Genomic DNA, 144,179 nt, shown 5'->3' with positions numbered 1-144,179 from the left:
TGGTGGCTAACAATTACAGATGCTCACATGATAGAATTGCGTGATCGGAGGCCTAGACCTCGCCGGACAAATTAAAATAAGTTAAATAATAGCATTTGCTGCAATAGTAGATCGTAATATTTAAATATTAAGGGCGTATTAGCCAATTTTGTAAATAATTGTAAATATAGGTTAAGGTTTAAGTTAGTTTATTAGTTAAGTAGCTATAATCCAAAGACTGACTCAGGGGTTTTTTTATTGTTAACACTCTTCCCCACGTGATTATATACTATAGTTTATTAAAAGTTGTATACTTTTATATTATTACCATTATTGACTGTTTTTACATATATACATATAAAGTTTTTATATGATGACCCGTTTATCTATAAGCTTCGCTTCCGAGCGAACAAGTAGATACATAGTCAATATTGTTAGGGATTCTTTTAATGTTTATTATTACCTGATTATCTGAAGACTGTACCTCACACTTGTCAATAAACATATTTTCAAAAAAAAAAAAAAAGGTCTGCTAGGTAGTCTTACTAACGAGTCCACTAGCAAGCCCAGTACGAAACGCTCCCTCTCCTTTCCTTTTCAGATTTTCCAGTCTACAGATTGCCGCCAAAAAGGAATACATTTTAAAGGTAGTACTATCGAATTAAAATACTTGTCAAAATTGATTTTTTTTACCCACCTAGATGTATATAATCTCTTAAATATCTTACAATATATCTTGTAAAATATATCTTAAATATCTTGTTAGTGGCTTCATAATAGAATCCAATAATAACGGTCCACCTTTAAATACACCGCGAAACCAAGGTGCCTATAATACGCTTTAAACAGCGCCAGTAGTGCACAGATAGACGATAATTGAGCCAATTGAAGTCGCTGGCACCAGAAACGTGCTGTATTATGCCTGAACTGCACCTCCTGATTTCTTGATGGTGCTACACGTAATTGCGGCCGTGTATCATCAAGGGCCACCGTGCACCGCGCGTTCGCATTCCGCGACATATTTGCCAGGAGAGGGGACGGGGCCGTTATCGCGTAATCTCGTTAACGGCATGATGCGCGGAAACACTCGATTCCGCGCGGCAAACAGCAACGATCCATTAGACCGATGCCGATTATGAGGACCGTCCAGGGTAGTGGGGAGGGGGGAGTGGGTGGAAGTTTGGTCGGTCCGTGAAGCGAAGAGCTGTTTGCGGCAAGTTGAAAACGGACGAGGTCAACGGGCGCGCGCGCGCGCGCCCTTGTCCAGGATAGCCAGTCCGCCAGCCTTTGCTCCGTTCGCCAGCGATCAATCGAATTATCAATCAACCGCCTCTGGTGGCGGGCCGTTAATTAACAATAACAAGACGGGGCCAATTGGATTTCCCGTTCCGCGAGAGCTCTGTGTGTCCGCCGGTGAATTACTTTGTCCCTTTCGTGCCACCATCTCGTTTCGCGATAACGAATTCATCTTCCCGGATAAATGTTCGTTACAGTCGCGATTCAACGAACGGATGCATCGGGAATCATCGTGAACCACGAATCTTGTATCGGGAAGAGAATCGAGAACCAGGTTTGATTTGCGAACGGCTCGAAGAAGGAAACCGAATGTTTCAATATTTAATGGGACGTATTTCCGCTACGATGCGCGGACGTTTTGTTTTTTTTTTTCGCTATGCGGTTGAGCGGCTGTATGTGAATTTGAATCCGTTGATGGAACAAAAAAATATCACCGAATTTTTGCGGGATGTCGAGCGCACGGGAAACGAAGTTGGGGTAAATGTAGGTTGGATCGTAAGTGGTAACGTAAAATTGTACAACGAGCGAAAATGTACAAGAGATTCTGTAGTTGAAAATAAACGAAAACTGTAGGATAACAGTTTGTTGTACAAAGTTTCAGTATTCAGAAAATCTAGTATGAGTACTAGTCGGGATAATGTGTCTGATCATTACTTGTTGATTCTACTTACAATTAATCCAGACTGTAATGCATTATCATTTTGTTTCCAACGGTCCTATCGGGTCTTAATTGTCAATCTATAAAGGAAATCTCATTTAAGTGTGACCCCCAGAATATCTTCTTTAATTGTGAAAACGCAAAAAATATTTTATACGTAATTTGAATGGTATCAAGTGGTCACATGTAGGCGTTATTTATATCAAATATTTTTTCCTTAAAATGTTGTCTTTTTCTTGAAGTTTTCAATGTCATCAATGTATTTTCTCAAATTACTAGATAATTTTTCCTATTACATCGCGTAGCTCGTGAAAAAATACGTTTAGATATGAACCAAGATATTACTTTGAAAAAATATGTATAACAGTGATTTGAAAAAAAAACATCGATGACCTTGAAAACTTCGAGAAAAAAATTACATTTGAAAAATGGACAACGCCTACAGAATAGTTACTCCTTAATATATTATAATACTATTCAGATTACGTTTAAATAATTTTTTGCGTTTACACAATTAAAAAGGATACTGGGGGCGTTACACTTAAATGAGACACCCTATATAAAATTATTATCGAAAACTAATAATATCATATTACTATCAACGTTTGCAAATGTAAGCAGAAATAGCCGGTAATAAGCAGGCCCTAAAGCAAAAAAACAATCGTGCGATATTGTATCAAACGTAAGTTAATTTTACTTTTTTTCAAGGTTAAACTTCATATGATGAAAACTTAATTTCAGATTTTTTACTGGTGTCTCATATAAATAATTGGACCATTTTTTGTACCCCTGTATACATACTGGACATCTCCGTTATAAAAATGGAGTTGAAGATGGAAAATGGTGCCGTAATTACGTTCTTAACATTCATTTCTCAAGTCCACTTTTTAAAATGAAACTCTGCAATTTATCACGTACAAAAAGTTTCCATGTTATTTTACACATAAAAGAACTATAAATTTTCAAATATTTCAAGATTCACAACAACAGCTAGGCTTCGATTAATAATAAAAAGATATGCAATAAAGTTTAATGAAATACTTTATTCAGAATCTGAAACCCATACGAGAATAAACAAATTCCCATTTCATTTCAATTACTGTGAAATTTAGTCCAAAGAAATAGCTTCATCCAATAATACGAGACACGATACGTAAAAGCCAAAAAAATCCCTAACAACCCTTTCTTCAATTCCCTCGAGCGACAGTGGAGGTCTGACAGTCTCAAAATGTTATCCTTGATACGCCTCTTAATCTCACTACCCTATTCCTTCATCTAGTGCCGGTCATCGACACACACACACACACAGTGATTCTTTCTAATTCATCACACCCAACCGAAGACCATAACACAACTAAGAACTCAACGTTCACGAAACGTTCCGACCAACCCAATCCATTCGGCCAGCCATAAGCCACAATTTCCAAAACGCCAGGCATACAATCAACAGAGGTACTTCGTCACCAGCCCGAAAACATCCATTTCACAGATTGTCAGAGCGAGAGAGCTGGGCTGAGAGATGGGGAGCCAGGGGTAAAGACCTCGTTCATCTAATTCTGCGCGACAAGTTGCGAGCAGTCGATCTCGCGCTACGACGCGTGCAGCCGCGCGAACGATTCCGCGCGCTCGGATCCCCTCCCCGCCGCCACGAAATTATGTCACGCGTTCCCAGAAACTCGTTTCCACCCCACCCATACACGGTGTCTGCCTCACAAGCGGGGATCCGCTTTCAATTCACGATTCGATCCAGGCCGAATCACAAGATCCGGAACTCGGCCGAGTGACTGCAAAGCTGCGTAATCCGGATGATAACGTAGATTAAGTCCCACCCCGTCGAAATACCAGGAGTTAATCGTATTCCAGAGGGAGGGAACACACGGGCGTATAATTATCACGGGCACGCGGTTCCGCATCGACTACTCCGCTGCAACATTGGTAGGAGAGAAAGAAAGAGAACTGTGAAGAAAGTTAGAGGGTGGAGGGGGAGGGAGAGAAAGGAAGAGACGACGGGAAGAAAAAGAGCAGGGCAGAGAAACAATGAAATGTAGAGACAGAGAAAACCTGATATGAGGAGAAAGAAAGAGAGATATGAAGGGACAGAAAGACACATATGAGGGGAGTGATAGAGAGAGATGTAGGGGGAGGGATAGAGAGATATGAGGGGATGGAAACTGAGATATTAGGAGAGAGATAGAGAAAGATGAGGGTGTATAGAGAGAGAGAGAGATATGAGGGTAAGGAACAGGGATATGAGGACAGGGATAAACAGAGTGATACGGGGTAACAGAGAGAGATGAACAGGAGGAGAAGGAGAGATGATGATGGGGACAGACAGAGAGAGATAAGGAGAGCAAAAAGAGAGATGAGCTGAGAGGAGGAGGGTGATGTGGGTGATGAGGGGGAGAAAGAGAGTGATGAGGGGAAATGGGAGAGAAATGGGGGGGGGAGAGAAAGAAAGCGAGAGTTTCCTAATTTCTCAGGGACCGACTCAATTCGCGGCTGGCCCCCCACCGATTCGCTGACTAGCTAATATCGAAACGACCCTTATCTTCTTTATCTTTCCCCTTTGCTCCGTGAACGAGCGCTCCGTGGCCGTTTCAAAAGCTTCGAGAGGAACTCGATTAAGAGAGACGAAACTTATCCACGCCTGGGATCTCTCCGGAGCCCCGGAGAGTGTTTCCATGCGCCGCGCCGGGTTAACGAGGCGATTTTTATTTAGGGTCAAGTAATTGAGCTTAGATGGCGATGGCCTTTGAAGGACGGAGCCTGTGCCTTTGAAAATTTCGTAATTGCGATGTTGTCTCGGGGATGTTTGTGGAGTTGAAGAGAACACGTTTTAACGGTTTGATATTCTACGGGATAACAGGGTGGTTGTAATTATTGGACAATGAATAAGGAACGATGTATGTGGGTTTATTGTCTACATGGTCACGGCTGGATCTGCCGTGGACCGATACGCAGCGTTCATTAATGGTCAATCCCTAAGCAAAAGACAGTCGTCACCGAGAAGTTGGTGGCTGCAGAAAGACAGTGACGATTGCGGTATCCCACGCATAAGTTTATAATACAGGGTGTAACAAAAATGTTTGAGACCCGGAAATGGGAGACTCGTAAGGCGATTTCAAACAAGTTTCTCCTTAGCAAAAATGTTATCCGAGGCTTTGTTAAAGAGATATTAACGAAAAACCCCGACCAATCAGAATGCGAGTCTGCCGGCCGAGTTCGCGCGGTAACGTTGGCCACCAATCGCAGCGCGTAGTCAACCTTACCGCAGGAACTCGGCCGGCAGACTCGCACTATGATTGGTCGGGGTTTTTCGTTAATATCTCTTTAACAAAGCTTCGGATAACATTTTTGCTAAGGAGAAACTTCTTTGAAATCGCCTCACGAGTCTCATATTTCCGGGTCCTCCAACATTTTTTGTACACCCTGTATGGGCATTTTTAGTGAGTTTATGGTGTGTAATGAATTTTGATGATGGTAACTGGGACTCAAAGGGTTACAAAATGGACATGTCCAGATAAAGTAATGTTGAAGATTTGGGAACGTAGAACAGTGATGGATTAAAGTATTAAGAATTGATTTTCTAACACATTCGTAACTGTCAACGTAATTCTACGCCATTTTAAATTTGTTACCTGAGTGCAGGTAGTAGAGTGCACGTAGTTCCACGTCATTTCAAAATTGATAGCATTCATCACCTGTTTCTCTCTAACAATATGATTATTGATGTTAAATTATTGTTAGGTTATATATTCTCTTTACATAATAGCTAGGTTACTAGAACTGTTCGACCTTCCGAGAACGTAAATTTCAACCCGTTATACTTTTAAATAGTAGTATCCTGCGGTATTCAGAAATAGACCTTTTACTAAAGGTCTCGTCTAAGAACCTCCGGCTGTGATTGTGTTAATAAGCCTGTTTTATGACATTCTTTGTTTTTCCTCTTATTCTTGATTTTTAAGGCAGTGTGGCTTTGCTTTATTTGATAAAATGTCTGATAAGAACTTGTTGGTGTGTTACCTGTTGAGGTAAGATGATGTCGTTTTTGCTTGTATAACTAGAAACGCTTACACCATTTAGCCTGTGTGGTTGGAGACAGACACCAATTTGCTTGTGTATCTGGAAACAGATACCATTTTACTTGTGTAACTAGAAACGGATCTTAGCGTAAATATTTGACTAGAAACGGTCGTAGTGAAGTGGTTTGAGTAGTAACAATTTTGGAATATTCAGTATCGCTTATAAGCAGACTGCGGGAGTTTATGCAAATTCTCAATTTTAGGTGCTACTACATGGTAATTTTATTTCCTGTGCTGCAGGACTTAATCTTTTGACACCAGTAATTAAATAGGAAATGAATCTTATTAGAATCATTATTTTATTTTTGTTACGTATTCTAGGATAGAAAATCCTATAAATGCATAAACGTGCAGTCTACTTATAAGAAATTATAGAAGTGAAAAATCTAGTTTTACAATAGGTGAACCACGAAACGTGATCACCTTAGATTATTCTACTGCTAGCTGTTCCATCGAAACCTTTTTTGGCCAATTCAACATGATTGAAGGAGAGCTTTAAGGTGATTATAGCAAATTCTTTGTCAACCCCTTTTTCCGGAGATTTCAAAATCATCTCAGTTTTTTATAGATGAACCTATAGAAGATACAATAGATGAGAAGAAAAATTAGTTGTTATGGTGTTCCCTGATTTCGACTCATCATCTGCTAAAAAATGGGCGTAAAAAAATATAATTAAGTGATCTTAAAAACTCTGGAAAGTAAGGATTGACGAAAAAATTTGGTACAGTCGTCTTAAAACTCTCCTTCAATCATGTTAAATTTTCGATTGAACAGCTAGCAATAGAACAATCTACGCTGATCACGTTTCGTGGTCCAGCCTGTATGCTTTATTTGTAACGACAAGGACAAGTGTTCCTGCCTAAAAACGGATGTATAACTGATTGTAAGATTTAAATCTGAATCATCGATTTAACAAATTCCAACTCTTTTTTTTAGTCGACAACTACCGCCGTTATAAAACATCCATACATTTCTAACTAATTATTTCGGTGATTACAAGAATAATTAAAAGGATATAATCATTTCGCAACATTTCAATATTTGCGTACTTCGTTAAATCCATATACATACCTCTACAGGTATTGAATTCTATGAGAAAACAGATCTAGCAATGTAATTAAACAGTGCAATTCTCAACCCTTAAAAGAGTTCTCAACTAGTCACGACCTTCTTTTATTATACATTATTGTATTGTTCATACAGAAAACAGGCGACACATTCAATTTTTCCATATTATTAACTTACACTACTTTCATGTTCACCAACACAATTGTACGCGTTGACGTATACATAATTAGACCGTGGAAGTTTATGCAAATTCACAATTTCACATAGTAATGTCTAAAACTTAAAATGGAATAGAATTTTAAAAACTGGAGGGTTTATAGCGTTAGTAAGATCACATAGTGTTAAACTCTATTATAACCTTTATTTTATTGCATTTTCCAAGTGAGAAGATGCTAAAAATGCATAAACATCCGCAGTCTAGTATTAATCAATAAGAAGATACTGTCACTCTTCGACCAGGAATAGTCACAGATTAGAATAAAGAAGGAACTGTACAATACAGCTGAATTATATGTATATCATACAAATGGTATCTTGTGGCAAGTGAGGAATGAGTAACCTTGTCAGTGTATCCTTGTCGAGAATTAAAAAATCCTCACGTTCCGCGGCCCCTGTCAGAATCATCGATCACATTGCGCGCAAAATATGGTTACGGCCACACAAACAGATTGCCTGCATACTGTTGCTGACGACAAAACAGCCGCAAACGTTCTCATGCATCATACAATGCAAATGTACGAGCAGGTAAATTGCGTGTTTGCAACTGTTCACGGTACTATCGACATCGACAAATAGACCGACACAACAATTCATTAGAAATCTTAATAACATCGGTGTATTTTTAATTCGTATGAATTACGTCATTGACTGGAACGTCATAATTCTCTTCACGGGAATAAAATCGTAATTCAAAGGCTAATGTCAATCATAGAAATTGTAGTATAAACTTACACGTCACAATTAACCACAGGAACAATAGCGAAATCCGTAATTTCCGACACATTAAATTTAACAGACGAAGAGTGAGAGGACAAATACAAATATTTAACATTAATTTCATATTTCCACGCACACGATAATTTATTACGAATTTTTGCTTATCTGTAATAATTATACGTTACTCATAATCGTATTTTGTAATGCAATCGACCGTTTTAACAACGGTCCAATGGATAATTGTTCCTTTTGATACGTCCAACAATTCGTTTCATATCTCATTACTGAAATATTAATAATACGTATCGTAATATTATTTCAACTTCGTTGCTTTATATTCAGTTTTAAATCGATTTACGATTATGATTTTTAAATTTTAAAATTCGTTTGTACGAAAATTATTACTTAGTATGATTCTCTATGCGATATGATTATTATTACGAAAATAAGATCTAATGGTTTATACCAGCCTTTGTTCTCTGATTGTAATTTTCATTGACCCCGCAATTCAGAGGAGGTTGCGGTGGCTGAAGATCATCAGCTAATAATTACCATTAGAGGGGTTGGAGGGATAATACTGATAGCGTGATCAGTATGCCAGAATTATTATCATGTGTGCATTCTGTAATACAGTTCTGATAAGCGTTACGTTTTCATTAGATCGGCGCTGCTATGAACACCGATACTGAAAGATTAATCTGTTCCACCATTATTACCACATGTATTCAGTTCATCGCTCCGGTTCAGAATACGTATCAATTTTCATAAAAATTTTCATGTCGCTATCGTATCCACTTAAATTCAATGAACGCGTATATTACTTTGTGAAACGAATCAAAATACAGTGGGTGATCAAAATTATTGAAGCCACAATACGAAAAACATGTTTCTTTTGTGTTTGTGAAGAAATAAAATCACAATATCAAGGTTTTTATAGGGGAAAATTCGTCCATTTATGCGGGTGGCTTTAATAATTTGATCACCAACTGTAATTACGAGGAATTCAAGGTACACATATTATTCTAGATAATATTGTTACGTGCTACCTGATAGGTAGCACGTACTGTATAATGTTAAAGCCAGAGACTTCAGATTAGAGGCGTCGTTTTGGTAACGATGTCCAAAACAGGGACAAAGTAGAGTCGTGATACGACCGTAGAACAGAAAAGACGTATCAAGATAAGTACTCCTCCTCTTCAAATAAATAATTGTTCCTTTTAATAAACATTGTCTTTATTTATTGGAAGTCATGCCGCGCCCACGCAACAATATGTACACAAATGATTGGTTGACACGTACCGGAGAGTCTTAATGTAGAAAATTGAAACCTAAAGATGAAAACTTAAAGATAGGATATCAGACATCGAACTTGAAATCTTAGGCTCAGGATCGTAAATTATGAACACCTGACCTCCTATTTCGAGTTCGAAGCTCTAAGCTCGAATCTTCCACACCCAACTTTGGCCTCGGAATTACGGTATATTCTGTAGATTTCGGAACTTTTTTTACATTTAAGGCTTTTAAGGATCTTGGATTCTGCACGATCTTTAAGTTCTTTAAATTCTACAAAACTTTTATAGCCTACGGGGATATCAGGAACATTAAGACCATCGAAACTTCGAATTTGAGACAGTGAACTTCAAACGTCATATCTTTTACAGTGTAAGCATCGTGATCGCAGTCTATATTTAGAACGTTAAAATGTTGCACGATTTTCATAACGGAATAAACATTACAAACCCCGTAAAACCCTTTTATCATCCGTTTGCCAAATACATTAACAAAATATAATTTTGTATACTTCATAAATATAATGTTCATGAAATATGTTACTCCCAATAATAATTGGTATTGAAAAGATATGTTACAAAAATCATTATTACATATTTTATTACATTTGTTACTTCGATCGTAACTAAAATTTTCTGTTAGGATATTTGAAGGCCAGTTTTACGATGCGAACTAGTAAAAGCCACTATTTTTTACAGGATTTAGGTATGCGTTGCTTTCAATTATTGATTCGAGCGATGGGATTATGGATGCTGGTGTAATATACCAATAACGCACTCAGGTTAATTGCATAAAACCATTTTTTTTAAATTGAATGTAATAGAAAATCCAGAGGTCAAGTTACTTCAATCTTGGAAGTTTAGTATATTCTGTTTTGTCTTTGGCAATGGCAGTCAGTATTATTATTACAAAACGAAATAGGTTGTTTTTACGCATTCGAGAATAACAAACGTTTCCTGTTTTTACATGTCACCGATGTCATATTTCGCGTGTTAAATGCAATTTAATTTAAACGTAACTCATGAATAAATTGATTAATTGCACGTCGCCTATGGGCTCAATAAAAGTGCACTGGATGGGGTTCGATTGATGGTTATACGTACGCAAGATATTTGAGGCCTTGGAATGCACTTTTCCGCAACGTGACCATTATTACCCACCAATGTGAACAATAACGATCAAAAGCATTTTTGGTTTAAGGGGACTTTCTCATTCAAAATTGAAAAAAAAGACACTTTTTTAATATTTCTTCATAAAAAAACTATTATATTTAGAAACATAATTCCTTTTGGACGCTATTATATATATTATTAAGAACATAAAGAAATTTTTTCTAGCACTTTTAGTTCACCACGACCGCTGTAGCGGGCGTCTTCCAAAAAGCCACGTTTTAATCGGTGAGACACTTTGCAGACGTCCTGTAAAAAATTAAATAAAAATTCAAACGGGATTCTATTCGTGAGACTTAAAACTAGACAAGAAACCACTAAAATATTTTATTTTTTGTATTTTTTATCGTTTTATACATATTTTTCCGAAAAATTCGAACAATCACTCTTTTTTGGGGGCAATTCACCCCTGTATAAAAAAGGGGGCGGTAGTTTTATGAACTTTTAGAGGTTTATTGTCTAGTTTTAAGTCTCACGAATAGAATCCCGTTCGAATTTTTACTTAATTTTTTACAGGACGTCTGCAAAGTGTCTCAACGATTAAAACGTGGCTTTTTGGAAGAGGCCCTCTACAACGGTCGTGGTGAACTAAAAGTGCTAGAAAAATTTCTCTATGTTCTTAGTAATATATATAATAGCGTCCAAAAGGAATTATGTTTCTAAATATAATAGTTTTTTTATAATGAAATATTAAAAAAGTGTCTTTTTTTTTCAATTTTGAATGAGAAAGTCCCCTTAATTGCTAATTTCACCCAAGAAATTCATCAAAATGTCATTATTTTGCTATTCAATTAATAAATTATTAGTTTCCGTTTGTAAACAGTAACTTGCAAAAAATATTTGATTTCGTATTTTGATTTTATTACAATTAGGGTAAGAGGCCTGCATTTTGCCCCAGGCATCTTGCAGTGCACAGTAGGCAGTTTAGATATACGATCTTATTTTTTAGTTTTTCTTCTATCTTTACTTAATAAAAAGATTATTTTCACATTCTCATAAATAAAGCTATTTGTAAACATATAAAAATCAACTATAAACTTTATTCCAAGCCACTGAAAGCTTTTTAAGCACTAAAAGTACAGGAGGACGAAATTGGGAACACTTTAATAGTAAATTGAAAAAATTCATCTTTTTGCATTTCTACTTTTTTGTTTTGTTTGTATGAACTATTATGAAAAAGTGATAAGAGGATTCCATAATCAAGGATTCAAACTGACTGTACAGTTTTCGTCAGACTATAATTTGTTTTCGAACGAGAACTAAAAAACCTTAGAAATATCGTCGAATTTCCCACACTGTTTCTACGAAGTGTGTTTGTGGTCCCCCATTGACTTTTCACAGCACTGTGGGCTCCTCTGTTCAACTGCTCCGTGCTTTTTGGTTGTCTGCAGATTGCCTACTTCCAAGCACTTATATGTAGGACTATAATGTAGATTAATTTTCGAACAGAAACCAGAAAACTTTGGAGGTTGGAGCGGGGATCGGCGAAATTTGGGACCGTTAACCCATTGCTTAAATGACCATCATTACTCCCCTTCTACCATACTATTAATTCACTGTTATGTAGCAGAACCCATAAAAAAATTTTGCAGTCGCCTAATATTTATCCAATCAAACAACTTAACAAAACCATACCTTACGCTATATTAGTAGTAGTAGTAGTAGTAGTAGTTCGTACACGATCTCCCGGGAGAGGGGAAGTGCGATTTCCCCCCCAAGGCCCAGCCGTGGCTCATGGCGCCTGTGGCTATCACACAGCCCCCGCCACGTTAGCAGGGGGACTGCCGTGGGCATTACCCGGGGCGATTATTTCCCCCAGTTTTCCAACCCGACCAACTTTTTTAGGCCCGGGCCACATGGAGGCGAGGAAGTACTCGCCGGGGGGCGGAGAGTCACTAGGATCGTCCCTTCCCTACCTGAACAATTAGCTATGGAATATGGTCGTCGGGGCAACCGATCCTTCGTCTCCAAAGTGAGTACCGGCTCACTCTTTGCTTCACCCACAGACCGAATCTGTACCAGGGGTGGAATCATCGTGCTTGCGTACGTTCCATCATCGAGAGAGAGCTGTGTCGCCTGTTTCAACCCCCTATCATACTACCTACCTATGTCCCGAATATTTCAGGAGCCCCCCCTCCTCTGATACCCCTCACAAATCTACCACCCCCCACAAGGACAGGGAGAGAGTCTTACGCTATATTAACACCAACGTAAAACTTACTGATACGGTTTCACTTTTTTCAATTTTTCCGTGTACAAGGTAAAGTTCACGAACCGGGCACGCTCGAGAAACGGCTCCGCGGAAATTAAGCTCGGTGCAATAAACTTTATCGGGCACTTAACCGAACCGTAGACGACGCGTCGCACGGTAGACGGGCGAAAGAGGAGGAAGAAAGAAAGTTTCGGGGGGACGTTGAAGTAAGCAGAGTCGGAAGTTTCCACGGTGTGTTTCACAGGCATTTTCTTGCCTGCTCCACGGTTCAGAGGCACACGTGTACCCGAGCCTCGGTTACACGGCCCGTTGAAACTCTAGCCGAATTCCCGGGTGAAAATCGCAGGCAGACGACGGAGGGAACACGGTATCCGTGGGCCCGTGCCGTTTTAATGGCCGCCAGCGTTAATAATAACGCCGCTACAAGCACTTTCCCAAGTTCACCCGTCGCGCCAGCAGCGTCGTCGTGTCGACGAAAGTAGATCACCCGGCGTCGTTCGCCTGTCAGAACGCGGTCGGAACTGCCTTAGCCAGCTGACGTTTTAATCGCGATACACTTTTCGCACGGTTTATGCGTCTAACCCATAGGTTCCCAATGTGGTCATTGAGGAGATCTGGAAAGGGGGCGTTTTATATTTATTTTATTCTGCTTATGTTCAACTTAATCTTTTAAAATTTGGAGATTATACCAACAATTCCACTTGGAAATTTTAATCATGGAGACAGCCCAAATAGCACAAAAACGTCCTATGTACGTCCGATGGACGTACCTTCCGGACGTTCTGTACATTCGGAGGATGTCCCGGAAAGGTCCATATGTCCCCGTTAGGTCCTCGTTAAGATCTTTAAATGTCCTAGGAAGGTCCTATTTACAGAGTTGCAGTGTTCCGAGGACGTCCTGTGTCAACATTCTCAGAACGTTTCCCGAATGTGTAAAAGTAACATTCCCTGTACGTTTTGGGAACGTTTAAAGAGATTTTAAAAACGCTATTGTAATGTCTTAAAAGACGTATAAGAATATTAGGTTCCTGTGCAAGGTGACAGGAGTTAGGTTATGTTGGCTTGTGTTTAACAAATAAAAGATTGACTTTCCTGCAATTTCCGCACTTAGTAGAAATTAGATCTAGTTAGTTCTTGTTAATAAATAAAAGGTTAAATTTCCTATCAGAAATTATAATGAAAATATAGGTCTGGAGATTATGATCTCAAAGTACATTGTGTTTATTTCTATTTTCACAGCAAAACTCTGATTCGGTGTTGGTTAGGCAGTTTAAGAAAAAACATGTTTTTTCAACATTCTCGAGGTTTTTGCACAAAACCACTAGTGTCGTTACACTTCTCTATTGATTCTTTAAAAACTGACACCTTGTTCATGGGGTTCCATCACCTTGCACGGAATGGCCTTTGCAAAAATACTAAACGAAACCATCCAAAACTTAAGTCTTGAGAACATCCGTAGGAATTTTGGGACGGACGTTTCTAGAACATCCGAAATTTAAGTCTCGAGAACATCCGTAGGACTTTCGGGATGGACGTTTCTAGAACATCCGAAATTTAAGTCTTACGAACGTCCTAGGGATGTTCAAAATGGACGTAGTACATTCGGATATAAACTGGACATGAAACGGACGTCCTTAGGATATACGGTGCTATTTGCGAGTTTACCCAAAGGGGACGCTGAGCAAAAAAAATCTTTGAAAAGGGGACGCTGACCCGAAAAAGTTTAGGAATGTATAGTCTACCCGATACCGCACCTTATTGCTTATTCTTAATTCGAACTCGTTCGACGTTCTGCACTAGTGACAAAACACTTTTCTTTATTTCGCCGACGATTAACTGTTCAGGGTGTATGAATTTAAATGAATTTAAAGTGATTTTCGAAGCTATTGGTGTTATACAAAGGTGGAAAGAAGTCCAGTGTCAGGCATGCGAAAGGTATGTGGGTCCGATTGCTTGAATCCACATAGGTCCACCTAGTGTATCTTTTCAAAAATTCTTTCTTGGGAATTTCTCGCAAAAAAAGTAATGTTTTTGAAATATCCTATAACATTTGTAAAGTATATAATAAAAGATTAGAGTAAATTTCCATTATAGACATCGACAGTGTCGATATTACGAAGTAAGCAGATAAGGAATCACGCGAGAATAATAATTTGAACTCTTACTTTTTTTATATATACTATTATCAATAAATTTCTGGAGAATTCTCAAAAAATACAGAATAAAATGTCTTTCCTCGAGAAATAAATTGCATTGAAAAATCAGAAACACTAAGCCCACATTCTCTAACACAATCGTAGAGATAGAGCAAACGTATTTCCACTCGATAGGATCACGACACTCTTGATCGCGATCGCGGGTATTTGCACTGAGGTGCCGTCTCAGTAAAACTCGAAGGACCACCCAATTTTGAGACTAATAACTGAACTACATTTATATATAGTATGTACAGAAAGAGCCTGAGTGCTCTTAAATAAATACAACAATGAATCTAACTGTTCACTCAGAGCTCCAGCCTAATTGTTGGAGCGTTCTAAAATTTTTCTGCAGTTACGACTGTACTGGATGATTGTTTGCTTGTGAGTGTCTCTGACTTGCTGTGTCAAAAAACTGTCCGGAAAAATGGTTGCTGGGCCTGTGCATCCCTTCCATGCGCCCTTGACGCGATACTTTAATGGAGGGGTTGTCGCAACCCTGTGACGACGGGGGTGGACGGCAGTTCGGCAACATCGCGTACTTTCCCGTCGGTTCCACTTTCCTCGTGCGGTTCCGAGAAACCGTTAAGTCTCCTCGCATAGGTACCGTCCCGAAGTCTGGGGTTTATGACACGTCGATAGTCATGCGGACTCTTCCAAGGTGGGTCTCCTGCACATTTGGTTGCCAAATGTCAGGAACACGTTTCCTTCCGAGGGTTTCTAATGAATTTTAAAAATCCCAGACCGTGCTATAAACCTGTGTTAGCGACGAGCGTTAACACCATTATTGACTGAATCGGTGACATATAAAATTGGATCATGTAGCACCGTGTGATGAAAAGAACAAACGGGACATACCGAGACCAAGTGAGATAAAGCGATAAGACCGACTTGAAGGTAATGCCGCACCGTCTCGGAGCATTAACCATTGGGCTGCGGTAACGTTGCAGACGGATTTACGCAGAGCGAACAAAGTATCCCTCTTACCGCTATGCTGTCACGCTGGACTTCTTTCCAGCTGTGTATAATAGATGATATTTATAGGACGGTGAGCTACTAGTGTCAGAAACTTTCAAAGTTGCTTCTACGTGTCAGAATAAAACGGAAATCACGAATGACGAAATTTTATTAGAGACTTCGTTATTGAGTTATTTACGATTAAAACTTGAGGTCAGAAACGCTTGAACCAGGCAATTTGCGCAGTGATAAACATAAGACAGGAGAGTCGCGGCGCGTAAATTGGCGACTCTTAAAAAGATATGAAACTACTTTCCTAGGAAAAGAAATTATGTATCATCTGTTCATACAACACTTCATAGAGAAGCACACACGAATCGATGCACGTCATTGGCACCAGAACTACCAGTGTTGAATGTATACTAAATTAAACTGTATAAGATAGTAATATACAAATACATAGTTCAATTTTACATAATACATTTCAACATAAGATGTACAGTAAATTAGAAGCTGACAAAATTCTGCCAAAAGCGCTATTATAATTTCAGTAATCGTAAACTACAATATCTGTAATCCGTCACTCTTACCTACGGGTTAAGTGGTTCTAGTATTAAACCTGGTTACTCGTCCAAAACCACAAGGGAGACAACAGCACACACACAGACAGAATTAGCACTAAATAAACGAACTCAAACTAAAGTATAATTCACTAAAATAAATTAATTTAATACTGTTAAAATAACACGGGTGCTCTTCTACGCGGGCTATTACGCGGCGATTAGATGTGGTCTCGTTGACGACTGTCACTGAACTGAAGGAACGTTACTCGAATCCCACGCGAAGGTCATAAAAGTAGTATGAAGGACGAGTCGAGGCACTGGAAATAACCAAAACATTCTCATGCTAATCCCAGCTCTGTATCAGCTGGTAACAGTCTCTGTCCCTGCCCCATGTAAATGGTCATCACTTCTCTTTGTTTATAGCTAGTGACTCGACTCGTCGGATAAGGTATAGGAGGTGGAACGACCGAAAACAACGGGAGATGTCACTGACCTCAATTTTGTATTATTTATAACTTGAAATAGAAACCTCCACCACGATTTCGAACATTATGGATTTTCATTCTATTTTGACATGTATAATTACCTCTTAACGTGTTGGCGCCCGATTTTTTGCATGTACGACTTAATTCCCCATCAAGGATGTAAACTTGCGACAAAAGGCGCCAACCTACTAACACTTTCAGGTCTGGATTGTATTATCGTTATTATTTTTACGGCATTTTTTATTTCAGATAAGCATTTGGTTTCATTCTAAGCATATTGGTTCATGGCAGCATTTTATTGCAATGGAAGTAGTACTACAAAATACCGTCAGGATATAAAAGGTTAAAATCTCTGACACCAGTAGTGGAACACCCTTTGCAGACGTTATGGTGTTAACACATATGCTATAACAATAGATTGCAAAACTGTTATCTAATGGATCAAAATAGTTGTTAATTCATACTATGTAGGGTGTTTCGAGATGAAACTAATAAATCTCTCTAACGTTATTTGAAAGGTTCTGAACCGAAACGGATATTACATACTCGTATACAGAAACGTTTCACAGAATTCGAATATTTTCGGATCGACCATTCGAAAGTTGTGAAGCAGAGAGTTGTTTGTGAACAGATAACGCTTCCCTGGTTATCACTTGTTATTACTTTGCGTTATTACATTTTGTTATTACATTTCATTATTACTTTTTGTTATTTCTTTTTCTTATTACTTTGTATTATTACTTTTTGTTATTATCCGATAAAAGCAAAAAACAAGAAGGTTTGAGAATAAATGAAATACCCACAGAACACAAATACCTCCTCCACTTTTTTCACTACGAATGAAATGTAAACATTTCTTTCCCCCTATATATGTACGGTTATATATTTGTATGAAGTTTCCAGTGAGGTTTACTAACTGTAAACTCTTTAAACACAGTTCCTGTCTAAGAAAACGAAATAAATATTGAAATGTCCTATTCCATGTAGACGGAGCTGACTTGTTTGTATTTACTTTATGTGTATTATAACTTTTATTCTAAGCACACATTAGTGTCATGTTCTCGTACAAGTACAGTGACTCACAGATTTGTTCCATGTACATACGAAATAATAATTAAATGTAACAATTATTACCTGGTTTCTATAATATTTATCTGTTTACTTACTCAGATTAGTTACATTCTTAGCATCGTCATATGACAAATATTGCTATTTTGTACAAAATATTATATTCTTCTAAGAACAAACTTGTGAGTCACAATATGTAGGAACCTTGGAAAAAGAGGGCCTAGACAAATGGAACTCGAATCAGCGGTCTATAGATCCTCAAGCTGTACAGTCAAACAAAGTGAACCATGGTGCTCTCCCTATTTTCCTAGATTATCCATTCTTAGTTTGTCTAAAGGATACGACCATACATATCTGTTAACATGTTCTATAAATTTTATCTATGTTCGACATAAAGCTCCGGAATAATCATATGTAGAAGAATTTAAAAGACCATCAAAATGATATACTGAGCATTACTTTCAAATTATTTGCTAGATCCACGCTGTCATGTACCTCAGAGCGAAGCCTGGAAAATCAGATATCAGCAAGTTCCGGAAAATAACAAAATCCCCCGATCACCCTTTAACAACCGCTCGAACGTATCAAGTTCGAACCCAGCAACATTCGTACAACTGTAAAATCCGTATGGCCAAGCGGCGTAACATCTGTCGTAAAAGAAACTCAAGAAGCTAGAGGCGATTTACTGTTTCAGGTGAGAGATTAATAGCTCCCTGAAAACCGTAACTGGACAAATACCGACGTGAAATTCCGCCGCGTAAAGGAATCAACGCGATTCCACATAGCGAATCGCGATTTCCGAACGGAGAAAAAAAAACTCGAGCGGCAGGTATAGAAATCCTCGATACGATTTCAACGGATGGAGAGAAAGAAAGAGAGAATGTCGATCGCGATAACTGGCCGGAAAAACGGCTTCGAGAAACAGCTCGGAGGAAATGGGGGGAAACTCAGACAGGAAACGGGGAAACTAGCAGTAGAGGGAGCAACCTTTTGTAAATAAACGCGACGGGTGACAGGAAACCACCAGCGACTCTGTAATAAAAGCTCGTAACGCTTGGTATTGGCAAGCCTTGATTTATTCCCGGCGATTGCACCCAGAAGCTTTGAAGTGCTCGCGGAGAGAATGCGAAAGAGAGACCACTAGGCTTCCCTCCATTTTGCGGGCCAGCACGCGTTCCGCGTTAGGATTCCCGTGCCCTTGGACCTCGGATTTATACCTCGGGAGGGACGAAACCATCCCGGCTGACTCCTTCTTTGCGGCACCTCGACCGCTGAGGACATATATTCGTTCCGAGTGGTCGATTTGGACACTTTGCTTAATACTGTCGTGTTCCGTCGTAGACCCGAAACGACAGCTTTAGAATCTGACAATACCATTATTTTTTATTACTTTATTTCCTTCGTTCAAGCAGTTTATACATTTTCGAGACCGGCCCTTGCAATTTCAATTTCGTTGACAAAAGGGAATACGAGACAAAAGAAACGAACATTTGGTCTGCAGTCCGTCACATGCGCTCGATAACCTGGGACCCATCCGCGCTGGGCCTTAACGGGGCGCGCTGACTCGCAGACAATACAGCCATAAACTCTACCGTTGAGAGACTCGAAAATTCGTCGCGGTCAACTCGCACCATGACCACGTGAGCGATATTTTTCTGGCATCCGCTTCATCCTGAAGGAGAGGTTTTCCAATTTACCTTCCCCTTTTGGGCATAACCAATAAGGAGGCGAATTTTGATAACGCCTTCAGCGAACTTGGCAGAAGTGGTACGTCACACGAAAACTCGACAGTCATTCGAAAACATACATTCGTACTCGTACATACACTCGTATTCGAAAACATACACTCGTACTCGAACATACACTCGTATTCGAATATACACTCGTACTCGAACATTCATTCGTATTCGAACATTCGTACTCGCACATTCATTCGACAACAGTCATTCGAAAACACGTACTAGTTTCGACAAGAGTCACACAGACTCAAATATTCGCATACAGTTATTCGCAAACACTCGTGTCGACAAGAGTCACACGGACTCAATTCATTCGAAAACATTCATTCGACAACATTCACCTTACGATTCGTCAGCTCCACCGGTCGAGCAATTATATTAGTTATTCTCAATTAAAGAATATTGAAACAATTGCCTAATATTAATTTGACGGGCAACAGTCGCAATTGTACGCGTACCACGACGGTCTAAACCTGGAATTAACAACTCCAGGCGGATTCGAAAGAGAATCCGCGCGGACAGACGCGACAGTCGTGTCATGAATCGTTACTCCGTGACATCAACGTTTTTTAAAGCCATCGTGTTTCCTTAATGTACAGAAGATTTAAAACAGTTTCTCCATAATATTGCATTTGAAGTTTCGATCCTAGAAATTGAAGTAACAATAAGTTTCTGAAGTATGAATCTTTGACTCTGGATCTTGAACTTTAATTTATCGGCAAATAGGTTGTAAACTTTGGACGCTGGACCTTGAACATCGGATCTTCGATCTTGGATTCAGGATTCTGGGAGACGAATTTTGGATCTGAGTATGGACCTGGGTCAGAATCTTCGGCTCGGAAGCCTGAATACAAATTTTGGATCTTGAACCTTAGAATTTTGCAGAAATCAATCCTAAGTCATTGGTGTTAATGCAAGTTCAATAATACTATTTACACAGAGCATCCCCAAAAGATGGGGCAATCCGAACATGGATATTCCTCATGCAAATACAAATGAAAAAGTCCTTTACCATTTTGTAATCTGAAGCTCCCTTTCCAAGATATTAGCAGTTAAACGAACTCACACGTACGCGTAAACACAGTTAAAAAGCGCACGATCCAAGTCACTGGCCTCTGCTTCTTGACTGTTTCGGCGCGTATGTGTGGTCCACCTTTCAGCTGATCGTTAACTGCTAAGTCGAGTTCGTTTAACTGCTAATATCTCGGAAATGGAACTTCAGATTACAAAACGGTGAAGGACTTTTCGATTTGTATTTGCATGAGTAATATCCATGTTGCGGATTGTCCTATCCTTTTGGGACACCCTGTATATTGACATTTAACTTGAGTAACGACAATTGGTAAATGCATTTGACAACAATGTGGAAGTGAATCGAAAACTGACAATGCAAAATCTCACGTTTCGAGAATAACAGTAGAAACTATTAGTATAGTTACACATTGAAGTCCTAATACATTTTGATTGTTCGTAAGTAAAGTATTTGTAATAATAATATGAAAAGAGATTTCAGCATTTAAAATTTGCAATATTCACCAAATGAATAATAAAATTAGTGATTATTGGGAAGGAATCAAGGTGACGTAGAAATTATTAGAACTACGTATAAGAAACTAAAGAACAGCTATACTTTTTGCCGAAAAACAACGTCTCATATGCTCCAAGTGAATAATATTAAATATATTAGCGAATGATCAGCAAAATTTAATTTAAAGTCGGTAAAACAAGAAGGGGGATACACTGCTGGAGAACAATGACAAATACTATTACCGGATCATCTATATGTGATTTTTCCGATGAGAAATACCGAATACTGCCAAAAATAGTGAATTACCCCCTAGTATATCTGACAATTACACAATACTAAGGTAACCACTTTACAACTAACGAGACTAATTCAATCCTTTCCAGCCCACCCGCTCGAAAACTGTAATGTTACTCGATCACCCTTCCACTTGTCGATCACTTGAACCCACGGTAAGAACATCCCTCCGAGATACGTACATCGATTTCCATCCCATCCACACAAATTTCCCGGGTTTTTTTCTCTCTCTCTCGAAGCGCCCGAGTCGATCGCGTAGATCGAACCATTATCGAAACCCGATTAGACAGCGTGGCCGTCGGAGAACCCGAGTGCGGGGTCGTAAAGTTTTTGGGAGCCGCAGAGATGAGAGAAGAGCCACGGCACCGGTAGCAGTCTACACGCCCCTCCCTCTTGAAAAAGCTCCTGGTCCTCCTCTCGTGGAATTTAAGTTCCTAACTATTTGAACGTCTGCCAAAAATAAAGCTCTCCGGGCCAGCCCCACTCCAGGCACAACCCGGTCCGAGAATTATTTCGCAAGTTCGGCTTGGCTAGAAGAAGAACAGGGGCTTGTTTATGTGCGTGTGTGTGTGTGTGTGTGTGTGTGTGTGTGTGTGTGTGTGTGTGTGTGTGTGTGTGTGTGTGTGTGTGGACCGGTCTACCCTGTTCTCCGCCCGGTTGAAGAAACGCTTGCCGAACGGTTAGCGGCGATCTATGCTCCTAGGTGGGGAAATGGGGAAGGGTCAGGGGCCATTTTTATCGGGACAAGACATAAAACCTCAAGTTTGCTGGAACCGGCCTCGGGAAAACAGGGATCAACTGACCGTCAATAGGAGACCCTGGTTCGCGGGGTCGCAACTTTATGCCCATGGTGCATAGACGCGTGAATTTACCGTACCGCTTACGGTTTCGCCCGAGCACATGATCGAGGTGGCTGGCTAGTTGGACGCGGTTCCAATGAGCTTACGTCTCTGGAGGGGGGGGGGGGGGGGTGTATGGAACGTGAGACTGCTAAAAGTCCATCCGTTTAGGAAATCTCTTTTTAAGAACGACATGCTAAGGATTACAGGGTGTGATGTGTTGTGCTGTTAAGCATAAGATCTGAAAGATGTGTAAATGAGAACTTTTGTAGTATATTTTTGGAGAATCGTTAGATTTATCTTTGTGTTCCAGTTGACATATAGAGATGCAGAAAATTTAAGAATATAAGTATTGTTGTCCATCTGAAACTCTATTGGCTCTCGTGACCGCAAATCAAGTTTTTTAAGGTGCGGTGTGCTGTACTATCAAGAGAACAAAATTTTAACTGCTACTTAAAATTGATCTCCATAGTACTGGCCAGAAATGCCATTACTTTCTCGCTCATCTGTTACAGTAACACTTTTCCGTGTGAACTTTCATCTTTACAGAAGAACAAATTTAAAAATCCATCTGATATGCAGGCACTTTTAATCTGACGATTATTCACAATTTCAATTTATTCTTTCAAAAGGAATTTAAAACTCATTAAGATTAAAAACTGCATCATCATTACTAGTGCACCATGTATAATTTCTTAAGCAATCACCTAATGATCAAAAATATTTTTGCACAAAATCTTATACAGAAATTCTGTATATTTTCACGAAAATGAGTTGAAAGTGACCTAAAAGTACTTCACTAATGCATCGTAGAAGTCTGAAAACAAATCACTAACGAATGAAGAATAATTAAGACAAATATAAGATTTCAAGTAGTATAACCCTATTATATGGTAAGCATCCATTGCTATTACTTTTAAATCAGAGTTTAATCTCTATATCTGACTTTTTAAAGTTTTTCCATCAACTGGATATGCAAGTCAATTTTTTACCCTTGATTCTTAATTGTTTTTTAGTTCTGAGCACATAAAGAAAATTTCTCGAAAAGTTGAAGTGATGGTAACAAGATTGGTAAACTTTCGAGTACCGGCATGAATATTTAACAGCTCTTACTTCAGAATTATTAATTTCATTTTCGTTAATCGATCACTGAAATGTGTGTACAATATTTTTCGTGCTTTCAATGCTTTACAATGTTTCAGCTTTCATGAAACCAGATTCAGAGCCAGTAATATTTAAACAGTACGAATGTAACAGAATTTCTACCTCAATTTTTCACTTTTAATTCTTATTTATTTATATTCAAATTATAAACTGCAAACCGCAGTAAAATTGATTCTTCATCCACTAATACTTGAAGTATGTACAACATTTACGTAATTCCGATACAATTGATCGTCGATAAATTTTCAGAGTCTACGAACTTAAATTACTTGGTGGAGATATACGTACATCTGATTAAAATTGATGACCAATTAATTGCAATTTGAAAGGAAACGCCGCGCATTAATTCCGAAAGCCAGAACAAAGAAGGGAGGGAAAGCAGCCAACTAGTTTACAAGTCAAACTACAGCATCCGTTGTAGGCGAATTTGAATTTGTAAGGGTTTCTTCTGTAACTTCCATTGTTCAAATATCTAAGCTAAAGTTGAGCAATACCAGAGTGCAAAATGCCTTGAAACTGTTCTACAATAATGATATATAACCTTGTAGAGTGAAATTCCTTTGTTGCAATTAACTGGAATGAAATTCCTTTAAATATCAAAAGGTTTTGATTAAAATTATAATTAAATATTCTGTTTTCGATTTCGTGAATGAAGTAAAGGTAACGACGAAAAGTGAAAACAAAGAGGATGAAACGATCGAAACGATGTTTCGCCGTCAAAGTGGAAAATGGAAAAGAGTAAAAAGCTTTCACGACTAACAAGCGTGTTCGTGGCCTCTCAAAGTAAATCATAAACGGTGTCGAGCTTTGTTAAGGGGAGATTTCACAGAACAGAAAGTATGGTCCGAAATTAAATGACAGGAGTGGTGGCTTATTGTTACACTTACACTCATTATAAAAACTTGCAACACTTACAGGCTGAATTAGGCAATTCTTATACAGAATGCCCAATTTCCCTAATATTTTTTACTATTGGATTAAGTCACAATTACCTTCCTCCTGATCTAATGAAGGTTCCTTAAATAATAAATAAATAATAGTTACATAAAGAAACTAGATACTACAAAGGAGTATATATTTATTTCACAGCGTCGGTCAAAGCAATGTTTAAAGAATAAATATAGTATCTATATTGTATTAGATATATTCTCTACTCACTTATTCTCTGTAGCAAGTATTTGTTCACTGATAGAATATATGTATGTTGTAGGAGAAAATATATTTAATGTTTTTTTTCGTAGTAACAACGTTCAAAAATAGTAGATATGCCGAAACTGTTCTCAATATCTCTATGCTGCTAATAACACATATATTTGAGAGGCAACATAGTGCAACAACAAATACAGAATATATTGTTATAAAAATTTATACATAAATCCATGTTTGCTTCATATTATAAAAAAAGTATTACACATATATACTTCATCATTTTCACATAAAACTCTTACTATTGTTTTCACTTCATATGATTTACATATAATTCTAATAAAGTGATTATTATTTTAAAATCAACCTATATTCTTTTAAATTAGATATGATATTGTCACCATGTCCCTCTTTTAAAACTCTCATATGACCGCCATTGTAATACTCTATGATGGATTATAACTGTGATGTCGTAAATCTGTATTAAAAATTAATACCACTTAATACACAGTCACTTAATGTAATAAGTAACTTAGTAGATTATTGTAAAATAACGTAATTTTGAATATACAGATAAATTTATTATCGCGTCTGTATTCAATATGACAAACTACTAATAAAGGCTTTCCCATCCTTTTCATCATAAAACACTTATAAAATGAATTTTTATCATTTCTATTTACGTTTGATTTCTCAATAAATTCTTTGTAGAAGAATAAGATGTGGTAGACGAAAATAAAAGTAAAGAATCTAACAGACACAAGGTACATCTGTAACAACCTAATACTATCGGAAACGTATTGTGAACATACAAAAGCTGGAATAATACAATGAATTCTAATTGGCTTAATATATTAAAACAATTTTTAAAATCGTAGAATTTCTACTTGCGAATATATTTTCCGCCTCCGACCTCTTTCAGAGACACGATCATGTAATCCTGAATAGCTTTACATCTTACGTAAGGAAACGACTCCCTGGATGGGCTTCCACCTTCAACATTGCTTTATGTAATCACCGTTTTACTTTATCTCTCGATTTGAAGACACAGCGTAGCGGGAAGAAGCTGTCGAAGAATATTCAGTAATACGGATGGAGGAGAAAATATATTCCAGGGAACCCTGTGTAATTGGACATAAAAGTACTTTCATAATTTTCTATAGAAATTTAAACCGACCAAAAACACTGTTGTTGTACTAAAATACACTAAAACATTTCGGGTTGTACGTGAATAACAATAACAGCTTAACAAATTATAATAAAAGCTTGGGGTTATTGGATAAACTATGACATTCCCCGCTAAGCCAGTATATGTGATTTGTTTTCTATTGTGACCCACTTAGGATGTTCATTATATTTGTTAACTAGACTGTGTTCCATGATGATTGCAGAATTAATATAAAGAAAATATCAAATGACGTGAACGGAAGTTTCAGCATAGGTCACCTTCGCGGGACGGAACATGTCAATACAGTAAATCATCGACGAGTATTCAACGGTTCCTCGGCCCTAAGTGTTCAGGTTTTGATCCCCACCACTGGGCGCTTGACTGGTTCTACATGAAACCCCACCAGTGGTGGGGATGACGTCTGAAATTCAGTGCCGAAGAACCTTTGAACACTCATCGATGATTTACTGTGTACTGTAAAAAAAAAGTGTGTATGAAATAAATATTGACTGTTTCCTCTGATGAGAACACTTTTTTAAAATGCACCATGTATAATTTCTTCATTGAATGCATCTTGACATTAATGATTAATCAAGGTTTGTGCTAATACAAATTATAATTAATATTTTTAATTTTAACATTTACAAATACTTTTGTAAGTAACTGTACATAATAATTTAAATGACACAATAACATCTTAAACTCACGACCTCTGCTGTATACCCAATTAAAACTGCCCCAACCGTCTGATTCCGCAATCAAATATTGTTTCATTCGTCTAATAAAGCATCAGTAGTATAAACGTACGATTACTCAGTCCAGAACGGTGTTTCTCGGGTCAGAATAATCCTTGTACCCCTTAGATTGACAAGACTGCTCGACTCGCGAGACAATTTGGAATCCGAACGACCAATAAACAGTACGAAACAGTAACGTACGGAATACGTCTGGTTCGTAAAGCCTCGCTTTTTCCCCCGAAAACCGAATCACGAGCGCTCGACACAAGTTTCCAGGCCGTTTCTATTCCGCAAGCTCCAGGCACACGGTCGAGTGTGCGACAAGTGTGACGTAAGATATACCTAAAAGGAAAGCTTTACGGGGCGCTGTCGAAAATCAACAATAAAAATCTCGACGGAACGATACGGAGAAACGTGGCCGTACTTGGCCGGATGATAAATATCCGGTTACCGTTGCACACGTACGAAGAACACGGTGGACGATCGTTCGTTCCGGCATTTGAACACGCGAAACGATCCCCGTTTATATCGCACAAGAACAGGGAGAAGAAGTGGAAGGGGAAATTTATGCCTGTCCCGCACCTGGTATTTCGGTCAAATATTTCATAGCCATCGGGCGAGTCTATCGCCTCGATCCCGACTGAAAAATATCCACGACAGGCGTGCTTATTGCTTCCACCTATCGCGTCTCCGCGCCAAGCTCATTCCTTCACGTGTTCACCATCCCGACATATTGGCGTTTTCGTTTGTGGTAATGCGCTACGACGGCCCACCAACGCCACGAACTTGCCTTCAGGAAAGAGACATGGGAAGCTGTTTAGCGGTGAACCTATCGTTCTGGAAGTTATTGCTTTGTTGCAAAGTAGCGTGTGAACTTGAAACCTATTTCGTGGATCCGGCACTTTAGACACGAGCCATGGTTGGATTGAATAGGTACAGGAGTTTCGCTGCATTCGATAGTTTTAACTGACTCCGACGAGGTTCGACATTGGGGGAGCTTGGAGCTTATGTCACTGTAGATCAAGTGGAACGTTAGATTTTGTGGTACCTCAGTCTTCGTGGGTCTCTGTACCCTGTGAGTCGTGACTTTGTGGAATGGCAAATTTATGGATCTCGCGATCTCATGGGACTCTGGATTGAAGTAGAGAAGAATGTTAATGGATGCTGGATCCCGTGGGACGGCAGAATTCAGGAAACCTGTGGAACCCTAATGTCCGTATATTCTTGGAATCTGCTGCATCCTAACATCTGTAGATTTCTAAAGTTCATGGAACATTAGATCCCACGGAAACTCGGAATTCGCCGATTCAAGAATCTACGAACTCGTGGATGTTGCGAACACTTGGGCCCCGTAGAACCATGGATTTTGTGAAACTTTGAACTCCGTAGGACCTAAAACATCCAAGAGTACCTAGGATCATAGGTACTCTGGAAACATTGAGCTCATGGAATGAGTCCATGTGTCCCTGAAAAGAGGCTCTCAACCCTGGACTATGTAGGTTTCTAGTGTTTCAGTGATCTTGGCCTCTATAGATCTCTTATCTTTGTGCGATCTTGGATTTTGTGGACTCCCACAGATTCTACAAACTGGAGATCGTGTGTGATCACCTAGTGCGTGTGGAATCCTGAACTGGGCAGGTCTCTTGCATCTCTGAATTTCTGGGCATCGTAGGATCTGGCAGTCTATAGATCCCTGGTCTTTATAGGACCCAGATCTTCGTAGGATCCTGGGTCCCGAGATACTCTAAATTCCATGAAATGTGGTATCCCCTAAAATGCTGAAGTCTGTGAAACCCTTGTTTTCGTTCATCCTTACATTCCATGGTACAGTAGAATTAATAGGTTCCCAGAAACCGTGGGATTTATGTGAACTCCATAAACCATCGTATTTCACGGGAATCGCTACTGAATACTGAGAGAATTTAATTTTCAGTATCGAAATACCGAAATACTAGTAATGCACCGATTACCCTCTATCACACAATCACCCTATCATCGTAGACATTATCAATTACACGCGAGTCATTATTCATTTGGGCTCAATATCGTTTCGAATGCTACAACACGGAATTGAAGCTTCCTTCTATTGTTTCACGGTGCAGCTATCGCGAGAGTTACTCTCGAGGCGGGGCCTATAATATGCGTATTACTATTTTAACGCTGTATCGATTCAGTACTCGAGACCGTTTTCAACGATAATACCGATTGTACCGATACCGTTTTCCGTGTGCATTCCTCTCGAAAACGATCTGGCTAAAATTTCACCAGAATTCTCAACGACCCCCTTGGAGCCGTGTTCCCGATAAATGCACACGGAAACAATGAAACCACCCACGAATTTCCACGGAGACGCGAGGACCAACCGAGCCGCGCGTCCGTCGCTCGATTTATCGTCTTTCTGGTTTCGGATTTCGGAATCGGCGGATTGGCAATAACGGTGCCACCCGTAAAAATACCGCGGACAATACCGGAACGCAATCCGGCCTGGCGTGTTTCCGGTCGAAGCGAAACCGTTCCCCGTTTCTGTGACGGTGTTGCGACCGTACGGTTCGACGAATTCATTTTCTTCCGCCGTTAAGCCAGCTTCCATTCGGTCTACGAGCCATCTGTTATTATAATCGGGGCAACTGTTCTGTATTTAATGCCCTCCATTTCAAATATATTTTCCGTAATATTCCGATACCAAAGGATTCCGTATTGTTACGAAATATGATTCTACGATGAAAAGTTAAACAATTTTATGTACCGTCAAAAGTCATATACATCTGGAAAGTTAACAATTATATGTTTATGCAATTTATAGCTTCCCTTAACTTGGAAAATACAATAAAATGAAGATTTTAATAAAGTTTAATACCATTTATGTGGTGAAACCTATAGTGTAAATTTCAAAATTCTGTCCCATTGGAAATTTTAGGCATTACTATCTAAAATTATGAATTTGCATCAATTTCCACACTCTACTTATGACACACGCGACACATTTGAAAGCGCAGGTTTAAATTCGCTAAATATTGTTTCAATTCAAATCGCCATTCTCCATTTTAACATGAGAAATGCATAACGATAAATACGTTGCATTATATGGTTTGAAATTCAAGTCAGAGAAGACCATCCATAATTCGTAGAATGCCCTAATATAAATGAAACTGATATCCGTATCTGGTAGATTACATTTCCTACAATTATAACATGATCATAGGAAGCTAACTGCATGAAAAGTAAAATTGAGATCGCGTCTCATCAATTTCAGCCTCGAATATACCAGAATATCAGGCGAACAAGATATCGCCTGGCCCCGTTGCTGCGCATAATTGCTGTTTCACAGAATCAACGAGCAACTCCGGGAGCCAATGAACCGGTTTGAACCCGGCCAGTGATAAAACCGTTGCTGAACGAGATACGGCTCGTCCACGAACGTCTCGCGTCGATCGACTATTCGATTTACGACAACAATAGACGAAAGAGAAGTGTCGCGAGATTTTGTTCGCGCGACGACGAGTGGCCGTTCACGCCGGGAGTCGCGAGATTGAACGATTCATTTCGAGGAGTTCCACAGCCGCGGAACACTTCGAGAAAAACTGACGGTTTGGTGAAGTTTGGGAGATTGGAAGGCGCCCTGCGTCTATGCGTTGATGTACGAGGAAGCGATTCTGAAACGTTTCGTGGAGCTTCGAGGGGCGGTTCTTTAAACGCCACTCGAACGATCGAAAAATATGTGAAAACGTACAGAACGATTTTGAAGTACTTTCTGTTTTGTGTAGAACAAAAAATCGTTTACAGAGATGTGGAGGTTATTGGGTTTGAGTTAAGGCCTCTTCTCTCTTTAGAGGCCCGAAAAATGGATGATAGTTAAGGAAATTTTTTAAAGAAAGCAAAGAACGCATGGTGAAAAAACTTCCTGGATTTTATTTCTTACACTTTCAACTAAATAAACAAAATTTTTGTTTCAATATTCCTGAATTGTGGGTGACACTAATCGTGTTGATTCAAACTTGCACTGTACAAACGATGCCCATTATAACGCAAAAAGTTAGTAACCGATTTTAAAAATTCTTGTGGCATTCTTTTTGTCATTGAATCAGCTATCGCATGACCTACCTTACTAAGAATTTTTAAGCTTAAATTATTTTCTTATTCAGAATAATATGCGTAAAATTTCCCCTTTTTTTGCATGCCTTTGTTAAAATTTATACCAAATGCAGTCATTTCACTTTCTTGTCTTCATAACACGTCGCACGATGGACGGTGGAATAAGATTCAATCATCCTTTTGAAATTTTAATGTCGGACTACTCTACATCGAGATATCGCGGACACCGTTTGTACAGTGAAATTTTGGATCAACACGATTAGAGCCACATACAATTTTCCACGCTGCACGAATATTGAAACAAACATTTTTTTATTTACTTGAATGTATAATAAATAAAGGCCAGGAACTTTTGTTATCATATGGTTTTTGCTTTCGTTAAAAAAATTCCTAAATATCCTCTTTTTTTCAAGGCACTAAAAGGGAAAGGGGTCTTAGGGCCCGCTTACACGTTAAAATGTTTTGCGCAAACTGGCTTGTACATTCACATTTGAGTTAGTAAATATTAATTTTATTAATTTTTATCCACGTCTTCCATTTTAAGGAAATATACGATACGCTACTTAATGAAAAAACTGCTAGTCACACAATATAATTTATTTATTGATATACAGGTATATATCCCTTTAATATACGATCCAGTTATAATCAGTCAATTGTAGGTAACAATGTGTTGTATGATCAATGCCTAAAAGAGACTTGGTAATTAAAGAAGTCCAGCGATACACATAATTTATACACATTGAAGTAGTAGGACATGATTTCTTCAGGATAACGCTGACGTAATTAACTTAAAGCGAGACAAGATATCAGGACACATGATGACGCCATTAAGTACCTTATGCGCCAATAGTAAGTTAAACATAATGCGTCTGCGTTTCTGAGGCCATAATTTTAATTGATTATACATATAAGAGAAATCATGGTCGTAAGTCGACATTGGACGACCGATTCGATGGACAACTAAATGCAAAAATCGATGTTGTGTACTTTCCAACATATTACAAAAGTAATGCTGGTATGGAGACCAAATAGCGGAACAATATTCCAAGTGAGGACGGACACATGAACAATATAGAATTCTTCTCATAAGAACATATTCTTCTCATAAGAACTATGACGAAAACTATCAAATTATAGTAATAGTAATAATAATATCAACGATTTTTTGAAAAAGATAATATAAATGAAATTCAACGTGACATTTTAATCTTTCGTGTTGTAAAATAATGTACAATATTAAAGAACGGTGAGGAACTACAAAGACTACAAAGTTACGGTAACAAAACAAAGGAGAAAAAGGAAAAATACAGGAGGATTAAAAAAGTTATAAACAAGAACATAAAATTATCGAGATCCAAAAAAAATACACCAAGCTTCTATTGAATCTAACCGTGTCAATCAACGTAGCCTCTGATAAAATTGTCAATTTCCTTAAAAATGAACACTGAATATATTACAAAACAATGAATCGTCACTCGGTACACCAAACACAGAAACAAAAAGTGCAAGTGTTTCGAAATCTCAAAGGGTACTAAAACTTGCTGCGAGGATCTACTCTAATCTCGCCACCAGGAAATTACGTTGGCCAGTCCTAAATATACAACAGAATATTATAATGTTATGTGAAATCGTTATGTTAATTTCTCGTGCAACGTGTCTCGAACATTTGAACCAAACTTCCCCAACGTGTTCCGCTGAGCGCAGCGCCGAAACAACTGTCGTATAAACGTACATAGATCAGCAAATGCTTCCTGCCCGAGTTATAGCCCTTCGAAGTTCCGCGTTAGAGGAAATGTTCTCGCACGCTATTCGAGCTTCAATAGCAGATGTCCCAAAGACCCTGGTTCACCGAGGGACCAGTTGCCAATCTCCGTGGGTATCAGTGACCGCACACTTCGGATGCCTGGCGTTCGATTCGGAATACCCCGGAAATTTTCGAACTAGAATGCTACCGCTCCTATAGTCAGAAATCGAAAAAAAATACACTGGCACATAAATATTAGATTACCGTAGAAGAGTCTTACCATTCTTTATCAACGGTAAATTCAAAGGAAATATTAGGTAACCAAGAAACTTCCTGACGTTTTAATGAATGGTAGGGGAGACTAGTGACAAACGTAACAGTTTGTTTTTTTGTAGAATTTTAAAAAAGTTCGTACACGTTCACAAACTTTGATCATTGAACAACATAATCAAACCTGAAAACTTGGAATGTATTACATCAATTTTATGGGGTGCCTAAGAATTTCTTTAAAATGACTCATTACTTTCCCATCAATCCAATAGTTTCTCTACACATATTTTCGTTTTTTATTCCCTTCATTAATTATTCATTTCGACGTTTCGTCCATATTTTTGTAATAGAAATAAAATCGTAGTGTTACGGGATGTGATTCTCTAATGGAAAGTTAAACAATTGTATATATTGTTTAAATACAGTATCATTTGTAAAGTTTAACAAAATGAAAAAGCATTATTCGACCCTCAAACAATGTACTTACTAAATTTCACTATTTCTTATCAGAATTCGCTGAAAGTATGCCTTTCACTTTAAAAAATTAGTTATCGATTATATTCTATACTTGTAGAACGAACTATTTTCTAACTTTTCTAGAAAATAAATTCACAAAAGTACAAATGTATTTAACACTATGAAAACTAACAACGAATACACAGAGGAAACAATTCCTTTATAAATTCTATAATTTTTCCCTGTATCATGTCTGTTTAATTTTAGTTAAACCAGTTTGAAAAGCGCCCACATGTTTACTAACGACGAGGAATGCATAATTCATACGCTTGGAATTAAAATCAGCGGGGGGCAAAAGTGAACGTTGCACAGGGCTCTGTCAACGTAGAAGGGATTAAAGGGCTAGGTAGGCATGCACGTGTTGCTTTATCTTGCCTGTCACTTCTTAATCCCGGGGCTGGCGCAGTTTAAAGTAGTTACAGGCGTCAATCAACTCGCCTTGTAACTCCAGTCTAGCAAGAATACATTTTTAAGCGAATCTTATCGCTTCAAATTAATGATTCGGAACTCATCATACGGCACGTGATATACGTATAAGCGATGGTTTTCTGATAATAAAGAAAACCTTGTGCAAGGTACTCCAGTAATTATACGGTTATTGTATACCATATTAATTCAATAATAATACTGTTTATTGTATACGATAATACCGGGATTTTTAACGAATCTATTAGATTGTAAGGTCCATCAAATTACAAGTACCATTGCACTCAGCTTTCTGTACGTCTAAAAACTGTCCACCTGTTTACACATACTAAATGCAAATGTTTAATAAATAACCATGAATATGACTATCGACTATATTCCATTGATTTGAGAAAGAGGGTGTTCGGCTACTAGCGTCGAAACCTTTAAGGGATGATTCTACGTGTCCAGATAAAATGAAAATCAAGCACAACCAAACGGTATTAGAGGCTTCGTTTACAAGTTATTAACCAGCCAGTTATGAGCCAGAAACGCCTCAAACCAGGCAACCTGCATACAAATTTCTATAACATCTTTAGATATCACCTAATGGTAAAGAATATGTTTTCAAAAAACCTACAACAGAAATTTCGTATATCATTCCGAAACACAGGGAAAAGTATCTTCGCCGATGTGTCGAATTTTCAAAAAGAATTAAAATAAAAACAAGATTTTAAGTAGTACAGACCTATTACAGGGTGGTCATGATGTTTATCTTTAAAATAGATTTTAATTACTTCATTTTTCCTTTCCAACTTTCCGCATCTACGAAGTAACTAAAGAAAATGTCGACTCTCATTTTTCAATGCCCTTTTCCTCGTAAACACACAGTAGAAGTTACTAAAAGTGTTTAACTCCAGGGAGATCTCAGAGACTACAAAAGACAGATTTTTCGTGTTTACCACGAACAACGAAACATTAAGACGAATGCTACAAGATATATCCTCTCTCCGTCACCTGGACCACGTGCAACGCGGCCGGATACTCCCACGTTTGTTCCAAAAGCCATTGAGCTAACGGTTCACGCACAATGGCGACGTCTAAATTGTACAGACGCGTCGCATTGCTCCGACAAACCCGGGCCTGTGGTTCAAATACGACAAAGTAAACGGGGGGGGGGAGCTTTTATGCGAACACGCGTATCCTCTCAACGCGCGCCAGCCCGACTTATCTCGAGTCCACGGTCTCTCAAAAGTACAAAAGCCGCTTTCTTTTCACGGCGCGCAGGAACGTCCCAGCGATGAAGATTCAAAGGGACGTCGTCTTGGAATTACGAGTACATTACGAGGTAAGTTTCATGGTTTCGGAATTATAAAACTTGATTCATTACTCGGTCATACGTGCCTGGGTAGTTAAAATTGCCCTGGTGCCACATTGTACAACCGTCTCTACAAGACAATGGTGTGTATTATTCCAACGAGACCCAGGGGAACTTCGTGAACAGTCAGAGGAAAAATTGCAGTATATTAATGATTTCTTTTAACGTTCCACTTATAAGTTTGTTCCGAGTGCTGTATCAGTTTTATGCGAAAACTGAGCGTCACGTGAATTGTACGTGATGTTAGTGATAAAGGTCAAAATATACGCGAAAGTTACATAGTCTTCGGAGCCTTTTGTACGTGTGGCAGAGTAGTATGAAAAAGTTTCCGAAATTTTAATGCTTGAAGTTCTCTGTCTACCAAGAAACGTTTTTATGAGTGTTACAAGGTTTTACGTAGGGTCGATGTGCAGTGTGTTTCATTTAACTCAGAGATGTAGAATGTATTCGACGAATGGACTTAAGTATAGTTTATTTTGATTGGCCACTGTGAAAGCACATGAAAAATGTCGATATTCACGTACGGATTCTGCCATTCTTTGTTCATTCACAATAGGTAAATTAGTAATAATACTCATCAATATTTTTATATGATTCTCGAGATAAATGAAACGCTCAGTATGTAAAGTAGTGAATATTTTCATAGAATTTGATAATTGACACGAAGCTTCTTGGTTAAAGAAATAGTAGGTACATTCATCAGTGAACCAAAAATCGGTTCATAACACTTTTATTACGAAGTAAACATCTGTATTTTAATGAACGAACTTCACATGACGACTTATAAAGCTAATTTTGAGTCTGATTTAAAATTTTGACGCGTGAACATACACAAGAGTTTCAACCGAGTCTCATCTGAAAATATCATTCATTTTCTTTTGTTCGAAGTAACCTACAAAATAAATACTACCTCGTGAAAAATACAGAACAGTTACTAAGTTAACATGTGTATATAGTAGCAACTTGTATTAATTTTCATTTATAAAAGAGCAGCTAATCCTACCTATAACAATCAGTAAAACCCACGCCTTATATGCAACTACCTCATACTTCTGCTAGCTCATCGAGCATACCTGGTGCATCTAAAATATGTACTGTAATATGTGTTATAATGTGTGTATGTATAACCAAAAAGGTAGAGAACCTTCATGCGAAAATATTTTGAAAGTTCAGAATAAAATTTTATACTGTGTTCCATTTTGAAAAAAATCGTCTTTGAAAGTGTGCCTGATATCCACGTAATAATGCTTATGGTAAATAAAAAAGGTCGATAATGTTTAGACACATCAATCGAATGTATTCAATATCCCGGATACCCAAAGAACTTTCAAGCCCACGTTTCTCGTAAACAATGTTATAGTAGCAAAACGTTTGTTCTAAATATTGGACTTACTTTTTTATGAACAATAGCATCCTTATCAATTATACCATTAATAACATATCACCTTATACATCTTAATAGAAAGATTATTATAAGTGCACTGGGTAAGATTTATGTATTTCTAGCGTCTCATAAATTGAAGAATACGGTAAAATAAAAAATTTAATAAACATCAATTCTATTTATGTATTATTATCACCATACTAAGAGCCCTACTATCTAAAATAGAATACTATTCGATTATGATTTTTATACAACAATATAAAAATTTGTAAATTTACATAAGCATGTGCAGTCCAATTATAAGAATTGCAAAACAATTCTTATTAATTACATTGCGTACTTCGTCGAGGTGAAAAGACATTAACGCCTAAAGGGGACAGATAAACAGAGTGTGGAGAAACAAAGAACAATTTCACACGTCGGTCATTTCTTCGGCTGGAGGCGCGAGGACCAAGAAGAAAGGAGGGAAACCGGGTCAAGGAATATTAACCCCGGCTACGAAGACGCCAAGTTTAATGGGCGACTTGCAGCGAGATATTACCCTTATGTAGCACTATTCAGTCGAACGCTTTTGAGCCGTTGGCATCGTAAACTGCTGGTTTACGATACGCGTCGCTAGAGCCTGCAGCCGTGTCACGAATATACAGGGTGGAAAATATGTACACCTCAGTGATACATAAATAATTTCTATTTACATCTTCATATTCTACATAATTCAAGGATCAAATAATTACGAGGAATAATATGTCGCAAATTAATAGTTTCGTCGTAAAAGTTACTCAAAGTTTGGACCAATCAAATTGCGCGAAGTTCCTTCTGTTAGGTATCGTTTCCCCCACTTTGTCTTTGTTATGTGAACGAGGAGGTAAAAGAGACTCCATAGGCAAAGAGGAGATTTCCTCCATAATCTATTCCATGGGATTTAATTGGTCCTAACTTTTACAAGCGTTTACAAGAAAACGGTTCCCCAATACGCTATTCGAAGTGATTTCATTGGTCCTAACTGTGAAATGATTCTGCAGGAAAACATTCGTTCGTAACAGATAGTTTTCTTCATATGTTTTTTGACACCTTGTTGTGTAGAGTATGAAGAAATAATGAGATCGAAATTAGATTTCTTATTTTACACCCTATACAGAAGGAGTGTATGTGCTTCAGCGAGCCCAATCTCGCACGATATTCAACCGTTTCAGTTTCGTCGGTGATTCATACATATTTAGCCGGGCTTATGTAACGAATCATCTTCCAAGCATCAATTTTTCCTTAACGACTATGGAGTTCTCGTGTTACTCGAGCAGATTGAATTAAACTTCACGAGGCAAACATTCACGGTCGTTACGAGCGGAGTTTGCCAGAATAACGTTGACCTGGATATTAAGAGCGCGCGGCAAAATAATCTAAATCCGCGTATTATTAACGCAAGTTCAAACCGCCTCCCTTGTTACTATAAACCCGGGTTTACTGTACGTCCGATGATAACTGCGGTTACCGTTGTCAAAAGTTGGAGAACATTTGTAAATGGTAAATGTGTCTCGACACCGAATGTAGAACAGGGGCAAAAGTGTTTTGTCTCTGATGTTTCTACGTTTCGATGCCTACGAAACAGTTTTACAATACTAAAATGACGCCATAATTTGGACTGTTTATTTTGAAAGTGGTGCAAGTCCATTTTCCAATTCCATTTCATTTTATTTTAGTTTACACTAAATTAAGCATAAATTACGTCATATCTCATTTTTTTTAAAAAAGGACTTACACCACTTTCAAAAGAAACGGTCCATTACTATTTTTTGTAAAAAACACAAGTGAATTATTTGTCTTTCGTGTTATCGACTACCATTGTTTTCGTTGCCGTTTAGTTCTTAATCTGTGTCAAGTTATCTCAGAAAGCACATCAAATCATTACAGAAATTGACAACAAGTAGATATATCAGAAAATATTCAGACATATCGGTAAAACTGAGTTCCCGGAATATGAGTAGGAAATACTTTTGTATGCAACTTGTCAAGTAAAGCCTTCTCGAATAATAAATCTATGTAACTTGCGCATTAAATTGTGTGAAGCAGATCATGAAACAGGATAATATGTAATAGATTGTAATGGTAGTTCTTCGCCAGTGTTGAGAAAAGGTCATTCAAAATTCAGTTCCTTCAATACTAAGCTTCGTATAAAATAATTATTTATTATATTACGAACAGTTTGTATCAACCAGATTACAGTACACGGAAAAAATTAATATAAACATAATCTTGCAGTAGAAATATTGACAAATGGCCAAACCAACATTTACAATTCAATTTGTCGAATACTTAGCTTCGTATAAAATGATGATAAACGATATTACCATGAATTTCTATCAATCAAAACACAGAAAACGAATAATACCACCACCAAAATTGATTCCAAGCAGAAATATCCACAAATGGTCGGGCAAAGCTTCAATATTTAATTTCACAATTACAAATTCTCGCATATAGCTACAATACGCAAGCTATTGCATAATCATACAGAACAAGTGAAAACATTAACGACTAATCACTCACCACCTCATCATTATCTGTCTCTAAAACCAGCGCCATAGGAAAACGATCAATTTCATTTTCGTTGCTGCCGAGGCTCTCGCACCTCGCCCTGTATTATCCTTCTATACCAGAGGCGGTACACCTACCGCCGTAGCTGGCATGTAACCATAAACTCGGCAAAGTATCGGTAAATCCGTGCCGTATCGCCTAAAAGCGTTCATGCCGCGAAGCCATAGAACTCAAAGAAACAACTGACGGCGGGGAGTGAAGAGTCAACGGTGGATCGGCCCGATGGGAGCGAACGCGACGGAACGAGTAGCGGGGCTTCCAATTATGGGGTGTGTAGGTACGTACGGGCCGTGGCGTGGAGTGCCACAAGGACATCGTTACAGCACACCAAGATCGCCATTATGCGGCACAAGGACGACCCTAACGACGCGAGCCTTCGTGATTTATGGTTCGGTGAAAGCGCTAGGCGGAACGCGGCTGATTTTGTATCTACCGGCCAACTTTCCCGGGATACTTTGCGTCGGCTAGATTAAGGGAATAATGAGGCTGGTTTTTGCCTAACCCCCTAACCCCTTTCGACGAGATCAACCCGGCGAGTGGCGTAACATGCAACCCGTTCACGAGCTTTCACTAACCGCTTCGCACCGCACCCCCCAACCCTTCCGTCCTGCCGTCACTCATGATCCCTTTCTGATGATGAACGTTCCACCCCACGAATTTTACGGTTTTCCGTGGAACTGCGCGAGTAATTACATTAAACGAGGCACAGGTGAGTCGAAATCGACGAGAATTTTGTGGCCGCTCTAGTTTCACCCCGAATTTCACGGAGTTTGAAGGGCGCGTAATTTGCGCGATATGGGTTGAAATTAGAGCGGTTACACCGAGGGCATGTAATAATTACGCGTTGTGGCCCGTGGGAACGTTTTAACGCGGGCTCGGTTCGGGTACCTTTACACGGAAGGGGTTCGCGAAGGGACGTTGGATTCTGTGAGGCAATTCTGTTTGCGTGTTGTTTGGATGGGTATTTCGCAGAGAATAAAAAGGTAATTAATCGAGAGCAACTGTTTAGTTAGGGTAAACTCGACTGTATTTGGTTATCACGGGAGATAATGCGTACTTTAGGATATTAAATTATTACCTCGTATGAACAATCATAATAATTTCAATTGCCCAAATATATTTCAGTTTGGATCTACGTATGATTTTCTCTTACAGTTGTCCAACTAACGTTCTTGTCATATTATTTAACAACGTTATCTGGAAGTAAAATCACGCGATACTGGGAAGACAAACGTCAATCACGTAGGACAGCGTGTTAACGTGTAGCAACCAGTAGTCAACGTACACCAATCGGTAATCACCGTGACTAATCACCAGTCAACGTGTATCAATGAATAGTCAATATGTACCTAATACCACTCAAAATCTATCAATCACCAGTCTTCGTCTACCAGTCCGCAGTCAACGTGTATCAATCAGTAGTCCATGTGTACTAAGCAGTAGTTAACGTCTACCAATCAGTAGTCAACATGTACCCAGCAGTAGTTAAGGATTACTGATTAGTAACCAACGAACATCAATTAGTACCCAATGTGTACCAAATGTCCAAAACCAATAAGCAACATGTAAAAAATTGCAATTTTGGAAACCCTGAAACAGTTTTTCATTTCCTAAATTAAATGAATTATCTGAATACATTGAATAAACTTAAAGATTTGTTGACTCAGAAATACAATAACTTCGAAGAAATTAATACGTGAACTACGTAAGATTAATTTAAAAAAGTGGAATATGCGTCACTGGAACCCTATTGCATGTTGGAAAATTAATTTCGAAACGAGGGAACCTTAAAAAGTTTCTTCTCACTTTAGTTAAGAACTTCAAGAAAATACCTCTTAGATAGTTAATACTGTACTTCAAAGGAAGTCAACGGTCAGACGGAAACTTTCCGTTGATATTCACTCAGTACTTTATCTCTGAAAGTGACGAAGAATGGTTTTTAGAGGACGATGTAAAGTTCGTGAGAATGTCAACAAGTTATTAAAGGGAATATACTCTTTAGACCGAATCAAAATGAGCACCCTCTTGAACCAATGAATACAAGTACCTTTTGAAACCTTAAGGTTAAGAAGTTGTCCTAAAATGGGTATAACAAGAATACTTGAACCATTTTCACCAAACGGGGGCCAATCAACATTTTTCCAACAGGTGCTTGCTTTAAACTTCAGATAAAACTGATTAAAAAGGAAAACAATTCCTAACTACCCAGCACCACTTCCTCTACAGCAAAGGGTTTAGTCTATTATTAAAACTTCAGACTTGTATATAAGTTTAAAAAAAGTTTAAGACCTTGTGACTTTGCAATACTTATTGAGAGCAGTCGAAAATGTTTAATCGATATAGATCTTAAAATTAAGTTCGGTAGAATAATCACCCGTGCTACCATTAAACTTTAAACGAATCTTATTAGTCAAAGTAAAATTATCTACGATCTTCAACGATACAGTTATATACATTATATTACTTTTCGAAATCTGCATTTTTGGAAGTCAACGTTTCAATTAAAATCTAATATTTAGGAACCTGTATTAATTTCAATAATTTTGTTGAATGGAGTATTCTGTCAAAAGGGTGGTAATTAAAGAGATCTTAAATGAGCTTCCATGTAGCTCTGTATTCTATATAGCTCTGTAAATTCACATGAAAATGTTAAAAATAGAAAAGTCTAGTGTCATTTCCACAAGAAGTGTTCGACTCGCCTTCAATACAATATTAAAAATTACAGTTCATTACGAAACTCACTTACGTTACTCGATACTCAGCAGTACCAAATTACATTCTGCACCAAAAGGATGAATATCATAAGCCACGTCGATCAAACATTTCATATCCCTCTCGGTAAGTATCACAAGACATTAAAATCCTCCAAAAATTTTCTAAACACCAACTATTTATATTTTATATTCCCACGTACTTCTGTTAATTTCAAATAAAGACAAGAAATACTAAGATTCCAACAGACCTTCTAAAATGTCCCTATCAAGATTGAACCCAAGAAACTTTGTTAACCATACCGAAAGGCAATATACCGGTGCTTATTGCCGTTTTTGTCAAATTCTCGTTGACGGTTGATTAGCAGATCTATCGCGCGCTGTCCCGGCTCGAGCGGTCTGATTTATCGTTGACACCGAAGTAGTCTCGATTAAAGAGCATATATTCTGGAAATTGAAGTCCGTGATCGGTCTTCGTGGCTCTGTCAACTAGATCCTGTCGGATACGCGCGGGTGCACAAAGATGACACATTTACTCACCGGACACAGTCAGATGGACAGTCCTGATTAATGGAGGATGAGCGCTGACTTGACACTCGTAGAGGCCGCCGTCGCGTTCGGTGGCCGTGCTCAGGAGCAGCTTCCAGTTATTCGGACTCTCGAACGCCAGGGAGAATCTCGAGTCGCTCGCGTACGTGTCGAGGCCGATCGTGAGCAAATGGAGTTCCTCGCCACGTCTGCGAACCCAGGACACCTGGAATTCAGAAAAGGCTCGGTGGAGTGACTGCTGCCGCTCGATCGTTTTGTGATCGACGCTAGACAAAACAATTCGGTATACCGATAAGTGTATACCGTACTTAAACCTTTCGCTGCGACAGATTGAAACGTAAATCGTGTCCAGCAAATGGCCGATATCTAACCGTGATCGACGTTGCAAACAACGAAAGGACTGTAGGAAATTTCAAGCCAAACGATGACTGTAGTCGCAACTATGGTCACGAGAATTATACAAATAACAGTGGTCAACGCGCCAAAAACCTCAAAACCTTCAGTGGGCTGAGGGGAACTGGAGTGTAACAGTAATCCACACGTTTTGATTGGCACTTGGTTTATTCGACTAACTGTACAAGATTCTCGCGGGCGCGACAAAGTGCTATAACGTACTACGATCCAGCCAGACTGACCACCTCCGTCGTTACGCGGTGGCTTAAGAAGGGCGAAAAGAAAAAGGAAAGATGGAGTAAAGAGAAAGACAGACGACGTAGGGGAAGAACCCGAAAATGCCGGGAAACTTGGAGAAAGTGTCGAGATGGTAAAACGGAGAAATCAACGTACAGGAAGGACCGCACAAGCTGGTCGCCAAATGTGCACGGGCGCTAGATCTTCACGACGCCGTAAGCAGGAAGTTAAAGTGGAAACAGAGAAAGAATCGACGTAGGAAAGCGGAACAAAGAAGGACTTTTAGGAAAACCTAAGGACCCTACGTGAAACTGGATGTAAGAGTAAGAAGCCCGGGTCTCGCCCGAACCTGGTTACCAAATGTGCATGACAATAACCAGACTCGCACGAGACCGTGAGAAACGCTGAAGAGAAAAAATATACAGGAAACAGCAAAGCGAAACGAAAGACCAGAAAAGTGAAAGTTACAAAAAATCGAAACGCAGAGAAACAAGGACGTGGTGGCAGTCCTAAGGCCGCCACAGGGCTTTTCTGATAGATCTTTGTGAGCTGCAGGTACAGTTTTTCAAATAATCAACTTTTAAATGCTTTCAGATGCTTTTGGCATGAAATGTTCTATGAACTCTCCTGAACAAAATCATGCAAACTGTTATTGTACTATAGACATCTAAATATGTTTAAATAATGATCAAAGTGATAAGGGCACTTAATACACATCAATTTTTTCTGACATTCGTCAAATTACTTCAGAAGCTAAGTGTCTAGATGAAAATCAAACCATGGTATGCGATTGTTACGAGCCCGGGCCGTAGCAACACGAAAGGCCGGCGAGTTTAGGTTTTCCAAGAAATATGGTATCAGTTTATTAGTAAGGTGCGCGGACGAATCTGACGCGAAGCCAGGGAACCGCTAGGATGTTTGAAAACGAGGACAAACCTGATGCGAAATCAGGGAGCCGCAAGAAGGTGAAATTCGTGAACGAACCCGATGCGAAATCGGAGAGTCACTAGGATGTGATTTTGCAGACGAACTCAGCGCGTAACTGAGGAGCTGCGAGGAGGGTGGCAAATCTGTACAGACGAATCCGATGCGAAATCGGAGAACCACAGGGTTGGAAATACTCTCGGACAAGTGTAATGCACGGACGAACCTGATGCGAAATCAGGGAGCCGTTAGGAAATGTTAGTTAGTGCCTCGTAATCTTTGAATTTATAATTAATACAACTCAAGCGGAAAAGTTGTATTAGTGTGGGAACGATCGACCTGATATTATTCTAAACTAGAGGAAACTAGTATATCGATAATACTACAGATTTCTGGATCGTGTCATGGATTCAGAATGAACTACACAGATTTAAAGAATAACAATATAATTAATCAGTCTTTAATTACAAATGTGTTGTGTAGTGTTGTCGCGTAGTAGTAAGTAATAATGAAATAATAACTATTACCGAAATAAATAGGTGCTCGGTGTTAACGCAATGACGATGCGGAGGTTGCGAGTGGATTTTACGGAATAATGCCAAAGTAATAATTCTAGCCGGAATACAAATAAAGTGTTCACGGTTTACTACAAGGTTAACTGGATTCGAAAGGGAACTTTAACCCGATCTCACTAACGCAATGATCAACTCACAAGAACGTGACGCGACGTGACTCTGAAGGCGACGGTACAGTTCTGATCCCCCGAAGGTTAAAATCAACGGGTTTATATAGGCCTAGAAAAATTGGTGGGGATGCTATGAAATTTCCATACAAGGAAATTTTTCACGGTTCAAGTTGCGTCACACTTCCTAGTTTTTTGGTTACCACGCCGTGGGAACGGGTTTTACTCCCTCGCTTACTCAAGAGACAACGAAAACGTAAGGGCATTTTCCTTTGCCGGGTGCGAGCTCATACTATTAGAGCGAGAGGTATGATAGAAAATTCTTCATACGTGACACGATATACAAGAAAGATACAAATCCTGTTTTGTGTTCAATAGAGAAGCGACAGAGTTCAGAAACATTAGTTGATGATCCATATAGAATGAATGCCTATAGGCTACTCTGAACGAAATTTCAAAACGCCTATAATTTTCATAAGTGTTAATATTAGCAAAAAAGTAAATGTGCTCGATAGAAATTGTCAAGCTTGCTCGTGTATCTCACACGCTGACTTAACTTTTTGTAAGTTAAAAGAACTTGAAATTTGTGGGGTTATGTCGACTGTGTGCCTTTGCTTTCATGACTTAACTAAAGGACTACGTTTTCATGTCCCGCGATTCTTCCGTAGAAATGAACTCAGATTGGCGTGGAACTACTTGATGCAGTAAACAAATACAAAACAGTCTCTTAATTTCAATATAAAAGAAGGTTAGACTACATTAAAATTTTCGGTTTAACAATTGGCTACTACATACCTCTATAGTGGCTTTGTATGATATGATCCATTAGGACTTAAACACCACGGTAACGATTCTCCTCTAGACATCAACAGATTCTCTACAAATATTTAGAAGAGAGCCATTCCCGTGACATTTAAGTCCTAAACAATCCTGTCATATAAAGCCATCACAGTGACGTGCCGTAGCTAAAAGCTTAACCGAAAAGTACAACGTAGTCGAACCTTCCGTAATACTAAAATAAACAAGAAACCTATTTATTCCGCTAAGGAACCAACGAAATTCTACAGGACACAAAAAAACTCCATTTGTTATCTTTGTTCAGACTTTCTAATATCCCAACTGTCAAACAATCGATCATTCCGTAAATGCATGGAATTCGTAGTCCAAGCGTAACCCAGACCTTCTGACGTTTCCCGACAGAAAGGTAAACCCATTTCGTGCACCAGTCTTCAATGTTATGATTCAATATTTAGAAATCGGAATACATGAATGGGCAAACAAGAACACGTACGACAGATTTTCGATATGGACGACATCTGAGGACGCCTCCGACGCTGGAGAAAAATAAAGAGAGAGGGACGTGTATAGACATTTCCACGCGGGTTCTATCAAATGAAGGAGTATTCCAAAGAGATTCCTCACCGAAGAGCTATCTCCAACACCGCGGTGTGTATCAATCTCAGACACGGGGGACAAGTTATATAGCGATGTAAATTTAATGTAAATCGGACATCCTGTCCGCGTTGGTGCGCAAACGCGTATCGAAACCATATTCAAATTCCAAATATCACGTTCCCGGAATACCGTTCTCTTGGTACACGCCTCTCGTGATAATCACCTTGGGCGCTACAGGCTCAAAGAAAGCGACCGTGCGGCGCGTCTCTGTCCAACGTACACGGAAAAACCCTGGAGAAATGAAAATTTTGTCGACGGCATCAAAGTGCCACGGATCTCATCCGAATGCCCGGGTAAACAAGGTTTATCCCGATCCTGGAGACCTTTGTTGAATGGGGCACAAAGCGACCGGGAAGCTTTTGTGGAACGAGATGGAACTGGTCGATGGGAATCTTAATCTAATCTTTGATCCCTGTTACAGTAGCAAATGTTTAGACCATTTGATGGACCCATTATACACAGTGTATTCAAAAAGTTCCCGGACTTATGTTTGCTACCAAAAAGATTTATAGGTAGACATCATTTTATTGTTTAATGTTCTACGTAGTTTCCTCCTCTGTTGATACACTCTTGATGGCGTTCGTACAGTCGCCGGAAACATCTGGAAAAGTCTTCGACTGAAATACCCTTTAACGTTGTTGTCACCTTCCGTTTGATTGCTTCCTCATCCTCAAAACGAGTTCCTTTCATGACTAGTTTCATTTTTGGAAATAGGAAATAATCCACTGGAGCCAGATCCGGTGAGTACGAAGGGTGCATTAGAACCGTGACTGACTTTTTAGCCAAAAATGAAGACACAGTTAGCGATATGTGAGACGGAGCGTTATCGTGTAACAGAAACCATTGACCGGACTGGTGTTTTTTTTCCAAGTTCATCGTGAAGGATAGCATGAACACTTCCAATACTTATTTTCAACTCCTCTGACAACATTTCAATGGTCATACGGCGATCTTTCATGAGAAGCTGACGAACTCGCTCAACATTTTTGTCCGTTCTGCTCGTCGACGGACGCCCTTTCCTTGGGTTGTCCTCGAGTGACTTGCAACCATTCTTGAAACGTGAATACCATTCAAATACTTGCGTACGACGGAGACAGTCACTTCCATATGCATTTTGCATCATTTGGTATGTCTCTGTAGGACTTTCTCCACTTAAAAAATAAAACCGTATCGCAGCTCTTTGCTCCGTCACAAAAATTATTACAACAAAACAAAAATGACAAATTTTAAATGTTCTCTGGAGACAAACGACTAAATCTTTTAAGGTTAAACGAAACTGATAAACAAAAGAAGATCTATAGTCAATAGATTTAGCCTTAAAACACAGATGTCGCCACCAGAAGCTATCATGTAATAACAGTCCGGGAACTTTTTGAATACACTGTGTACACTCCCGCTCAAAAGTATTCGAACATTTATCGGATGTGCAGTAAATGTTACAATCATGGGCATGGCCAAAGGAAGGGGGCAGGGGACGTACTTGCCCCTCCCCCTGGACGGAAAAAAATGGCTTTTGCCCCAAGCTACAAGAAAAAAATTAGATTTTGCCCCACCCCATCCCTTCCCAGAGTTAGAACATTTTTGCATAATATTTAATATTGCAATATAATTTGACACACGACCAACAGCCTCTATTAACAAAACGCATACATTTTCAACAATTTATGACTTTTAAAACAAAATAAAGTGTGTCTGGCTATGTACAGCCTTTTGCACCGTGGCAGTCGATGTGTTAATCTTTTTACCACCCCCCACGACTGATAACCTGGCTACGCCCATGGTTAGAAGGTATTACAAAATTGCTGGAAGTCTAAAATAAATATTGTTTACGGGATATTAAGGCATGATAAACCACGATCACATTGGCATAAAGTAATAACAGTGGCAGAAAATATCCAATTTTTAGGAAACATCACACTCTTTATACAGACCCGGTGTCCTAATGCTGATGAGCGCTAGTGTATAGTATCACCCGGTAACTGCATTTGTCTACTACAACAGACGCCTAATACTTTATCACTTCAGTGACAGTATCTGGAACATTTCTCGTCGATCGACAGTACGGAACTACTGTAACTCTAGAATGGTAAGGTGGGTTTTAAGGTCATACTTGGTAAAGTAGGGTTACATGCGACTCTAGCGTCTTTTTACTATTTTTAGACGGGAAAAAAATGTTATTATCTTGAACTTGTATTTTTGTTTATTTATATAATAAGAAATAATAATTCAGTTGTATAGCATATGTAGAATTTAATGAGGAGACGTTGAGTTTGTTGTGAATATAATTTAATTAACAACACTTTTACAACGCTTTAATTATAATAACACGTATACGATTTGATTACAATAACACAATACGACAACTCAGAGTAACAACTCGGAATGAATAATTGATAACACACAACAAGAAGAATAACGAAAACTAACTTCGCGATTAATATACAATATACATACCGAGTGACACTATCTTTCATATCGCAAACATATACTATGTAATATAAGTATAAAAAGTTTACTAAATAATACAAATACTTTTTCAAACGTGAATAATAAAAAATAGATTGGAGCAACACATAAAGAACTATAACTTGGGTCGGATTCGGCCTGGATCTTACCAATAGAGGATTAAACGAAATCAAAACAATAGAAATACGGTGTTACTGTGATTACTAGTTGGTTATTTTTATCGTAAACAAACACATTGTACATAAAAAGAAACTTTTTAAAATGTATTAAATTGTTTTGAAATGACTATTTGTTCTTGATGTTATGAAAAAAATGTTTTATACAAAATACCAAAAAGATACAGTAAGCGGGATAAAAACTCCGGTTAAAACGATACAACATTATAATCCTTGAATTGCTGACGGCTCTTGTGAAATACAATTTTGAAAGGAAATTTGTGAAAGAATGATTAAATACGTAGTTCTGCACTAAGGATAAAACAATGATAGCGTACTATTCAAAGAAACTGGAGTTGACCTTGAAATCTTCTAAACGTCTTAATATACAAAAAATTAATACTATGTATGTTATAAACCTCTACATACCGTACAAGATTCCTAAAAAAATTTGGTTAGTGAGATGTAATGAAAGAAACAAGTTTTACAGGGAACGACGAAATGGCATCTCTGTTGAAAAGGCTATAAAGCGTTTGGGGTCTTTTGTCGAACAAGATGGAATAGGTCAATGATCATCTTGATCCAATCTTTTATCCGTATTGCAGCAGTAGAAGTTAAAACGGTTTTCCTGACGTATGGTACAAGATTACTCGACATAAACTAAAGGAGTAAAGCAATAATTCCTGCGTTACAAAAGATGCTCCAAGTGGTGTGCGTTTATATTGATATCAATTATTAATATGTCAAGGAGTATTCAATCATCAATCACCGTGGAAGAAAGTTTCCGATAACTTGTAGTGTCATTTCTGATGTTCAGAAAATTATTAGGTGTACCAGTAAATAATCCGTCGTGTTTTGTCAAATTTGATATTCAGTGCTCAGGAAATCAAAAAAGCTAGCCCAGTGATACGCATCCTCTTTCTCGAACATCTTCCGTCATTTTTACGAGAACAGGACTGGAACATGTGCTGAATTCAAATTATATTACCTACAATTTTACTCGAACAAAATGAAGGGTCATTTATTGGCACACCTTATAAAATTACACACTGTGTGGGATAACTATAAAATCACCCTAAAGTTTTCAATCCTTATGTATCATGGTTAAAGTAAAAACGAACCACTCACTTTTTTCTAGGGAATATAATCTATGCATTTCAAGAGAAACATTATTTCTTAACACGATTTCAGACCTGGCATACTTGGTACTCTTTTATTTTAACCATAATACATAACAATTGAAAATTTTAGGGTGGTTTTATGCCACGCAGTGTACTTTGACATTCTGTTAGAAATATGCAAATCATATTTTGGCGCCGTTGAATGTCAGATAGATAAGATAGTCGGTTACCTGACCGACTGATTACGCACACAGAGACAAAAAAAACATGCGTGTAACGGAGCCTCGTGTTTAGAATACAGAGAAATCCGAGCTTTTGTTTAAACCGGTGCGTGCAAGACTGTCTATTTTTGCGCCTGTACTACCGTTCGACTAATAAAATATATTACTCATCTACGTGCGCTATACGCGTAATATTCATCCTATAACAACACATTGCCTCCCTGCAATCACTTGTATTCACTGCTTCGCCATTATAACTCGTTCGTTACTATTTGAATATTCGCCGAATTGTGAGTCGTCAATTATTTTAAAATAAATTTTTCACCAGTCGCACAATATTAATTTGGCGTGCGACACGAAGTCGTATATTACACTCGCCAGAACTTGTCGCGGGCCCAGGACATCAGATTTCAATTAACAATTCGCGAACCGTCTGTTAATTGCAGGGAACCAGGGCCACCTGGGTAGTGCATTGAAGTCCTGTGGATAAACGCGTTGCGTAAAGCCGTCCCAAGACGAACTTTCCTAAGATGTAATTATTCACTGCTGAGTCCTTTATAATAATGACAAACGACTACTACAGAGGAGGGGGTCCACCGATCCGCCGTCGCCTTTGTCCCCCCTGGTTCTTTCCCTGCAATCCGGAACCTTGCCTAACGATTCTTTAACCGGTTCGTATCAAACTCCTGGGAACTGGTATACGACGCAGCCACTGAATTAAATTGTACCGGCGAAATTTCCTACCGTCGACTAGACGACACGCCTCGCATGGCCCCCCGATACCGTAGCCGAAAGTCTCGAATCGCCGCGCAGCTGGGTCACCGTGGCTGTAATAGATTAATCCTTGAACGACTTATAATAGACAACGGATGGCGTCGCCGCCAAGGGTGAAGGGGGAAGGGGGGGTAATGGAATTTTTACGGGAGCTTCGTATTTTTCAATTTAATCCACGAACGTTACCTTCCTTCCTCCCTTATGCTCTGTCTTTCTTTGCACTCGACGTTACGGAAACGCCATTCCCATATATCGTGTGTATGTGTGTGTGTGAATGTGTGTGTGACAATGGAACTTAGATGGAGCGCTGTTTCTACAATGATTCATGAGCGCATTAAATGTGTAGAGTGGAGTAATTCGTAAATAAGATCGTACGTGGACGACGTATCGGTGTCGCGGAAATTGGAGGTCCTACTGGTTTCATGGGGATCGTAAGGATAAAATGAAGGTGGATAGGGAAGTAAATGTTTGCTTTCGCGAAAAGATAATTAAAAGTGGAAAGAATAGGACGACGTAGAATTGAACGGATAATAAATTGTACTTATTTGAACGGATATGAGATATGGTGCACTTGGTTCACCTGTACACGAAGTATTCTGGTTCTTTAGTAAGGTGTGACAGTATTCTACTTATCTGGTAAGATATAGCAGTGCTATATTAAGTTAATGGGAAATAAATAGCCGACTGGACATGTAAAGATAACTGTTGCTCTTCCTACAATTGCAAAGTATGTAGAATTTCTTTAAGTGCTTTTATAGCGTAATGAAGATTAGAGTTCGTAGAATTAGAATGAATCGAACGGAATAGCATTATGATCTACATGCACAGAATATAGAGAATTATGACAGTACAGACATGAATAGTGGATACTCATTTGCTTCACATGGAGCCAATAATTGTCTGTCCAAACGATACGTATTTTATTTATGTAGCCAAGTTCGAACTGTATTCTATTTGACTGTTCGAGTCCCAAATGTATCCCATTTGTCAGACCAAGTTTGAGGCATATTCTATTGAACTAACCAAAATCCACTCTATTTATTTATCTGCCACCAAGTCCAAAATCCACTCTATTCATTTATCTGACCAGGTCCTGCATTTATTCTGGTTGTTTGACTGAATCCCAAACTATATTTGTCCCACCAATACCAAAACGTATACCATTTGTTTCGCGAAATCATAAATACATTCTATTTCTTTGACCGAATTCCAGACGTATTCTATTTGGTTGACCATCTACGAGACGTATTCTAATTGCTAGATCAAATCTGCAATTCATTTTATTGGAGTGGCAAATTCAAAAAGTATTCTATTAATTTGACTATGCACGAGACGCATTCTAGTTGCCTGACTCATTCCTAAATGTATGCTATTTGCCTGATCAAATACTAAATGTATTTTATTTATTTCGCGAATTATAACTTCCTTTTTGCAGCCACGTACAAGATTCTTCTGCTTGTCCTGCCAAACAAAAGATAAATTTAGGTCAAATAAAGTACAACTACATTCTATTTGTCTGGCCAGATAGAAGAACTATTCTACTGGTATAACAAGTCATAAGAATATTCTCCTTGTCTAATCAGCTACAAAGTATTCTGCTAGTTTGACTAATTTTGGAGAAGTTTCTGTTGCCTGATCAACAATAAATACTACCTGCTGCACAAAATATGCATAAGTTTGCCTGAACATCTGTCATCAGATTGCGAATTATATGCACGTACACCATTCAAGAAGCTACAAAAATGTTATACAAATTATAGTTTTTAGCGTTAATAATCATTCAAAAGATTTTTACTACATGTTCAACTTCTTACTAGATGAATAAAATTTGTATTCAGTAAAATGCTAATAACTATATTTTAGCTTCTATTATATTATTTTATATTCTATTATAATTAACAATTGAATTAAAATATTAATAATTCTATTTCAATAAAAAAGAACTCAATCTACATATCCAACAGAGATAATATGTACCCATATTCCAGGCGCAGTATTATTTAACCTATTTGGTCGCCAAAAGTATTATTCTACTTCCATAGCATAAGTCAAAATATTGTACTACCGTATCTCGAAGATTTCACATAAACTTCGTAAAGTAATTTCGTTACGTTATGCTCAACACAGTGTCTACTAAATCTATATCCACAGTCCAATTTTATGAAAGTGTCGTTAAACGCATCGTTCTTTAATTATAAGAAACAAGAAAGTTCGATCACGCGAACCAAGGTAGGTACCATTTCCGATTTTACGAGGAGCTCGTAACTGAAGGCGGCACTTCGGCTAGACAATTCATTTGCTTCGTATTCATTCGACGCGCAGCATCTTCCTTAATCGATGACGTTTTATGATCATTGCACAAAGAGAACAGCTCCTGTAATGAAGGGTACAGGAGCCGCATACAGAGCAACCCTCCTCGTTAAATTTCTCTGTTTCTGAATGAGGCCGCCCCGTAAATACCGAAGAGAAATAAATTTTTATTCATTCTGTGCAGGGCAACGCTAAACTATTTCGCATACTCCGATTGTACGATGCACGAACAATAGTTATTCAAAACGTTACAGCACCGCTGTGGAAATTACACCCAGCGTCCCAGAAGAATTTTCGAGTCTAAAAGCTGAATGAACACGATGAAAAATCCGGTAAAAGGCATTTTCATGAATATTAATAAATTTTCATGAATTTCCAAGCGTACAAACTTGTGGCGATCATATAATAATGCAATTAAAACCAATTATTCCATCCGTGGAATGTACCTCAAAAAATGAATTTTGAAAAGTTGTCGCACCCGTTGGGTACACGGGGCGAAAATTACGAAACGTGGCGGCCGACAAGTAAAATATGGGAGAATAGATTGGAAGAAATTATCTGTCAGGGCATACACGCGCTCATGCATTGGATATTACGTGGCCAATAAGGCATTAAAATCTGATATTACGTACACGGAAGCGCGCGCGAGCGTGCTCGATTAGCATCGCGAAAGGCCCCATATTGCGGTCCCTTTGTATATAATGCGGCGCCACGACGAAGGGGTTAATCAATCAAAATTAATCAAATCAAGAACTATGCGAGTAGGTACTCTGTGGCTTCTTATTTAGAAACGTTGATAACAATCTATTTCCCTGGGGGGAAATTACATGCTCTGTGATTACATTCCTCGTTACGTTGGAACTCAATTTAGCCTTATACTAGCATTTCATGCGTGTTGAAATTCTAATACCGTTGACTTTGCTATGGTAACCACAACGATAGACATGCAAGTTTGCAAAGAAATGTTAACATGATTAATTGCTTTTGTAGTGCTGAAAAATTTTACAAGCGTTCCGTATTCATATCTCACGTAACGCGTGAATAATTTGTGATTTATTCGAATAATGTAATATGAAATATACTATTGTGTATAAAATAAATGATAAATGACCGCTGACTTCTCTAGAGTAACTGATAAAATTATTTCGAATTTAATGGTAAACGAAAACTGTAAATCAACTTTCTTATGCAATGGAAGCCATTGCAGTAAAACAAAAACAGTAAAATATTAAAAGAAAAATAAAGAGATGGAATTAAAAGTGTGTAACAAATGAGGTTCATGTAAATATAATAAACTGCTAAGTTACACTAAACTAATATATTATGATAATCGTGTGAATAAAATATTATTCGTACATATCCATCCACTGTCGTGAAATAAAGTTACTTGAGAACACAATTGTGTAATTTCTGTTTAAAACATATTTTCAATTCTTGAAATTTAACAAAATTGAAATGAATTTGTGTTTAAAAATACCATACATGGAGCACGGTGTAAAAGTCGTGTACAGGGTCAATCAATAGGTACTATTACCTAAAGTAACTCGGAAGATATTGGTTGTATAAAAAAGGACGTTTTGCATGAATTAATGCGTTTTGTTTTTTATGTACCTTATATTTTCTGTAATATTAAGGTAACTAGAATCTTTCAAGGTCAACGAATTTTTGTTAATGCTTCATTGTAACCGATGAAAAGACCAATTAAACGACCTATAACAACGTGACCCATAGTTTACCTTGAACCTAAAACTCAGATAAAATATGGAGCGTGCTCGTATCACTTACTTGTTGAAAAGTCTCTCTCAAAATTAACATACATGTACAAAGTGTACACGTAAACATATGTACAACAAAATATAAGTAAACATGGGTACAAAAAAGTTCACATATGTATTACAGCTGAATTCTTCTTTTCATCAGGTATAAAAAAAATTGATTGATCTTGAAAGAACTCAAAGTTACCTTCATATCTCAGAAAATATAAGATATAACAAATTCAAGCTGGTAACGAGTTATTTCAGATAACAGTTCTTATTGACCCACTAAGGGAAAATTGCATTTATCTCAGATGGACAAGGGATCATCAAGAGTGAAGGGTTGACATTAGACGCGAATGAAAGGGGGATGGAATGGCGGAAGAAATAGTCGATAGACGGATCGCACGTAGTGCTGCAACCCCTGATAACAAGGCGTAATAATGTTTGCCTGTCGCAGCAGTATCCGAGATAAATCGTCGTCCGTCGAATCAGCAGTTTAAAATGCGAAATCGACGGAAAGCTGAACGTATCCCGGGTACTCGACAGACCGGGCAACGATCTGCTAAGGAGGATACAGATCCGATAAAACGCGATACATCTAGAAAATTGGGGCGAATCGATCGTATCGATCCCCCCGTCCGGTTATAACCGAGACGTGGCCTGTTTCTAGAAATGAGTAGTACACTACCGGCGTCTATTCATCGAGCCATCGGGGGAAAAAAAGGGGAGAGGAATTATTGACTCCGACAGGCCGTGATGGCCATCCAGTAGTGTTTCGGAAACTGTGAAAAATACTCGCTATACGGTATCGATTTTTATAAAAGAATTCTGGTTTATCTAGTTCACGGAGTCACCTTTGCTCTATATTCCGATGCCTGTACTACTGGACATGATTATTGCATTACTCTAGCCCTTAAGACCTTAACTCTTATATAATGCGTAATCTTGACATGTTACTGGGTAACCGCTAATTAAATACTCGGTAGTTGTTACTAGACTGCAGATGTTTATGTAAATACAGATTTTTGTGAATTAGTTTATGGGAATTGGAATCCAAGGTGAATCTGTTCTCATTATTAACGTTCTGCACTCCGCTAGCGCTGTTGCAGCTCCATAGCAAAATACAAGTAAGTTGCGTTTATTGCAATGCAAACTGAATACTAAACAATCAAACTTAAATTTTGTAAATCTTATAAATCGTTATTAGGAAATCAAGACTTATACGTTTGAGAACAAACAGATCAAATATATCTTCAGGTCTTTAGTCATTTATAATAAAAGTGTCTTGGAGTGTATGAGGTTAAAGGTTTTGTAAGATTCTAAGTGAAGTAAAAACTGAGTTTCAGATAATTATGCATGCTATAAGTGCATAAAATCCGCAGTCTGGTTATTACTAATCGATAAAAGTACACGGTTCGATATACAAGTTGAGGTAAATGAAATAGCAATCGGTTTAATAATCGCGTAGCTAAAGACATAGTGGTCACTATCATTAAGGGGACTAACGCGATGCAACAAATATTTCCAGTAGTGTTGAGACTTGAGAAAACTTGCATGAGATTTAATGTAGTGTTTGGAACGACCTTCTGAGTTATTAGCATCGCTTCAACAGTAGAGACTAATTCATTCTATACAGAATAGTGAATGACTTCATTATCTACGACATTATAAACAAAATTATTACATATGAAATTGCCAAATGTGTGAGCTGTGTTCCTCTATACATTTAGAGTTAAGATCTAATTTATAGAGTATACTTGTACAACGTTAGTTATCATTATAAGTTCTAATATCCACTGAGGTTAAGCATATGCACCTAACACCGCAACATACGTGCTCGCTTTATTATTATTTCAAATTAACTTCCTTGAAATACTAGAGATCAAATCATAAACTCATTCACGACGAAATAGAATTTCGAAAACACATCAATACTTCGACGTTCAAAATGTAGATGATAAAATGTTCTTCACACTTAAATGACATTCAATAGAAGTTACTATATCTTTCTTTAATAAGTAGAATATTCCGCTTAACTGGCCAAGAACAAACTTATCCCCTTCATCCCGTGTCGCCCCGTAGATAAGTTTCCTGCTGTCTGACCAGTGGTAGTCATACTCTACTTGTCAACCTACACTATGCATATATCACTTGTACCGTAAAATCGAACTGGTACTATTTGTATAACAAAACCTCAAGTCATACTACTTTCCCAGTCAAACATTGACTTCCACCGCTTGTCTGTCTAAATAATCTATACCATGATACACTAGTTACATTCATAATTTCTAAAGTCGTCAAAAAATCTGTTAAACAAGTTTTTCTGTTCTTTTTACAGATCCAAGCAAGGAACGCTCTCAAACGCAGACGTTCAGTACAGGGAATATGGAGTCGATAATGGTATAGAAAAACAAGACCCACGCAAAAGTTTAGACGTATTCCATGCCACGGCTCTGAAGAGGGCACATTTTGCCTCCGTGTCCAGCGTATGTAAAAGCCACGCCTCGAATCGACTGGGAATAAGTTCCCAGCGCCGCGGAATAATCGGCCCATCGAACGCCGTTCGGAAAACTTTAATTAGCTCCTGGATCTTATTAACGAACTGTAGGGAAACTTCATTCTCGCGGCAATTGGAGTAGCGGTGACCCGGCGACAACGGCCATTGTCGCAGGAAGAACACCGGTAGTGTATAAATGCGAGCGAAAAGGAGGACCAAATGTCTGAAGAACTCGATCATGATTTTTAAACTCATAACAAGGTTCGCTGAGACGAAGTAGAGCAGTTGTAAGCAGAACTTACACGGGACATCGTCCTACAATGCGAGAAAACTTCAAATGTAATGACCTTGTTAGTAATGCAAGAATCCAAATTCCAATTTATCCCTATTTTACATTTGGGTATACAGTTTTGCATACAGAAATGTGCAAGAAAATCGTTTAACATTTCACCCAGTGAATTAACAAAAAGCCGTATTGTTTAAATTGCTTATTTAAACAAACCGATTGTTCTGGAATCTAATAATATAACTGGATTCCTAATCAAAAAACACGCAATAGAACCATTTAAACTGGTTTCGTCTCTGGTCTGTTTGATAGTAACTGTCGCTTCGGTATTCTCCTGTACAAGTTCATTTCGAATGTCTATTTTCCAAGGTGGTATTTTTGCTTGTTTGCGTTACATTAAATTTCGGTTGTTAGATTCAATATGTTTAATACACCGCATAATCCATTAAAGGAACAGAACAGGCGCTTTTGATCTTCTAAATAATTATTCGCTATTCAGAATAAAATAAAATAAAATAAAATAAAATAAAATAAAATACATTTCAATTTGTGTTCTTCTTAAATAAATAAATACGCTAAAATACATTTAAATTCGTTTTCATTGAAGACAAATACTTAATTGGCCAAGAAACAGGAAGAAATAGGGAAAAATTTGAGAATAGGCACTCCACTGTATCGCCCATAACTTCCTTATTTGTGCATGGATTTTGCTGAGGTTGGGCTTGTGTTTTTCGTAAAAGTGCGTACTCTACGTGAAGAATAAGAATCTGGACGTCATACAATAATTTATATGTGTACCAGGCAATGTAGCGAATGTTCGATTTCAAATTCGGCTCCAAAAAATGAAATTTTTCTTAAGTTTCGCTTGATTTCGCCGAAACTATTGGTCTGATTAGAAAACAATGTAGGCGAGAAATGTGTGTAATTTAATAATTTGATTACCTTTAATTTAAGTGTCATCGCGATCAAATCAGTCAACTATAACGTCAGATACGGCCAAAAACGTCGGGTCGTCCTTTTAAAAAATTACCAAAACATTGATCGGGCGATATCTCAAAAACGTGTCCATGGAATTACATCTCATGTCGATTTCTGAGTTTAGGCGACCACATTCCATAAGAATTCCATAGTGGAGTCCGGATCACATAGAATTTTTTGGATTTTGTAAACTAGTGTAATCGGTCATTTTCTATATTCAGAAAAGTATTTCCAAACGCTGTATTTTGCGAGTGGGGAGGGGGGTCGTTTTAAACCAACAATTTTGTATGAATCCAAGAGAATGAAATTTCATCGCGTTTAACACATTGCATAATCGCATAATTGTGTTTACTTGCCAAGATTCTATACCTCCGATTAATCGCAGAGACGCAGCTATCCCACTAACTATCCACGCATCAATTCGCCGCGAGGACGGGATTCGTAGATCAGCGTCGTAATCTCGACGGTGTTCTGGATCTTAACGAGACTTCTCCGTTTCCTTAAATAATTAATTCATCACTCGCGAGCAATTACGGGGGGAAGGGGCCGTAATCTGAAGACACATGCGGTATATATGCATATCAGGGCCCGTGCAACTAGCACAACCCCCCCGCCATAAGCTGCGCGACCCAGAATCTCCACGTATGGATATAATAACCCGCGCGGCGTTATCTTTCGCTTGATAACGTGAACGATCGCGCGCCGCGAAGGAGCGAGACGACGCCCCACCCCGGAAACGAACTCTGGATTAATCAAAGCGCTTGGTTCCGCGTGAAATCGAACGACTGTCTTCGTAGGGTCGAGTAAATTGGCGCTGGGAAGGAAACACGATTGACAAACACTGATTGCTAATGAATAGAAATTTCTGTTTATAAATTGTGTTATTCGTCATATTACATAGGTTGTTCCATAATTTTTGTCCTACGGCCCTGGTAGAAAGTGCAAAAAAAAAGTTTCCTTTATGCCATTGAATAGTCCGACCTTTTTCAGGTGTACAGGGTGTCTCAAAATAGGTGTAAGTCCTTGAAAGGGGTGATTCCTGGAGTGATTTGACATAATTTTTTCCTTAACGAAAATGTTCTTCGAGGCTTTGTTAACGAGATATAAACGAAAAACCCTGACCTATCAGAGCTCAGCCGACAGACTCGTGCACTGATTGGTCGGAGTTTTTCGTTGATATCTCGTTAACAGAGCGTCGGAGAACTTTTTCGCTAAGGAAAAAGTTGTTTCAAATCACCCCTTTCAAGCACTTACACCTGTTTTGGGACACCTTGTTCACCTGAAAAGGGTCGAACTATTCAATGGTATAAAGGAAACTTTTGTTTGCACTTTCTACCAGGGCCATACGACAAACAGGAACACCTTGTATACCCTAAGTCCTGTAGCTAACGGGTCATTTTACTGTGAGAAATCATAGTTAAAACTTTGTGCCATGACAACTTCCACAAGACGCGACTTTCGAGTGATTATTTATTACATACCTCCTTAGCAGTATCAGATTGGAACTTTTTCATCATTTTTTTCGACTACTTGACACATTCCCGGCATTGATCGTCACTGAGGGTATAGGGTATAGTGTGCAGAGGTTTCTTACTGACAAGTGTTCAAAAATAATCCGATGCAGTGTTATTGTAGGAGAGTTTCCTGTAATTGCGTATACATTATTTTGCAAGTCGTTCTCATTGCCCATGCGTAATTTTCCTATTCATTCGAATTGTTTCCTCACCAACATCAACATTATTCTGGAGTAGCAACGTCTGTCGGGCGTCCTGTGTATGATTCGCCCATCGAGAACGAAAACATCTCGTCTGAATTGTAAAGACTAACGTTTGATAGTTCTGATGCAAGGACATTTCTGTAGAACACTCTTGTTTATTCAAACCCCGCGAAAAGTTGTATTAAATGATCACTCAGAAGTTACCCCTTGTGAGAGTCGTCATAGTACAACGTTTCAACTACGATTTCTTACAGTAAACTGACGCGTTGGCTACAGAACTTCGGATATACATATACTTAAAAAGGGTCGGGCTACTTAATGGCATAAAGGAAATTTTTCCGCACTTTCTACCAGGGCCGTACGACAAACATTATGGAAAAACTATGTACACAGTGTATTCAAAAAGTTCCAGGACTTATGTTTGCTACCAAAAAGATTTATAGGTAGACATCATTTTATTGTTTAATGTTCTACGTAGTTTCCTCCTCTGTTGATACACTCTTGATGGCGTTCATACAGTCGCCGGAAACATCTGGAAAAGTCTTCGACTGAAATACCCTTTAACGTCGTTGTTACTTTCCGTTTGACTGCTTCCTCATCCTCAAAACGAGTTCCTTTCGTGGCTAGTTTCATTTTCGGAAATAGGAAATAATCCACTGGAGCCAGATTCGGTGAATACGAAGGGTGCATTAGAACCGTGACTGACTTGTTAGCCAAAAATGAAGACTCAGTTAGCAATGTGTGAGGAGGAGCGTTATCGTGTAACAGAAACCATTGGCCGGACTGGTGTTTTTTTTCCAAGTTCATCGTGAAGGATAGCATGAACACTTCCAATACTTATTTTCAACTCCTCTGACAACATTTCAATGGTCATACGGCGATCTTTCATGAGAAGCTGACGAACTTGCTCAACATTTTCGTCCGTTCTGCTTGTCGACGGACGCCCTTTCCTTGGGTTGTATTCGAGTGACATGCAACCATTATTGAAACGTGAATACCATTCAAATACTTGCGTACGACGGAGACAGTCACTTCCATATGCATTTTGCATTATTTGGTATGTCTCTGTAAGACTTTCTCCACTTAAAAAATAAAACCGTATCGCAGCTCTTTGCTCCATCACAAAAATTATTACAACAAAACAAAACTGACAAAGTTCAAATATGCTCTGCAGACAAACGACTGAATCTTTTAAGATTAAACGAAGCTGATAAACAAAAGAAGATCTATAGTCAATAGATTTAGCCTTAAAACACAAATGTCGCCACCAGAATCTATCATTTAATAACAGTGCGGGAATTTTTTGAATACACTGTGTACTAAAACAGGGGATGATAAATGCAGATATTTATGCGATAATTTCTCGAAAATAAAGTTTAACGAACTTTTTTCACCCTGTCAATCCTTTCGACACGGCTACATCTGCCAGGAAACGTATCACACGATAAGGCTGCATGAACCGTACTTATACGAGGTGTACTTTAGCAGAATACAAAAGTTGGCAATTCTTCCGAATGTCTGGATAGTAAACTGTAAATAGTCTTTCCATAAGAAAACAAACGCTCGGTAAGAACTGAAACGCAATCAAATTTTATGTTAAATCTATTTTAACAGTTCAAGAACTGTTTAACCCTCGGAAGGCGAATGGTCTGGGACGGATGAGGCAGACAAACGCAGGGTCATTTTGTCCTGTAGTACAATTTGTCTTTTACGCAGGTTTCATGAAGAAATCGTGAATAAAATTTATGCATATTTTCAAGTTCATATGTACATATATTATATTTATATATAACTACAAAGAATACGGTACTAGCTTCAGATGGGTCAAAATGACCCTATTGTTGCGAATTTATCACGACTAAATTTTGTTTGTCCCCTGTTTTGGTCAATCCATTTAAGGAATTTATCCAGGGATAGGGACTTCGATGGTGTAGGGAGAAATAAATGTTTAAGAGATTTCTTCATCTTAAAATCTTTACTGATCTGCGAAAAAAATGCTTAAAGTACACGTTCGAATGCCTGGTAATGTAACGAGGTGACTCGACAACTGATTGTGTAAAACTGGTCCCGAGCTCTTCAGTTCGAGCCTTTTTAAGATGCCCGTTTCCACCCCCTGTCCTCAGGGTTTTTCCTGTAAAAGTCCAATGCCGAACGTCTCGGGGTAATTTCCCACCACTACCACGTGCCGAGCCAACTCCAGGCACCGCGCGATTTCTCCAACGTGAGAAAGCGTCGGAGGCATAGTCCAGACGCAACACCCCGATGTTTAGAAATTTCCGAAGGACAAGTCCTCGAAGATTTCCGCACCTCGAGTGGTACGTCTCGGTCCGTACTTAATTTATTACGGTAACCCTGGGTGGCCCAAGCATGCACAGTGTGGAAACGCCTGGCTATCGTTCGGGGACAATTTCTGGGTTTTGTCAACCACTCTAATAGTTTAATAGTTTATCCCCGGGAACAGGAGATGGTCGTAGCAATTCGTTACGGACGTAACAATATATTCGCTGTACGAGGGTTAATGTAAACGATGCTTACATTGAGGCGAACGACCACAGTCGCCTGTACTATTGCAAGGATTAAAAGTTCGAATATGTTCTAAATAAAACGAAAACCTTTACAAACTGTAACAAATTTTTTACTATAACGAATTTCAGGCAACAATATGTTTCATAAATGTATACAATCCAGTTGTTACTAATGTGGTTGTTACTGCATGCTCTTCTGATAAGAAGTATATTCTTATGGTCCGATCAAGGAGGGATCTTATCTACATTTCTGACATAAGATAAATGTTGTGCAATAGTTTAACTGATCAATACTGACGTCAACTATTACGTTAATCCGTGAATTATGATTTGTAATACAAAAAATTGAATAGTTTTCACTTCACTTTACTGATGTGTTCAGTTTGAAGAATAGAAATGGTGCAGGACCTGCTTGCACCTGTTTACAGATGTACTATGAATAAAGTGCAATAGTCATTGATTGTTCAAAGTTATAAACAGAAGACTCTTTGCAAAAGCAGATTTTTGGTATGTATCATATATAGACTGCGGTAGTTTATGCAAATACAAAACTTTAGATACCAATATATGTATAAAAATTTTATTTTCTGGATTAGAAGCTTCAAAATATTTGATAATAGTTAACTAGTATTAAAATTATTCGAAATTTTTATTTTACTATGCCTTGCAAATTAGGCGATGCAGAGAATGCATAAACATTCAATCTAATCATATGTATTACGCCAGCCGTTAAGAGGTCAACTCAGAAAGTACCTATTCCAAGCTTTACTACTTTATTATAGATTCCTGATTCATAATGGTCTGTGTCTGATTAAAGTAGTAGCTGTCTATTAACATGTTTCAGTACGTATATATCCCACGACAGGGTTGACCAAGAACGAAGTTGAATTTATTATTCTTCATACTTTATCAATATTTTACAGGCAACAGCATTTCCATTAGCGAAATTCGTTCTTAAATTTCTTTCGATTATAAAATATTCAAGTACGTAACATCGACGACGTTTCTCGGGGCGTCGATTCAATCCTCGGTTGCATCTCGAAGTGGAGACGGTACATCCATTGCGGGAGCGATAATCGTAAATGGCCTAAGTCGATCTCGACTGGATACCCTCGGTAACTTCGCTCTTAAATTTAGTGAACACGTCGGGGTCGGATATAATTTCGAAATCGTTCCTGGAAATCTCACGGAAAGTTGCTCGATCTTCGAGTGGAGTTTGTATGAATATTTTATAAATCTGAAAAATTCACGAATCGCCTATAAAATATTATGTACTTAGCGGCGAGACGTCGGGGAGAAGAAAAAAAAAAGGTACAGAATCGATCATTAATATTCCGATAGCTATAAAAAGTTTTCACTCTTTGAAAATAGATGAAGACGAGTGCACTCGACAAACTTGCGCGAATGTGGAAAGGGTTCTATATTCATGAAACACGAATTAAATTACGAGTAGTAATTTAATGAGGGGAAATTGATCTGACAGAGTACTGTATTTACATAGTAGGTATAGATAGTATAATGAATAAAAATCTCCACCGAACTGAGCTACATAAATTTAATGAAGTTTTATATTTATGAAATTTTAAAATTCAGGCAAAATCAACGAACGTAATAAAATCATATAACTACTACTGGTTCTACTTAAACAACTGAAATAAAATACTTTGAACGATAACTGGTTTTTTTTACTCTCCTGCATTGTTCACGTCAAGATCACCTAAAGTTACATTTCAATTTTTAATTATATTCTTTATCCGAGAAACTTGTAAATTCATTTGGCACCAGTAGTTTAAGTATATAAGTAAGTATATTTCTTTAATTCAATTTTAGCTTAGACCAAGTTCACTTCACGGTACAAGAAATGCAACAATTTATTGAACAGTGCCCAAGGGTTAAAATAATATTTTTTGCCTTAACGTCTCACTGTGTTGATAAGAAGGGATTGTCATATGAGAAAGAAAAGCTTGCACGTAACATTTTGCAGTAAACAAACTTCCAACAGGAGGTAACTTTGCACGTCCATTCTCCAGTTTACCGTTTCTGGAAAAGTGTAAATAGAAATCAAGGAGGAAGTTGACAGTTTCGTAGTAACCAAAATACATTCCCGTTACGTGTTCCACGGTATAACAAACATGCAATCCGTTCGCCCTTTGTCCCCGAAACAGGAGGGGAACACAAACATAGATACACGCGTTTCAATATTTTTCAAGCAATTGGAAACAATTTCTACGGGAGTCAGACGTAAAGACCTCTCCAACCTTTGGAAATATTTCCAACAGTACTGACTGTCGACACGCCATTCGCGTAACACGTCGAGACATACAAAGAGCAACTGGGGAAAAATATCGTGCTTCACAGAATGTCGAACAATACCGTTGACATGCCGCCATTGTTCTGTTTTTTACCGTGTACCATAAGCTTGGATAAACAGAAAATGTGGGTATAATACCCCAACTGAGCTATGAATATTCTTTCTATTTCTTCATCGGAAAGTAACGTTAATTCGAATTGTTACGATTCGAAGCAAAGTTCAAAGTACACAAGACTAACGTATTCGCTTTATTTTAACTTTTTACATTTTGATCTATAATATGAAATTTCGATATGTTTAAATACTTTTAAGGCTTAAGCAAATAATTCTACTTTGAATTATATTCACCACAAATACTTGAAAATCTTTTTTTCTATAATTTTACCTTGTGTGATGACACTGAAATAAAGATCGTAATATTAGTGTATGCAAAAATAATTCTATCGGAAAGTTGTATTAGCACTTGTAACCGCATTGGCATCGTTAGCGATAAGACTTCGATCAAATAGGCGGCTGATGAAAAAGTATGTGAAGTAAGAAATAATTTTTCAAATGAATAGCAGTACCCTGACGTAGACAGATAAATATATAATTAATGTCTAAGGACAGAATCAATATTTACAATAACAAGCTCACATTTAAAAGTTAATATTCATATAACGTTAACGATCCAATGAATTTCTCGGTGAGTAAGAAATATGATATAATTATGTGCCTGGTTCAATACGAGACTCTTCTACTTTTTTATCTAGGTAAGGGTAAATAAACAATACTTAACTGAATTAAATTCCGAATAAGAGTACAGCTCTGTTCAATTTACAGGACTTATCTAGTCAAAGACAGACCTACTACGTCTTCTGCATATATGTATATAAAAGCAATATATTCTAGTGAATTGAATTAAATTCCGAATAAGAGTACAGCTCTGTTCAATTTACAGGACTTATCTAGTCAAAGACAAACCTACTACGTCTTCTGCATATATATAAAAGCAATATATTCTAGTGAGAATAACAGTACTGAAATAAAGATCGTAATATTGGGTGTATGCAAAAATATTTCTACCGAAAATTTATATTAGACTTAAATAATTGCTGCAACATCTACTACTTGAAATAATTTCCCTTATCTTCTAATACCTGTGGCCATTTTCCTGGCGAAAATTGAATTCCCCGTTGTTAAAATAAAATCAAATCATAATACCAACGTAGATGTATACAAAAGTAATGGCTGTACAAATAATAAAGTCGTTTAACTAAATATTCATCTGAAACTTTCATTAAGCAAAAGTATTCTTCACTAGTTTTTAAATAAGATACTATAACATTTATTTATGAATTTGGACTGAAAATATCTAATAGAAAATCACTAAAAAAATTTTAACGCAATGACATCTCAATTTATCATCTGCTTTAATTTATTCTTACGTACTGTTGAGTACATATATTCTCCAAATGTATGGTACCTAGTGAAAACTACCTACACAATTGTTTCTGAAATGACACACGAATGTAATAATTTTCTTGCACAAAAAGTATAGCCAAACGTATTAATCCCTAAATAAGACATTTCAGACCTAACCCAGACCAAAGAGACCTTTAATATATATTCTAAAAACATACTGGAAACAGTTATCAAATTTTTCAGAAAATTAATCCATAGGACAGTATTACCCTGTTAGTTGACTTCCCAGTAAAATCTCATTAACTCATTCCATATACCCTTCCACGTTTATGAACTCTTCGGACAACATACTAGTTCGTTCGTCAGCGCGTAAAATGATTAGGTTCTAACGGCACGCCTGGTGTGAATAATAAAAGCTCTCGCGCGCAATTAAAATGAAGCTCCAACAGGGTGATTTATACCAGGACGGATTCGTGTCAGAAAAGTTACGCCCCGAGTGGCGTTCGCATCGTATCGGCGCTGTCGATCTCAGGGACGGTATAATTTTACCATAAGCTAAGCCAGACTGTGTCGTGCGACCTCCGTAAATTGTTTAACTTTACACCTTCGCCCGGGCAAATGCTTGCACTCCATCGACTCATGTTCTACCGGGGCGATATACGAGCTTTTCGCCTCGTCATCAAATTTTTCCACCCCCTTGCCAACCTATCGCCACAAACCCACGATCCGACGAAACTTCTTTCTCCTCCCACTATATGCCCGAAAGTTGTATCAACACCTACGATGACAGCGACTGGAACTTTGTTTAATAGAATTATACACGTAGACAACGTAAAGCTGAAATGAAACTGAGACAAAGTTGTTCAGCTGAAATATAATGCAATAATTATTAATTAGTTGATGATACTGACTACGTACACTCTCGTGTGTATTTATTAGGACACTTGCTCTGTATGAACAAAAAATGATGTTTTGAAAATATTGTATATTTTGTAGTACTTTTATTATTTTATATTTGCATAAATGTAGGATTATTATCTGCGAGGGAGGAATAACGGAACACGTTGACCCTTCTTGGTTAAAATAACACACAATAAGGAATTTAATAACAAATAAGATGATGAAATAATACAAAATTGCACATTGACTGATCGGTTAGACGGTTATTGTTCGACTGCCTTTGTCGATGCTCGCCTCGCGTGCGATTCGTCTTTCTATCGGTTTCGGCGCCCTCAGACGGCCTTACATGCCGTTCATCGTCGCCGCGGTAAAAGTTCCTACATAAATATTGTCCATTGAGTTGTAATATCCCCTAAATTATATTTATTCCAGGCCTTTAACGATTTGGAAATGCCTTATTACTAGACTCCACATGTTTATGCATTTATAGTAAAATGCAATACAGTAAAATACAGACTTCGATAAAACATAAGGATAGCTACATATTATTTTCAATATAATAAGACATCTAGTACAGAAAAGAAATTTTCATCTAATTTTTGTATATATTAATTACCGTCTGAAATTTGTAATTTCTATAAACATTCGCAGGCTACTTATTAGATTTGTTTCAAAAGTCTGTAAGTAGCTTAACACTTATAGACAGGAGTGTATGTATTATCTATACATTCTCTAACTCATCCTAAGTAGGAAACAGATCCTAATCTAGTCCCGAAATAATTTCAGATTTGCGTTACTGGTATGATCAATAATAAATTGTGTCGATTTTACTAAGGCTCTGACTAATAACATGCTTCATCTACTTGCATCCTGGATAACGACTATTACTTCACGTTTTACTACGGATTTACATAACTTATTTAATTAATGGACGACCTGGTCTACTGAATTGAGTCATAATTAATTGCCATTTGTCTTTTGTAAATTTATTTCAGTGCAAGATACTTTTGCAATTAACACTAATCTACTACATACTCTCAAGCATTTCTCTAATATTCCCGTTTAATTATTATCTAGTAATGTTTCAATATTTACGGAGTAAATTATTTATGACTCAACCCAATATATATCTGTTTACAAGTATCTCATACTACTTGTCCAGTCGATAGCAAACCTTGTCTACTTCGATCTATACCCGGTTTATACTACTCGCGTTCCCAGAACCTTATCAATATACAAAATAGAAATACATGAATGTGCCAGAGGTTACTTAATTACGAAAATTTAGAATAATTTATATATTACGCGAGAGACTGTAGCTTTGATAGCGGTTCCGACATCGAAGTTCGATTCAATTTCACTATAATTATGCGGCACATTTATTTAGCCCAGGAGGTCGCTTCGTAGGCTGTTTCTCCCGATTCATTGAACGGGATCAAATATTTCTGAGCACAAAGGTGGAAGGACCAGGGGCCAGTGTACGTGTATGGTTCCCATTGGGATCGAGGAACGCGAAAAATCACTGGACTCGAACGAAGAGCACCCTTATGCCTCGTACAGCATCAATCGAGCAAAGGAAGAAACCAATGAAAGCCAACGGAAAATGATAATAAATATTGAGCGCTACTGGCCATTCGCCGATACTGCATTTATCGTATTTATCCGAGGTATGAGATCGATACAATTTCCCCGTCCGGTCCGATAGGATGATGGGAATGAATGTTAGAGATAATTTTCAATTTAACTGGACCGTAAAAACAAAGTATGAGAACGACGCTATTGGAAACTAGAAAGATATTTTAATAATCAGATTAAAATCTTTAAAACATCACGAATTGACTTCACAGAGGGATCAGAAATCCTTCACACGGATAAGGTTAGATAAACGTTTCATAATGAGCCAATAAAGTTCTAATCAAGCCACAGGGCGAGTAATACCTCAGGTAGAGATCACGTTAAGAGAACCCTACTTCTCTAAACTCTCAGGAAGATTAGGTGAGGCAACGAGGTCTCACGATTATCACAATATCGTGTCTTGGGCTATACTTCCATTCGAATCTGAAAGTGTTTGCTTGCGCTGAGAGGAAACAGTTGCCAAGATATAATTAGGGCAATTGCATTTGGCATCGTTAACGTTGAAGCTTCGATCAAATAGGCGACTGATAAAAAGTATGAAGTACGTCAAGTATGTGCAGTAAGAAATAATTTCTCAAATGGACAGCAATACCATGACGTAGACAGGTAATTAATTAATGTCTGAGAAGAGAATCGTTATTTACAATAAAAAGCTCACATTTAAAAGTTGATATTGATATAAAGTAAAAGATCCAATGAATTTCTCAGTGAGTAAGGAATATGATTTAATTATGTGTCTGTGTTAATACGAGACTGTTCTACTTGTGCATCTAGGTAAGGGTAAATTAACAATACTTAACTCAAATAAAAACGAATAATAGTACATAGTTAATGGCATATATATTCACATGATTTGACTGATGCAAAATCTCTATCTTCTAGATATCTTGTTAGAAGTACAACTCTGTTCAATTTACAGGACTTGTCTAACCAAAGACAGACTTACTGTCTTCTACTTGTATATCAAAGCAAGGTCTATGTTCGTCTAATTTGCAATACTTGACTGATCAAAATGAAACGTTATCTACCTGCCTGGTTATACATATACAGGATCACGTTATTTGCCCGACTAAAACGAATACATTCTACTTGACCGTGTGGACCAGTATAAACTTATACTTTGATAACTCCGACGAGGTTCATACCACTTGTTTGGCCATTTGTGCACATCACATACTACGAAGAAACTTTGCAACTGGTATGAAGATAAATTTAACGATCTCTGGTCAGAGGAGCACCGAGAGCTCAATTAAATTCAATACAGATTCATTACCAACTGTTTGAAGTGCCAATAAAGCTACCTAGAGTAAATACAAAATTTGACGAGCAATCGACGTTACGTAAATTAATCTCGTAACATACTAAATCTCGGGCCTCTAAACTTAGTTGTCGTGAAGAGTTTTCACTAAATGGTTGATAATATAAAAGAAGGATCTTATTAAACATCTGGCGAACATTTCATTCACTACAATTTCATCTTCTCGGTTTATCGAAAGCCACATTCACTAATCGAAAATTTATCTTCAATAAGTATAAACGGTAAAGCTACATTTTTTGTTAGCATTTAACCAATAGAGAATTGTTTCCTTCCTTTGGAAATTTTCTTATAGTACCTTCCTGCTAGAAACCGTCTAATATTGTTTTTAATTCGTTGCCATTTGACAACTTTTTTTATCTTTGTCACAGTTATACATAATAATTTCCATTATAATGTCAGTATACATAATAAAATCCAATTTCTCTTGCCTCTAATCAATAAACCCTCTTGAAATATTTGAAAGAAATTAGAGTCTTGTAAGTTTTTATTGTAATTGTAACAATGCTCAACACCTGAATTCCATGAAATGAAGGCGGCAAAGAACAAATAATGTTCTATTTTACCGAGAAACTTTCAAATGCGCATTCAAATCTGTGTCATACCATCTATGCAAGACTAGAAAAATATTATATGTATACACACATATATGAAAAGATACATGATACTAATATTTTATTTTGCAATTTAAAGTACGTAGCCAAACAAAAAACTTATTTATTTTAACATGTCGATGGCCACGTGAAATTGTGCGAAAATCCCATTAAGACAAGGCTGTTGTAAATAATTGAACAATGGAAACAGTGTACTCATAGTCGGAGGCAGCAAGCTCAGTCTATCTACAGCATTTAAATTAAATTATGCAAATAGAAAACGTTCCCTGAGCCGGTCAAAGCCAACGACAAGTCTGAAAATAACTTATTGTCCCACCTGTTCTAAACAATCTCAATAGCGTGTGCCACGGTTCACATCTGTCCACTCAAAGGAATTTCTTTAAATTGAATTATTTATAATACGTTATTATATTATGTAGAACACTCGTCACCATAAATGTTAACATTAAAATTTTCACAAAGTACCGTACAATTTTTAACAACAAATACTCACCCAGACCTCTGAAAATAACATCAAGACCACCTGAAACCACTCATACACTATCAATCGGAGAACAAGTCACCTATCACTCCCACTCACGAAACATTAAATCACAAACAATATTCACAAAAGCGCAAAGCCATACACGATCCGTCATACATATTCCCGTAAAAGTTCTAATTACGATGTGGTCACAAGAATTATTAAATTGGAGTATCTCGCGAACATCGCTTCCCGAAGAACAAATTAATGCATTTGGGACATTTAAGTTAATAGAATGTAGACTGTTGTCCCGTGTATGAACTGTATTCGAGACTTGCATTGACTATATGTATTCTCACTTCACTGGATTGATGGTGTCGGTATGGAAAAATTGTCAGTAACTGTGGAAGGGAGAACGACATGCTGAAGTTCCTCTACCCGAAGTAGACCTGGAATTCTTGGTAATCAACTGCAAGGTAGAACCACGAAAATTTTATTAAAAATACTAGTGGCCTACGCGTATTTTTTATCTGTCCAAGAACCCCAGGCTATGATCACTGTCGACCATTAACGGCAACTCGGAAACAAAAGACGACAGGTCGACCCTCGCTCGTTCCGCAGATAAAACTGACCTGCCACGAATGGTCGAGTTCTCTATAAGACTCACGTTCACCGTACGCAAATTACAACAGCCCTCGAACTAGAAAAAAAAAACACGAATACCACGAACGAACGTTTCGATATTCCCAAAAATTCGGCAACCTACAAAACACGATAACGCGACCAAACGTCGCAGAAATTTGTAACAAGTGTCATTTGAACATTTCTGGTTAAATAATTCTCGTTCTCGTTAAAACATAGTACATTCATTTTTTATATTTATCAAGCAGGCCTGTATATCACTAATCCAACACAAGTCAACAATCACAGTGTATCGTTGCGATCAAGCTTGACCAGGATTTACGATCCCGCGAAATTCAAACGAAGAATTACGTAAAACGTGACACACCACAACGGAATTTATCACGGCAAAAGAAGAACCCTGGTTCTCGGGGATCCTTCAGGACTAAGCGTCGTCGCGACTGGCAGGGATATGAACAAAAAGAAAAATCCGCAGGGATGAGGGGAGGAAAGGAAGAGGTCGCGGGGATGAGACAGGATTAGCGATGGCTCCGCGGTAAAAGTGGCCTCGAGACCCACGGATTAATCCGCCGGCAAACAAAGATACCGAATCCTCTTTAAGCGGGCCACGATGACGACACGACGGTCCTCCCTTTTTCAACTTCAACCCTCGTCGCGGCGGCAGTGGCGTTTCCTCCAGCGTCTCCTCGGTCGTATCTTTTCTTTCGAGGGCCCTCGAGTGAAGGCTCTTTTGCCTTCTGAACCGACGCTTGTGTAGCACAGAAGACACCGGACAGAGACAGCAGAAGAAGGAACGATGAGAATGGGTGTGGAGGAGGGGGATGGGAGAAAAAAAGAACTCTTGCCCCGTTCGTACGTTCGTTCGACTGTCGCCGCAATATTTATACCCTCCTAGAGACTCGCTCGAGCCCAGGGGTTTCTTGGCACCGACGGAATAATCAAAGTGAAATATACCGATCCTCGAGAGGGAAAGGTTCAAGCGGGTAACGACGCCGACGTGGCGAACGCGGGGCAACGTCATTTTCACGGGGCCGGTAATAACGTTCTCTCGTCGATGCTGGCCGACGCTTTTGTGCGACAAAATCACACGCCTGTTACGCTCTCTCAATTACATCGTTGTACGGAGCGATATAATCGATATGAATGTTTAATCAAAGGGCTGAGTGTTGAACACAGGTAGGAACGGTACGAGGATTAATAATTTCGTTTGGTTCGATCATTTCGAACAATTGTTTCATTCTTTGGTTCGTTAAAGTGCTACCGTAATTGTATCGTGTAACTGCTTCAATCTCGTAGCTCGGGAGTTCTCATTGTTTGATATTTAACTGCCGTGGAGTTATGCATCTCTGTAAAGTAAATGAGAATTGGGGGCTTCCGATGTTCGTTGGTCGGTACTTTAAAGGCTTCATTAACGGTGAAAACCGAGAAGCTGGCTTTTTCTCTTTGAAAGGATTTATGTTTATTTGTTCGAGAATTAAATGGGAAATTATTAATGATTCGATGTGGAATAGGGAGAGAATCGAATCACTTGATGTGAACTTGTACACACAACCTGATTTAGCCGGAGTTAATTACAATGGAGTGTAAAGTTAAAGAAACGCTCAATTTTCGCAGAAAAATTGCTGATATTTGAACTGTTATAACTTCGTAACAAGAAAACGTACGACAATCGGTGTTGATGCCCGCCCAATACCGGTGGCACATTTTTCAATCAAAATTCAATAAAACGACGACACAAAATCGTACATCAACTTTATAGGGGTCGTTGCAAAGGGGACACGCCAATCTTCAACTCCATTGTGATTTTAGTCCTCGGAATAATTTTTTAATGCCTATAGAATCGTTTGAAGGTGAGAATTTTTCCCCCACGATGAGGAATATCTGTGGGAAAATCTACTAAGTATCCAGAAAATAGAGTTTTCACTTAAAACATTGCTCTTTAACATTAGTTCAAACTGACTGTTGTAAGTTTTTTTGTTAGGAAGTTATAGTAATTTAAATATCAGCCATTTTCCGGCGAAAATGCAGCATTCCTTTAATATTGCATGCCAGTGTATATTAAAGACTGGATTGATGAATCTTAACACTAGAACCAGCAAACCCGTCAAAATGACGGATTGCGCATTCCTTATTTTGTGATTACTGAAATTCTTATAGTGTTTCTGATGGAATTTATATAGGCATTTAATTTACTATCCATTTTATGTTACACTATAGTATGCTAAATTGTATTAAATATTATGTATATTACTATATTAAACAATTTAATCAAGAATGAAAAATATTTTTTCCGTTGAAGCATGACTGAGACGTTTCTCTTTATCAGGAACGAGTGATTAGTGAAATGACTTGAAACAGAGACGGATTAGCATACTAAAAACTTTTGGTGTTTTGGTAAGATTAGAGATCTCATATTTATAACATTTTCAAACACTCAAAGATACATTTTTGTGACATTAAATTTCAAAGTAAAGAATCATTTCTCTATAAAGAATCTTCAAATCATTTTCTCATTTTCTACCATATTTCTTTAATTCCATTAAAATAAACCAGCATTTAAAAATGTGCAAAGGAGTATACATATATATATTATAGGATTGTATATATAAGTACGTACATGACTGTTCAAAAGTATTAATTTAAGTATTGTCATTAACAGAAATGGAAAATCATACTTTATGAAAATTTCCAAAAACTAATGAAAGAAGTAATTTACTAGACTATACTCATTTTTTCAAGGTATACATATTTAAGAATATTTTATTTTTATATACTAAAACGTAAATATAGATCTATGAAGATCTGCATATATAAATTGTTACGTTAATCGTGATTTCGACCGGTCGCGCGGCCGAAACACGATACGAACAACGTGCGCCCTCCCCGGTCCTCCGCCTCCGCTCGCGTCCCCGCGAATCCCCACGACCAATTTTCCGGGCGCCAGGTACGTTTCCACGCACCGACCGATACCCTTCGAGTATCGGACCGAAACCTGCCCCTACCGAGGGGTCGAACTCTACGAGGGTCCCAGGGTCCGCAAATATCGGAGGGATAGACTTCCCTCGCGACAAGGATTGCTGGTGGACGACACAGACACGTAAAGGAAGCGTTCAACAGTAGTTAACAACACGAACAACGATTTATTCTGTTTTCTTTCGCCGGCCTCGGACGAGACCGCGTTACAACAGTATGAGGTGGTTTCTGAACGGAAAGACAAGACAGCGGCGGTCGACTATCGTCGCGGCTCACGCCATCGATACAACCGGATTCCGGTGCGAGATTCTATATTTCGTTATTCCACGGTCCCCGACCGCTCGAGATGTTTAATGCGAAATTTTACAGAGGCGCGGTCGGACGGTACTACGATACCGCCGATAACAAAGGACGGTACAATGACTTGAGCGGCAGTCGCATAACTTCTACGCCCTGGAGGAAAGCTGCCCGGAAGTACGATATTACTCTTCCCGAGGAACCACCGTGGTTCTCCCGCGCGCGCTAGCGAGATACGATATTCATGCTCTAATCACGCGATAATCCGACGAACGAGATCTAGATTGCCGGAAGAGAACGGGAGAGAGAGATCACTTACAGCAGTTGGTTTCCTATCCTTCAAGCTCGCTCGCTTCGGGCGGTCCTTACACACGCGATACTTCGAAAAATGCGACTTTACGCGCTGACGCTAACCACTCAAGTGACGATTACGGGGCTCGACACGCGTCGCGAGGATCTAGTGGGTCCCCCCACTATCCTGTCTTATCGCCCCCCCGTACCCCCCCACCCGTGACTCCTGTGGAGCCGTGCTCCTTCGGCCCAGGGACGGCACGCCTAGGAAGGATCCCCTGGCCACGGAAATCGCTTCCTTCGTGTGAGGAGCCCAGTCTGACACCCTCCTACGTGGTTGCTGCGACTCCTCACGGGTTCCCTGCTCTCGGACTCCTCCTTCGTGGGGTCCCTCTGCGGAGGAAGACGTCCGGGTCGCCGATCCTCATCCGGTGGGTGGTTTCCGGTGGCCCCCTCGGCCGACCAAGCGCCTCTCGAAGCCCAGCTTCGATGCGAGAGCAGGCCCTGATTCTTCCTGTCCTATCCCCCCGGGATAGGACCCTTATCCGGTCGATCGGCCGCTCGACGGGATTCCGGGGCGGTCCCTGTAGCAGAGTCGGTGGGTACGGGCGATATTGCGTTTTTGTCCCCGTTTTGACCCCTCTCGTGACAGCCCTGCAATCGCGAGCGGTACTCGGCGCGAGATAAACACACGGTTAATACAAATTTCAACGGTATTATTTCCCTATGAATCCTCCAGGAGCGCTTCGATATTATTTTCGCGCAGGTAGGGAGCGGCGGTCCGGTTCTTGGTTCCTCCGCGCCCGAGTCAAACTTCGGGCGGGAGGGCACGGCGCAAAATTGCGTCGTAACAAAATATTTACAAATTCTAAATATATCTGAGTCATTACAATCATACTGCATCCACTGAAATAGTATTGAAAACAATTTAAGAAACGAACATTTCTTATCATTCTTATATAGACAATTGAATTATTAATACTTACAGAAGCGATTGCAAATAATGACATGTTCGTTACACTTTGAGATATATTTTTACCATTAACATTCTTTTAAACTCTATTTCATTCAACACCCCTAGTTTATAATAACTTCTCCTAAATGTACACCGGAATGTGTATAAGTTACATGTTTCGTTCAATCATTTTAAATCTTCATAAAACAGTCTTTTGCACCACCATTAATTACAAAACCAAATCTCATAGCTGTGACAGCTTGTCACAACGCAAGTCACAGTGCATAATTAACGAACAAATGCGTTGAAATCCGGTTGCACGAATGTCATCTCTGATTATCTCGACAAGAAACAGCGGTGGAAGGTAAACTCGGTGAAACCCTATTACCTCAAGCATCTTGTTATCCAAACCGTCTTGTCCCCCGACAAGTTCAAATAAACGGTACCAAACACAGCTTTACTACCTACTCTACCAACATAAATCGCGAACATTCTGATGAAACGAAATATTTTACAGAGGGAGTATGAAAATATTAGATCGTAACATATGAAATGTCTGTATAAACATTTTAGATTCTTCATCTGGATTGTATCAAGAGTAAAGATGGCGTGCGAAATCACTAACGGTGATTTAACACAGTGATTGCTGAATCACGATCACGGTCGTGATTTAACTTCATTCACGACCGTGATTGCGATTTTTTTATCTTGAGTGAATTTGCTCACTGCGATCGTAAGTCCTTGATCTTTAAACAGAAAAATGAATTCAATATGATTTTACGATGAATTGCATTACTATTCGTGTTTGTAAAAATCAGTAGAAAAGACAAGAAATTCTAAAAGAATGATTTGCTAGGTAACATGTAGATTATAATTTATAATCATTAATTTATTCATTATTCTTCATTGTTTCTAATTATTCCTTCACTTTATACGATATAACTCGAATTTTTGTTTTGATGTCGTTAATGTAAAATATACAAATTATGTATCGCGTGTAAAGAACTGTTAGGTTTCTCCACCAATCAGAAACGATCACGAGAAATCACGAATCTCTGTGAAAAATCGCCGTGATTGGGAACAAACGTGATCGAATCACGAGTGATTCACAAGTAACAGTTCACGCCATCTCTAATCAAGAGAGTATCGCTCAAAAGTATCCGAACACCAGGATTGGTTTAGAAAAACACAAACAGCTTTCTATCTATTACACTGCCGGTCGTTTCTTCCTTCTTGATGATATTTCACACATTGCCCTTCGATATATTTAGTTCATTTGCAACATCATCGAGCTTTCGTCACAAAGAACACATACACTCCAGAAGAACGTTCTTCAATTGAAATCATTATAACTTTCGGCATTTTCAGCACGTTAGAACAAATATTGTTTCGCTAACAGACGAAGAAGGAATGATTAAGAAAATGGTGAAATTCGTATTTATAAGACTCATGGTAGGGACATGATCCTAAAGAAACAATAAAACGGAAAACATTTCTCTAGCACATGATGGTTAGCGCATTCCAAATTAACGGAAAAACTCTTCATTTGCAGTTAAAAGACTGTTCTTGTTTTATTATACATTTACGATAAGCAGTTGACAAAAACAATGAACCCTGTTCCCTAAATAATATATACCATCGACTAAGGGCCATAAAATACATATATAGGGGAGACCAGAGCAGGTTGTAACACGGGATAAGTTGTAACATAATCAAAATTTTCTAAACAACAAATTTGATGTTAAAAATATTAAGAATAAAAAAGAACAAGAAAAGGTTCTACTTCTAAGGAAGATATGAAAACTGCACTGACAGAAATATTCCTTGTATCTGTCAGTGAATAAGTAATGATTGTTTAACCCATGTATATTAAATGCTTAATAATAATATGCATTTTCATTTATATTTTTTGGAAATGTCTATTTGCACTCATATTTGTGTTTAACTAAATGAAACAGACGTGTTACAATTTACCCCGGGCTGGGGCACATTGTAACACAAGTTCAGATTTGTTTAAGATGAACATAGATGTCTAAGTATCAAAGATTTTGTCACATATTTACACTCAATGAGTTGACCAAAGATGTGAGCAGTAAGTCACGTAAACTATTCCTGATTGGAGAAAACACTTTTGAGAAAAAATTATGAAAACTTTTTTTGTTACAATCTGCCCCGGTCTCCCCTTTCTAAGTCTAAGCATAGTCGTAAACTCCAAAAATCATATCATTCGAATTGTTCTGAGCGGTACTGTCTATCGTTCGCCTGCAGTGTGGGTTTGCACAAAATTGAATGGCCGATCAATGCTCTTCTGTTTCGTGTATATTCTGTTTCATATAATCTCAGAACTTGTTCAATACTCTCTTTGCAATGGTACAGTGAATTCGCAAGGAATTCGAATCATTTTCCTTTGTGACTTTAAACACGATCATTCTACGACCAAAGCTATGCGTAATATTAATATAGCTTTGAGCAAGGTAGTGCTAATAAACGTATTATTAGTCTTTGGTTATTTAAATTTTCGCGTGACGATACTAGTCATGAAATTGAAGAACGTGTTCGACCTGCGAGGAAGATGAGAAATGAAAATTCAAAGCTTTACAAAGGATGTCCGCGAAGTGATACACGCCGATATTTCTGTAACTTTACTCAATTGTTTATGGGATCAATCTAACAATTTTTCCATACTCGGTTGGTGCTACTTTTGGACTTTACTTGTTTGCCAGTAACTCGTAAACAGATATCAACAAAATTCTTCGAGAAATTTTATATCATTTTTAGTTGTCCATATATCTGTAAGAAGAATTTTTCAAAAATGTTTTATTTTTACGAACTTATTTGTTGAAAACAATTTTATTGAAAATTTATACCTACCAATATATGGGCAACTAAAAACGATATAAAATTGATCTAAACTTTTTTCGATATCTTTTGTAGCTTACGAGTTACTGGCCAATAAATAAAACGGGAGGCATGAAATAGAAAGAGAGGTTTCTTCTTTAAAGTCCAAAAGGTGCATCAACCAGGTACAGCAAAATTCTTAGGTTGTTCTCATAAGCAATTGAGCAAAGTTACAGAAAAATCGGCGTGTATCACTTCGCGAACATTCCTTGTTCGTTAAAACTGAGGTGGGTAAGGTGGTATAAAATAATAGAAATTGTCCTCACTTCATTTATTTAGTAAAATCGGTAAGCGCGAATATTAGTGCAGTGTTGGTGTTGTAGTCTCGGAGGCTTACCATCGACTGCCTACTCTCGCTACATTTCCTAAATACCTCGGAGTTAGAAAAGGCAAAAAAATATGGGAGAGAAAAAGAAAAGAGAATAGAAAATGAAAACTTGAGAAGTCAGCGACAGCGATAGGGATAGCGGAAAAGAGTCATAAACAGAGAAAGCTAAGAGGTAGGCGAAGGACCGAGACTAACGAAAACCAGAACTCTGGCGATGCTTTCAAGGATACGTTGGAAATTAGTGAAGGGCTTGTCACCAAATGTGCGACCAGCAGATAGGAAATAGAGAATAATAGCGTAACAGAGTTGAAAAGGAAAGAGAAATTTTTAGAAGCAAAATATGCATTGGCGTGCGTGGTGCTACAGCCACCACAAAACAAATCCCTGTTAAGGTGCGTATCTACTTGTTGCGCATCCTCGTATCATATCACCGTTGTGTATCAATGTGAACGAGCAAGCTTTCCATTGTTGCGTATGAAAATGTATCGTCTGGTGATACGATATGAGAATGTGCAATGGTGATACGATACAAGGACATGCAACAAATGAATACATACTTGAACTTGTAGAACTTACGGCACAAAGTGATACAAGTGCAACGACAGTGTCAAAACATTTAACAAAAACTGCAGAAGTCGGTTGTTCCTGATAAATTGAAAAAAGAAACGGACATTTCATACGTCACGATTTAATACAATAAAATAAATCCCCCGATTACCGACATCATCTCCAATAATTCGTCCTGACGAAGCTACAGGAAAATTCTGATCGGTGGACACTTTTCCAAGGTTCTTCCCTCCACGTTTCACGGAATTAATGAGGGTCGGGTAAACGAGGCCGAGGGCCTGGAATTCCGTAAATCCCGGCCAGTTAGCGTGACACGGAACAATTTCACTCGGCCCCTGCCTCCCCGTATCGTCGCGATTCGCTCGCGTGCAATTAGTGCAGTCCCGGCTTACTTGTTAAGCTAATTACACGTGTATAAACTTCCTGTGGCCGTTAGACGGGGCAAGGGAGTGTCGGATAGGAGAGAGAGAAAGAGCACCGTTGAAAGTTTGTCCCGGGGTCGTTATAAGTGGGAAAAGTAGGGAGTTCGGATGGTTTATAGAGAGAAGCGTCAACCCACTCTGGCGCTTGATTCTTCCCAGGTCTGACCGACTTTAACGGGAACTTACGGACACCTGACCCCCTCCCATCCCTATGCCGTTTCGTGCGAAACTTCGAGGATCGATCGCTTTCGACGGTCAATCTAAACCCGAACAAAACGCCTAACGAGAGATTAGAGAGTTCGCCCGGGCGTCGTATTACTAGATTATTGATCGTAAGCCTAGGGAAGGGGGTGAGACAGCTCTTTTGTTGCTGTTAATGAAGTTTCAGGTTGAGTCAACTGCTGCCAGCATCTTAAGACAACTGACAGCCTTCCAAGGAGGAGGAACTTGGGGGACCGTGGATGCTCTACGTATCTCGCCCGATGCACGTCGGCTTGGAGAGCTTCAGACGCGATTTTAGACGGTCGAGAAATTTTCAGAACCCCCCGCGGATAATTAGCAGTATGAGAAGCTCTTTAGACTGTAAATTCTCTGTTCAGACGCGGGCATCAGAACGTGGAACACAAGAGGTTAAGCGCCTTGCGGACTTATAGGTGTTTACACGGTGTTTTCAGATACTCTGGCAACCATTAAGGGGTCATGCTCAGTCAGAAATATTCAAAAAATCGATTTTTCACTTTCTACATTAGAGTTACAGGCGTTAAATAATGAACATTTTATATAAGTGTAAGCTTGACTTGAAACTTTAAACGCGTTCTTCTCGAAACTACATTTTCAAATCGGTGATCAATATTTCTCGAAAACCAATGTGTCGATTTACATGAAACCTTTTTGCGCCTTATTTCAAATCAGAAAAACTTGTCTTTGAACGAAGGATTTCTTTTTCGTTCCATACTTTTTTTTTTAATTGACCAAAAACGAGTGATTTTTAGGTGGAAATCGCACTTTTTCAGGTAAAAAAGTCCGCCATCTTGTTCTTAATCAATATTTCGAAAAACCCCACGTTCAAGGACAAGATTGGTTCTTACATTACATAAATTTTACTGAATTTTTAATTTCAGATGAACCGTTACGACGTTACAGTGCTAACGGCAGACCACTTTTCGTGAATAGCCATCCGGGAGATTGCTCACCATTTATTTACTAATAAATATTTTTAAATAAACAAATTACCTTATAATCTAGAAACTGCAATCTTTGAAACACAAATACATTTTTGGAAAAAGGTCTTATAGTTTTTGATAAAAAAATTCCCAAAGAACACTCTTTTTTCGGCCTCCCGACTGAGCATGACCCCTTAAGGTATTAGAGATACCAAGTTACTGTCGGGATGTCTGGATGATTTGAGGTGGGCTGTGTTCTCGTTGTGTAATTAACATTAAGTTGGATTATAGGTCTCTGACCAATGACTAACAATGTTCTTATTTCCTGATCAATAATGGATATCTGTGTAGATGTAGAACCAGTAACAGGTACTTTTCTACTGGTTCAACGAATGATACAGCCTATTTCAACTCGCCTGGTAAATCTGATCGTGTTCGGCTCGTCTGATCATTGATGAAGTACAGTAAGACCCCGTTTAACGATACCCCGATTAATACTGATTCGATATAACGCGATTTAACACTAGGTTTACGGACAGTTCTTATACTCTTATCTCTACGGACACGCGTCAACGAAACCGCACAGTTTCTTTAAAAAACAACTTATTTTTTTTAATACTCAATTTACGATAGCATGAAATTGTCGCGTATCCGTAGAGATAGGTATACCACATAAAGAATTTCGAGGTTAGATGGCATTCGAAATGCGTGAAAATGACGCGTCCCGTAAACCTAGTGTTAAGTACACACGGTTGGAACAGTACAAAATCGTAAGACTATACAGTAAAAAAATGAGTACAAGCGAGAGCTTGTCTCTCTTGTGGTCGGTCCCTCTCAGTTTTTCCTCGTCTGTTCTTTTTCATGGGTGACGCGTTTAGTTGTTCATTGGCAATGCAAGGCATTCTTTATTCTTACACCTTCGACGGTTTCTTACTAATTGTTCTGTGCACATATGTATATATTGCGAATTAATATAAAAGTAATTTAAAATTAAAGTAAAACGTGTTTAATCTTAGTCGCGTCTCACCCTATCCCTATTTACTATGTGTTAAAGTGACCCCGTTTAACGCTATTTCCTTTAGCGTATTTTTCTAGCAACGCATCCTGAGCGTCAAATGGGGTCTTACTGTACTATTCTATATGTGTCATTACTGACAAATCTGTTTTCACGTCTGAACAATGACTGAAATGGTATTATTCTAATTGTTCTCCCACTGACAGTACATAAAAAAATACACCTATGTCTGTTCCATCGTAGACTGAAACGACGGCTATAGAATCAGACGGTACCGTTATTTTATTATTTTATTCCCTTCTTTCAGTCAGTTTGTATATTTTCAAGACCGACCCCTTGCAATTTCGATTTTGTTGACAAAGGGAATCAGAGACAAAAGAAGCGAACATTTGGTCTGCAGTCCGTCACAGTGCGCTCGGTAACCTGGGACCCACCCGCGCCGGGCCTTACCGGGGCGCGCTGACTCGCAGACAATACAGCCATAAACCCTACCGTTGAGAGACTCGAAAATTCGTCGCGGTCAACTCGCACCGTGACCACGTGCGCGATATTTTCTGACGTCCGCTTCGCCCTGAAGGAGAGGTTTTCCACCTCCACGTCGCTTGGAAAAACCGAGAAATTTACCTTCCCCTTTTGAACATAACCAATAAGGAGGCGAGTTTTGGTAACGCCTTCAGCTAACTTGGAGGAAGCGCGACGTCACACGAAACTCGAACATACACTCGCAAACAGTCAGTCGTACAAAAACATTCATTCGTAAACATACATTTGTAAACATACAGTCCTACACGAACATACATCCGCATTCGAACACTCGTACTCGAACATTTTCACGCACTCGTTTCGACAAGAGTCACACGGACTCAATTCATTCGACAACATTCACCACACGATTCGTCAGCTCCAACGGTCGAGCAATTATTAGTTTTTCTCACCAGAGAATATTTAAACAGTTGCCTAATATTAATTTGGCGGGCAACAGTCGCAACTGTACGCGTACCACGACGATCGAGCCTGGAATTTACAACTCCAAGCGGATTCGAGAGAGAATCCACGCGGACGGACGCGAAAACTTCCATTTCTAGACTGATTTTTTTCACATGATTCTGATTTAACACGGTAAAGAATAAAAACTAAATTCTCTTTCGATACGATTTCTTTTGGTCCACACTTTAATCTGCAAAAAGACACAACTACATACAAGTTTAATATAATTGAACTTTGTTGTCGGTAGTAACCTTGGTTATTATGCTCGATTTCGCCCCAGGACCATAGAAGATTAACGAAACATTCACGTAATAAAGCGTCTAGCCGGGTAAGCATGGGAAAACGGCCCCAGTACCAATTTCAGTATTTATGTTTACCAAATAATGCTCTTTCTCTAAAAAACAACTGTGAGTAATTTCAAATCTCTATCCCCTCTCGTAAGGGTAATATGGGGTTAACAACCCTAAACTTTACCATTTTTTTTCTCAACAACTAGTTAAGATATTTGAATGCTTCAAAATACAGATAGTAGTTTTATTAGAAGATTTAAGTTAATGGACTCGAAGACCAAGAGTCGAAAACATGTAAGTTAAAAATTACTTTTTTATTAAAGTGAAACGACGCACAAAAATTTAAACGAATTCTTCTCCTAAATATTTTAACATACTATCTATGTAAAACTTTTCGAATTTTTTATTTCAAATGATTCATTTTCAAGTAGCTGCAGTCATTGCAGAGCGTTTCACGATAAATGCGCTTCGTGAATACTATGTATTTTTGTTGGATACAAAATTGCTGAAACTTACTGAATACGTAATTTTTACAACGTAATGATATTTATCAATACACTTTTCTAGGTTTGCCTAAAAGAAATTCCCAAACATGCACGTTTTTTTGGTCTTCCAATTGATCATGCGGCCCCTTTAGTATAATCTGCGAGAGGTATTATATTGGTTTTATTTTATTTTAAATGTGTATGTTGCACCAATCCGACCCACCTGCAACTTATATAGATAATAAATTAAATAGTGACGCGTTACTTCTGATTTTTTTGGTAGGTGTCACTCGAAGGGATGTTTGCACAAACCAACAAATTATTTCCCTTATTTCTACCCTTAATAATTAATTTACAATTTCGGAAAAAATATATGTTTTAGAGCTAAAAATTATCTACTATCTGCATTTTGAAGCATTCAAATATCTTAACTAGTTGTTGAGAAAAAAAATTGTAAAGTTTAGGGTTGTTAACCCCATATTACCCTTACGAGAGGGGATAGAGATTTGAAAATACTCACAGTTGTTTTTTAGAGAAAGAGCATTATTTGGTAAACATAAATACTGAAATTGGTACTGGGGCCGTTTTCCCATGCTTACCCGGCTTTCATAAAGAATTATTACCAAACCTTCATTCACATGCCTATTCTAATCACACCGTCTGTTTCAGCAATTCTCCTTGAACCAAAGAATTTATTCGCGTAACGTCAGAATCCCCGAAAAGCATACTAGATATTCCATTACGCTACCCCGGTCTTCCATTAGCTATTCGAAAACGATTTCATAGGATTTCCGGTATGATCAAAGGAAGGACTTCGGGGACGGGAGTGTGTCCTCTGCGTGCACGCAATTCTCGTTCACTCGGACCGGGAACAACTTGTTTCACTCGATCTATTCCATGTCCCCACTTAGAAAGATTGAATTTCAAACGACCGTGCGCCCCCGTACCCGAACGAAACACTCCTGTACGCAGTTCGAGAAAAGTTCGAAAACGTCCCAGGGCCCGTGATTGGTGGAGTTCGACAAGAATTTATCGGCCGTGCCGTACAATATGCGCGAACGAACGTTTATTGCTGTTTCCCGCCATTGCGACGTTCTGTTAACGGCTGCGCGTAACGCTTCGGAAGGATAATACGACGGAGAAACGACAGAGTCGCTGTGTAAATTTATCGCAGTCCCTTAAACAGATTTATGCGCGGGCGGGAAGATAATTTTTTTCGTGATTACAGGATGCGCCTGCATCGTGGTAGAAGAATTCACTGGGTTACACAGGTGAGTATTTCATGTGTGAAAATGTATGGATTCTTTGAAGTGGTCCAAGTTCTCTTGGTGCAACTGGAGTCAAGTTGTATTCTCTATGCTTGTCAATACACTCGTGATAATCCAGCCAATTGTACATAGGTCAGTTAGTAAATAAGTTACATCCCCCCTCTAACTATTGTTTTAAACGATATGTATCCTTGGCGGTCGATGGCTAGATAAAAGCAGTATTATTATTGATGTATAGTAAGTTCCGACTCAATTGTGCTAGTTAGTCTTGTATTGCCATATGTTAACCCTCTCGCTGATTTGCCCGTATATCATACACCTCTGTAGGGCCACACACTGTTAATTCTATTATTTAGACCGTTGTTTTTGAAAGTGGTATAAGTCTATTCATTCGTAGATTAAGATATTTGCGGGTTTGCGTTTGAATCAATTACAAAATATTGTGAAACGTTAATAAAGGCGGGTGATGTTTTTAAAACTAGAAAATAAACTATTTTTTTAGCCACAAATGGACTTATACCACTTTCAATAACAACAAATTAACTTTTCTGAAATGTATTTTTATAATGTAAAAAATAATAATTAAAATGAAACCATGTAAGCAAATGAATAATCGATTTTATTAAAAAATATTTTCAGTTGTATTATACAAGAATTTATTAATAAACAACTATGAAAAGTAAATTATTTCGTCAAGATAACTAATAATAACAAATTTATTCAAATTGCAATCTAATTTCTCCTTTCTACTTAGCATAGTGAAGTGGAGAATAGGCGAATAGGAGATATGTAAGGCAGTAAACTCATCATATCATTATATTTCTATCTTGTTATAAGTGTTGAAGTTCTGTCTGTACACAACCACTGTGGTAACATAGTAATTTTGCTATAATTGTTAGGCCTTCCTCGTTTCAATAATAACTTTAACTTCATCTGAGCAATAACACCGTTATCTTGTTTATGACATTGCGTTTTTACGACATTAGCAATTATCCGCTATAAAGACTTTAATAACAGTGCACGCTGAAGTCGTAATACGGTTTGCAAGTTGTTTCAATTATTGGTTGTTACGAGTGGACTCATTCCACTTTAAGAAAAAACATTCTTGCGATAACATTGTACAGTTAAGCTTCTTTTAATTAATTTACTAGCATATTTTACACCATTGACTGTGTTATTATAAATATAAAACGAGGATACTAATGTCTCACTAAACTACCAGTAACTCATTTTTTTCCGAAAAACGGACTTAGACCACTTAGTTTGTATCACATGAAAGATACGAAAATAAACAGCACTTTTCCTATTGTGAACTACATTGACAATCATTACAGTTTTTTCTTCGAACTCGAACGATTGTGTCTACTTTGTTTTTTACGAAGTAAAGAAAAAGTTTCTGTACGTGTAAATCAAATTTTATGTATAAAAATTTTTCTTCTGGAACTTATCGATTTATTTATATCTAACTAAAATTCTACTCAATTACCCGGAAGGAATAATGTAGGCAGACCCGTTGCATTTCTTGAATGTCATGCCAAGATTAAAACATAAATACGCTGAAACAGTGTATTTTATGTTCATCTAAACGTATTGATGGACAGAACCGAAAAAAAGACATTTGATATTATTGTAAAGATTGCAACTTTGATTTACCATACAACAAAAAATTACTAAAATATTTCGACAGGTAACGAACATACACATCTGAAATATATGTTTTCCTTATTTTTATGACAAATGTGACTAAATTAAGTTCTACAAAAATTGAAACATTATTGAACCATATTTTGTAATTATATTGAATAGCGAAAGGGTTAAGCCTGGAGCGTCATATAAAAAGTGCGTCTAAGTTTGAGTTGCTGTTATCCGATTTTTATTATCCGAAAATTAGTGTCTGTGTATGGACAAAATGTCTTGAGTCATCAGCTAGTGATTTAGTGGTGGAAAGCATTGGAAATGGGCGATAGGAGGTTACTGATGAGCACTGCGTTTACAACGACTCCTGAGATGATAAAGCAAGTTGATAGCCTAATTCAGTCCAATCAACGGATAAAATTCGATGAAATTGCACTAGAAATGGGTATTACATATATATGGTACTGTTGCGACTATCATTCATGATCATCAGAAGTATTTCAGCACAAAGGAGGAAGTGAAGAAGGCAGCCTTAAAATGGTTACGGAACTTCGGACAGAAATTTTCTGAAACAGGAGTTCGTAAATTAGTTCCCTTATTACGATAAGTGTTTACAGCAACTCGGCGATTCAGCGAACCCTTCACTTATATTTTATTCACTTTCCTAACAAATGTTTATGATTTAAAAAAGAACTAGTTTCCTTCACAATCAAATAAAAATTCAAATAGAAATTGTTAAAGTGAAATATAGAATAAAACCAAGTAAACCATTCGGCTGTTCCATATATGTAGTGCATGTTACGGCAGCCTAGCCAGGGTAGTCAGGGTAGCCAGGATAGTCATAACTAGAATTTCACGAGTAAAATAATGTAAATGCTACAACATAATTCTGTAACGTTCACAGATTCATCTGCATTCAACGAAACCCTTAATAAACAAATTCGATTTTCCTCTGACGCCCATGCAACGAACATTTCCTTCAAAAATCTGAATTTGCATAAACATTCGAAATCTCCTCAGAAGAAATTGGAGCGTCACAAATGTGTAAAGGCCCGTTTACACGGTCAAATAATTTACATGCAGACTGACTTGTGAATTAGATGTTCAGTTTACCTTGCACAATGATTTTAATTTTCTGCATTGCCATCACCATTGTGTGGCCAGTGGTTTTCATTAAACAGTGTACTGTATATTTTCTTAAAATGGAAAATATTGATAAAAATTAATAAGCATGGATAAAAATGACTATTTACTTGTGCAACTGTGAGTGCACAAGTCAGTTTACGCAAATTATTTGAACGTGTAAACGGGTCTTAAGGTCGCCAGCTAACGTGTTAATACTTCAACGCACACAAAATCTCAAAGAACCCTTGGCCAAGTGTAAACATAAAAATGAATACACAAAATGTCTAAGTACAAACAACTGAAAGACAAGCGTTTTCGAGACTCAACTCGCGCGAAAGGCTACGAAGAATTTTCTGTTACGATCTACTTCTCGGTTACATTCGCCGAGATAAAGAGCATGCGGCCGTTTCGGGCGTGTTACGACGATGGAGGCTTTTCCACTCGAACGGCCACGAAATTAAGAGTAAAATATTTAGCCGCTATCCGCGGAATTTTCTTTTGCGGAAGTTAGGAACGAGTTAGAGTGCGCACTGCACGGCGACGGCTGCGGATGGAGAAAGTATTCTCCGTGGGAAATAGCGGTAACGTCGCAAAGCTTTTAGTGGCGGGCGAGGGATGTGAAACGGAACGAACGGAAGACGATTCCGAACTGACAACACGGGAATCGAAGGTTGCGAGAGGATTCATTTCGCATTCCTTCATAAACAGAGATAAAACTTATAGTTGGAATTACAAAACAGGAAATCAGTTTCCGGTGAGACGAGTTATTATACACGCTATACAGGGTGGGGCAATAACTATGTCCACTTTGAATATTGCCGTTATTTGTAATAATATGAAAAAATGTTATGTACAAAAGTTACACGGTATAGAGGGGAGCAAATTGTGACACAAACATTTTCTGCATGGGTGAAGGCATAGAGGAGATTTCAAGGTCATCGCTATTTTTTTTAATCGAATGCTATGTTTTTTTTATCGCGACGTGATAGTTGAGACGACTTCAGCGAGCTATCATTGAAGGTCATGCAAGGTCAAATGTGGTAGCAAAATAAAATTTCTTACATTACAAGAGATGCTCGAAATGGTGACTGTTTGCGTCAATGCAAAGTTGCAATCTTCGTATCGCTGCATCACGTGCATGTCTTATCGTCTCTGAACTTATTCTAGCACATGCTGCAATTATCCGTTGTTTCATATTTTCTGGTGTAGTGGGTACTTCTTGATAAACAGCATTTTTCAATGCTCCCCAGAGAAAATAATCTAATGGGGTTAAATCTGTAGAACGAGGTGGCCAAGAAACTAATCCTCCACGTCCTATCCATTTATTTTGGTAAAGTTCGTTCAGTACATCTCTTACTCTCCGAGCATAATGTGCTGGACACCCGTCGTGCTGTAACCACATCATTTTGGCGAATGTTTAGTGGTACATTTTCTAATAAAGTCCCCCATGAAATAATACAGCTTGTGCTAGAGTAAGTTCAGAAACGATAAGACATGCATGTGATGCAGCGATACAAAGGTTGCAACTTTGCATTCACGCAAACGGTCACCACTTCGAGCGTCTCCTGTAATGTAAGAACATTCATTTTACTACCACATTTGACCTGGCATGACCTTCAATGATAGCTCACTGAAGTCGTCTCAACGCCGGCTATCACATTGCGATAAAAAAAACATAGCATTCCGTTAAAAAAAATAGAGATGACCTTGAAATCTCCTCTATGCCTTCACCCACGCAGAAAATGTTTGTGTCGCACTATGCCCCCCTCTATACCGTGTAAGTTTTGTATATAACATTTTTTCATATTATTACAAATAACGGCAATATTCAAAGTGGACATAGTTATTGCCCCACCCTGTATATCTAAAGTAACGAGTCGATAGTTATGAGTGTGTCGACACATCACAGTCATAAAGAGACTGCGGATGTTATATGCATTTGTAGCAAATTTTTACATGCAAAATGTAGTAAAATAAAAATTTTAATAAAAGTTAATGGTACTTATACAAAACCGCGGATAACATTTTTGCTTAGGAAAAATTTGTTCCAAATCACCTCACTAGTGACCCATTTCAGGGACCTACAACATTTTTGTTACACCCGTATACTACTATCAGTATAATAAGTGATTTAGTACAGGAAATACATTTCTACCTAGTTTTTATATTTATAAATTAATGTTTAAAATTCTGAACTTGCATAAACATCCGCAGTCTAGTCATAAACAAACATACAAATCTAGGTACGCAAATATCTTATTTCCAAAATACTACTACTAATAACACACCAACAGACATAAAAACGCTTTCGCAACCATTACATATTAATCCTGTTGAAAGCTGACTTCAAAAATGCAGTAATCGAGGAATAGAATAATATAACAGCTAGCATTAAATCCAATTTAGTAAATCCAATACATGGAACACTAACTGCAGTTGTACAATCGAAGGGAAACCCTACTAACAATAAGTACTACTAACTGTAGAATCACTTGCTGTTTTCCTAATAAATGTTTAAGTTATTTGAACATTTGATAGCGACTTAATAACTGTACGAATACTTATTCCTTGTTTATTTCTGTTATTTTGTGAATCATATTCATATGTATCTAAATAATGCAAATATTTTTCATCAGTTTATTTGACAATATTTCTGTAAACTTCAAGGAATATGTACAATATATTTGCTTTACAAATACTGTTTTTCAAACTCAATAATACGACGTTTTAGTTGCCATTGTATTGCAAGTACTTTCTACATCCACTGTACAGCGTTTCCATATTTGTTATTAAAGGACGTGTTCGGAATATATTCTTTGAGCAAGAATACACGCTTCATGTATTTCGAATAGTGTGACTCCCTTCTACAATACGGTTGTGAATATTTGCTGACCCTGATCTGACTTTCGAATAAACATGCTGCTTAAGATATTTACAAATAAAGAAATCGAATCAATTGAGATTTTTGACATTTCCTATTATAAGAAACATTGAAACACTGCACTCTGGACATAAATAATTTACAGATCTATGTTTATATAACTTTTTTTCATCACCACGATGAATAGAATACACTCATTACATTTGGCCATTGTTTTAGGAACACCGTGTGCACGTCTGTGCAACTTTTATAGTACATTCTATACTGAATTCGAATAGGTTTTCGTTTTTTTCCTATCAGCCATTTTTCAGCAACGCAACGTTGTAAATTTAAAACATTGTCCGAACGTATGTAACTCAATCTGAAAATAGCCAGCTTGTGTGTGATTGACCTTTCATGTATTCTCAGTTTTCATACGAAACTTTTCCACACCCCCAAAAAAAATGCAGAAAACGAATTTTCAATACAATTTTCAGGTTTAGAATGAACCGAAAATAAATTTGGAAGAATGTTAAACTTGCGAATTTATCTAACATATACAGAATTGTAAATGTATTCATACGGACAATACGTAAAACAGATTGCAATGAAGAGACTCGTGTATCAACCAAGTCCTATTCAATTGCACGCGTATTCAGCAAATTTTCAAATTCGATTTTCTCGAAAACAAAGCAATATGCGAAAAAATGTTATTACACATTTTTGACGTATTTTTGCATGTAAAATCACATACTTTCATGTTGTACCACCATTTGGGAAACACCCTGTATATTTTTCTCATAAACTAAAACATACTGTCGATTGAATACGATTCTTAAACCATTTAATGGAGGGTGTTGAGCGGTGCATCTGTATAGCACAATACAGGATAACGAAATCGAAGGCGCAATTTCTGACAGGTCTACTTTGGTAACAAAACAATAGGTACACGGACCGATTGTACGTTAGAGTGACTTCACCAACGGATAGCAGTCATAACCTGGGATTATTAAAACACTTGACAAACTCATCATCGCCCAAATTCTTAACTGTTCTAACAAAATTTAAAAAAAAAATTAGTTAATCAATCTTCGTGCGTCTCATTTATCCAAAGAATACAAACTCACCAGAAGATAAAGTAATTTCAACCTAGAAAGCAACAAATATTCTTTTGAGTTCTAACTCCGAAACTTTGAAAGTTTTTTTTTCTTAATGGTTATATCTCCAAATATTAACAACAACTAAAAATTTATGTAATAAATAGCTATTCAGTGTATGATATTATAGTGTGTTTGATTATTTCACTATCTTCCTATTTCTATAATATTAAACTGCGTACATTTTAAACTCAGTCTTCTCAGCATAGAAACTAGTAGAGATAAAATAATTAAGGACTAGAGCGATAACATTTCCAACTCTTGTCAATAGCCAAAGCATATCGTTGTTTTCGCAGCTAATTTCAAGAAATCCCAGAAATGCTTCAGGAAGGGGAAAAAAGCTCGGACCTTCTCCTTCCACCAACGCAATAAAATTTACTACACCCACATAAACACACCCTCTTTACTACACAACAAAACTAGCCAATGGAAACACACAAAAGTCAATGAAAAACGCAAACATTCACCAGTATTATGTTGCAGAGTCGATTCGCCACAGTTGAAGAAGAAAAGTAATTCAGAGTCAGTTAAAGTCAATTATAATAACTTTTTACTAAAATAGCTTTTTAACAAACAACTAGTGACGGCTGAAAACTTTTAAAGTTACTCAAGCGAGTGACCTTGACAACATATGTCAAGGTCAAGGTCATTAGTGGTGAGTCCCCTAAGCATCAGTTTCACCACACAAGTATAATAACAAAATTAATTAATTAATTTACTTGGAAAACGTGACACATCCGAAGGACTAAATCTAACCGATCGTCACTTTGCCTCTCAACATAGGGGGTATGAATACTTCCTTGTCTCAGTGTACACTGACGTCCAAACTCGGCTTCCGCTAGAGGAAAAGTGGCGTAGGGGAACGGCCTGTTCACTTGGTTTCGGAAGTTGCTAATATTTATGTCAAATTAACATTCGATTTAACCTTTATTTCAGTACTTGAAATAAATTTAACAAGTGGTAGGAGGCCCTTCTCCTACGCCACTTTTTCCTCTAGCAGAAGCCAAGTTTGCTCGTAATTAGCGACACCATTAAAGACACCTCATCGCTCTAGTTCTTAAGTATTCTATCTCCACTAGTTTCTAAACTGAGAAAACTGAGTTTAAAGTATACGAACTTTAATATTATCGAAGCAGGAAAATAGAGAAATAATCAAACACACTATAGTATCATCTACTGAATAGTTACTTATTACTAGATTGCGGATTTTATGCATTTATAATTCATAGGGCTTTGTGAGATACAATAAAAAACAAAACTTTCATCGGATCCATTGATTTTTCTGTTTTAGTCGGAACCCAATACGATACTTAAAAGGAAAAATAAATTTCTACATTTGCTCCTGTCTTTATAAATTACCTTCAAAAATGTTATTTTGCATAAAAATCCGCCGTCTACTTATTACAATATTTAAAAAAATGTTATCTTTTTATCAATCTAAATTCTCATGTTTTTGTCAGTATTTAGAGATACAATCATTAAGAAAAAAAAACTTTTAACGTTTCGGAATTAGGACTTGAAAGAATATTTGTTGTTTTCTCGATTGAATTGTCTTTATATTATGATGATTTTGTGTTCTTTGGACCAATGAGACGCACGTAGATTGGTTAACTAAATTCTTTTGAAAAATTCAGTTAACACAGTTAAGAACTCGGGCAACAATCTGTATTCTCCATCCATAACACTAACAGTTTGTTAACGGTTCGCGCCAATAAAACCGCTAAACGTTTACAGACAACGCCACGCGAGCACAAATTTCTTCGCCTGGGAAGAAGATTTCGCCGCGAAGTTTATAGTTCCCACCCGGATGAACATGTGCATACCCGCGAGAGACCGTGCACAACAACGCTTTTGAAATCCTTTAAGAAGCGTCTATGCGTCGTATGCATTCCGAGATTATTCAACTGGTGCTACCACCCGGTCTGTGCGCGGCGCCCGAAATGCGCAAAACGTCGGCGTCGCACGGCCCAGCCAGCGTTAAAGGAAGAGAAATGAGAGCTCACCTTAAGAGTATCCTGCAGGTTTTGTACTCTACAATGCATATGTACTTGAGCGCCGAGTTGCACGGTAATGTTGCTCTCCGGATCTTCGAAAAAGGGCCTGGGCTCGGGGATGCCGCCGGTTTCTGTCGCGAAACTTTCCACCTCATATACCTGCGAACCGAAGAGAGCATGATACGTGACTGTAATAACTCTTTCTTACGAATATCCGCGCACACCCTGCAGTCTCTGATTCTTAGAAATTTGGAAATGTCTGTGCTTTATATGTCACGTTTGGTTGAAATGTGACAAACTGACGACACTTTGATGGAAAAAGTTCATTTTATTTGCCAGGAAAATGGTCCTTCATTGACACGTAAGTCAGATAAAAAGTGAAATATAGAGAAAAAATCCTATGTCAGACGATAAATGACTTGGATTTGTTTAATATTTCATCGTTCAAATTTTTCCACATTCCTTTTTAAAGAAAAATTGAACCTAAAAATTGTAGAGTATACTATGTATATATTTCTTTGTCTTTATTGATAAATTTTGATCGAAAAATGTGTTGGAAATACATTCCCAAAAATACTAAGGGGATTTAACCCCTTAAATACGAAGGTTGATGAAAAAAACTAAGAATTTTAAATCCATTTCCGAAACCGGGTCGAGACATATTTTAAATTCGTAGTAACTGATTGTACTGACCCTGGCAGAAGATGTTTAATCGAACGAATTTACATGATCCCTGTAGTAATTCATTATTCGCACGGTAAACATAAAAAAGACTGACATACAATGTACATTACAGAAATAAAGTAGAAGAATATGTTAGCAAAAAATAAATATTCTGGTGTTGTAGCTGGATCATTCCACGCGAAATCGGATACCTTTTGGAGCACTATTTCGGATTTTGTTCCAATTTGGATATGTTATAGTCTTTGTCGATATATAAGCGTATCTGGAAGGATTTTTGAAAATTTAAAAAATTGTAGATTTTACAGCTGTTTGAAATTTAGGGTCAACCTTTTTTCAATAAATCATTACTATTGAACTGACAAACTGATCAAAATGAGCTTTGCGAGTACTTACAGTTACGACATCAAAGTATCAAACAAAAATTATTTCAGTTAAAAAAAGATATTTGTAAACCGTTTATTTTCCAATTGTTTTAAATAAATGCTCGGTTTTTATACTGCCGAACTATTCAAAAATTTGAAAAAAAAATGAGGATATAGCCCTATTTGTCCTCTTTATGGGAAAATTTAAAAAAAATGTGGAAATTATAAAATTGGCGATATGAAAATTGATTAAAGTTAACACTGCGTCGAAGCCCATCGACTCGAACGGGCGAGCCGTACCGGCTAGCCTAGTACCACACGCGTTGGTCGGAAAAGCCGGTGTAATTCGATGTAGTGTTCACTTCAATTAATTTTCATACGGCCAATGTTAAAGTGTCTATATTTTTGAAGATACGCCCATAAAGAGGACAAATAAGGCTATATCCTCATTTTTTGCAAATTTTTGAATAGTTCGACAGTATAAAAACAGGGAATTTATTTAAAACAATTGGAAAATAAGTGATTACAAAATGTCTCTTTTTAACTGAAATAATTTTTATTTGGGGTACACTTATGTCTTCACTGTAAGTACCCGCAAAGCTCATTTTGATCAGTTTGTTCCCTACTAGCAATTATTGTTGACATTTTGTTGGGCCTTCGTTGCAGTATTGGTTGGCCAACAGTTAGAATTGTCACCCATTATTGCAAGTGGGCCAACGATCATACCCAACGTTGGATATTCGTAATATACAGGGTGTAACAAAAATATTGTCCGACCGGAAATGCGGCACTCGGGGGGTGAATTGGAACAAGTTTTTCCGTAGCAACAATGTAATCTGAGGCTTCGTTACCGAGATATTAACGAAAAACCCCGACAAATCAGAGCGCGAGTTTGCCAGCCGAGTTCCCGTGCTATCGGTGGCTACGCGCTGCGATTTGTAGTAGTTGCAGTATTATAAGAAGTTTGTGGTTGTAACAACGTTTCTGATGCCTTTAAGACGATATTTAAATGTTGGCAAACTTTGGTTGGGCCAATGTTGTATTATCGTTGTAAATTTCATGATAATGAACCACCTGTAATAATTGTTGGCCCAACGTTGGATATTCGTTGGCAAATTGTCATAACTTTTCGTAATAGGCCCTATGTTGGGAATTTGTAAGCAAAAACATTAACCATATCTCAACTAATTCCCAGTTGTTGGCCACCGTTGGCCAACCATAAATGCTACAAGGATTAGTTCAATAGTCATGATTTATTGAAAAAAGGTTGACCCTAAATTTCAAAGAGCTGTAAAATCTACAATTTTTTAAATTTTCAAAAATCCTACCAGATACGTTTATATATTGATAAAGACTACAAACATATCCAAATTGAAACAAAATCTGAAATGGTGCTCCAAAAGGTGTCCGATTTCGCGTGGAATGATCCAGCTAAAAGTCACTGTCAATTAAATGTAAAAATAACAGAAAACTATGTTAGCAAAACCACAACATGTGAAAATATTTTCAGTTGTCTGAACAAAACGGACGATTATAAAAGTTGCTGAAAGATTGTTTTTGTAACATCTGGGACTAATTAAATATTTTCTCCATTCACAGCTTACTTTTCTACTACTATATTTTGAAGATAAATAGAGATATGCATTTTCATACTATCTTACTTAATTAAAAATTATAATTTCATTCTATTTCCTTCAATATTAGGAAAACAGTTTTTAAATGTAACATATTGATAATATGTATAACAAACGTTTAATTTATTTCACCAAACATTTTTTGACGTGGGTAGTACTACCTAATACAATAATAAATATTAGACCAAAAATTTTAATCGGATCTAACGTAATGTATGTTACACTGGTTTGTGTGTGTGTTATTTGATTAGATTGTAAATTAGAAAAGTTTTAGGATTAGTATAGAATTTACAGTTTTAGTATTAGGTCTAATAATAACATTATGTTTTGCGTTTGATGCAATAAAGACGATATATTTGTTATTTGTATTTTATCGTTTATATTAATTTCATTACTTTTTCAGATGAATACAAATATTAATGACTTTTAAGAAAAGAATTGCAAATATGTGCAACTATTTAAATATGAAGAGACAAGAACTAAATGCATATTATTAGAAGAGGACTACTTCGAAGAAAATTGATAACTAAACTGCGAATTTCTGTGCAAAATGACAATGATTGCTGAAGTGTTTCATAAGGACAAGAACAAACACAGGAAGTTCTTCCTTCTCTTAAGTATCTTATTGAGTTTGTAACAAAATAAAGCCTTCTCTTTTATTCTATTTCACGGAGCCCTATAGGCTGTAAACGCTAAAATCCGCAATCTATTGATAACATTTACTTGAAATCTACTAAAAGCTTTATTCGAAGCCAAAACTCCCAGTAGCATTTTATCGGGCCTCGCAAATCCGCGACAACGTAGTTACGTAATCTTTTCATAATAGTTCATAGTTATCGTTTTGTAAAGTAGAATTTATCGTCAGTGTTACAACGTACTGTTTAGTTGACTTTACACCCCAGTTACTCTGGATAACCGTTACTGTACTTCTTTGAAAGACGACGATTAATCAAACGAAATCCTTGAACTACGAAAGCAAACTTGAAGATACTAAACACTTTACATTTATACTCTCAATATTCTATATCCAAATTTAAATATTCCATATTCCTCTTCATTTAATTACGATTACCTCAATTTTTCAACCACGATAAATTTCTGAGTGCAGACAACAATTCTTGTTTTAATGCATTTTTCAGATAAACAAGTCAGAGAATAGATTTAAAATCATTAAAAAAAAGTAATCTATAAATGGAAGTATTACTTTAACCGTTTCAGTACTGCAGCTCGTTGTAGAAGTACCTCTCGAAAAATTCCAACCGAGCGCGACGTGTCGCTGTTATAACACTCAACGGTCACTCGCAGTTCTATCAGTTTGTGAAAATACTTGCATTCGGCAGTTATTAACTATCATTCAACTATACACTCAGCTTGTTACACTAACGATACACTGAGGTAGCGTCAAAGGGTGCCGTTAACTGAACGTATTCGGTCGATACACGGACATATTTCGACAACGAACGACACCAGCGCGATACTCTCGTTGCGCTTAAATGATTAAAATTGTCGACGTTAAATCTACCAAAAATCAATACAGAAAAGCAACCACAAAAATACACGCACGAACAAAAATGTTCTGACACTCGTAATTTTGCAGTTTAAAATCAAATACACTAAAACTTACTATTTGGAACAATCCATTTGATGGTTAATTGTTTCTTCCGAAGAATTCAGAATACGTTACTTGGTAATGAATAATAAGTGTCTTGCGGATTGATTTTCCGAAACTGAACGCAAAAAAAAAATGATTTATCCTGTTTAGCGTTCTGTCGCGATCAAAATAAAAAGCAAATCTGCATAAATTTTCTGAAACTCTTCACTACACTGAATTTTGATCTTCGTACACAGTATGAAACTTCTAATGAAACGAAAATATTAAGTTAGACATGACTCGGTCTGTATAGCAGAAACTGGACTTCTCTGTAACAAATTACTCGTTCGGAGTTCCGTGTAAAACTGGTTCGTTTCTGTTACAGGCAAGTGTAATGAGGATCACAGAAGGCGTGGTTAAAAATCGGTGTCACTATTTCGAATGGTATTGGTTGTACAGGGTATCCAAGAAAAACAGGAAAAAAGTAAAGAACATCCAATGAAGTGAGTGTAGAAACGAGCTGCCTGAGACTGTTGGTGGTAATAAATTATAAGTTGGTAGAGTGGTTTGAAGATACAGCATTGTGGTATGCAGATGTACTTTTTCTTCGCCGGTCGTCTATTATTTCCTGATTAATTTTTGTGCGGAAAATTACTCAATATGAGAAAATTCAGTTGTTCGACAGTCATTTACACATATTAATATTGCAAAATTTTTGATGATATGTGGACTAAAAAAGATAGAAGTACACTACCGTCCATAAGTCGTAGGACCCTAACATTAGTGCACGTAGAATAAGAACAAATTGATCGTCTTAAATAATGCAACTGAAATTTTTACTTTTTCTATTTACTTTCTATACGATACGTCGTCAACAATTCTAAATATTTTTGTATTGATATCCATGTTCGATTTAAATTTGACCAGTCGAATTGCACAAGCTACTTCCAGTACATATTCATAAAGTATCTATCATGTAATTCAACTCCAATTATATCTTAGTCTTCACCACAAATCTTTTTCACATTTTTCCATAGGTATTAAATTTCTAACTAATGTAGCAACTTCTCACTTATTACAATATATACTGGATGACCGTTGAAAAGTGTTGCATAATTCCGACCTAATTATTAATTTCTAATTTTCATTGAACGATTCTGTGATGTGTTTAATGTGTTTTATCGTGTATTTTTTGAGAAAAACAGATCAATGGAATAGAATTGCTTCCTGAACCAGTACACCTATGACGATTTATACAATATATCTCTAGAATAATCAAGTGTACAGTGATTTCCAGATGACAGTGGAACGTGGTATCCACGGTCAATTAAACATGTAATTCTAATCAGAATAACACATCAGTATTCTTTTTAAATTACGGCGAACAGATTAAATGTTTTGTCAAGTAGAGTCTGTGAACATTTCAAGGGCTTCTTGAAGCATCAAGCGGTAGATAAAAACTTTGCACAACACGCGGCGTAAAACGGTGCAAAAGGTAGAATCGCAGCTTTTTCAAAAGACATTTCAACTCCTCGTTCCAATTATGCAGCCGACTTACCTCGGTAAAAGGCGAACTGAGCTCATGCCAGAACGACCTCGGCAGGTTTTCCAGTCCAGGAAACGGCTTAGCACCTGAAACAATTTAGGACCAGATTATACGTACATCTGCCTAAGCTTTATTACTCGGGTACAACCGTGTAATTAAACCTTGACCACGAATTTACTGGTAACTTTGCTACTACTAAAGAATGACACGCTTTATGTTCGCTTGAATTTTTATAAACATTAAGCAGAATAATAATGGAATGTTAGAGAGCATTACCTTCTTATTGTGATAACATTGGATAGGCATGCACAGTAATGCAAACTGTATTGATTCTTTCTTGAGTAATATTTTCGTTTTGGTAACTGAAGACAAATACCTTCTTTGTATTACTTAATCATTAGATCTCAATTTAACCAATGGTACTAGTTAATTTTTCCACCAGAACGTCACCCTAGCCTAAGTTACAATACGGATATATTCCACCATCCATCTAACCATAAACAAGATATCCTCTATTCGTCTGCCTAATAAATGACCTATACTACTGAACTCGTCGATATGAGACCACACTTTGCTAATTTGAACCAAAACAAGATATATTCTAATATTCCTCTAAATAAAACTATTTGTCCCATTAATAACAGACCATATATTAGTAATACATACAGTAAAATATAATCTTCGTAATGACATCATAGCATATCCTATTACTCGATTATCATCAACTTGTTTCACTGAGAATTGACCTATACTACAAGGTAAGCTTGTGAACAAGAGACTACATTTCGCTATTCTGAACTACACAACAAGGTACATACAATAATCCATCTGAATAAAACAAGTTGACTCTACTTGACTGATTAGTAACTGACCATATGTTCCTGGCTTCATCAATGAAAAACAATACTCTGTTATTTGGATTCATGATAAGCCACATTCTATTATTCGTCTCAGCAAAACATGTTCCCGCAACTTGAATTATTACTACCTGACCATGAGCTACTGGCATTATGAATACACAACTGGACTCTGTCATTTCGATTCATAATGAAGTAGATTGTATTATTCGTCGGAGCAAAACATATTCCCCCTATTTGACTTACTAATACCTGACCATGAGCTACTGACATTATGAATAAAGAATTTTACCCTGCCATTTTGATTCCATAGCAAACTACGTTCTATTATTAGTCTCGGCAAAACGGGTTCACTCTACTTGTCTTATTACAAACTGACCATATGCTGCTAATAAAACCAGTAAACCAGCATTCTACTCTGACCCCCAGCAATGAATATTGCACCATTCGTCTGACACAGGATCTGTTCCCTTTGTCGGACCAATCACCGACCTATATCACTTCATCGACTACTACCAAACCACATCCAAGACACCAACCCAATTGCAGATACCCCCTTCCAGCTAACAATTACACTTAATACAACCCAACGACTAACCTTCTCTCATTTTAATTTAAAAGACACAAGTACACAGTAATAATCACATTCACGAGCTTTCCACGGAATTAGCGTGCTCTAAAACCCGCGCCAAAACAACCGGCAAACGGAACGGCAAAAGTTTACCCCGACGCGACGTTCGTATCTAAAACGCCGTGCGACCCCAGCGGGTAACGGCGGAAATACATTCATGTGTATCGTCTTGGAAACTGCCGGGTAGGGTCGCGTGTGCTCGCCGCTGATAAGGCCATTCTATCCGTCGACAACCGAAGGAGAGTTTCTCTCGATCCAGCCCCCGGGAAAGTGAAAAACTTTTACGCGAGGATACACCGGGCGAACTACGACGAGAGACCGGTTCTCATAGTAATTCGATCTGGCGCGCGTCTATTGCGCTAACGACGCAACGGCGAGACGGTGTTTGCGCCACGTAGACTTCTTTCGGATCCGGAAACAGGACGACGTTCCGCGTCCCGGATCGAAACGGGGATAAGACAAAGCCCCGCGTTTCGCGATGCACCACGGCTTACAGTGGTGATTTATAGCGGAAATATCAGGAAACTTTTATTACGAACGCGGTCACTCAGTTAGTGTCTTGTATCGCGAACTGATTTTGGTTGCGAGTAAGGTAATCTGTTCGGTATTTGTTTCGATTCCACTGGGGATCTTGATCTTGGAAACAGTTTGGTAAGGAACTTCCATGTAATAGGATGAATGTACTAACCCCTTACAGAAAGTACTTAACACGTTCAGTGCGAAGTCTCTACTCTGTTGCGTGGACGCGGCATGACTTCCGAATAAATAAAGGCAATATTAATAAAACGGAAGAATTATTTATCTTAACACGTCTTTTCTATTCTACAGTCGTATCACGACTCTACTCTCTCTCTCTCTGCTTTGGCGTTGTTACCAAAACGACGTCGATAACCTGAAGTCTCTCGCTTTAACATTATACAATACGTGCTACCTATCGGGTAACACGTAACAATACATACGGGGTGTCCCACCTAGCGTAAGCACTTTAATATTTTCTTACAGTACATTATTTTAGAAATATTGTGTAAAAATTTGATGTTGATCCGGCCAAAATTGGCAGAGTTATGCCTGTTTAAAGTATTCGGCTTTGAAAGTTTTGGAGCAGATATAAAGTGGTAGAATCCCTTTCTAGGGGTCTGTGAGTCATATATACTGTGCCCCAATGCAATTTATGGTTGTGTTAGTAAATACACAAAGCTATATGAAGCCGTAATACTAAGAATAACTATATATAAAAAATTTGCATTGATTCGGTTGTAAACCTAACTTGAAACTTTAAACGTGTTTTTCTGAAAACCACATTTTCAAATCGGTGACCAGAATATCTCGAAAACCGCTGCACCGAACTGATTCATCTTTGGTGGACTCATTCTATACAAAAGAATCTAGTGCCTGGTCGTGACTTTTTGTATTTTATTGCGTAGTTTTTATTTTATAGATAAAAAATGAACGATTCTTTTGGCGAAAATCGATACTTCGATTTTGAACAGCCGCCATTTTGTCGATAATTAATTTTTCAGGATACTGAACGATCGGGCACTAGACAATTTAATACATTAACTAAATTTGCTCGGATTTTTCATTTTAGGTAAACGAACTCGAAGTTACAGTGGTCACCGCAAAACGCCTAAAATAAAAGCGCCGCCGGGAGATCGCTGATATTTCCCCTAAGTATTCATATTTTGCATTGAAGAAATTATTATAAGCACTTTAACATGTACACTTTCGAATACAATGACGTATGTTTAAACAAGTCTTCAAGTTTTTAAAAAATAATTTCCGAAAGTACATGTCATTTTTTGAACTCGCAGATAGGCATAACCACTTAAGGCAGCCGTCCATCTAAGAGTTCCTCGCGCGAATTTCACTCGAGAATACTGTCACGACATATAACAAACACACAGACAGTTGACATAGAGTTGAACGATCCACTCGCGAGAAGTACTCTCGAGAGCAACTCGCGACAGTCAATAATATTATATCCGACAGTAGCTCGCCGAGAACAAAACAATTTCGTAATCGCGCGAGAAACATAATGTCCGGCAAGAATAATGTCTGCGTTTCTATTTCCATTTTTGTTATAATATTATACGCAATAACAAGAGCAGGCAGTTTTTCCACGTCCATAATCACTATCTCACCTCACGCTTAGTTCAAACCAAACTGCAGAACAGACAGGCATGGATGAATCTCTAGTCACTACACACGAGAGTCTAGTGGATGCGATTCTGAGAGTTCTGTGAGACAGTAAATTCTCGGCGAGCGTTCTAGCGACTACCTGAGATTAAAAACTCTTATTTTCGAATGGATACCCCACGTGACAGTACTCTTCAGCGCAACTCGCGCGAGAAACTCTCAAATGGACGGCTGCCTTCAGTATCTCACTTGCTTTTGATTTGCAGAAATTTGATTTTAATAAATACTCAAAGTGATGTCCATCAACTTCGACACCTTTTTGCGCTAATCCATCTACCGTAATTACATATTCTATTATTTAAACCTACTCCCATACCTTTGTGAATTTTTCGTACTTAAGGTCACACGAAGGTCACACTATTGTAGGTCATTGGATTGGTCTTGATCTTAACTATTACATCACCCTGACAAAATATATAGTCCCACTTAAAAAAAAAAAAGACGAGCTTGAAATTTCGAAACATAATACCTTGAGAAAAATTGTTGCTTATAGAAAATTTTTCAGATTTCCTAGCACAAGAATCTACTGAACGTCATGAACGCCCTGAGGAAGAAGACAATCATGCTGATTGTGTGGGATGTGGGGAGCAGTAGAACAGTACATCGAAACGAGACGACTAGGTTTGATGTGTGAACTGTGGTTTTACGAAGGATGTTCAAACTGTTTGAACTTATGGAATGTATGTGGAAAAGTTTCATGCAAAAAAACAAATCATTTGACGTTCTATTAGGCTCTTAACGTGTATTTTTTACTTGGCCCATGAGAACCTGAACCATGGGTCATCCCACCTTTAAATGTATTATTATTTTTTGAATTTACTTCTATATTATACATCCACATGTATTTAGTTTCACAAATATACCTACCCTTTTTCTTTATACAAGGTGTAGCAAAAATATTGTCCGACCCGGAAATGGGGCACTCGGGGGGTGAATTGGAACAAGTTTTTCCTTAGCAACAATCTAATCTGAGGCTTCGTTACTGAGATATTAACGAATAACCCCGACGAATCAGAGCGCGAATTTGCCAGCCGAGTTCCCGCGCTAGCGGTGGCTACGCTCTGCAATTTGTAGCCAAATTTGTAGCCGATTTGTAGGTCAAGGTTTTTCGTTAATATCTCGGTAACGAAGCCTCAGATTAGATTGTTGTTAAGGAAAAACTTGTTCCAATTTACCCCCCGAGTGCCCCATTTCCGGGTCGGAGAACATTTTTGTTACACCCTGTATATCGATACTTACAATGCACTAATTTTTTTTTAAATCTGATCCATCACCCAACGACATCCCTGCTAATAATACAGGTAAGAAACATTTCTTGAAATTACCGATTGGACACGATGGGCCGTCTAAACGATCATCGAGTAACAACGTCCCGCCGCGGCTCCTCTGTCTCGCGTTTTCTGGCGTCCCGGACGCACGGAAGAAGTAATAAAGGCAGTTTTCCAGGCTGGTCCCGCGTTCTTTGAAACGAAACCGAGAAACTGAGCAATCTCGCCGGTTATAAAGGCCCGCACGCGTCGGCGGCGGCTGAAAGAGACACACAGGCCAGCCGGCGGGGAAATAAAGTAAGGAAAGTGGAATTCGAAAGACCACAAGGGAGCGCAATATCACTCCATCAAATTCGGCTGGGTGGAACGACGCGCTTGGGGTCGCGGGCCGAGTCGTTCATCCGGAAGAACTTTAAGGTGGGTTCCTCCTTTCATTTCCTGAAGAAGTCCATCCCGAGCTGGCGACCGAACGGGACGCACCTGGAAATTATTTTCCCAGCTGATCGCTTCTTGCCGGAGCTACAAGCAAACTACCCTATTTTCCACAAAATTCCATCTTATTCTTGGGTTCCCGTTAACCATCCCTCCCAGTCCGTGGCGACGCTTTATCCCCTACCACCGTCTTTCCCCGCCCCCTCCCAACGAGCCAGAGAGCTTCGCTCTCGTTTCTAACTATTTCGTGAAGAACGACAGGATAATCCTTGAGAAATTTATCAGCTCCCGGAGGCGAGAGCGACCGCCCTCCCGGTCCATTCGGGCCAGGACCAATCTCGCAAGGTGAATTCGCCCGGTACAGGGGCCGCGCGCGGCGAGAAAAGGAACGAACGGACTTCTAATATCTGCTAGAAAGACGGAGCACATAATCTCCCCGAAAGGATAAATCCCCCGGTCGTCGGGCAGGATTTCGAAATACGTCCGCGAGAGGAACGTCGCGTTTGGTATTAGTCAACGGTTCCGACTAGACTGGACGTAGTCAGGGAACTGTTTGGGACTGTTGGTTTTAGAACACGTGAGACATTCTTTATTCGAATATTTACATCTTCTGTTTGACATGTGTTACAGCCAGTTCAGACGATACGGTTTTTTAACCAATTCGGTAATTTTGCCGAATCGATAATAAAGCAGTATTCATCTGGGGTGTGCGGGTACCCGACATTTCGGGATCGGGTCGGGGCGGGAGAAGTCGGACGAGACAGATGTCGGGTCCCGTGAGATCTTCGGGTCCCGTAACATGTTCGGGTCCCGAATGATATTATCGAGAACTTTTCCGTCTAACGGCAAAAAATGATACTATACGATAAGATGCCATATTAAATCTTCAGGTTCATGATACAAACATTATAAGGAAAATACAGTGTGACACATCTAAAACAGGTCACCTGAATATCTTGACTGTTACTGGTGACAGAAAAAATGTGGCAGGCCAAACTTGCATGGTATCGAGGAGCACATAATTTGATGTGAATAGTTTTTAGATGAAGATCAACTTCGTTTTTTTAAATGGAAAGAAATGTTTCTTATGTACCTTCATAAACAGGTCACTGTATGCATCTTAAAACGCTTTACTAGATAATATGTAAACCAACATGCCTTTCCATTTAGAAAAACCAAGTTGACCTTCATATGACCTCTACGTGTCCGCCTATCAAAAAACTATTCATATTGAATTATGATGTTCCTCGATCCCATGCAAATTAGGTCTGACATATTTTTTCTATCACCAGTAACAGCTTGTACAGGGTATTTCACGTAACTTGACCACCTTAAATATATCGCTTATTTTGTATGATAGAAAAAATATCAGGGGAAAAAAATATTCTGTTCGAAGGCGCCAATACGGTGATGGGCCGAATGTTTTTCTCAAGGTCATTTTTCTTGAGATTTCAAGTTCATCGATTTTTTTTTTAATGGGACTACTTATAATGAATATATACTTTTATAATGAATATTTTCACTACAATACTCTTATAGCATATAAAAAAACAAATCCAACGAGGTGCAATATGTTGACCTTCACGTGACCTTTAGCGAAAAAATCATGAAATGTTTGTCAGTAAGCTCAGTACGCGTTCGGGGACGGTAAATGAAGGAATTTCAATTTCATTGGAACAGTGTACCGTGTAATTGTCCCTGGTGCTAGTGAACAGATATTCGTATTCTCCTTTCATCGGCAGAAAACATGCGACAAAGGGTTCTACATGAATGTAGATCAATTACTGCAGAGCAACTTAAAAATGTACAGCAAGAATTTATTTACCGCCTCCAAAAATGTATCCAGATTCATGGTGCACAATTTGAACACCTTCTAAAATAAAGATTTAACTAAAGACTGTTCCAATGAAATTGAAATTCCTTCATTAACCGTTCTCGAACGCGTACTGAGCTTACTGACAAACATTTCATGATTTTTTCGCTAAAGGTCACGTGAAGGTCAACATATTGCACCTCGTTGGATTTGTTTTTTTATACGCTATAAGAGTATTGTAGTGAACATATGTAGTCCCATTAAAAAAAAATTCGATGACCTTGAAATCTCGAAAAAAATGACCTTGAGAACAAATTCGGCCCATCACCGTATTGGCGCCTTCGAACAGAATATTTTTCTCCCTTGATATTTTTTCTATCATACGAAATAAGCGCTATATTTAAGGTGGTCAAGTTACGTGAAATACCCTGTATATTCAGGTAGCCTGTTTGAGGTGCCTCGTCCTGGTATTTGTCTCAAAATCCAAGACCATATCGCTGACAAGAAGTAACTTCTTGTTTATAGTATTTACCAGAATCTGCCAGTACAGGAAAACACGTTTCCGCGGCAACAGTGTAATCTGTGCTTCTTTCTTTGAAAACAAGCGAGACTCTGAAAAATCTGATTAAAAGAATCATTGTTCACACTCCACGATATAATGAATAAACTGCTTGCCGGTGTTCCTCCATTACCCATTCACCTCGCATTTCTATTTATTCCTCGAAACGAATGAGAGAAAAAATCCACCGTTTCGCGTTTCCACATTTCTATACAATCGAGCGAACGAAGGATTCACGAATGCGCAGCCACGAACAAAACGCGTAGGTCTTTGTACGGGCCTTGAAATAAATCACGGGCCCTCCTACCCCCCGGTGATCCAATTAATGGACCCACTTGTAAATCATGAATTCTTTCAACGGGTTGAAAGACTGTTAAAATGACAATAGATACCCCACCACTTTTCGACTCCTCGATTCCTAGCGCTTCGCTCGGTAATGGAAGGGCTGTCTTGGATCGAAAACTGCGTCGGATAGAGGTCGGTTTGTCGCTCTGTACACCGTCCGATTTATGGATCCTGTCCGTGTCCCTCCAATTTATGGGAATCCAATGCCTTAATTGGAAAATTATAGGACAATGTCTTTGCACCGACCGGTCGGACCACGGCTCGTTATTCAATGCGTATAATCTGTTCCCCTCGACGACTTCTGGTGCCACACCACCGATATTTCCTGTCCTGAAGGAACCAACGACCTGACTTCGAGTTAACTCTGCTTTTATCCTCATTTATTCTTCACGTATGCATCCCTTCGGATAAAATTACTACAAGCTTTGAAACGATTTGTCCTTGCGAAATGGCAAACATAAAAAACGTAGACGTAAAATTTAAGTACGTTGGATACTAGAAACAAACATTTAAAAACATAATACCTATTGAAATATAATTATCATTTCCGGTCATATGGACCCGAGGAGAACAGCAGAGTTAAAGGAGGTTCCATTTCGTGGAACAGTATTTCGAAAATCAGATCAACCATATGCTGTGCCCTTATTTCATAAATAAATCATATTCTACACACTAATATTACCGTGGAATACTACCCCTGATGAATTCCCACCGAGTGTTTAATTCAAATGTTTGGTGTAATATAATTGACAAAATATCTAGGGATGAACTTAAGTTCCAAACTTAAAGGGAGGTTCAACCTTGTGAGTCCTAAAAAGTAGGTAATATTTGCAAATTTTTTGTAAAAAAAAACGTTAGACAGATTCATTTGAAATTTGAGGAGTTGTTTCGTTGTAGTTCTAACTATAATTTAAAATTTTTGTGTGGCGATACAAAAAAGGTCATGCGTGTATAGTGCGCCGATTGCAAAACGTTGAGAAAAAATCGGCTAGTCCTGCCGTTGATGGAAGGAACGCTATGGTTTATCTGAAACACAAAAAGGAAATGAAATCCTTAATCTGTATGAGTATGGCTATCTGTGGAACTAGAATTCTTGCTGTATCTATTAGCGTTCTTTTCTTATTTAAAAAACTTTTTGTGATTTTTGAACGAAATACAATCTTTCTTTTTGGAAAAGCTGTTATATCCTATAGTTTCATTTCCTCTTTTCATTGCACATTTTCTCGTATTGCGAAATGACGACGCAAAATGTCTACGCTGAATTGATCAACGGTGATCACGAAGTTCATCGGACGGGAAATGCTTAATCGACATTCCTCGTCGTCCATTGGATCAGGGAACTGACGAAATCTCTACACGATTTTATACGGTCACCAGGGCAATATAAGCACACGGGAAACGACACAAGAGCTTTTTTTTCTTCTTATTTCAGCAGTCGCGGTTGATGGTGATTCGTCTATTCTTCAGGCGCAACGGCGAGTTCGTTCGTTCGCTCTTCGACTTCGCTCCATTATTTACACGGAAGTAGTTTTCCGTGACGTTTCCTATTTTCGGCGACGCGAGCTTGCGATTACGCGGGGCCTGACAGGCGAGTTTTCGAAAACACCGGACCGTAAAGTGTAATGCCGCGTACCCATCTGAGCATGCGGGCCGCATGAGCACAGGATAAGTGGCTGACGGACGCCGAAGAAGCGAACGTGCTCGGGTGTGGACGGCGAAGCGTGCACGAAGCCGAACATTTGGGGCCGTTCCCTTCGTTGGCGGTACTTCAAAGTGAGCATGCTGTCGGATGGAAGGTTGAATGTGTGTTGTATTGATGTGAATGGTGAACCCGTCAACGACGAAGGATCGCAGGAATCCAAAAAATTTCTAACACTATTTTAATGGTTTCAATGATTCTAGTATGGTATCATTTAAAAAAGTTACTTCTGCATAGATCAATATTACATTCAGCGATTAATATTACAAAGTAATTTACGTGTGATAACTCAATATGTGAAAAACTTCGTTTCGGTCGCTGACAATAAACAAACATTGGATGCTGCAATTCTTGGCGGTTGCGAGAAGTTTTTGTAGATAACTTGTTACATGCCAGCTAGTTAGGACGTGAACTGCGGAAAACGCCTAAACATGGCGATTAGTCAGTAGCATTTAGTCACTAACAATAAGTGAAAAGAACCTTTGCTACTTCTATAGTTCGTGCCACGTCATTCCTTTTCCATTTCTTTCTTTTAAACACAATGGTAATTTAGTAAACACAATAGCGACATACTGATTCCAATTTTAACATAGCATTAATAAAACCAACAAATTTTCTGTTGACACGAGTGTGAAGTTTTTAAATTGATTACTTCATATTTCAGCATTTACTTTTGTCTGAAATATTTCATTGTACCTTTTGGTGTATATTCTATCAGTTTTCTTGATCCACCAACGCTTCTTACTCTGATTTTTCTTCTGTAATAATATATGTAATACTATACGCTATCATTAGCTAACAAGGTAATGATTCCCTAACTACCACTTTGATTTTATCGATCATTTGCAGGATGATACAATACATATTTCTAATGATTGTGTGAAATATTATCCGTAGTTACTTGATAGTTTTGAAGGTATAATTAATTAAAGTCACATACTTAGTTATATATGTACTATGAATATAGGTGTCTGTTTGTGATATTATTGTAAAAAGTTAATGTTTCTGTAGTAATTAATTAGTCTTGTAGTAATTAATTTTCACGCAACAAATCAATTTACCATCGCGGATTTTCACAAACAGACATATATACTCATAGTATATATGTAACTAGGTATGTAACTTGAATTAATTATACTTTCAGACCTATCAAGTAACTACGGCTAATATATCACAACTATCGTTAGAAACATGTAGGGTAAAGCAACCAGAAATTGACTGCTTACCAGTGAATGACCATTAAACAAGAAATGTAAACTATAAATTTAAAAAGTATTAAGTGTTTATAAATGGCCCTTAGTTCCACCTTCAATATCCCATATTTTTAATTCAGCGTATTAAGTAAACATTAGTAAGTACAATTCTTATAAAAATATTTTGGAAATGTAGCAGTAATGTACTGGACTTTCACATGTTTTGCAGTTTATAAATAATTTTTTAAAAATTACTATAAGAATAAGTAATTATTTTTATAAAAATTTCAAGAAAAATATATGTAATTGCAATTTCAACACTTGTTTAGTTGTTATAAATAAATACATTCACGTATTAATCTCAAACGTCCATAAATGGAACAATTCGGTCCTTCACTGGTTGGTTTACCCTATTCTATCATCCTACAAAATATCGATAAAATCGAAGTGGTACAATTGGGGTCCTTCCCTTGTAAGTACAATATCTCACAATTAAATTTCTCTTTTGATTGGTAAGCAATCAACCGGAACATGACCAAGCTCCAGTGTATCAGAGAAGCACCACAAGACACACACCAGTATCAGTGTGTCTTCGACCCCCTGATGAAGCTACCTGCAATGCTTGCGAAACGTTGGGAAAACAATTCCACAAGGACACGGCTTATACCCGAAAGCCTCAACAGTGAGAACTGTAGAATATATTTTTTTTGTTATCAAGAACGAGAGTGATTTCTTATCCCTTTCGTTCCCTATCCAAACTGCGTACTTCACCGGTAAGTTTAGACAGAGCGTGCTTTAGCACCTTAAAAGAACCAAGATCCGTAATTATAAATAAAGTAACGACCGCAACGCGGGACGTAAGAAAGCTACCATTTTAACAATTTTTCATTTTCCTTAATGGTTCTAGTTCCACAGATAGCCATACTCATACAGATTAAGGATCTCATTTCCTTTTTGTATTTCAGATAAACAATAGCATTCTTTCCATCAACACCGATTTTTTCTCAATGATTTGCAATCGACTCATTATACACGCACAACTTTTTTCGTATTGCCACGCAAAAATTAAAAATAATAGTTAGAACTACATCAAAGCAACCCCACAAATTTCAAATGAATCTGTACAACAGTTTTTTTTTCAGAAAAATCGCAAATGTTACCTACTTTTTAGGACCCACAAGGTAGAACTCCTCCTTAAGGTAGAAATACATACAGAAAGAAAGAGAGTTGAGCTAGATGGAAAATACAAAGATGTGTAATGTATTGGTCGTTAAATAAACGATCGCAATTATCTTTATAAAAGAAAGTACTCCTATATATAATAGCAATAAAACCCATATAGGCTTCTGATATAAAACTAGGGGGCTGTACAAGTAAGTTGAACCTAAAAGTACTACACAGATTGCACAATAAGACACTGTGAGTAATTAATGTTGTACCATGATATGAAAGAAAGAAACGATTATATCCATCGAGACCTAGGAATAAAGGAAACTAGAGACGAACCTGCACTTATAACATCCTAATACCGAAGCATTGAAACTACCACAAAACACTAATGATCTCTGTGACGAAAAATTGGAAAACAACACAGCCTCATCACAAATAACGTACAAGAATTTCTAATAAGGTACTTCTAATGAAAAGTACCCTCATTCGCGTTAACAACACGTACAAAGAAACTGCTGATTAACCTTGAACGTAAATTAAATTGTAATTAGTGCTTTAAGAAAAGAAATATAAAACTGTTCGACATTATATTTTATATTTTTAAATTAATAGAGTTTCAGCTATGATATTTTGTCATGTTACAATCCATAATTAATAAGAACAAAAGAGTGAATAATTCTGCTCCTCAAGTGTGAGTAAACTTTCACCAATTCACCGACAATATTGTTAACGTAAGGAAAGTATCAGTAGCAGAGATGACATATTAGGTCGTCACATAAATTTTATATTTCACTGTTCCAAATTATAAAAAAATTATGATCTGATACGAACTGAGAAACTGACAGTATGAATATTATTTAAACAGAATAAAATTTGGTTGACAGATATAGTGTAACAGAGAGTAAAAACTTCTTGTTAATCAAATTAAATCGCCATCTAACGAATCTACCAAAGGGTCCAAATTTCTGTAGCAACCTAGTAACAAACCGTACTCTAATCAGCTGGCCTCTGAAAGACATAACCTTCGTGTAGATGTTCAGGAAAATGAAGTCTCGATTTCAGAAACATTCTGTCACTCTCCGACAGAGTGTAGCAATTGTGTAAAAGTGTCGAGAAACCAATCAAAAGTATTCTGATATTTCTTCGTCAAATATGAACTTCTTTGCGTGCTTACCTAACGAACCGGCGGCACACAGAAAGTGTAGCTGGTGGACCAAAATGGAGGCCACCACGGCCGAAAGACAACACAACATCGTAGCCGATCCTCAACTCATCGCTGTTTCGAAAGTTTGGACTCGATGCCTCTGGTCTCCTGATCTGAAATTTCGAAATAACATTTGTTAGTGTAAAATCCTAATTTTCTATCCGAACAATGTGTTATTCATCCAGGATTCATTCTTATAAGTAGTGTCAGTGTTGCTATTTATTCCTATCATTAGTACAAGTTCATCTTTAGATTATAATATCGCAGCCCCACAAGAAAAATGTCACAAGTCGAAAACATGTAATTTTTCGGAGGAGAATCTTTACAAAGAAAACTAATTCATTGCGTAGAATTACAAATATTAAACAAAGTGACCATAGACCTTGGCCTTTTGACATTTCTGTGGATGGTGGATTACGTATTAGAAGATATTTTACGCGATAAAATGACAATTTTTGACATTTGTCTCGCGGGGTACAACATCATACGTCATCAAAAACACAATTTCATCAACTGTTCGACTTCAGAATTCAAATTATTGCTCCATTTAAATAACTTCAAGGTAATCCTGAATTTCCCATCAATACATTTACCGCTACGACAGTCATCGATGACCGACACTTCAAAATAAAAAGTCGAACAAGACTCTCCCAGCCATAAATGCGTGAACAGAAATCGTTTTGACGCAACAATTTTGTACAAACCATTTTTCACCATTTTTTTCTAAATATTTGAAGCATCATTCCGACTGTATTCCGTGTATACCATAAATGTTTAAAATGCATTATTTATTTATCATTTTATACTTTAAAATTCTTTTTCACTCGCCACGAGTTATCCCCCTCAAAATAGCATTAGGTAGAGTCAATTATAAAAAAAGCGTGTCGTCGTGTCACGTGCCATAGTCTCGAGCAAAAAAAAAAAACGTCGAGTAAATGGATCCAAGGGGTCAACTACATAATCCAAATTGATATCTGAAATTGAATCTTATCGCACGGTAATTAAAGATAAAACAGGGCTAGACGGATGTGGCCGTTAATTATACTCGATTCAGTCCTCCCCTTCGCGCCGCGCGATGTCAAACGATCCTGGGCAAGCCTCCTGAAATCCCCCCGGACTTCGAAATAACACCACCGGTTACCCCGAAGCTGACCCAATCGGGTTCGAGAGACGCAAAGCCTCCCTAGGCAGAGATCAATGCGTTAGTCGACCGATCTGAGTCTAGTGCCGAGAAAAAGGATCGACCCTTTTCGCAGTCGGATTAACAGTTTAACACACCCTGCCCAGTCTGTGTCCCATTTCCACACGAGTATGAACTTTTACGACCCTGAACCGTCGCGCCCTGGCCGAAAATTGAAATCGAATTGGATCCTCGGAAGAAAAAAGTAAAAAATATTCAGGTTCTAATAGTCATGGGATGGGCAAGCTAAAAATATAAGGGGTATAGAAGAGATGGTACGGGCTAGCAACTCTTACTTCGGAACTTATTGCTAAACCTATTGAAGATTTTTAAGATGTAACACTTCAATGTATCCAAAACGTGTTCAGTTTGTTTACTTTTACTTTATGATACAGAGTTAAATTCAAGCTTCTTTTATTCTTGAATCGTAGTTTCACATTATTCCCGCTAGGATGAATCATCTAATATGAGCCCATCTTTTCAACTAACCCATATCGTCGCTCTAGTTCTTAATTGTTCTACCTAGACTAATTTCTAAACTGAGAAAACTCAAAAGACTTGAAAGAATGTTTGTTGTATTCTAGGTTGAATTTTCTTTATATTATGGTGAATTTGTATTTATTGAAACAATGAGACGCATGTAGATTGATTAACTAAATTTTTTTGAAAAATCGCGTTAGAGCATTGTGTTTGAACCACCTGCTCTACTACATGAAACAAACCTCGTGAGAATGCAATGAAACAAACGAACAAATATTCTACCATTTTTATCACAACGACTAATAGTAATAGCAATAATAATAATAATTAGTGTAGCTTATTTATGAAAAAGTGTTGCACAGAAGTAGCACTTTTGGGTCAGCTCAGCCGTAGGTATGGATAAGAATATGGTACGAAATGATTTTTATTAATTGTACGTTGTATACCGTATTTTGTTGGTGCCAACTGGGACTATAAAACTGACTAATTGGAAAGGGTTATAAAGCAGAAATATCCACGTAAGATATCGTTAAAGATCAGAGGTGATGGTTAAAAAAAATAGTGAACAAAACTATTAAAAATTTATTTTCTCAATAAAGCCGTTTTGTAATATTCCTTGCTTTCTTCCTGGGCCCCTTAATTGTACTAGTTCTTAAAATTCTACCTTCACAAAGAAATTATTAATTCAAAGTGAAAAATAACTGACATTGATGAAAAAGTAGAGAAAAATACGAGAATTTTCATGTAACTGCCAGAAAAGTCATCTGGACGTGCCTGAAATATTACGAGCACAGGAACAGGATTCCAGTTTATATTTGAGCCACCCTCGTAATTAAATTTCGAACTACTGTGCTGCGTCCAGTGTTGTTCCGTGCGAGGTGCGATTTTGGAAGCTGCATCACTGGTGAAACTATGCGGAATGTATTCTGGGCATGCGGCAAGGATTAAAGCTTTTTATACTCTTCGATTCTAATTGAATAGTTTAATATTAATTTTACATAATGTAATAATAATATACAATAGGATACCATTTATTAAAATACAGTACTGTAAATAATAAATAATAATTAATCATTTAGCTACTGTATACTCTAACAGGAAGATATTCATGTGTAAGTAGCTGAACCATGTCGTTAAAATCAAAATTTACTTGGTTAAAAAATGAAAATAATCGAAAGAATTCGCAATATACATTCGATTATATGTATACATAAACCGATGATATACGTATAACCAGGTCGTATTAACCCAAATTTCTTCGACCTGTACATACGTCGTTCATATACATATATTAATGGGCAGATATAAAGGATTTTTAATAACGCTTAATTAAAAATATTTAGTCTCTTCACCGTCGCGAAATAGTCTCAACGTTAACTATTACTTTTGTGTACTTTCATTTTACCATTCTCAAGAAACCTTTACAGAGATACAATTTATTACATAATGTACATAAAAACTGTGATTGTAACATAATAACTATAACCACGAATTCCAAGACAGCACAAGCCCACTGTTAGTCTATAATTTTACAAACGTGTTCACCTAACAATGTTAAAAATGATTAGAAATCGTTACAAACATAAAGGAACTGTATCTATAACCAATGCTTATCAAAATAATAAAACAATTAATGGAGATTTGTAGAAGATAAACGAAAACAAAAATTTTTTTCATCCTAATCGTTGGTAGACTCATGTCGTTTTGGAATTCATGATTTCAATGGACGTTCACCTCGTAAGTGAATAAAACATTTATTTAATGATGGAACAACAGAATCCTTGACAACAGATCTACTCAAAGAGTCAAACCCACTTCCGGACCCCAAAGAAACTCACTATCCCGACGATTTCGTCAACGACGAGGATCCCCGGAAGTCGATCGCCTGGAACCACGTATGCATGTAGACTCAAAGGCCAGGGTAAATCAGTCGGACGTTCCAACTCAAATAGAAGATTGTTACCACGAAATTCAGCGTGATTCAATTTGACCGGAAGTTCGACCGAAAACACGGCACGCCATCGAGTTCCCCGGTGCCGCCCTAATGAATCTATCGTCGACTCTGTCCCGACCCTGCTCCCCTCCACTCCTGTCGCCCTCTTTCGACGCTTCTCACCCCTAACATCCGACACTTTCGGCCGTTTCGCCGCGTAAAGGTGCGTATTCATCGGAAACCAGTTTGTGACTGCTACAGAACTGCTACCACGTCCTTGTCCTTTTTCTCATTCTGTTTTCCCAACGTTCACCTTCTAAATTTGTTCTTACTACTTTGCAATTTCCTACCAATTCTTCTCTTCAAAGTTCTCAAGAGGCCTGGTTATCCTCATGCACATTATAGCTAGTCAGAAAGCAGAAAAAAATTGAATTTTCAGAAGGTATATCATTTTAAATATATTTCCTCAAAGTTTAAACTTGATTCCACTAAAATTCACGGATTTTCAGACCAACGAACACTTTTTTTTTAAACGGTGTCGTATATTTTTTAATGCGCCAATTCGCCATATGTAACTTAATATTTTATGTATAGAATAATAAGTAGCATCAAGTAGTGCATTAAAAAATATACGACCCAATTTAAAAAAACAAAGTTAACCTTCATATGACCTCTACGCGTCCACATAGAGAAAAGTTACACACATCAGAAAGTGATGTGATATCCCCTGATACCATTTAACATTTGTCTTAAACATTTTTTAATGTCGTCAACAGTTTCGGAGATATTCGAGTGGGTCGACTTAAATGGGAAACCCAGTATGTATACATAAAACTTTTCCATATTTACACTAAAAACAATATAAAAATCAAACGACCCATTTATCCCCACTATCTAACCCAAACCTCTCCCCAAAATGGAGGTATGGGCCAAATAATTAGTTGTAGAACTTTCATGTTTTTAAAGATTCTTTTGAAATAACAAAGTGATGTTGCATGATGCAACATCGACGGTATGACCCTGCTAATTATAATTGTTCAAATTTAAAGCACGGTTCTCTCTCAGTTTGATCACTACTACAAATTAAGTGATAACTGACGCAAGCCTACCCCTCTCCTCTACTGTTCGCGAACAGTTCGAAAAGATTTCGCACACAGTGGAGACGCGCCTGAAGAGAATCCTCTCGCGCTGCCGCCGCAGTGGGCCAGATCGACGAATTAGCTGTTCACATCGTTATTTCAAGACTTCAGGACAATAATATCTAGGTCGTTGAATTCGTCTTGACGTCAGGTGTAATATTATTAAGTGAAAAATGTATAGTGACCATAAACAAATAAGGTGACCTTATTTTTTATTATAAACAAAATTATATTTTAATTTTTTATATTGAAATTTGTGTAACAGGAAGTGCTCATTAATCTTTGTTCGAGGCATTTCTTTATCAGAGCTTCGAAAATGCCTGAAAAATCGTGATGACGTGTGAATAATGAATTATAATTGAAAACTAGCTGTTCAGGCTTTTCAAACAAATAGAGTAATCCATAATTCTTGAATCAATGAATTTTATTACATTTAATAAGACAAAAAGAATATGTGATTATTTTCTTCTTGTAAAAATGAAAAATATTTAAACAAGAATATTTTAACAAATTTTTGTCTATTAGTAAACAAAAATCTATGCAATTATTCTTATTAACAAAGATAATAAACTTTTTACTAGAGCTTTACAATGCATTAATTTATTTATCTAAAATTTATTATCTGTAATGAATCATCATCATCTTGGAGGTCTTCTTTTAACCTTAATCTGTGTAAGTATGGTCTGCAACGCGTCTCGTACAACGCGACTCGCCACTGAAGTGCGTGTCACGCGACGCTTTAAACAATAATAATTTATGGGGTGGGACGAGGGGGGAAGTGAATCTTGCATGATTTTATAGAGAAATAACGCCTGAAAATATTCCACTTTGATAGAACGCATAACTCTTTAAAACTTTTAAGATAATCCTTGTCAAAGGTAAAAAACTACGACGATTTTCTTTACTTAATTGAGTATTATTTTTTTAAACAAATTATGAACAATAACTTTTTAATCCAGGTGCATTCTCAGTATAGGACATATACTGTTCATAAAAAGAAAAGATGAACACATAATGTTTAATAGGTTTTCCAGAGCATCACTTCGAAGAAAATTAATTTTTTCGGTGAAAAATGGTACCTATAAAAGTTTGATCTTTAAATGCTTGTTTTAACTACAATTTTTAATATATCTCATTACTTTCATCGTTTTCGAATGTGATACACATTTAGGAAACGATATGCATTCGTTAAACATCGATATGAGGAATTCGATTTTTTGCCAAATGAACAGCTAGCTCTTCGATCTGGCCCATTGTACGCCGGCTCATCGCGAGAAATGTCTCGCGTTCTACGTATCCCAGCAATATCGTTTTCACCGGAATTTCAAAATTATTTCAATGTCGGTCGCAAGTGTTGTTAACGTAAAGAATCACAGTATGGGGTGGGGGGACGAAAACGCTTCCGGTTCTGAGATTCAATAAGACTAATATGTATGTTGTATCTATTTAAAAATTTTTTTTTATTCCTTTTAAGGGAATACTTGAATTTCTCAACCGAAAACGTTGATATCTACTTCACATCGACTATGCTACGGATCCTTGCGGACAAAAGTTAAATATTAACCGAATACAGAATTTAACGTACTTAGTAGTGAAAGCTTAACGTGGCAGCTGTGTGCTGGGAAAATGTTATATGTCCAGTGTGTGGTAGGGTGTTACGTAACCTTATAAATTTTTTTATAAATTTGTCTTTTGTATACATTAAATATAATATTTGATCCATTATTACTTGGTGAAATTAGTATTACTCTGTATAAAATTCGGGGATCTATAATGCTTCATTTGTATTCATAATGGTATTTTAATATTATATCGCAATGAATTGTCAGGAAGTTATTTTTAAGGTAGAATATATCGCATCGTAATTTGAAAAGAATGATGCATTACTTATTAGTATACTTATGTTTGAATCATATATTCACACAATAATGAGAAACTGTTCTTTATTCGTAAATGTAATGAAAAAACGCAATATTTGTGATTTTTAAAGCTTATGTTAGTGAACACTACCTTTGACTATGCCATATTGTAATACAAAGCCGCCAGGTTAGTCGCGGTTGGAAAAACTCTAAAGGAGAGCGGAGAAGATGAATGGTCGACAAGAGTTTCCATAAGGTCTTTGGGTGAAAAGAAAAGTATCTTTGAAGAACGATAAAGGAATATTAACAATCGACTGAATAGTCAAGATGTGTCTAGAGTCGTCGCTTCTGCTTGTAACAAAATAACTGAAATAATAATGAAATGTAATTGCACACTGGAGCTACGAAAACCGTACAAACTTCCTGGTGTACCGAATAGTAAGCTCATATTTACAAGGTGTGTCTGAAAAGTTCGGTGAATGGTCTCAGAAAATAAAGGAAACAAGAGTTACAAACAAAATACCTTTACTGGTCTTCAAATTAATCACCATTAGCTACAACACACTTCTGACATCGGTTGTAAAGCTGTTGGAAACTGTCAGTAAACGCTTCTTTTGGAATTGCTCGAAGCACCGTGGTCACGCGTTGTTGGATATCCGCAACGTCTGCGAAGCGTAAGCCTTTCAGGGCTAATTTAAGGCGGGGAAACAAAAAGAACACCGTACACTTGCACTAACATTCCATGAGTCTCCGTCGCCGTTTTCCCTAATTTAAAGCAAAACTTCATGTTAACGCGTTGCTCCATTTTGCAATTACACGAGTTCTCACGTGACTCCGTTAGATTGGTCGCAGCGTGCACCACTGCTTCGCTTCGATGATTTGCACGATAGGGGGCACTTGTTGACATGTCTCTCAATGCGTATGCACGGGCGCCTCATCCTAACCAGCGCGGTTTTTAACATATGGGACCATTCACCGAACTTTTCAGACGCACCTTGTATTATGTCTGTGACACTCCATATACAACTTTCAGCAGAATTAAACCACAAATGATTGATATTGAATTCGGTACAGTTGGAAACAGCATCGTCTCATATTAATATTAAATTATATTGTTGTATGAAATATATTAGGCGAGATTATTTGCGTAAGTAGAATTATATGGGCTCTGAAATTTAACGTATTATTTTAATATCACATTTAATCACGTTGTAAAGCTACACTCGTTTCTCTGTAAAGATGCTATAATATTCATGAACCTGCAACATTACACAGCTTTAGGACTTAATCTATCGTTATTCGTGTTAATGGTCGATCCATGAATAGATATATAGTATCGTACTTAATCCTAATAATATCGTATTAAAAAAAATGCCTCTATTTGGGGACACAAATACAATATTATACCTCTTGTATAAAACATAAAAATACATACAATATTTGCCCCAGAGGATCACTCCGCTCGATTGTCGGTAAGACATACTATCGAACACTTGACACTTTGCAATCACTATCATTCGCTATTTACTTCTGTATTTGGCTACCAACTGTTTACTAGCAATTATCAGATAACAATTTAATGATATAGAGGGCGACATAGCACGGGCTTATGGGGAGCATATTAAAATATAATATTAGAGTTATCGTAAAAAATTGAATTGTTATATTAAAAATTACATGTATACAGAATTGTATACATACATCTCTGCTTTATGTATTTATTCTTTCATATTTACGTAGTACAGACTACTAGATAAAACGGTTCGTATCCAACTTATCTTGTCCAAAATAGTAAGCTAGACATTTTTGCAACATATACCTGTTTTAATTAACGCTACTAATAATAAGAGGGTTATGAGCGATAACGCGTTTAATGTTCCACTGATGCAATAAATATTTCTAGTACTGGATATATACATATATGTATATCAGGGAACTTAAGCACATACGATCTAAAAAGGTGATAAACGTCACGTTTCCTTCGACTACGAGTTCACGTCTAGAACGTAACAACATTTCCAAACACTGCATTAGAAGGAAATAACCGGGAACAAGGTGAAACGGTACGCTTACCGTCGGATTACACCGGCTCGAGTAACTTCCGATCTTGAATGAGAAACAAGATCGCGCGAGGGCAACACACGACCGGAGGGGGTACCGTAATCTGCCTCACGACCGAAGAACAGCATTCATTTTCATTAGCAGCACGCGACAACGCCTTTTTAATCCCCCTTGGATTAATCATTCCGCGTGATCACCATGGAAAGAGCTTAACGTTAGCCCTCTCCCGGACAATTCCGACTTGGTGGAACACATTGGAAAAAAATAAATCCTTTCGCAGTAAACCACCCATTTGAAATTATCAACAATTCCGTACTCTTTTAATGATTGCTTAATTCATAATTTAATCTGTTATTACAGAAATTTGTAATTTAATTTGATCACCAATAAGCTCACACACAGTGAATCCTCGATGAGTGTTCGAAGACTCCTTGGCATTGAACATTAAATATTTGATGAACTAATGGTCATTGCGGCTGAAACAAATATCATTGGCTTCAGAATTCCAAGCTCTATCGCTGTGCTAAACCTCATTAAAAAGTCAGCACTAGACCTGGGGACCTCTCTTTGTCAGTGCCTGCAAACACTCATCGAAGATTTACTGTACATCATAATCTAGGGACAGGCGAATATAGAGGGTAAGTAACACTCTTACCTAAAATATCTCCGTTGATTTTAATAATACGAGAAAACGTGTAATGAAGAAAATGTTTGTTCCTATAGGGCAGTTCTTGTGATAGAGAAGAGTTTTTCTTCAAGGTCATATTTTCTGAAAGTTCATGGTCGTCGTCGTTTTTTTAAATAGGATGGCGTACTTTGATTAGTGCAACGTTATAGCTAATGAAAACGCAATATAGTATAATGACCTTCGAATGACCTTCGGAAGAGTTATTCTTCAAAAAGCATAATTTAACTTACGAAGACGGTGTTCACGCTTACCGTACTCTAAACATTGAAACATTGTGAAAAGTCACCTCTCATTTACAACTTGCCGTATCATCCAGCACTTTCAAAAATATGTTCAACGTGATGACCGTTGAAGTTTAAACATGTGTGTGGCTTTCTTCGTAAAGAAGATTGCACATCATTTAATATTTCAGGAGTGATATTCCTACGTTCTGTCACTTGCAACTGTTCAAGCATGAACATCGTCTTCGTACGTTAAATTATGCTTTGTGAAGGGTAACTCCTCCGGAGGTCACTTGAAGGTAATTGTATCATACAGCTTCAATTTGTCTTTTCATTAGCTGTAACGTTGCAGTAACCAAAGTACGTCATCCTATTTGAAAAAACGACGGTGACCTTGAAAATCCAAAGAATATGATCTTGAGAAAAAAATCTTCACTACGAGAACAAACATTTTCTATCTTGCACAGTTTCTCGTATCGTAGAAAACAACGGAAATATTTTCGATGAAGGTATTAGGTGACATATCCTATATTAGGAGTGTGAATTTGTTTGAGGGACTCCAAAATATGGCTGTAACTTTCCGTTTAAGCAAACAAATTCGAATTACACTAATCACACCTCAAATCTTTGACATTTATATTGATTATCTACTGTGCTACTAATATCAGTCACGTAAACAGTCGCATTTTTAGAAGCATTGAAATGAAACTTCCAAAAGAGAACATGATTCTCTTGCACTCAAATGCGTTGTTGGAGTTCTATTGGGAAGTCCTTTCATACCCAGCGTATTCTCCAGATCTGGTCGTAACATATCACCTTTCCCAATCAATTCAACACAGGCATGAATGAACCCACATCTACAATTTCAAAGAAGTAGAAAAATTCGTTAATTAATGGATTGATTCAAGAGACCAATTGTTCTACCGTCAGGGTACCCATTTCGTACCTCAGAAATGGGAAAAAGTTATAGAACACGGAGGAAAATATATAGATTAATGTAACTGACCCTATTTTCTTTGAATAAATATGTTTTGTAACCAGGGATCCCTCGAAATTAATTCACACTTCTAATATTTCCATAATTCGATTTTCATTCAGTCCCAATTTAATTCAAGGGAAAGTAATGCAATAATTTACTGAACACTGCACGAGGGTTAAACCGATTAATCCAACATACTTCGAAAATTTCCACACAGATAAATAAAAATAAATACAATTTTTTAGAATATAATACATGTGCAACCGGTTTCACCCTTCATCCCTGACTCTGCAATTAATCGCAATAACGAGATGATCTATGAAAGCCTAACCGTAAGGTGTAAAGTTTTAATTGCAATGCAATTTTCACCGAAAATTTTCGTACCTGCGTATATACGGTATATTACTCGCTACAGTGCATGATGTAATAGCCCTCTATTCCGCGATGATACAAGCTTACACGTTGTAACTCTACACAATCAACACGCCAGCGGCTGTAGCCTAGCGGTTCCGTAACCTGCAATTTATCCCCCTGCATGGTTCTACAATTACTCGCGTACAAAAAAAATTTCATTATGTAATTATATTAATTGCGCCATTACTCGGACGAAAGACGAACGGCGTTAACGTTTTACACGCGGCCAAGTTTCTAACAATTATGCGGACCCCCCCCCCGAGTGCATTTTTTTCATCGTATTTACGAGTTCGCGTGCTTTAACCACGAAGCACGCGACTACTATCGTTTGGGGGAAATGGAAAATTCGGATTTTAAACGAAATCGATACGTCTGGCGACGTTTTCGACGAACGAAAATATAGTAAGTTCAATAAAATATTAAACTGCTGTATGCGAAATGGATAGATGTTTTAGTGGCATTTTATATTCTAGTAAATTTTAAATGACTTATTTCCAATCATAGTGTGATCGTTCTCGATTCTGAATAAAGCATGAGTATATTCAGACACTACTGTTATACTGTATATGGAAATCTTGAAGTTTTAAATGTGAACCCTCCAACTTAATGCTAGTTTTAGGCAGATGGTTATAGCTGCAGTCTTCATATTTAATAACGTCTTTCACGATGAACAAATTTTACTGGAGATTCAATAATATTTTATGAAGTTTGATTTTAACTTTCTCTTAAAAAATTCGAGTGTATTTACACATATAGACTTTGACTAAATTTAGTTTGACCTTTCCTAAATTTGAATAATCTTTGTAAATTATTGTACGTAATCTTTGAGTTGGCTTACAGACATTTTACTATTTAGAATTAATCGTTCACATTACCCAGAATATATTGGGTCGTTCGATAAGTAATGTATTTTTGAACATCTATTTTATTATAAAAGTTACACGTATAATTTCACTTTATTACAAAATGTAATTTCCACCGTGATTTATAACTTTTTGCCACTTTGAGGGAAAATTTTCAATTCCCTGTCGAAAAAAGACTTCTTATTTTGAGTGTATGAATACTTGTATATCGTTTTTTACTGTCTGTAAAATTACCAGTACGAAATTTTGAAAACCATCTTTGGGCTTTTCTTACGTACATTGTTTCATTACCGAATACATAACACAAGTTTCCAGTTGCTTTTGTCGCATTATTGCCTTCTTGATATTCGTAAAGTAAACAATGACGTAAATGTTCTTCGCCCTTTATCCATTTCACTGCGTTGAATTATTATTTAAAACAATTTTTTGACAGTTGAAACTATAACACTTTGAAACAGTATACGTCTGCATTCAACGGAGGTGGAATTGCGACTAACACATGTGACAGAACTGCGTGAGCACAACGAAAATGTAAACACAAAGTATGCGACATTACTTATCGAACAACCCAATACATGCGTGCCCCACAACATTTTGTTTAAATAAACCGAAATGAATACAGAATAAAAAGTGTACTATTTAATCTATCACTCTAATTTCTTTCAATTACCGAAAGTTATGGTCGTCTTATAATCGGTGAAAACACTTCACTATTCTCACTGTTAATTAAATTCCTATAACCGTCAATTTTAGAGTACATCGCTGTTCAATTATACTATCTTCAAAATCATATTCGGACAGGTGTTGCGACATAAGTCTTCAGCGCGATTGCTTTAGAAGTTTATGACCCTACACGCAGACTTAACTCCGTATAAGTAATTATGACAATAGAAGAAATACTTGATAAACAGCAATAACTATATTTATTAACAAGCTAGATTTAACAACGAAGAGTAAGGGAAATAACGTGATATACGTCCAGAAAAGTTGACTAAGGAAAATTTTCAACTGACGGTTCTGTCTACATATGATCGGTGAGAAAAACTGCGATGTAGAAAAAATCTTTCTTATTGGTTAAAAACTGTCGATGTTTCCCTTAAAGTTAAGTAGTCTGTTCGGCGTTGTAGGTGGCTCACATGCAAGCCAAACAGAAAATGACTAAGGAAGCTTCCTTTCTTGTCCTTACGCATTGTACCAGGACTCCTGGAATAGCCTTGGTCAAAAAAAGGTTACAACTGCGGCATTGGAACAATTTAGACGGTCAAGGTCCCGTAGCCGCTACTTGGAATGAAATTTTATGGGTGTAAACCATAAAGAATGATTTAATACAAGAAGAATAACGATATGCTCCATTCATGCCCAATCACCCTTCAACCCTTTTGATGTTTCTTTATCGAGTATATTCATTTTGTTGTTCTTTTATCGAGTATACCTAATATAAAAAGATGGCATTTTTTTATTTAATACCGAGCGTACTCGACATCAAGCAAACAAAAAATTGCAGGTGCTATTTCATGTCAAAGTTAGGTAAATCAAAAAATATATTCGTACGTTACACACATTTTAGAATACTTTGTGACAAAAAAAAGGAAACATACAAAGAAAGAAATCACTTGAAGAAAGAAATATACGACAGTATATGTACGAGGGTTGTTTGATACGGCAACAGAGGTGGCTACATATTTTATACTATGTCGTAAATGCATTTACGACACGTCGTATATGTATGTATAATATGTCATTTTTTAGTCCATTTTGTACGTGTCATTTGTCGCAAATGTCACAAATAGAAATATTAATTATTTCAACGTTTAAACAATTAAAGTAGAAACACTTTTTAAAACTAAGTAAATACGAAATATAATAGGTAAATTATTTGTGATTGCCAAGAAATAGGTGGTAGAAAAGAACATAATCAATATGAACCTTTGGGGTTCATTAGGGGAAAGAATGAAAAAGGCGAAAATGTAGCGTTTTGCACAGTGTGCAACCATGATATGGGAAATACAGCTGTGAAGAGATTAAAATCACATAAATGAATCTCCAATAAAAAAAATATAAATTCTTCATCAAGTAAATAGAAAAGTTTATGATGAGATTAATAATAATACATCTGATTTAAGTATAGTAACTTGCAGTACAGTATGTAAAGATGAAACTTAAAGCGTTTATGAAAAGAATACTAATATCAATTAATGTAAAGCTATCAGTAGTAATGAAATTAATTATTTTACAACTTTACTCAGAACCTCTCCAGTTTCTCTTATTGTACTAAAGTTTTAAGAGTCTAGAAAAGGTTCTTGGCCACTTGTGAGATGTAACATTGGCCACGGCCATAACAGTTTTACTTATACCACTTATCTTGTGGTTCATCTTAGCTTGTAGAATTAACAAGCTCATGGTATTGTGCATACAAAATTGTTATTGACAGTGCCTTCCTCGTAGGAAGCTTACATTAATTATTTACTGCATTAATAAATGCTTTAAAATGTTCTGAATCAATTACACTAAAAGGGCTATTACATTAAAACAAAAGAAATTTTTTAATAACTGATCAGTCTAACTTCGTTCAAAATAAAAATATAGCTTTTATTAACATAATTTTCAATCTGAACAAATTATATTTATTTTCTATACCCACTTTTTTGGGAACCTTTCAATATCAATTTTTCATCAATATAACCGAATTTAATTGCATTGTTTTTAATCAGAATTATAATTGTTAATATTGACATTTCTTTCTAACCGATACGAAAAACGTTTTATAGGTTAGAAGACGTTATAGATATTTTTATTCCAGATATACGCCATTTACGACATTTAAGACATTTAAGACACGTGTCACGTATGAAATACAAAATTCACATATTTGCCCACCTCTGTAAGGCAGTGACTCGTCATTTTCTTCTGACAATAATCCGGTCAAGTCGGAAGAGAAATTTTGTCACTTCATTAGAGAGTTTATTTCAATTTTACAGCAAACGCATTTCCTCTGCTCTGCTCGAGTATCCTTGTCATAGCTTGAAAATAATAAATAAATCGGCCCAGTAGAAGTGAGACAAAAATTGATTTAAAGATTTTACCTCGATAAATAAACAAAGAAACCAACCTGAAGAAAACGATGTAAATACAGTTTAGTTTCATTATTTTTGGTAACAGACCATGTATACACTCGCGATATTCGCGCACGAAACGTAACAATCATCGCTATCCGGCACGTGTCAACGCGACGGTCAAAGAGCGGCTCAAGTCGCGCCACGATTCAGTTATTTAGCGTTCTCACAGAGGGAACACACCAATTTCTGGTGGTGCCCAATGGTTTACACGGACGGCGTGTGCCACGGCAATGCAATTAATAACTTCCAGCTGGAAAGCCAGCCGCTAATAGCGGTTAGTTTGCTGGGGGTCTGGGGAGGGTTTATCGAGCAAACATCGGTCGAACCTACAATCGGTGTTAGGGGTCCTACTTGCCAAAACCGATCGATCCGCGGCCGTCCCCACGCCCGAAAGACGACACGTTGCCCACGGGAAAACAGCGTTCCGGCGAACGATTGATAAATTTCGGGACGTCACAAGTGGAACTTGAACCGTTTGTTTCAGCCCGAGGGAAAGTTCCACGCTGCGACAAACAGCGGGATATTAATAGGCGACGCGGCCCGAACGTTCCGTTCGTCCGCGAAAATCATTCCGGGTCCCTGATGACGGAAAGATCTATTATCTACCTATGATAATTGTTAACCCGCGGAAAACACACTGACGTCAATGTCCCTATTTCTAATCACATCCCGATTTCTGCTCAGTACATATATTTTTTTAATAAAGTACGAAGTTAAATAATAAATTAGTTATACAAAAAATTATTCAAATTAGTTCAGTGTTTCCGTAAAAAGATTTCCTGTTTGCTTTATTATATTCTAAGAAACAAATTCACGAAGATTCCAATGACGTTCAGGCGGTCAGGGTAGGCTAATACCAATACCTTAATCATAAATCAAAATACAAATTTCCAATTTGCAAGGTGGTTCACTAGTGTGGCGTTTGCGTATACCGAGGGGATGCGGTGCGCGAAGGTTAATCCAGATTGTAACACTCGAAAAACGTGAACGGAAACGCTGTGTGGAGATGGAACTAGAGGTGGGGGATGGAACGAGTAACGATTCGTTTGCATCGAAAGAGCCGTGGAATTATTTGCGGACAGTAATCACTTGTTCTGGTAGAGTACTCCAGGCTGGGAATTGTTAGAAGGCTTGGATAACTTTTGCGGTAACTTTTCGGGAACGTGCAGGCCACAAAGTTTTCGCGAACTTTCGTACCTGAGAATTGTTAAATTAGTGTCCGTGGAGAAGATCTACGCTCGCGCGGGAATGAAATTCCGCTATGAGCGTGCGGAAGATATGATTGAAAATAGGAATTTAGAATCCTTTTTTTTTCTTTTTTACTTGATATTAACGATTCAAGGACTGAATGTTTGTGAAACAATGTTTTAACCATTGTGCACTGTTGAATAAATTGTTGCATTCTTGTTCCTTGAATGAAACCTGGTCTAAACTAAAATAAAAGTAACATTAGAATCACCGACGATAAACGTGTTTCTGTTTCTATCACATTGGTAGAAGGGTCCAGCTTGTTGAACATATGCAAAATGATAAATTGACGAATTTCTTCGCTTATACAGGGAACCTCACGTAAATGTCACTACGAAATTTTAAGACGCTTTTTGAAAAAATTGCGTTAAACAAGAGTTGCACTATATTTACGCGTGCATAACTTGCATAAGTTAGAGTTACTTTATCTGCATTTCTTTCGAAGAAGTGGATGATACCTTTGGTTTTTCAACGTAAAACTGTATCGTTCATTAGATATTTTTCATTAGGACAAATCGTGACAAATTCAACGACTATAAATATATTACAAAAAAGGTATACAAAACCTAGAAAAGGTCAACGGAAGTTTTACAACGTCGTGGTATATCATAACGTTCGCTTCAGAAATAATCGAACGCTCAATTATATCGCAGCATTGCATAACTTCTGCTAACTTTTTAGACGTTATTTGTGTCTTTTTTGTAACATATTTAGTTATTGGATGTTTTATGAATCGTACTAATAATAAATAATATTTAAAAAATACTGTAGTTCCGTTTAAAAAACAAAAAGTAACATACAGATACCAGAAAAAAGTTGTGCACGTTTAAATATAGTTCAACTCTTTTTTAATGCAATCGTTTGTAACGTTCAAGCAAGTGCCTGAAATCTCATGACGACACTTACGTGGCACACCCTGTATATTGCATCAAGGATTGCGAAGGATTTCGGAAAATACACTGTTATGACATTCTAATAATTTTAACAAAATACAACTTTTGTAAATAAAATTTGTCCGTATCTCTATAAGTTAAAGGAGACATTGGAGGTGAACAGAGTTATTGGGCCACCCTGTACATGTAAACTAGTGGTGTCAAATTAATTTAGACGTTTTTCTGATAAAGAATGCATTTAAAAATTAAGGTCTGTATTTAGGTCAGTGGATGAGTGGACGAGGGGTTGAGGAAGAGTCGGACCTCTATTGGATCGTGAACGCAATATTTCGCGAGGGGAAAGTAATTTTAAAAATACTCGAGTGAACTGATTTAAGCACGGCTGAAAGAAAGTTTTCCTTGCGAGAATTCGAAAACTCATTTCAACGCCATACTTCTAATAATGCAAATTCTTCTCTTATTTGAACGGCAAAATTGTCTACCTCGGCGGCATGGTTCTAGATGAAGGAACATGAGAAGATGATGTAACACAGCGACCCTTAATACACATGGTCGCGACTGCTTCGAAGGAGATTATCAAATTTAGTAAAAAGTTTTGAGAACCATCCACTTATTGAAACTATAAAGTACGAAAAATCGATTAGATAAACATTGCCAATGAGTACTATTATACTTTATAAATAGTATGTATAAGCTTGGCCGTGGACCAATCGCGCGAGAACTCATCTATTGGTACCAAACAACGAACTCGAAATCGAATGCTCGTACACGGTTTATGAATATGCTTCTTTTAGATCATCCTTCTCCGAAATTACTTTTACTTTACTCTTTTTTCTTATTATAGTGGAACTCCGTTTAGTTAATAAAATTTCTCACCAGTCGTACAATATTCGTTTTGTATGTATTACTCCATTGGTCAGCACACCAGCATACATATGTACATGTCCGATGCTGCTCTTTCCTGAGCAAGCTCAAAATTCTACAGAAAACTTCTTCTTATTGTCTGATCAGATACAGTATTTTCTACTTATCCAGGCTATTGTAGCTGCAAGTCCAACCGTACATTAGACTTCGTGTAATTATCCGATCAGTTACAGTTTTTCCTACTTATCCAGTTCACTGATACAAGTCCAGCCGTGATTTAAACTTCTCTTAATTGTCTGATCAATCACATCGTTTTCCTACATATCTAGGTAACTCTAGATCAATGTTTCCTAATGTGGGGCGGATGCCCCACCGAGTGGCAATTTGAATATTTTGGAAGTCAATTACCGAATCATTGACACTCGTCACACCTCGTCGTCAAGAAATTTATCTACATATGTGCCTTTTTTATTTGAAACAGTTATTAATGTTAAACTTTTTCAGAACTTAGTTTATTATTATGCTAGAGGGGCGTCGAGATCTTTGGGGCATTCAGATGGAGAATGATCCAAAAAAGATTGGGGAGCATTGCTGTAGATACAAGTCTAACCCTAATTTAGACTTTGATTAACTGTTTGATCAGTTGCCGAGTTTTTCTACTTATCCAAGTAATAGTATGTATAAGCTGAACCGTGATTTTCTCATTTAACAAAACACCTAAGTCTACTTCCCTGCATAAGTACGAAGTTGACTCTACTGGTCTATTCGGCGATCCTCGGTCTAGTTGGCTGATTGAGCGCAAACTTTGCTGTATTTGTCTGATCAATCAAAACATTGCCAATGAGTAATATTATACTTCTGCCTCGATAAAATATTTATTGTGACTATGAACGGTATCTATAAGTTTTTACGCGATATAATACATACCGATCTAGAGTTCTTGTTTCTAGTGTTTAACTGCCTGACTTAAAATGGTATCTCTACTGTCTGTCTGATAAAATCTCTGACGCGATATATTTACTACTCGCTGACTTAATACTCTACCTCTAGCACTTGTTTTACCTGATATGATATCTCCAGTATTTGTCCTTGGTGGAACACCTGACCTAGCAAGATACCTTCAGCATTTATCTGACGAAATACAATGCCTCTATTAAATAGTAGACATACTATAAATAATTATTTGAGCCGATATGATATATCCAAAACGTGCCTGACACAATACGATATCCCTGATACCTGTCTGTCCCGATATCTCCAGTATTTGTCCGTCGAAATACGATCATCTACTATTTACATAACCTCATATAATGTAATCAGTACTTGACTGACCCCACACAGATCTCTGCTACTTATCTGACTCAATACGGTGCCTCTACTCGACTTGTCCGACCTGACATAACACGTGCAAATACCAGTTGTTTAACTTAACACAATGCCTCTATTATTTGTCTAGCGCAACACAGTATCTGCATTATTTGTCTGATTCGATACAATACCTGAGACTACTTGGTCGACCTCATTCGATATCTCCACTACTAGCTAACTATCACACGTTACCTACCCGCTAATTATTTGTCATCACATAGTGCCTCCAATGCTTATCTAACTTCACAAAGCAGTGATTACACTTCATTGGCTGAACGCAATCCTTAGTACCCCCGCGTGGTTACACATCACCCTCAATTCATTTGTCTGATTGGATATGGTCCTCATTCTGCATCGAGACCTAGACACTATTCTCGGTGCACTGTTCTAGTTCAATACAAACCCATTCTACGTGAAAGAGTCAATACTGACCCTATTCCTCTATGTACCCACACTAATCTATTTCATTTTCAAGAACGTTACCAATTAGATCACTATATTTGTCTTACTTTCAGTTTTCAATTGTAACGAAAGGACACCAGTTTTCATGATTGTAGATCTGAGGTTCTCACGGCCCAACGTCGTACAGTTCACACTTTCGAGTGCTTTCAGTCGTGAGGTTTATTCATGTATAAAAATTATTCCAACAATATTTTGTCAGAACTGCAGGTAGCTTCATCATGGGTTCAATGAGGCATCTTAATCATAGGAGATTATTGCGAGGTCTTCACGGAAAATGTTGAAATTGGAGTAATTCACGAACGTCGCTTCCTGAAGAATAAATTAATATTATCGGAATATTTGGAATGAATGATTGACACTGGTGTCTTGTGTATAAATTGTACTTAAGGTATGAGATCGCACTAGACTGGTGAAGTGATCTCTACTGATGTTGGATGCAGAATGTGTAGTTGTCGTGATACGAAAAAGATCTACAGGTTTGTGTGTTGCTTGAATGGTGTATTGGAGTGGTGGATGTATTTGTACATGATTGGTGTTCTGAGTTAGTGTGGGTGTGGCAAAATTTGTCTGTAATGGTGGAAGGGAGAACGATGCGCCGAAACTCCCCTTCTCGAAGTAGACCTGGAATTCGTGGAATCGATGGCCAGGAAAAACCGTAAATTAATAAAAATACGCGAGTGTCCCGCACGTGTATTTCAGCTGTCCAAGAACCCCAGGTTATGGTCATCGTCGACGTCTAACGGGAATTCGGAAACAAAAGGCCGCGGGTCGGTCCTTGGCTGAATGCACTAGTAAAATTTTCTGCCATAAATGCCTCGATTGCTATAGCCTCGACTTTACTATAAGCACGTTTCAACAGAGATAATCTTGGAATAATTTTTCAAAAAGAACACGATTAACACCCGACAGCCCCAACAGTAAGTTTTTTTTTATAGATACTACATTTTTACGTTTAATCAAGGATCTATTCGAAGAACGACTGCTGGACGAAGAACTTAAAGCGAAGATCAGGAGAGCATCCGACATCCCACAGAATGGCCGCATCGCCCGAAGTTCAGACCGAGAGTTTCTTCTTTCATTTAAATGTCGGACTTGGCGCGAGTAAAACCGAGCTGCATTTCAGGTTACCGGCACCGCAATCGCCGCAACGGCTACGCGAGTCCGTGTTTCTTTTCCCTCTCATTTTCTCTGTCTTTATTTCAACCGGATAAGTTCACTGAATAGAGGGATCTCGACAAAAGAGACCGGTGGATACCATAGAGACCACGGCTCTTCTATCCTACTTTTGATCATGGAAGAAGAATGATCCCTGATGACCGATAGGCGAGTAACAGGCCACGCGCTCTTTACCGAATCTCCTCGATCGTCGAGAGGTCAAAGATTAAGCAGGCCCGTCGTTGTCCACAGACTCAGAAAGAGAATGCTAGGATCGAGCTGTTTATTCCTCGTTTCAGATTGGACTCCTGACAGTTTCAATCCCATTAGAATCACGGTCCTCTGTCTGAATCGGCGAGTCTTTAAATACGCCCAGTAAAAGAATATTCATCAATGAAATGGAGTTACGATGTGTGTGATAGTGTAAACACAGGAATCTTCTATTCGTGGTAGCAAAACACAAATTTGTCTTGTAAATTTATGAAATAATTCACGAAGACGAGAATAAATGAAGCAATTTCTTTCTTCCTTTAAATGGCTTATTAGATTAAAAATAAAACAGAGAACTCGTTTCATCTGATGAAAGTTTTGTCTTTCTACGGGATGGTCCGCTTCTAAAATGTTGTATGAATGAAGTGTTTTAGAAGGAATTGCGTATCTCAAAATGGTACAAATATAACTTTCGACGATCAAGCATCTGAAGATGGCTGAATTTGTCATAACCAGGGACTTAAACCAGAATGATTGTGATACCGGTATTATGCCATCAAAGCTATACCGAAACCGATATATTACCGACAACCGAAATAAATACGGGTATTTATTTGGTTTCTATAAGGGTGAGCTTATATAGGGCGAAGGTACAACCGAAAATACCGGTATAATACCGGTATTTTTCGTGTCGGTAGATGTCCCTGGTTATAAGTACGCCCGCAGATGTTTATGCGTTTATAGGGCCTGCTTACTTACAGAACGTAACAAAATAAAGGTTATAGTAAAATTTAATAGTATTTACATATTATTAACGTATTAAAACCCTTAATACAGGAAGCAAACTTTTACACAAATAAAAACTTCATCTATCTCCTTCATTTCTAATGAACATCCAAACTCTAATCATAAGATACTCGAAAATGTCGATAACCTTGATATTTCGGAAACAATGACCTTGATAAAATAATATTACCGATTATAATATGTACACTGTTGAACTGAAAAACTTCATCTAAGACAGTTTATCCTAGTGCTCAAAACAGTGGAAATATTTTATACCTCAACGATAAATGAATCACCCTGAATATAATTTTCATCGATGACGGAAATATTATTTTATATCTTAGTATATTATTAATAGCTTTCCGCTTCGTTGGTGCTGATTCTGAGTCAGTCCGTTACTCTGTTTATTTAATAAAACCCACCCGTTCGAAAACGAACAAAGATAACTGCCAATATTTCCTCGAATAGGAGAAAACTCGCGTTTTTCATACCGTGCTCGAACCGCTATATGCGCTGACGGTAAAAACAAAGAACATCTCCTATCGCATAAAAAAAAAAGAACCGACGTGTAGCTGAATAAGCTCAATGCGTTTGTTACCAGTCTTCGTGCCGCGCCGGTGTTTATTCGACGGATTTTTCTTCTGCATTAGCCGGCTTAATCGGCAAAATAAACGGACATTCATTGCGGATACACGTTGGCTTCGTAGACGTTTCGCGATACAAAGCAGTGAAAGGTTAGTTAGTCACTAGTTCCGATGGTATGCTCTACTTTTGCTAACATTTTCTGATGGACAAGGATACATATGCACGAAAAGATTACACATACATACACTGGTACCCAATTAAAATCCTGCACCCATGCATGTATATTGACAAAATAAATCAAAAAATTTATTTCTACATTTCAATTGAATTTTGAGTTATTCTACATTTTCAATGGCATAATTATTTTACGTTTGAGAATGGTTCCGAATGAAACCTTACGTATCTGAGCACATAAAGCCCTCGCGCAGTTTGTCAAATTATATACGATCGTTATTATTTAGCTCTGATAAAAGAAACAATCGATTCGATTGAATTGTTAGAATATACTCAGTCTTGATAATTTTACCTGGTTTCTCAAAGAAAGAAAAACGTTATTCTACTTATGTGTCTGATTACAATGACCACGGTCTACATCCAGTCTGATTAAAACAACCCTATACTACTACCGTAACTAATCAAGAGCGACATTATTATACTGCTTTATTTCGTCAAAGGTATGTCAGTTCTACTTCCGTGCCTGACCAATGGCAAGTCAATTCTACTCCTATCTCTGACCACTGACATCTCCATTTTACTTCTATGCTTGACCAATGACACATCCATTAGATCTGACAGATACCATATCGATTCTATATCTTCGTCCAACGATGGATACATCAATTCTGCTTAACTATACTACAGAGGCTTCCTCACCTACGACAGCTGTATCATATTAATCCTCTGAATGCGGTCCGTCAAAGCCAGTGACTCAGGAAATCGTGACCCTTATGATCCCAGAGACACGTATACATTAGAGATGATATTCCCATCATCACTGCAACAGATCAGTGTCTGTTAGCATCAAGTATCGTTGCTAATTCGACCATAAGAACACAGAAGTTGATTTATTTGATTTTAAATATTCCTAATCCGCCCCATCGAAAATAATTCAGTTCTAATTACCTGACTGCAAAAGTACGACCTTATTTTACCAGTTCGATTCTAGCAGACAGAATCGATCGCCTTATTCATCTATCTCCTTCAGTTTGGATTTCTAACGCAGATAACGAACAAACACACTTACCTCGAACACACACACAGAGCACCGTTGACCCCATTTCCAGGCAACAGCGTTTATGCGTCCCCCTTTTTGTTCGCAAACAACAAGGGGGGGGGGAAAGCGTGCACTGCGGTCTGCCCGACAAACGATCGAGCGGCGTCAGCCTGATCGATCGCCAATAGACGAATCGAAAACCCGTTCGGGAGGAAAAAATAAACGCTCCTGTACACCTATGACGGCGGACATTCATTTCTGTTCGCGGCAAAACGAAAACATCCCCTGCCGATGCTTGTTACGTGTATACTTTGCGCCACGTTCAATTTCGATGGTACACTACTCCACTGATTCTGATCCAATTAATTACGGTTCCTTAGATTTCTGTACGTATAAATGAACTGGACTAATTATATTGTCGATACGTATTCTGTGTTTCGTAAAAGGTATTTTGATTAGTAATATACGAGGTGGAGAGGTAACAATAGTCGAATGGATAGTATGAATTAATTTTCCTATCTACTTCGAGTGTGAATAAATGAAAACTTAATAACATTTGTTTCCACGAAGTTTTAGTTCCGAGAATATCGGATCTGAAAATCGATGTAGAATATGTACACTTATTCTATAATCTTCTACTATATCGTCTACATGCGGTCGTTTCAGTAATTGTAAACACTGAATTGTTGTGATGTTATTTGTTTTCCATGATTTGTCTCGTTCTAACCAACAGTTAAAAGACAATGATGTTGTGCAAAATGACATAGAATCGTGTAGTTGTCAGTATTAGTGAACATAAAAATAACGAATAATTGACTAGCAGATTAGTCATCGTTTTCGAAAGCACTCGCGACGAACAACGGTTAATACCCAATTTTTAGTGTTATAAATTTATGTTTGCATAAGGACCGTGCTCATATAAATTTTGTAACACATTCACCGTTGCATCATGTACAAACTCCAACAATTAAATTCTAAATCATACTTTTCTGCAGTCGTGAAATATTCAATTTGCATTCCTCATTGTTTGAAATTCCGAAATTCCAAGCTTTCCACCTTCCTCCCTCTTGCATTCATCCCGCATAATTTTTACATTTCTTTCCTGACGCATTTGTTCTCCTGCTTGGCACTTTTCTCCGGGTTTCTTTTTCCCCACTTGTTTTATGCCACGAGAATCGGAATAATCCTCGCCGTCGCGCGTCGAGTTAAAATCGTGAAAACCTTAGCCGGCGATTTCATGATATAAAATTGAAATATAAGTCTGGATAGCTGTCATAACTGTCGAATCCGTTATACGATTTTCCCGGCCACTGTCTGCGTCGAAATTTCTCCACGAAATAAGCTACATTTTTGTGATCTAGTGTGAAACACGTCGAGACTTTATCCGATGAAAGACGATAAAATCTAAACTGTTGTTGAAACAGGAAATGCCAATATTATTCGCTTACTATTTTGCATAAAATTCTTTCATATCGATCGTATGTTAATAAATACGACTGAGCGAACACGTCTATCACATTCACAAAATATTATTAATTTATTTATGCACCTTAACTACATCATGAAAATATTAATTCTAAAGCCTCCGCTATAAATAAATTATTACAAATATAATTATGATAATGTAGGGTAATTTTCTATATGTATATGTGATATTGATTATTTTGTATTCACTGTGAACGTCGTGTCGTTTTGTGTTCATTGCCGCCGTGAAGAGTTGAGTTGTTTATAACAAGAGGTAGTTTGTTGCATCTGTGAGAGAGACTGAGAGAGAATAATTTAGTTATGAGTGTGATAGAGAATAGAATGGATTATGTAAATGCCGATCATATTTCGAGTAGTGTTTTTCTAGCAATAGAGACGGACGGTATAGAAAACACGGACGGTATAACTTTGACGAACTATAATAATATATTTAATTATAGTGTTTCATATTGTATTTGTGAATTATAAAGTTAGAGTGTTTAATAAATGAATTATCCTGTTTCTGTATAATTCTACTATCTCTGATCCTACAATAGTACTGACTAATTTATTGATTGGCCTATATTTTCTTTTATTCCCACGAAATAGTTTGTCTTCCTTTTCTTTCTTACTAGATTTTCCTTTTGCAAGATTGGAAATTTCCTCTTCTTTTATTTCCACTTTATTTATTCAATACATCATTTTATTTCCTTTGTTTTCTCTCCACTTAAAATTCATACCCTTTATACCAACATCAACATTTCCCTTTACCACACATTACTTCTCTCACTTCTTTTTCTCCATTTTCCCTACCAGGCCGCCATAGAATCTGTTTTATTCCCTTTCCTACTATTCTCCGTATTTTACAACTATTTCATCTACTCTGTATTTTCCTCTCCTGAATTCCCCGAATGTTTCTTCAGCTGAGTTTCTTTCTTTATTTCTTTTTTTTTCTCTTCATTTTATAGCGATTCCTCATTCGTCAGCCTTTTCCATCGGTTTCTATGTTCCTTTTTTGTTTTCCGTCGCCCTATCTCACTGGATCACGGTATCGAATGGGCGGGCGGCACATTAGTTACCGGTAACAAGCGCGCGGAACAACTACGTAACATTGTAGCCCGGGCATGTTCTACACAACCATAAAGTACGTGTCACACCGTGCCGCCGTGTAAGCCCGCTCCTCCCCGCCGACGACCACCGCGCTGCACGTGGCCGCGGACCAATCGCGCGAGAACTCGTTTATTGCTACCGAACAACGAACTCGAAATCGAATGCTCGTACGCGGTTTATGAGAACGCTTCTTTTAGATCATCCTTCTCTGAAATTACTTTCATTTTACTCTTTTTTCTTATTATACTGGAACTCCGTTTAGTTAAGAAAATTTCTCACCAGTCGTACAATATTCGTTTTGTAAGTTTCACTCCATTGGTCAGCACCCCAGCATACATATGTACATGTCCGATGTTGGTTTTTCCTAAGCAAGCTCAAAATTTAACTCTATAGAAAACTTCTTTTTATTGTCTGATCAGTTACAGTTTTTTCTACTTATCCAGTTCACTGATACAAGTCCAGCCGTGATTTAAACTTCTCTTAATTGTCTGATCAATTACATCCTTTTTCTACTTATCTAGGTAACTCTAGATCAGTGTTTCCTAATGTGGGACGGATGCCCCACCGAGTGGCAATTTGAATATTTTGGAAGTCAATTACCGAATCATTGACACTCGTCACACCTCGTCGTCAAGAAATTTATCTACATATGTGCCTTTTTTATTTGAAACAGTTATTAATGTTAAACTTTTTCAGAACTTAGTTTATTATTACGCTAGAGGGGCGTCGAGATCTTTGGGGCATTCAGATGGGGAATGATCCAAAAAAGATTGGATCATAACCCTAATTTAGAATTTTATTAACTGTCTGATCAGTTGCCGAGTTTTTCTACTTATCCAAGTAGTAGTATGTATAAGCTTAACCGTGATTTTCTCATTTTACAAAACACCTAAGTCTACTTCCCTGCATAAGTACGAAGTTGACCCTACTGGTCTATTCGGCGATCTAGTTGGCTGATTGAGCGCAAACTTTGCTGTATTTATCTGATCAATCAAAAATGCCATTTCTCTGTCGGAGAACAACCCTTACTATACTTATGTACCCAAACACGAACCTAACTCCACGAAACACGTGCCTCGCTCTTCTTATCTGATTAAGCGTGAGCATCATTTAATTTCCAAGCTTCACTGTTACGCGCTGCGTATCATTAATATCCACAATTAAAATGTTGTTGTGTAGGTGGAGCAGTAAAGGAGCTTTCAAGGTCATGTGAATTTTTTTAAATGGAATCTCATATTCTTTTATCCACAGTATGATAGCAGGCATTGGGATAAATCTAAGGATATGCTACATCACACCATTGCGTGTAGTAAAATCATAAATTAGCGGCATCGGCTTTAGATCAACGGGCATCGTTCGTGACTTCATCAGTCGGCAGTAACGAATGACGCCGAGTAAACTGCACACTGCAGACATAAACAAAAATCGGGCATATCTTCCCTCTTATGTAGCATTTATCTCTTAGTTCCAAGCAGTCAGTTTAGCATGTGTCTTCAGTAAGTCAACTTGTCGAGAGCAATATTTTCAGCTTGTAAACGTAGTGCCTATTCCATGTTCTTTATTCGTAGTGTTCTGATTTTAGGGTACAGCATCTTATAGTTTGTATTTCTCATTATTAGTGTACATATTATTAATGTGTTGTTACTGTATTATTAGTACATTATAAATGTGCTGCGATCTTTAATACTGGGATAACACACTCTGCTAGCGAAACTAGTTTTTTTTGTTTTTGTCTGCAGCGTACAGTTTACTCGGCGTCATTCGATATTGCCGACTGATGAAATCACGAACGATGCCCGTTGACCTAAAGCCGAAGCCACTAATTTATGATTTTACTACACGCAATGATGTGATGTAGCATATCGTTGGATTTGTCCCAATACCTGCTATCATAGTGTAGACAAAAAAATATGAGACTCCATTTAAAAAAATTGACTTGACCTTGAAAACTCCTTTATTGCTCCACCCACACAACAACTATTTATACCACGTAATCTCGCCCCTCATATCATACAACTTTTGTAAGAACGTTTATTTAATATCTTCATCCCTTCGTGAGATATTCCACCATTCACGTTTAAATGTAACACCCTGTAGATACCATATAATAACTTCATTATACAAGAGCTTTTTTTTAAGAAATTTATATGTCAAATTCGATAGCTCAGAGTGATATAGATACATGATTCAGGTGATCAGAAATAGTTCCCTTTGCATTTCTTACTTCAAAAATTAAATTACAATTTAATTATTATTTTTGTACTTTAGTTAATTCCAAATTAAAAACATAGATTTTACTGAAATAACAATTCCCTTGGATTTGGTTAATATTTCCGCATATACGGTAAAAAAAAAAACGCGACAGTTACTCTTAAGTGATCAAGAGCTAGTTCCGTAACGGTACTGTACACACGGAACATGTTAAATTATTTTATTCAAATGACACTCGACCCTAGTTGTGCTCCCCGACCAATCGCGGTGACGCTAAAGAGAATCGCTCGTGTACCTGCTAATGTCGAACCGTGTCGCGTGGTGTACCAGTCGTTCGCGGAACAATCTCGCCCAAACGACTGATTCGTCGAACCAGGCCCGGAACGACGAAGTTCGAATAGGGATGGATCTCGCTGGTAGGTGCACGGTAAATGAAATTAATCGTTCGTCCGGTGTCGCGGGGCTTTAACGTGCAGCTTTTACAAGAGGGAGGCGGGTAGACGCGAACGTTCGTCGTAAAGCTTACCGACTGGCGTATAACTTACATCGCGAGCGTTCCGCTTGTTACGTTATCCCCGCGGACAATTTTCAGCTGGTGTTCCCCGCTACGGTTGTCCAGAGGCGAATAATTGCGAGCGGTTTTTAATCCTGTCCAACGTGAACAAAAGTTTACTAAAAGTGAATTAACCGGACGCGATGCAATAATGAGAATATAGGCGATACGCGAAACAGAGGATGATTGCTGTTGGAAAGTTCGATGGAACCTGTCCAGAAACAATTCTATCATTGTCACTAGCCATTAGTCCGACGGTTTATGGAAAATTACATACCGAACTAATACATCGAAGTGTCAGTTGTGTCAGTTTTGATATAATTTGGCAAAAAAATAGAGCACTGAGAAATATTAAATGTGCATATTGTTATGGACAAACGTTCATGCGAATGAGGTGAAAACTGTCCTCAATGTTACGAATGGAATTCGGATTTTGCCAGGAAAATATTGGAATATCGCAGAAAAATTAGGAATATCTTAGAAACCATTAAGTTGATCCACAATAAACGTCCTTTGTCAGAGTACTTCATTCAGCCGTCATAAAATCGTCATATTTAATTGTGAATGTGTGGTTGTAATTGGTTAACAGAAATATGTCAGTTGAAATGGATCTTACTTCGATTAAATATCTTTACTCCAAGGTAACTTACAATCATTGAAACATAGCTATCTATTGTGAACCCACCATTAACATTGGACAAAGAATTCAAATTATGAAGTTGGATGTTCTAAAAATCCGTTTCTTTCAAAAATGTATTAAAAACAAATCCATTTCCGTAAAAGAATTTGCCATCGACGTTATAACTGCAAACCAAGGTGTTTCAGTCCTTCCAAACTGTTCATTACGAACAAGTCTAATGGACGACACAACTGGCAATTGACGTTACTTATAAATATTTTTACATTAAAGAGTTTGTCATTATAGCGAGAGAAACATGGAACAAAACAAAACAATCGAATACAATATCATGCATAGTTTCACTGGAAAATGATTCTTAAGAAGCATGCCTCTTCCAATCTTCACAGCTTTGTATTCCCCTTTAACAATTCTACCATGCCAAGCATAAAACAGAAACCGAAATTTCTTTCAAATGTATAAAGTCTGTAGATCGTGAAACATATTTCTATACGTGTTATCGAAATAAGGTTTCTGGTACTCAAAACAGCCCAGATCATTCCCCAAGAGGAAACATAAACGAAAGAAAGAAACAGAAGCAAGGACAATAGAGAA

General features: G+C 37.6%; 1 protein-coding gene across 1 annotated transcript; it reads right to left on the bottom strand.

Moving 5' to 3' along the window:
• Nucleotides 1-42,200: 42,200 nt before the first annotated feature.
• LOC107186365 lies at nucleotides 42,201-113,942 on the bottom strand. The gene is made up of 4 exons (XM_015574210.1): nucleotides 113,864-113,942; nucleotides 100,539-100,612; nucleotides 94,719-94,868; nucleotides 42,201-42,422 (listed from the first exon to the last, which is right to left on the bottom strand). The coding sequence occupies exons 1-4, from the start codon at nucleotides 113,940-113,942 to the stop codon at nucleotides 42,201-42,203; spliced, it is 525 nt and encodes a 174-aa protein (XP_015429696.1).
• Nucleotides 113,943-144,179: the final 30,237 nt, after the last annotated feature.

This window comes from Dufourea novaeangliae, unplaced genomic scaffold, assembly GCF_001272555.1.
Source record: "Dufourea novaeangliae isolate 0120121106 unplaced genomic scaffold, ASM127255v1 scaffold78, whole genome shotgun sequence".
Classification (NCBI taxonomy): domain Eukaryota; kingdom Metazoa; phylum Arthropoda; class Insecta; order Hymenoptera; family Halictidae; genus Dufourea; species Dufourea novaeangliae.
This window is presented reverse-complemented; position numbering and strand designations above follow the sequence as displayed.

What these genes read in the sequence shown, in the direction of transcription:
- LOC107186365 (XM_015574210.1), bottom strand. Translation starts at nt 113,942, where the DNA reads ATGTTGTGTTGTCTTTCGGCCGTGGTGGCCTCCATTTTGGTCCACCAG. An exon ending in TCAGTTCGCCTTTTACCGAG is followed by an intron (nt 94,869 to 100,538) that starts GTAAGTCGGCTG and finishes TTCGGTTCGCAG; the next exon opens with GTATATGAGGTGGAAAGTTT. An exon ending in ACCTGCAGGATACTCTTAAG is followed by an intron (nt 42,423 to 94,718) that starts GTGAGCTCTCAT and finishes TCTGAATTCCAG; the next exon opens with GTGTCCTGGGTTCGCAGACG.